Source organism: Pantherophis guttatus, chromosome 4, assembly GCF_059756535.1.
Source record: "Pantherophis guttatus breed Tessera chromosome 4, ASM5975653v1, whole genome shotgun sequence".
In the NCBI taxonomy this organism is placed as follows: Eukaryota; Metazoa; Chordata; class Lepidosauria; order Squamata; family Colubridae; genus Pantherophis; species Pantherophis guttatus.
The window spans coordinates 138,723,225-138,858,454 of record NC_142066.1 but is presented as its reverse complement, the minus strand read 5'-3'; the positions used below and the strand labels follow the sequence as shown (position 1 = coordinate 138,858,454).

Sequence of the window (135,230 nt, the reverse complement as noted above, 5' to 3'; positions counted from 1 at the left end):
CACACCTATTATTGAGGCTTCAGGCTGGGCAATCCTAAACAAAGGAATGAGTTTTTCTAGCCAACACTTCAGACCTCTGAGTTCCTTCATACAATGATGTATAGAATATTTTCTTTTTCTTTTTTTTTATTAAAAAGTTTTATCAAGTATTATAACAATTTTTCCCCATCCCTCCTCCCCCCTTCCCTCCTCCCCCCACCCCTCATCCCCCATCCCCCCTCTCCCTCCAACCCCCCTCCCCCCACCCCAGACTTCCCAGAGCAAATACAGGGTATAGCATTTAACAAACATAAACTAAAATATGCTAACTTTCTGTAGGCTCCTAATGCCCTCTTGCTCTTTAACTCGCCTTTCAACTAACAAAACATAATTCAAAAAGAAAAAGTTGGTTTCATTCATAAGCTATTTGAAGCTTTTTAGTCCGATATTTGTTTTGAATATAGTCAATCCATCTTCTCCATTCCGATATATATCTTTCATTTGAATGGTCCTTCAAATATGCCGAAATTTTTGCCATTTCTGCTAAATTCACTACTTTTAGTGTCCATTCTTCAATAGTAGGTAAGTCTTCCTTCTTCCAGTACTGCGCCTCCAAAAGTCTGGCTGCTGTTATTAAATTTAAAATCAACTTAGTCTCTATAACAGTACAATCTGTAATTATGCCTAACAGAAAGAACTGTGGAGTAAATTTTATCTTCTTTTTGAGAATATTTTGAATAATCCACCATATTTTTATCCAAAATGCCTTAATTTTTTTACATGTCCACCCTTAAAACCTTTTTCCAGCAAGCCGGGCTGGCTTAACATATTTTTAATTTTTAATTGGTTTGTTATCTTAAACTGGGGTCAAATTAATATATATCCTTTTAATTGTTTTTTAATGTTTGTATTGTATTTTTTTATCTGGCTGTACACCGCCCTGAGTCTTTCGAGAGAAGGTGCGGTATATAAATTTGAAATAAAATAAAAAATAAATAAATAAAATATATGATAATACGTGGCATCATCACATTCACATCTCCAACACTTGGGTTGCACACTTGGATACATACAGGCTAGCTTTTTAGGATCTAGATACCATCTATTAAACATTTTATAAAAATTCTCTCTTAAATTTTGGGCTTGCATAAACTTCACATTTCTAACCCATATTTTTTCCCACGTTTCCATCATTATTGGTTCTTCAATATTTTGTGCCCACTTTATCATACAATCCTTAACTAACTCCGTTTCTGAATCTATTTCTACCAATGCATTATACAACCTTTTTATATGCATTTGACTTTGATCTCTAATTTGTTTTACCAAGTTCTCCTCATTTTGCAAGATACCAATTTTCTGATCTTCTCTCCATCTAGCTTGCAACTGTACATATTGAAACCATGTTTGAATTATCCTTTCTTCTCTTAGTTGATTCAAAGATTTTAATTGTAGTATACCTCTTTCCTTGTTAAGAAGCTCTTTGTATGTAGTCACATCTTGTTTTTGCTCTACACTTATATTCTCTATCGCATGTCTGCCCACATTGGTAACTTCTCGTTTAATTTATACTTATACTTTTTCCAGACACGCAATAAAGCATTCCTTAACATGTGACTTTTAAAAGTCTTATCCACTTTCTTATCATATAATAAAAAGCATGCCACCCGTAAACCAAACTGTTGAGTTCATCCAGTCGCTCATTGCTGATAGGGCAGCTGCCTCATAATATAGTCTTAAATTGGGCATTTTGAGACTTCCTCTTTCACTTATATCCTGCATTATTTTTTGTTTTATTCTCGGTCTCTTCCCTGCCCAAACAAAATTATTAATACCCTTCTGCCATATCTTCAAATTTTCATCTTTTTTAAGTATTGGTATCATTTGAAAAGAAACAAAAACTTAGGCAAAACATTCATTTTTACTGCTGCTATTCTTCCTAACAAGGATAATTGTAATTTTTTCCAATTTTCCATCTCTCTCTGTATTTTTTGCCACAACGGATCATAGTTATGCATAAACAATTTCTCATTTGATGTCATAATATAAACCCCCAAATACTTAACTTTTTTTTACTATTTCAAATCCTGTTAATCTTTCTAATTCATCTTCTTGATTTGTAGTCATGTTTTTAGTTATTATCTTCATTTTCCCTGCATTTATTTTAATTCCAGATACTTGTCCATATTGCTTAATTATATCCATTAAACCTACAACCGACTGTAATGGTTGGGTTAAAGTAACAACCAAATCGTCTGCAAATACTCGTACTCTGTAATCATACTGCCTAATTTTAATTCCATTTATTTTGTCCGATCCACGTATCTTACTCAACAAAAATTCCAAAGTCAAGATGAACAATAATGGAGACAAGGGACATCCTTGTCTTGTTCCTTTTTCTATATTAAAAGTATCTGTTAAACTACCATTAATTATTATTTGCGCTGTTTGTTTCTGATATATTGCCTTAATAGATTGTGTAAAATATTCTCCAAACTGCATCTTTTCTATTATTTTCAATAAGAAGTGCCAATTCAATCAATCAAATGTTTTCTCCACATCAAGAAATATTAGCACCGCAGAGATTTGGTTGTTCTTCCCCAAATACTCTAATAGGTTAACCACTTGCCTTACATTACTCTTCATTTGTCTACCATTTATAAAACCAGTTTGATCATTATGAATCATTTGTTGCATGACTGTCATTAACCTATTTGCTAGTATTTTAGCAAAAATCTTATAATCTGTATTTAAAAGTGATATAGGTCTATAATTTTTTGGCTGAGTATGGTCTTGCTCCTCCTTTGGAATCAGAAAAATAAAAGCTGTCCTCCAGGATGGGGGTACATCTCCTCCAGATTGTATGTTAGTAAATAACTCTTTGAGTGGTCCCACCATTTCTAACTGCAAATGTTTATAATAAGCAGCTGTCAAACCATCTGTCCCAGGGGCTTTACCCACTTTCAACTGCTTAATTGCAGACATAATCTCTTTGGAAGTTATTGGTTGATTTAAACCCTCCCTTTGCTCTCTTGTAATTTTAGGAATATTCTCTTTCTGTAAGTATCTATCTACATCTATACTTTGAATTTTATCACTAGCGTACAACCTCGTATAAAATTCTAAAAATGCTTTTTTAATCATATTTTGCTGATAAACCTCTTTACCTTTATATTCTATTTTCTCTACGGTCTGTGACTTTTGTTTTTTCCTTAACAAATATGCTAACCATCTCCCTGGTTTATTAGCATTGCAAAAAGTATTATGTTTAGCATATTGCAAATTAGTTGCGACCTGATCTGCCATTAGCATATTAAATTGCCCTCGCAATGTTAATTGCCTCTTTTATTTTCTTGTCTGCTGGGTTCAATATCAAAGCTTGTTTTTTTTTTTAAATTTCCTCTTCTAAGTCCTTCCTTTTTTTTTCTTGTTTATGTCAATGTTTATTATTCAAATATATGAAAATACCTCTCATATATGCTTTACTTGCATCCCAAAGCATTTCCATAAATGACCCTTATGCATATTTATAATGAAAAATTCTTTCATAAATTTTTTACATTCTTTTACATTTTCCTCATATCTAAACAGATTTTCATTTAACCTCCAAGACCTCTTAGATCCCATTCCATACTCTAGTTCCATCCAAACTGGACTATGATCCATTAAAACTCTTGGGCAAATCTTCGTCTTCTTCGTCCTAGAAAAAAGATCATTAGTAATTAATATGAAATCAATCCTAGAGAAAGATTGATGTCTATCAGAAAAAAAGTAAAGTCTTTTTCTTCAGAGTTCCTCTCTCGCCAGATATCTCTCAACTCCATATCATCCATCATTTCAAAAAAACGATTTTGGCAATCTAGCACGCGTTGAGATATTTTGCAAGAGCCCCTTCTTATCTTTTTTAGTGTCCAAAACTCCATTCCAATCTCCCAATAAAATGCATGATTTGTAATCCCATTGTAGTAACTTGGAATGTAAAAACTTATAAAATTTTTCCTGTTGTTGGTTCGGTGCATATACTCCAATTAAAAGTATTTTTTCTCCTTTTATTAAAAGTTCAATTGCTATAAATCTTCCTTGATCATCTGCTTCAATTAATTTGGCAATTAAGTCTTTTTTTAGGTATATAACTATACCATTTTTCTTCTCGGGAGCAGATGCAACAAAATGTATACATAACCTTGCATTTATTAAATATTTTTGATCTTTGCTTCTAATATGAGTCTCTTGTAAACAGATTACATCATTTTTAAACTGTTTCAAATAATGAAATATTTTTCTCCTCTTTTGTGGTGAATTTAGGCCATTAACATTCCAAGTCAGAAATCTAGTTGCCATTCTTGGCCCCCTGAAGCTTTTGGAGCATCTGCTGGAAATCTCCATGCATTTTGCTTTTTGGCCTTGCTCCTCCCACTGCTTCTGTTTTTGTAGTTTCTTGAATCATCTGAAGTTGCTGCACTCTTAATTCTTCTTGATGCTTGGCTGCCGCTCGGGTCTGTCTTTGATCCTTAGGTTCTTCTATCTCCAAGGCTTGAACAGTAGTCAAAAGTTGTATTAAATCTTCTTGAGTAATCAAAGCTCTCCTTTGGGCCTGTGTCAACAATTCTTCCTTCTCCCCCTTTCTTGCCCCCTCTGCTTCCGTCTTCCTTCTAGCTTCTGGGGACTATGGGCATCCAGCCTTTAGTACATTGGTGTAAAAATCTCTTGCCTTCCACACTGAGTTAAAACAATATCTCTCTCCAGAATAGTTCACCACTAGTCCAGCTGGAACCTTCCATCTGTACTGTATCTGACAGTTTCTCAGTTCTTCCACCAGAAAGGCATAATCCCTTCTGGCTCTCAACATTTTGGGTGGGATTTCTTTCAGTATTAAAACCTCCTGCCCCTGCACTTGTAGTTTATTTTTAAAGGTGACTTGTAGGATTTCATTACGTATTCCCTTTATTGTAAAATAAAGTACAATGTCTCTTGGTAGATATTTCTGTCTGGCAGCCCATAAATTGACACGGTAGATTTTGTCAATTTGCCATTCAAGATTTGCTTTTTGATCTCCCATTATCTGTGCAAATGCTTCTGAAAAAATCTCTCTCAAATTCTCTTGCTTATTTTCTTTGAGGCCTCTTATTCTCAAAGCAGATTCTATATCTCTATATTGTATCATTATCACATCGCCACAGCTCTTTCCATCTTATTCTGGACATCTCCCATTTTATTTTCCAATTTCTCATTAGACTGCTTAATTTCTTACACTTTTTCATCTATTGTCTCAATATGGCCTGCCAGACCTTGGACTGCCATGATAATATCTTCTCTAATTTCCTGATTTCATTTTTGAATAAACTCTTTAATTTGAGCTGTCTCCTCAGCAACATCTCAAATTTTATCCTCAAACATCGAAGTAATTTTTTTCTATAGCAGAGGCTTGTGTTTTAAGGGCTTCCTGCAACATTAAGTAACATCATCAGTGTAGTAAGGGAGTAGGGTTTGCTCTCTTTTTATGTACTAGTGCCTTGCCCTGTCAAGTGTTTATAGGAATGGATTTGGTGTTTCCTTCAATGGGCTTGTTTCTCTGAGTTGGTAGTTTTTTGATTGGGGTATTGCTTGCTTCTTGATTGTTAGTCTAATGTTAATCTTGGTGTTAATTGCTGATCATCTGGATATTGGTTGCCCATGAGGAGCTGTTTAGGTCTTTTTGGCTTTTTAATTGTCATTTTTGAATGGCATGTAGATGTTGTTTACCATTATGTACCTATTGATAACTGATGCCATCAATGGATACTTTTTTCCTGCTATATGACTCTAGTTAACTATGGTTTATTCCATTGACCCATTTTTGTGGATTTATAGTACACACTCTCAATAGGCTCTGTTCATGCACCATGCTGAGTTAAAATGAAGTTGGCTACTTTCAGATGGGTGGTTGTCTTGCACTAAATCCTGGTTTGCTGCAATATGATTTACTGCACTAACCCAATTGGATTCTCACAATACACTAAAATAGCCATACTGGCTGCAAAGTGTTGAACCATAAAGCAGCCAACACATTTTACTTTAGTAGGTTCTGCAGAACCACTGTTGTTTCAAGATGTCTCTGGCTTTTTGGTTGGTCAGCATAAAGCAGAGGCAGATTAACAAACAAAGATGAATAAAAGAACAGAACACATCAGAGAATGTCATTTCAGGTAACAACCTAAATACTAATATGCAGTATTCTAACGAAATAATTGTAATCCTAAAACAAAAGTCTTAAAATATTTCAAAACTAAAAATCCAATCCAATCAAAAACTTTAGGTTGGAATTTGGGAAAACATATTAGTGACACTAACGTTCTGAATTGAAAGATATTGCATAAACTATGCTCAAGGGGAAGTATAAATCCTCTGGATAGCATGAATGCAGAACTGAAATCCTTTATTGTCATTTATTGATGTATTTATTTTGGCTAGTGAGGCAAAGGGGTATCACAACTAATTTGGAGGCACAGGGCCACATTTGGGGCGCTTATGTTCTTATATCAGCTTTCTAGTATAACTGATGGCAGTCTTGTTGTAGGGTTGTTGCTTGGTTCCCTGGCCTATTGTGATAAAATAGAGCCCGTGGTAAACCTTGTCTAAAAATTCTTGCCTTATGTGTGGCTTCATTAATTCAAGCCTTTGAATATGGATCACTTTTCCACAAATCTTTCATAGTTCTGAGTAATTTTTTCCCCAGTGGGCCCTCCCACTCATGCCCCCCTCCCCATTGGGGGAGAGGAAGATATATATGGTAAATGGGCCATAGTTAGAAACTGATTTTCAATGCCATTTTGGTAGAGTACTATTAATTAAAAACACATCTCTATTCTGGATCCCATGTTAAACAAGTTCTGAAAATAGAAACAGGAATTAATCTTGTTTTTATTAACAACTTTGTTTTAAATGGTGATTTAAGGAATGTAATAGGGAAATGAATAGAGGATGTATGTGTCCACAGCAAAATGTTATATGGGATTATTTGGTGGATCTTAAAATTGCACTGATGCCAATTTCCCTTCCTGCTCCACTGTTATTTTGGGCATATCTTTTTCTGCACAACTTTTGTTTGCATTTTCTTTTCCAATTTGATTTTCAAATATTGAGCCCCACCTTCATTCTTATCTCTTCTCAAATTTCTTTTCAATCCAGTAATGAGATTGATTCAGTATTTGAATGTTCATCTGTGGCCACCATCTGCCCATCTATCCCAACCTGTTCTCCTTCAGCTATGTTAAGCCTGCAATCCTCAGAATTTCCAGCTTTCAACCATCTGCCTGGGCTTTATAGAAGTTTACTCTCAGGTAGGAGAGATGAAGGTTGATCAGTGTGAAAAGCATCCTGAAAGTAAAAGGCTGATCAAATAAACAAGACTCCTGACTCATTGGGAAGTCCATCTGCCTGGAAGTAGAACCAAATGTTATGATTCTACCAGCAAAGTATTGTCAATTCCATCAGGTTCCAATGGAATTGCATGACAATGACAAATAGTCACAGAGGTACAACTTGCTACTGGTATCTACGAGCAGACTGCGAGTTTGATGAAACAATTATAACAATAAGAAGAAGAACAGAGTGATGCTGACAGATTCGATGGTATATGGCAAGTAAAAGAGCATAGATGGGCATGGAATGTTGCTAATATGCCAGATAGTTGAAGAAGCAAAATGGGCATTGGAATAGCTGAAGGACAGTGAAAATGTCCTGAAGCTAATAGACCATGGAGGCTTACTGAATATGAAAAAGATCAGGGTGGCCGGTAAGAAAGACCAAACAAAAATAGAAAAGATACATGGCAAGGCAAAGTATTCCATGGTGAGTACACAAAGGCAAAGTAGATAACAACAAGGCAATGGCTAAAAGCAGGAAAGTTAAAAAAAAAGAGAGAGGGAGGCTAATTCTGGCTGCACAAGACCCAATCTTGAGAACAAGACCCAATCTTGAGAAGCAACAGGCAGCAAGTGCCACCTCTGCAAATAACCTGAAGATACAGTGGAACACCTGGTTAGTTGTTGCAAGAAGATCACATAGATTAATTACAAATAACAGCATGACAAAGTAGCAACAATGATGCATTGGAATACCTGCAAAAAATCAATTTGCCTGCAAGCAAGAACTAGTGGAACCGCTAAGTAGACAAAGTAATAAAAAATGAAGAAGCTGTGGGACTTTAGAGCTCAAATAGACAAACATTTGCCACATAACACTCCAGGCTTAACAGTTATCGATAAGAAAGACAAAGAAAACAATCTTAATCAATCTTAATAGGCGCCTTGGTGGCAATCCCAAAACATCTGGAGCACCACTTGAAAATGATCAGCATTGACAGAATTACTATTGGTCAATTGCAGCTTTACTTGGAACAACTTACATCCTGCACCCTTTAATATTATTAACAATAACATCTGCCTATCCCAGGTCCTTGGAGAGGACTCAATTGGTGAATAAAAAATGCCAAATTTAATCTAAACATCTGGCTGACTATGTGACCAACCTTAATAATAATATTCTGGGCAGTTTAAAACAAAACAGTGCAAAATGAAAAGGAACAAAGATAGCAGAGATAACCAAAGATGGGAACAAAGACAAAGTGCCTTCATTCTTACTTACCAAATGCCTGGGTGAAGAACCAGGTCATAGGACCTTTCAAAACACAAGTTCAGAGTTTAAATCTCATATAATGATTTAATGTTCCAGAATCTCATGCAAAATTTGGAATGGCAGTGTCTAGCATCTTTTGGTAAATCAGAGTCAATGCCCAATGCTCAATGCTCAACATCAATGCTCAACATCAATAAACTCTGCCAATTTACTGCACAGAAATATATGATTAGCACACAGTATGGATACAACCAAATTAGAAGGGAAATCTACACAACTTGTCCCAACATTTAATATTAGCACTTTAGACATGGATCTTGTGTAGTAAGCTCAGAAAATTAGCATGCTCATGAAAAAAAACAAATGAAAACCAAAGCAAGAAAATGTATAAATAAGATAGGGTGAATGAAAGAAATATTCTACTTCCAGTAATAGCAAAAAAATATTCTGCTTCCAGGAGGTATTAAAGAAGAGTATGGAACAGCAGTTTAAACAATACACTCTCTCATATTTTTTTTCTATTAATGTCCTATATTTTCCCCTTAAAACTGAAAGTGAACTTTCATGAACTGTATATATTTTCACTTTTAAAAACCCATGGAATCATTTGAAAATATGAGAATAGTAACATTTAAAAGCTAGATGAGTCAGCTTCAAATATTTATAGACAGAATTCTTTATTGGTCATTGTGATTGGACACACAAGGAATTTGTCTTTGGTGCATATGCTCTCAGTGTACATAAAAAGAAGAAAAAATACATTCGTCAAGAATCATAAGATACAGCACTTAGTGATAGTCATAGGTTACTAATAAGCAATCAAATCATACTAGGAAACAAATAAAACAATATAAATCGTAAAGATACAAGCAACATGGTTATAGTCATAAGTGGGAGGAGATAGTGGAAGGATGAGAAGAATAATAGTACTACAGTCTTAGTAAATAGTTTGACAGTGTTGTAGAAATTAATTGTTTAATAGAGTGATGGCATTCAGGGAAAAACTATCCTTGTGTCTAGTTATTCTGGTGTGCAATGCTCTATAACATTGTTTTGAGGGTAGAAGTTGAAACAATTTATGTCCAGGATGTGAGGGGTCTGTAGATATTTTCACAGCCCTCTTTGACTCGTGCAGTATACAGGTCCTCAATGGAAGGCAGGTTGGTAGCAATTGTTTCTTCTGCAGTTCTAATTATCCATTGAAGTCTGTGTTTGTTTTGTTTGGTTGCAGAGCCAAACCAGATAGTTATAGAGGTGCAGATGACAGACTCAATAATTCCTCTGTAGAACTGTATCAGCAGCTCCTTGGGCAGTCTGAGCTTTCTGAGTTGGCGCAGAAAGAACATTCTTTGTTGTGCTTTTTTGATGATGTTTTTGATGCTAGGTGTCCATTTTAAGTTTTATGAAGAGTGGGTTCACCAATAATTTCTAAGTTATTCCATCTGTGGTAGGAAATGGTGCCAGATACATGGCACATATAACTCCATTACCATGTGAGCTGCACTGGTCACCAATGTGTTTCTGGGTGCAATTCAAGGCACTGGATGTCACCTTAGAACCCAACCTGGCTTTGAACCAGGTTAGCCAAGGGATCATCTTTTTCCAAGAGTTTCTACTCATCCAATTCGATCCAGCAGACTGGGTTTGCTGCAAATACCCTCAGCCAAAAAGTATCAATTGGCAGATACTAAAAGACAGGCCTTTTCTGCTATATCCCCTCCAGTAGTGAAATCTAAAAATTTTCCCTACCGGTTCTGTGGGCGTGGCTTGGTGGGGGGTTCCTGTGACTGAGTGGGCGTGACCAACTTAATGTCACTCACAGCCATGCCCACTCAGTCACATGACAACCACCCCCACCAAGCCACCCCCACAGAACCCAGCAGGAAATTTTTTAAAATTTCTATTTTCTATTCTAAAACCCTATTTTCCCCTGTCGCGAGATGCCTGCAGCTGCAGCCTCTTTTTTTCGGTGCGCCTATTGTGCTGAAAGATGCAGTGGCTGCAGGCTTCTTGTAGCTAAACTTACTGGAGCCATGCTTCTTAAACGCGTGGGGAGAGGGACAGGCCTGGCCGTACTACCGCGGAGACGGTGGCACTTTCCTTCAGCCTGGGCGGCAGTGCTTACCCAGCTGGGTTAGTGCAGGCAGTCCTTCATCTTACCAAAAACCAGATTGGCACACTTATAGTCATGTGGGTGGCCAGAGCAGGACATGGCACAGGTAGAGAGGCCAATGCAGACCCCGCTGAGGCTGCCCTGCTGAGCAATTGCAGTGCCTCCGCAGTAACTGGTGCACTGTAGCCGTCTTGCCCGCCTTCACCTCCATGCCCTGCCTGGCTGCACAGTGTGCACGAATCCGCCTGCCCTCCTGAAGCAACCCCACCACCATTCGCTTTAATTTCACGGTGGGAGAAGGAAGAAAGTGAACAGTGCCACTGCAGCACATGCAAGACGCTCCCCTTCTTAAACGCACACTGTGTTCTGCCCCAGCTATGGACCACAAAGAATGCAGCACACACAAAGTCCATACAAACCTTAGTTTACTAATTAAGGACTACTAATGAGCTTTCTTAGTAATTGTTCAAACACAAGTACAGTTTAAATCAGTCTTTTCTGAACAAAGGCTGTTAATTTAACTTCATTAACAGCCGACAAGAGTCCAAGGAATAATAACTCAATTCTGAGGCACAGTCTTTCAGATAACTGTAAACTTACTGTGGCTGGCAGAATGCCCAGAAGCAATTTGCAGGAAAAATGACAAGGGAGAAGCAAGAGCCGATCAGACGTTTCGGGAATCAATACACGAAGGAATATGAACGAAGTTGTTTTCTGTAAATTGCCTCCGTCGTCGTCATTCCTTAAATAGGCTAGGGGAGTGGCCAATTAGCCCCAAGCCTTACTCTCGAGGAGACTTCCTCCTGAGGAGCCATTCCTGCCTTTTGGCAGCTCTGTGCACCCATGCATTGAGAAGAGGCTCCTCCTCTTCTTCCTCTTCACTTATAGGAGCTTCTGGTGGTTCTGAAGGCCCTGGCTGAATCCCGCCTCTAGCACCAAATCTCCAGCCTCCTTATTGTCTGTCGCAGGTGCCAGCTGCACAGGCTGCTGGCGAATCTCCACACAAACCTCCTCACTGTTGGAATCAGCTACCAGGTGCACAGGCCGCTGGCGGGCCACAACACACTCTTGCCTGCTGCACTGCTGATGAAAGCGAATGGCAGCACCACGGCGGTGCTCCAGGAGGGCAGGCTGCAGCCACAGACTTCCTGGGGCTGCTGCATATGCACACATGCATGTGCTGCGGTGGCGACGTTCGCTTCCTTCTTCCGCTGCGAAATGAAAGCTAACGGCAGTGGGGTTGCTTCGGGAGGGCAGGCGGACATGTGCACATTGTGGAGCCAGGCAGGGAGGGAGAGAAGTGGTGGCAACCCCTTCCAAGCGCAGCGCACGGAGGGAAAGGCAGGCAAGGCAGCCGCGGCACACCTGTTGCTGTGGAGGCACTGTGATCGCTCAGCCAGGATGGCCTCAGTGGAGGCTGCATTAGCCTCTCTGCCCATGCCATGTCCCACTCCGGCCGGTCACGTGACTATAAGTATGGCGACCTGGTCTTTGGCAAGATGAAGGGCTACCCATACTGGCTTGTCCGGGTAAGCACCACCACCCAGGCCAAAAGGAAAGTGCCGCAGACTCCACAGTGGTGCGGCTGGGCTTGGCCCTCTCCCCATGCAGGGGGCTGCTGCCCTGCCAGCCACTGAAGGCTTCTGTGCCTCTTGCTCTGGGTCTTTGCTGGCGGGAAGTGGCACCACAGCCAAGCCTCCTTCCCCCAGAGCGCCAGATTCTGTGGGCCAAGTTCTGAAAGTGGCACCAGTTGTCAAAGACAGCAGGCAGGTCGCTGGGTGGGAAGCCAGTGGGCTGCTTCAGAGCCCCAAGCCCCGTGGAGCTGGCATGGGAGGCACCCAGGCCCGGGTGGAAGGCAGCCTTTTCTGCAGCATCCCTCTCCCATCTTTGGATCACCCTGCAGTGGAGCCTCTGCCTTTGGAGTAACGGAGCAGGCGCATGTGCAGCAGCCTAGAGATGTCCGCTTGCTCTCTCAGAGTACCGCCGCCGTCCCTCTCAGCCCTAGCTCAGCTTCTGTGTTTCCACCAAGGGCTGCCCACCCACCCACTGGCTGGGCCAGGCTGGTCCCGACCTTGGAAGGCAAGCAGGCATGGGGGAATGCCGGGAAGACAGCGTGGAAGGCAGGCAAGCATGGCAGAGCTGCGGGGAAGGGAGTAGGTTGCTAGCTCCCTTCCCTGCAGTCCTGCCATGCTTGCCTGCCTTCCCCGTGGCCTTCCACTTGCCTGACTTCGCAAGCTGGCCATGGGGATGCCAGGAAGGTCACATGGAAGGCAGGTAAGCATGACAGGAACTGTGGGCCACAGACCGGTTCGGGGGTGTGGCCAGAGGGCAGTTGTTACCGGTTCGGCCAACCAGCCCCAATCTCTGCTACCAGTTTGCCCGAACCGGTCCGAACTGGTAGCATTTCACCCCTGATCCCCTCCATTGTAGAATATTCTCTCCTTAGAAATTAAAATGACCCAACTCTGTTGATCTTTGCTAAGGCTTTAAGAATTTGGCTGTGTACCAAAATTGTGTTCAGGGCTCAATTTCGTGTCTTTAATATTAGTTGGTTAATTATTTTGGCGCCTGTATGTATTTATTGTTTGGATGTTTTTATTGTTTTACATTGTTTTAACTGTTTTATAGTTTCAGAATTGTCAGCTGCCCAGAATCACTTGGCTCAGATGATTGGCTATAGAGATTGATTGAATAAATAAAGACATAATTGGTACCAAACTCTCCTTAGAACAGTGTAGATACTAGCACATTAAAACTTTAATGGATAATATTTCCAGTCTCATTTATTTATAATTGTGAGCTCAAGGTATATAATTCATCTCTCATAAACTGCTATCTGAATAGTTGTGCACTTTGCCATTTACTCCATACATTGACTAATTTCAGCCTCTTCAGCAAACTGAATAATTATGGACCAGGCTGCTGAAAATACCCAACGACTGCCAATTTCCACAATACTCTTAGTTGGAATTAAAAGCAATAATAGTTTAATAACTGGGAAACTGGCAGAAAAAGCATTGCATGGGAAGAGGGGGCTACTGTACATTATGTACCATTTGAAAATACTATTGTAGTCTGAAAGGGTTTAAGTTCCATTTGTTTGACATAAAGTAAAAATATTTATTATAGGAAATACTCATACATTCACCACTTTTGCAGAATAAGACTCACGTATCCAAGGATAAAGTGATTTGTTTACTTATGTATTTATTTGTTTAATTGTTTCTTTATTTGCCCCCCATCTCATGATCAAGCTACTCTTATATATTTTGGTTTTATATTGCAGGGGAGGGTGGTATGAAAACTTGTGAACAATCCATATAATCTCTGAATTAGAAGACCAGAAGACCTTGAGTTCTAGTCCCACCTTAGGCACAAAGCCAGCTGGGTGACCTTGGGCCAGTTCCTTCCTGTCAACCCTGGGAAGGAAACAATGGCAAACCACTTCAAAATTTTGCCAAAAAAAAAACCCAACAGGAACTAGTCCCAGGCAGTTACCAGGGCTCAACAATGGCTCAAAGATGCGTACACAGGTGCACATGTGCGTGCGCGCACACACACACACACACACACACACACACACACACACACACACACAGAGAGAAATATATATATAATCCAGTACTCACTTTTTCACTAATAAATTCATTTTTATACCCCTACTAGCTTTCATTGTTGTAACTTTTAGCAAAGTATATAGAAAAGCTGTGCGGTTATTAAAATCATGGAGAACTTATACTTCTCTTGATGCTGATAACCACAAGTTCCAGTTTCTTTTTCTCTTGACAATGCTGATGGATTGCTGAGAGTTATAGCTCAGCAAAATCTTTCTAGACATCTCTGCTGGATAAAAGCATGCAACTAGACTTGCTTTACTTCAAGAAGGTGGTTTCCTCACTTCCTATGGATCGTTCCTTGAGGAAAACATCAAATCTCATGCAAGGACTACATCAGGATTTTCTCACTCTGGAAAACTAACATAGAATTTCCCACTCCTATGAGAGTTTACTCATCCTAGTGAATTCATTAGGGCTACTTATAAACGTGTGCATTTAGGATCACGGCCTTTTTTGAATTGATGCCCAATTCTTTCCCTCCTTTCTTTATTAAAGCTTATTAGAATGATTCAAGAGTAGTCACACCCTTTCATCCAAGCTACGCCATAGCATTGCTATGAAGAAAAAAATTGAGACCTCTGTAAAAGCCACTCTTTGCTTCTGGAGGCCAAGTAGGATATACTGTACATTAAATAATACAGTATCTAATTTAGTGGAGCTGCTGAATTCAGTCAGTGGTGATCCATATGCTGCTTATCTGCTGATTGGTCAAGGACAATCCTGTACTTCGAACCAACTTTCCCACCCACCAGTGGACTCAGTAGAAACAATTTAAGAACAACTTTTGAAGGAAGTAAAGGTTTCTCAGTTAAACTCATCCACCCCCCACCCCACCAGGTCCCTGAAGTCTAATACTTTTATTTCCTCTGCCTCCTATCCCATCTTTTGGAACATGATGATTTGTCATCATTTCTGCAACATGGTTTAAGCCTGCATTTCAGCCAGGCTTTGCAGACATGAAAGTCCAACATATCTGGAGCACACAAAGTTGGGGAATGTTGATTTAAACTTTAGTTGGGAGAACTTGTATTCATGTTATGACAGCATATGTTGTTCAGTAAATCCAGTATAAGCAAGTGTGTGTCGGCCTATCATACACAGTCATACTCAAAATACCTTTATATTTTGGAGGACATATTTAGGAATACAGTGATGGTGTCCTTGTCGAATAGACTTATGAATGAACAAATAATTGGGTGGAAAGACAGATCTCTGCTGCCCACCTCCTTAACAGGTGAAGATCAGTTAAAAGTGACCCTTTGGTGTTGCTAAATGACTGAGTCCTTGAATCACTTTTGGTTGTTTCAATCTCCCTTCATTCCATCTCCAAAATGAGCAAAATGTGCTACTTTCTCCAAGGTTTCCAATGGACTCACAAATCAGTGTAAAGTATATAGAAACAAGTTACAACTTGAAGAGTTCACTAGCTTCCTCCATAAATCTATGTATTTAATTGGTTCTGATTTAGCTCTTTTGAGCTGAAAGAAGCCAGGATCTTGGGAACAGGTAGCATTAAACTGAATAAGGTTACTTCGGAGTGGCCATGTACTGTTAGGCATCCAGTAGCTGGGCAATCACCTCCTGCAAACCTTTCCAGATTGGGTCTCTCCCAGACTGCAGCTTTTAGGATTCCCATATTATGTTGCTCTTCATCTTTTAGAATGCCTGAGGATTATGGGCCCTTGTGCCCAAGGCGATCTGGAAGGTAGTAGGTCGGGAAGGCTACAGCGACACAGTGAAGTATCTCCCGTCTCTCCTTCAGCTTTTTGAACCTCCTGGCAGATAAATCTATGTACCAGAAGGATCATGATTAATTTTCTTTTCGGCCTTTGTCCGCCTTGGACAAGACAGGAGTCGCCTCAGGGCATCCAAGAACCGCGATCCTCCGCCGTGAAAGGATCGGTCGGTCCACGATCCCGCCGCGCTCTCCACCTCGCCTCGGTCCCTCCCTGTCCTTTTGACAGACACCGCCGGGGGCTTCGCAGACCGCCGCGGCCCCGGAAGCTGGATACGACAATGTTACGATGTTCGCAGACTGAGCTAGCCAAAGGGGAAACATGAGAAGACGCGGCTATTCACGTTCCCGGGCTAGGGCGCTCCGGTCTGGACAATAAAGACGAGCAGCCTCCGCCGCCGCGGGGCGAGAACTCTCGCGAGCGGTGTGCGTGCCGAAAGCGTGTGGCGGGAGCTGGGATGGGAGAAGGGAAGAGCGGAGCCAAGCAAACCAACGAACAAGCACGCAGTCAGACCGAATCCCGGCCCCGCAGCAATCGCAGCTCCCAACAGCCGCCAGGTACTGACCGCTGGAGGCATCCCCGGGAATGGGAGAGGAGGCGCGCGCGCTTGTCGAGCTTGACCTGAACCAAGGCAACGGGAGGGAAGGGGCCCTTCCCCGCAGACATACCTCAACCTCACCTTCGGACACCAAAGTGGTGCTTCTGTCCCGGCAACCTCTCGCCGCCCCGGTTTTCTTTCAGTCTTCCTTTTGCAAGAGATAATGGCTCTGTCCGCAGCTGGTCTCTCTCTCTCTCTTGCGGTTCCGACAGGGGAAAGAGAGCGGGAATCCTGTCAGGGCGCTGGGTCTGCAGGTGAAAAAGGTCGCTAAGGTTTTGCCGTTCCAAAGGGAGAGCTAATGCGTCCGCCGGCCGTGTCCATCACGTCCGCGGTCTTCGTAAGCGCTCGGTTTCTTCGCCGCCGCTCAGCAGTCCCGCTCGCCTAGCGCGCGCGCGACTTCTCTCCCTGCTCCCTGCTGAAACGAATCGCGTCCTTCAAGGAATGAGCGCTTTCTCTCCCCAAAAACAATATTAATGAGAATACAGTCCGGACTCCTTAGCTGCCAGAAGGATTCTCCCCCCGCCACCCCGCCACCTACACACACACACACCAAGTTATTAAGATTCATAGTAATAGCAATGACAGGCTATGAGTACTAGGTACGCAAAAGATCCTAAGGGAAGAGAGCGTTTTTATTTTTGCCTTTTCCGTTTGCTGAATGGGGGGGCAGGTCCGGCGCTTGATCTCGTAAACCCATTGCCACTAGTGGCCCAAGTGAACTGCGCCTTGTCCCATTTGTGAGCGGAACTGCCGCATCTCTAATTAGGCGAGTTTGGGACGCGCGGACCCGCAGGAGAGTCAACCGAGGCGAAGCATCCTCCCTTAGGCGCCATCTGTTCTCCAGAGTTGCGCATCCGCATTTCTGCGAAAGTTGGTGGGGCCTGGGCGAAGGAGCGCTTGCCAGCAGCGGGTTGATGGCATTTGCGCCGGCCTTTGGGGAAACTGGGTCCCGCTGCGGGAAACGGCGGCCGCCTTTTCCTGCGTGCTATTCTCTCACTACTTTGCCAATGACCCGTGTCTTTTAAGCGCCGTCTGTATTGTGCCTTAAACAAGGAACTTGAGAAGTCTAGACACGGTTGAAGCGACTTTCATAAACTGAATGTTCTCTGGATATTTGAAATTCATGTGCTGTAAATTTTAAAATATGCGTGTTTCGGCTTAATTAATTATTCGAAACTATTTATATTTCGGCAGTGGCTTTGGGTCCCTGGTTACAAATTGCAATAGGATTATTATGGCCCCTTTCTCCCTCCCAAGGGACGGGCTTGTTTCTAACTTCTTTTGGCTCTGCCGGAAGGGGACCTCTCTGGTTAACCTGGAGAACGCGTGGGAACGCCTCTGTCGGGAAGAGAAGAGTCCTGCGAACGCCTGCCAGACCGTGGCCTTCCAGTGGTGACGGCTTCAGAGGAGGAAAGGAAGGTTCTTGGGGCGTCCTCGGAGGCCAACCCAAGATGCTACCCTTTAACTTTAGGGAAAGTACCGACGATTCAGCTGAAGCCGTCTTAATGGGGTAATTTGATGGTGCCCGGAGGCTTTTCTTTCTTTTATCTTTTTGTAAAAAGTCTCATCCCTGAGGCGTTCCCACCAGTGGAAGACCCGTGTGATGCTTAAATACGGCGGTGGTCTTTGAGGTGCCAGATTCGATCTTGGGAAAAGTCCTGAGGACTGGCCTGCAGGCACCTGGGCGAGGGCTGACGACCGGAAGGGGCTGTGGGGCGCCCGAGAGTTGTTTTCTGGGCCCAGGTACACGAGCGCCGGCAGGTTCTGGTCCTCTTTTGGCCCAGTATCGCTTGTCGCCTTGCCTTGTAGGCTCTAGTCCCGCGCCGACCCGCAGAACAGCCAGCCAGGTTGACGCGAGTCCACGGCGTATTTTTTTTCCTGCGGACAAGTCCGAAAGGAGTCTGAACAACATCCTCGCAAATATTGACAGTGGATACTCCAAACGTTTTTGGAGTGGGGAGAAGGCGACGCGATTCCTGGAGGTGGCGAAGACTTAGTTTGGGGTGGGGAAGCGGGATGGCACGGGCTGTGTGTGCTGTTGGCGCTGATCTCTTGAGTGACTTTGGTCAGCAGAGAGGCCAAAGGGAGCTCCGGCCGGGAAAAACTGCCTGAGTGTGTTGTGACGAAGCGAAGGCGAGCGAAGGTAGCAAAATCTGCCAGACTAAAGGTTGGGCTGGAATTAAGGGGTGGGGGTGCAGCACCGGAGAGGGCGAGATGAAGCAGAACAAGGCCGACGACGCCACCCGGGACTCTGCTTTCATCTCTCCGCTGCTTTCATCTCTCCGCTTTCCCCCCACCCAGAAACGCGTAGATGTGAATCTGAAGGCGCTTATTGCTTGAGCGATGCTTCGTTTTCATGTTCATGTATTCGAGCGGGCAAGTTGACAAACTTATCTCGCCTCTCAAACGGGGCCCCTTCAAGCCTCTCAAAACCCATAACGCACACGCGTTTCAGAAACGATTTTTCCAAGTTTGTTTGGCTGCATCTCTTTCTGCGCATCTTTTACAGAATTCGCCCCTATTCCTCTTCCTGTCCTGACATCTCTTTGGCTGAGTTCACTCAACATGCTAAACCAGGATGCCACTGGAGGGTGGAATGGTATGTGGTTGCAGTTTCACCTGCATACGCAAATCATGGTTTGTTTAACCACGTTTTACTAATAACTATCGTTGGTTTGCTTCACAACGACCTTGAATATACCGATAGTTATTAGTAAGACGCGGTTAAACAAGACATGGTTTGCATATGCAGCTGAAACTCTAATAAGCCTTATCGCTAGAAATGAGCACCCATAGGGACAGGCAACATCACGTGTCTTTCTTTTTCTGATTGGGAAGAGCCCACCTCCGCCCCCGCCTCCAGTTTCTTCCTCTAAGTAGTTTCCATCGTAGCCCGGTCTAAGTCGTCTCTTTTCTATTTCTGATGCCCATCTTCCTCTGTCCAACTGATCTTCAAAATTCAGAGGTATGTGATATTTGATCACAAATTTTTTATCCGTATTAGTAAATTATACGATGTGAACGCTTATGGACATGCTTCTGACCCTGTCCGGATTGATCCGGGGAGCTTGAATCAATGGCCCTATCTACAGGATGCGAGAAAATTACCAGCCTTTGATTTATTTGACTTAACCTGTTTTCCATAGACTGGCACGCGTTAACTTGCGGTGTGTGAATGGTGAAGGGGAGGAGGAAGTTGAGGGGTATGGGGAACCTACCAATGGTATCCAGTGCAGGTTTCGTTTTAAACTGAAATAGCATTTGGCTACAATCCAAAAGTCAGTTGCTTGGGGCTAAATCCCACTGAATTCATTGAGTCTTGCTTTCTGCTAAACTTGCAAAGGTTGACCTTGTTTGAAGAATTTCCCATCACAAAAGTGAGATCTGTTTCCAGTGACTTGTAGGCACGTGCATGGAATGTTCTTGGGAGCAGTACAGTAGTTTGCCTTCCTTTTTCCCCCCTGAGATTTCTTCCACACACCCCTTATTTCTCAGCCTGCAGTCCTGGGATTTCCCCATAGTCTCCCATCCAAGTTCTAACAAGGTCTGATCCGGCTTAAGTTCGAATGTAGACAAGGTCAGATCTAAACGTGTCGCATATCTTTCTGTAGGTGTTCGCATTTACGGTCAAGAAAATTTTAAACCCGGTTGTTTAATTGAATAACTGAATATTCAATTTTAGCTTTGTTTTTTTCCTAATTTGCATCGAGAGCAGAGCGGAATATTTTAGGCTTGGGAGAGATGTATTTGCTTGGTATACAGAATCCTCGAGTAGTTTAAAGCACATAGGAGAAAAAGATCCCATGCATTCATAAGTCTATTCACACACCGCAAGTTAACGCGTGCGAGTCTATGGAACACAAGTTAAATCAAATAAATCCAAGGCTGGTAATTTTCTCGCATCCTGCAGATAGGGCCATTGGTTCAAGCTCCCGGGATCCATCCGTTCAGGGTCAGAAGCATGTCCATAACCGTTCACATGGTATAATTGCATTCACATGAGATTTAATGCCTGTGCATTCTCAAAAGTAAGGGGGGCAAGCACATCCTGGCTTGGAGGATGCTCAGGATTGCCTTTGTTTTTCTAAACCTCCATCAGAGTGGGAGAGTCTGCTGTTTCTGTTCTTTTCCTTGAAGCAACAGTTTAGATCCTAGATCTGTTGGTGGTCTTTCAAGAAAAAATAATGCACATTCCCCAACCATTTGTGCTTATAAGAATTTCTTCATTTCTTAGAATGGCCTCCCTCCTTTTCTGGGCAAACAGCGCTTGAGGCTGCTAAGAGTAATAAAATACAGACCATTATCCCATTTTATTAGTAAACTATTGGGGGGGTGGGGCTAATAAAATAAATAAATACATAAAAACAAATAAATGTGTAAGTTAGGCAAAACAAGTTCCCAACCTTGCATTAGCCAAGCGGGTACCTCCATTGCAATACCTGTCTGCTTCTCAGGCAAAGAAAGAAAGAAATTTCAAATTTGTATCAGATGTAATACTTGGATGAGAAAACACCAGGAAATCTGGGCTGTAGATTGGGAAACAAACCAACAACAACAACAACAACAAAAGATTACAGAAAAAACCAGTGACAAACTATTTTTGAACAACATGGAGACGTCGCAATCCGGCTGGAAAAGAGCTGTTTGTCCCCCCTTTTCCAGACCGATCTTTCTATGTGTACGTGTGTGTCTGTGTGTCTGTGTGTATGGGAGGAATAGTCAAATTATTGCTAAAACTCTCTCTGGCGAGTCCCTCTTTCTCTTGAAGAATTGGTCCTGTCACTAGGGGGCGTGCAGACAGGTGTAAAGGAGGCGGGGAACGGGACCGGCCGTGCGCTAGCCGGGAAGGGGAGCCCCAAGACACCCATATCAGCTACGCCCTCCTGACCAAGCCGCCTGCCCCCCCCCCCCAGACGGAGCTTCCGTCTCTCATTCGCGGACAGGACGGCAAATTAAGCAGGTGATGCTGGGTTTTCGTCTCCGATTCGGTGGAAGAGAATGATGCTACAAGGGATGGAAATAGCCCGGTAAAAGGAGGCGAACTCCGCAGAAAGCCCTTAAAAACCTCATAAACGCACACCGAGGTTAGAATCGGTCAGCAATACAGCAGAGCCGCCTTTCTGATTGAAGCGCGCCGCGTTTCCGTCTCTCTCCGAGCTGTAAAAGCCTTGCTTGGAAGAGGCGCAACTTTGCGCCTAGATTCGTTTTTCGCTCTGGTCAAACCGCCCACGAGATGGCTTGGTTGGCGGGACATGTGATGCGGGTTTGGGCTTAGCTGGAGCGTTTCAGAGAGCGACTGATGCCCGCTCTTCAATACTGTCGATTTTTCGATCGCCCTTCTCTCCAGCCCCGTGGCGGGGGGTTCAAAGGGCGCGCGCTCCTTCGGTAGCCCTGACGGCTACTGCAGCTGCTGCTGGAGGCTCTCCCTTCGCGAGAAAGTTCTCGTCCTCGATCTCGTTGGTCCCCCTCCCTTCCCCCGCGATGCGTCCGGTGATGTCCCGGACCCCGAATAACACGAGGTTTCTCCCTTGCAGCGCGCGCCTGTCCCCGCTGACCGGAACTGCCTGCCCGCACCCAGCCGGCCTGCTCTCGCCTGAAGGACGTTGCCACCCGCCAGCCATGAACACCATCGTCTTCAACAAGCTGAGTGGCCAAGTGCTCTTCGAAGAAAGTGCCAAGGAGCACGAGAGAAACAGCAGCCGGCCTTACGGGCCAGTCTTAGAGGTCACCCCTCGCCCGGAGGTCCTCCTGCCCGACCGTCCTCCCAATAAAGACAACCTCACGGTTCGCCATAAGAAGACTGGGTAAGCACCTGCAGGCTGCTGGCTCAGGGCTTGGAAGGCAGGTGGGAGGAAGGGAGGTTTGCCTGGACAGGAGAAGCGAGAGGCTGGAGCATCAGTTGAATTACATTCTGGGGTTGCTGTCCATCTCCACCTGCCTTTGCTTTTCCTATCAGGGGCCTTGGGTGAATGATCCAACCAACCCAACACTTACGCCCTTTTGGCAACACCTTAACTTCCAAACGTTTCTTTTTAGACTCAACTCAGGTTTACTTAAATATTGTTCCACTGAATTACTTCCACACTCTTTAAAAAGGCACAGGCATGTTTGGAAGATGAAAATCCCACTGATAGGCTGGGCAGCTGGCATTGTAGCAACTGTGAAGCTGACATGAAATGGTGGTTTGCTGGAAACCATCACCTACCTAAGTATTGTGAGAATAGGAAAAAATTGTGCCAGGATAATGACTGAAAATTGAAGTGGCTAAGCATTTACCTAGAAGAAAGAGAGACCTCACTGGGATTTATATCTGAGCAAACTGATGTTGTTTTCAAACAATAATAGTTTGAAAAGTAAGGAAACTAGCACTATCTATTAAACAGTTTTATATTTGAGAGGCAGCTAGAGACAATAATCAATACGGTGTCAATTAATTAATACAGAATTCCTTTGGTTGTGACTATTTTAACCATGCAAAGCAAATTTACTGCTGTTTATGATTGCTTTTCATGGATAAAATGTGTTTATGGGCCTTGCAAATTTATTCAGACTTTGTTTGGTTTTTAAGGAATGCTTTTGTACAATTATTTTGCAGTTGACTGCCACAATGGTTATTGTGTTCACATGTAAAACCTAATCTATCTGTTGTGCCTACATTAGGAGTCCAAAGGAATAAATATTTGCCCCTTTTGTTCAGAAAGAGGCATAAAATGGGTGGGTGGGTCAGTTGATGGTTGGCTCAGTGGCTAATCAGAAAGGTTTGGTGGTTCAAATCCCTAGTACAGGTCTCCTGTGTGAGCAAGGGGTTGGACTAGATGACCTCCATGGTCCCTTCTAACTCTGTTACTGTTACCCTTTCCACAAGGACATTCATTAGAGGATCATCAATATCTTCATGAACAAAATGAGACAAGTCTAAGAGTAATGCACGTAGATCAGAATGCTCATTTGTGAGAAATATCTTCATCAGAAATTTAAGGGATGTCAAAAAGGAAGAGGAGATTCTTTTTCTCTGAAATGAAAAGTTAAAAATCACATCAAGTTTATACTTACAAAATATTTAAGGTTATCAGAAGAATGGCTGTGCTGTGCTGAGATGCTACTACCAACTGATTCATATAGAATTACATTTCAACAATAATAGTAACAAGTAAAAAAGACCAAAAAGAAATTTAAAAAGGGGGAAGAAGGCATGGGGGGGGGGGACAGGGAACAAGCACTGTTTGAAGGCAGCATCTTTGGAGGAAAATAGCATTACAGGATCACACTCCAACATCTTAACCAGAAACTGGCACCAGTTTGGAAGGGCAGGTTCTGATATTTTTTGGGTGTTGTGAAAAGGCCAAGTCCAGTTGCTTGATTTGTGTACTTGCATGCCCATCTTCTCACTGGGGATACCAAATGTCCTGGACTGGTTTTGAGGGGAGAGCAAACCTGCCCCTGATTATAATCTGTTTCACTAATGATTCTCCTTTGTGTCCTGATTTTGGATACAGTGGATCCAAACTTATGTAAACTTGCCTCTGTGTAAATTCCATGGAACTTTATTCAGTAAAGCTTCTTTCCATGAAGGGGGACTGCATATGGTTAGGCTTTACATTAATTAAACAGGACATGCCTAAAAAAACAGCACATGCCTGAGAGACGAGACGAAGTTGTTCATGTCTTCCATTGGATGAACTTCTGTTGGGATAGGAATGTACAAGCATCCCATCAGGCAAACATTTATCTTTGCCTAGACAAAAATCCAGAGTGCAATATTATCTATCCATCAGCCATTATTTATATCTAGAATACTAATTGCTTATCAGTACTGGGTTGTCTGCAAAGGTCAAATTTAATTTCATTTAAGATTGGTCAAGTGCAGAAATTACTGTCACGTGCTCCCCTTAATAATTAGTTATAAACCGATGTAAGACTTTTAGAAGTGGGAAGGAAGTTATTATCCGAATATCTTGAATAGTCAAATGTGTAAAAATTGCTTGATCTCAAAACCAGGTCCCATTAGCCACACTTGGTTAAACCAAGTTCCTCACTTTGGGGAATTGGCTGCCCTGTTTTGGAATTGTGGGAATATGCTGGAATGTTTTCACAAAATAATTCTCAAGAGAAGGTTTGCCCCGAGATAAACAATATGCAAAATATTTGTGTTGTGTTATCAGAAAGCAAGAATAGTTAGGTTGCTTCCCATCACACTCTCTTGTCCTGCAAATTGATCTCAGCTTCCTGGTTCATGTCTGGGGCTCATAGCCAAACTGAGACTTTGCTTTGTAACATCTTCTCCCAGGTCCTGGACTCTTCATGCCCCTCTGATTATATATTTACCAGTTGGCTTTGGGAGTTTTGATCTGAGGTCTGCTGTCTTCTTTTAAAATACAAGTAGAAGCAACTGGAGAAAGGGATATGTATGTGTAGAATTTAATTCTTTATCTCCTGCTCCAAACTAGTGAAAACTTTTCCTATGAAGACATTGTTGATCTTGGGAGGACATCCCCTATTGTTACCTACCATAACAGAGCCATCTACTGTCTTCAGCTTGGCTCACAGTGTGTTCAACAAGCATATTGTATAATGCAGCTGTGAAAATGAAGACTGTAGAAACCACTAAAACCTTGGGTACACCCCTAGGTTATCTCCAAATATTAATACTAAATATTAACTGGAATAGAAGGAAAGGAGAACGTATTATGTATAGAAGAGTGATATTGACTGTATATAATTAAATTTAACTCTACTTATAATACATGTTTTTCTCTGGTCCAGGATAGTTTTGCTACTCTTATTCCTGCTCCTACCTTGGCTTCCAGCGCATGACTCAAAGACTACATGGCTGCTTAGCTGCCCTGCCTGCCTACCAGATTGTGAACTCTAAAGCAGCAGTAGAATAATGACTGAAAATAAACTAGGTTTCTTTACAAAAGCTCATTCAAAGAAAGCATTCATTTTAGATTTGGTAGATTTTTAACCTTGCCTTTCTTGTACCAGGTTTTATTTTAGTTAAGCACAGGTTAATTTAGGTCCAGTTTGCTTTAAGCAGCACATGGTCCATGATGTAACTTACAAAAATGGTGTGCCTGGGAATTTACGTGTGGTCTCCCACTGAGACAGATTTGCCTAGTTTCAAATATATATGAAAATGCTCAATTGCTTAAGGAAAAGTGGAGAAGATGAAACTGTCCCTCTATACAGGGTTGTCAAACAGTGGTGGGTTTCAAATTTTTTTACTACCGGTTCTGTGGGTGTGGCTTGGTGGGCGTGGCATGGCTTGGTGGGCATGGTTTGGTGGGCGTGGCAGGGGAAGGATACTGTAAAATCTCCATTCCCACCCACTCCAGGGGAAGGTTACTGCAAAATCCCCATTTCCTCCCGATCAGCTGGGACTTGGGAGGCAGAGAATAGATGGGGGCGGGGCCAGTCAGAATTTTTACTACCGGTTCTCTGAACTACTCAAAATTTCCGTTACCGGTTCTTCAGAACTGGTCAGAACCTGCTGAAACCCACCTCTAGTGAAATCTAGTCTAGATTTCATTGAGGCCTGCATCAGGGTTGTGTTTGACCTTGGGGGGGGCAAAGTGGGTGTGGCCAGAATGGGTGTGGCCAACTCAACGTCACTTGTGTCAGAGGCAGCTGTGGTGGCCTGAGCACTCTGCCAGCAAAAATGGGCTCCCAAGCTCCGTTTTCGGCTAGCACAGCTGTGATCGTCAGAGCCTTTTTTTAACCTTTTAAAAGCATTTTTTTACAACTTATTGGCCCCGATAGGTTGTACAAAAATGTTTTTAAAAGTAAAAAAAAAAGGCTCTGACAATCACGCACCAAAGCTGTGATTGTCAGAGTCTCCTTTTTTTACTTTTAAAAGCATTATTTTACAACCTATTCTGCCAAATAGGTTGTAAAAAAATGCTTTTAAAAGGTAAAAAACGGCTCTGACGATCGCGCGCCACAGCTGTGATCGTCAGAGCCTTTTTAAAACCTTTTAAAAGCAATTTGTACAACCTATTTGCCTGAATGGGCTGTAAAAAAATGCTTTAAAAAAGTAAAAAAAAAAAGTTGGCCACGCCCACCCAGTCACATTACCCACCACCACCACCAAGCCACACCCACAGAACCAGTAGTAACAAATTTTACATCTCACCACTGGCCAGATCTAAGCATCCCACAGGCCAGATCCAGCCCCCGGGCCTTGAGTTTAACACCCCTGCTCTACACCAATGTTTTTGAAGGTCAGCAACTTTATGAAGTATGGTCTTCCGCTCTCAGAATTCCACAGCATGCTACCTAGGGAATTCTGGGAATTGAAGTTCACACAGCTTTAAACTGCTGAGATTGTGAAATACTATCCTACATGTCAGTGGTGAAATCCAATTTTTTTTACTATGTGGGCACGGCTTGGTGGGCATGGTGTGGCTTGGTGGGCGTGGCTTGGTGGGCGTGGCAGGGGAAGGATACTGCAAAATCTCCATTCCCACCCCACGCCTGAGGGAAGGAAATTGCAAAATCCCCATTCCCTCCCCAATTTGGGGCCAGCCAGAGGTGGTATTTGCCAGTTCTCCGAACTACTCAAAATTTCCTCTACCGGTTCTCCAAAACCTGTCAGAACGTGCTGGATTTCACTCCTGCTACACGTCCCCATTATGGAGGCAATTATTAAAAAGCCCAGTCACCTCCCATTGATTGTATGGGTTTGGGAGTAAGATCCACTTACTGTTATTAGTGTTGTCTGTTGGACTGATACTAATTCATGGGCAATTCTTTGTGCTTTTGTGCTCTCCTCTTGCTGCTTCTACTGGGGTGAGTTGCATCCTAATAGTATCCATATTGCTAGATGCTCAGGGTAGTAGATCCCTTGTTTAAAGGTAGAATTGAAAGAACAGTGCAGGAGAGAGTGTTGATTAAGCCAACTCTTTACTCTTCACTGCCCTGGAAATAATGGGATGGCAACTTCTGACATTTTCTCCAACATGACTGAAAAGGTCTACATTGGAGAAGATTGCTGAAGTTGCTTACTTTGGCTGCATCTCTATCCCAGTGGAGAGAAAAGCTAAAGGCTTGTGTCAAATACCAAATGTTTTCTGTTAGCAAACACTGTTTTGTCTGCATTTTTTTTTCTTCTCAAATCTCCCTTCCAAGGTCAGACAACATTTTAACAGCTTCCTTACTTGAGAAAGATCTTTTATCTTCATAAGAAGTTGAGATAGTATGCAGGCCAGAACTGGACGATGGTATTTAAATTATCAAAGCCTCCAATTTGGCAACTCCTTTTTTTCTCCATCCCTTGGGGCTGAATTTTGCTCTTGCTTCGCATGCTTATATATTTGCTTTCTGCAATGTTATTTTGATTTTATGAATGTGTGGAGAACTATCAAAACTGTTATAGCTAGTCAAGATGGTTTTTTTTTTTAATACAGTTAGAGAGGTAAACATGTTAAGGAATAAACAAGCTCCTCTCTGCTTATTCTTCCATAAAACCTGAATAAATGATTATGCATAGTTTGTAAATCCACACTCCCTCATATGTCTGTATTTGTGGGCTGCTCTGAATGCCTTTAGATCTTTGTTTAAAGAACTGTGGCCTTCATGCCTCAGTTGGCCCATATGTCTCAGAGATCCTTCTGGGAAATATTTGGAATCAATTGACCTTTAGTTTAACCAGCAGGGCTCTCCTTTATGTTGCTTGTAATTACCATTGATCATGTACAATGACAAGAATATGTTAGAAAAGACTCCAGAGTATATTCCCATTTATCATTGTGACTTCTAGGATGGTACTGATAATCCAGCTGAAGTTGGAATTATTTTAATCACATTCAGTGGTGGAATTCAAATTTTTATGCTACCGATTCTGTGGGCGTGGCGTGGCTTGGTGGAAGTGGCTTGGTGGGTGTGGCAGGGGAAGGATACTGCAAAATCCCTATTCCTGCCCCACTCCTGGAGGAAGGATATTGCAAAATCTCCATTCCCACCTCATTCTGGGGCCAGCCAGAGGTGGTATTTACTGGTTCTCTGAACTACTCAAAATTTCTGCCAGCGTTCTCCAGAACCTGTCAGAACCTGCTGAATAGCACCCCTGATCGCATTCCTGTGAAAAGACAGTTGCTTGACAGCAATAAGACATTCCAAACCTAAGAAGCCAAAACAGACAAAACCAATGGAGCTGAAATTCAGGGTGGCTGTATCCATAATTCTCAGGGGTGGGTTCTACTTACCTTTACTATCGGTTCGCATCGCTCACACACGCATTCGCATGCACAGATCACCTATGATGATGTCTGGGTCAGTGGGCAGAGCCTCCCGCTGGTTTTACTACCGGTTCTTGCAAACCGGTCTGAACCGGGGGCAACCCACCACTGATAATTCTGCTGTATCCATATTCAACCCCTAGCAAGAGAAAACTTGGAGGGAGGGGAGAAGGGAAGCTCCTATTCACAAAAAGAATGATGTATTATAGATACAAGACGTCCTCAGTTTACAACAGTTCACTTAGTGACCGTTCAAAGTTACAACATCACTGAAATATGTCATGTTTTTCACGCTTACAACCATTTTAGCATCCCCATGGCCACGTGATTTACATTTGAATGCTTGACAATTGACTCACATTTATGCCAGTTGCAGTGTCCAGGAGTCATGTAGTCGCCTCCTGACAAGCTAAGTCAACGGGGAAACCAGATTCGCTTAACAAGCATGTTATTAATTTAACAACTGCAGTGATTCACTTAACAAATGTGGCAAGAAAAGTCGTAAAATTGGGCAAAACTCACTTAACAAATTTCTCATTGGACAACATACATTTCGGGCTCAGTTGTGGTTGTAAGTTGAGGACTACCTGTAGTCCTCCACTTATGATCACAGCTGGGACCAGAATTTCCATTGCTTGGCAAGGCAGTTGTGAAGTGAGTTTTGTCCCGTTTTATGACTTTACTTGCCATATTTGTTAAGTGAATCACTGCAGTTATTCAATGAATCATGCAGCCATTAATGTAAATCCACATTGACTTTGTCACAAGATGTCTGTGAAGGTCGCAAATGGTGATCACGTGACCCTTGGACACTGCAACCATTGTAAATATTGCCAGTTGCCAAGTGTCTGAATTTTAATGATGGGACTACGGAGAGGGTGAAATGGTTCCTAAGTGGGAAAACTGGTCATATGTCACTTTTTAAGTGACATAATAGCTTTGAATGGTCATTAAATGAATGATTATAAGTTGAGGACTGTTTTTAGTTAGAAAACAATACAATTATTTGTGTTATGGAGGGCATAAAGAGCTTAGTCTCTGGTTACGTTAGCATTAACAGGGCCTCTAATGGGAATCTGTATATGGGAAGCCATAATGTAGCTTATTTGATTCTGGCATAGGCTATTGCTTGAGCCTGCCATTATGATTTATGGCTTAAATTTTTTCTGCTAATCCTGAGAGCTGTATATTTAACAAACCATAGGTAATGTTGCCATGTCTTAAAGTGTGCTGTGAAGCTAGCCAATACGTTAAAAGTTAAATAGTCCTAAATTGTTTTGAATCACTTTTATCTTCATAGTCATAAGATAAAAGATAGGAATATAAGATAGTCCATCACACACTTAATTTGGACTATATCCTTCATAAACTTGTTTAGTACAGTTGCCTTTGGATGGATTGAGTATTAAAGCCATTATCTGAGCATTAAAATTGCTGATTAAATACAGTATTTTAAAATATAATTTTATTCATTTATTTATGAATAATTTATCTAGCTACCATCTCATAAAAATAACTCCTCATGGTGTATAACAAAATATTTTATGTGCCAAGGGTATTCCATTTGAGGTGCGTTGATGTCACAAACAATGGAAAATCATCACGATAGGTACCAGAACCTCTATAAATTCACATGCATTTATTCAAAGCCATAAATCAATTTATCCCAACCTAACATTCACCAACATGTTTAGGAGGGGTTGTAATCCAATCCCCTCCTCCATTGGAAGGATAAACTAGTTGGGAAAGGCTGAATTACACCTTTAACGTTTACACTGAGTGAATAAAAGTAACTCCTTCCACATTGATTAGAGTCTATGTCTGCTGTTCTGACTTGGGGAAAGGGAGAAGCTATAGATCAGTCTTCCACAAACGAAAGCCTAGAGGTCATTTTTGCAGAACATTTGATCAGTTCCATTCTCAACCCTGGATTGGAGTAGCACATTGGGGAAACCTGATACATACAATCATGAGGAACAATTCCCTTTCATGACTCACTGATGCTCTTTTTCTTCTCCATCCCATGACTGGTCGTATGAATGCATAGCTCTCTTCCCTTTCCTCCTGAAACCTAGGAGGCAAAGAATCTCAATATACCTCTTTCTCTCCCCTCTCTCTTACCTCATTCACAGCGCCCGGCAGAACAGTGGGAAGGTGAGACACAAGCGCCAGGCTCTGCAGGATATGGCACGACCATTGAAGCAGTGGTTGTATAAGCACCGGGATAATCCCTACCCAACTAAGACAGAGAAGATCTTGCTGGCTCTTGGCTCCCAGATGACTCTGGTCCAGGTAAGAAGAAAATACTCTGTAGACTCTGATTTAAAAAGTCTGATTGGTTGCCATCAGATGTACCAGCAAGTTATAAACTTTTTTTTTATGTAATAGAAAGAGGAGGACTAATAGAGAAGAGTAAAAATGTGTTTACGTAGGAGTGGCACTCCAGAATGCTCCATCTCCCTTCAGATAATCCCATTCAGGAGGTTTGTTGATTTCTGGAAGTAAATTCTTGAAACCAGACTTGGAAGATTTACTTTCAAAAACTGCCAAACTTCCGTAAGACAGGAAAAGTTTTGGCATGTTTCAGAAGAATACTTGGGAGCTCTCTTGAACATTCTGTTCCTAGAGTGACAAATTTTGCAGGGCTGTAATAATTGGAGAGTAATATTAACCATGTTTAATTTTAGTATTATTGAGAGTATAACCCAGATTGCCATTCAAAGGTCAAGTATGATTTTCAATCTGGAAAGATGCACATCTGTCCTATAAGTTTCCCCCAATCTCGTGTCTTCCAATGGTTTTGAACAAACAACTGGAATTCTAAGTGCAGCTGGAGTGTACTTCAGCTGCTCTTTCATGTACATGTAAATTTATTTTTCTGTCCAATTAAATGGAAACCGAATACCAGCTATTTCGTTCCAAAAAAGCAGCAGCCACAAGCTTTTATCTGAATATTAATCTGATTTTATTGTTTTGCTCTGTTCCAGAAATAAGTATCTATCTACCTCTGCCTTAACACTATTGATACTGGAAGAAAGTTGGTAATTAAACTATGGCAAGAAACCATTATTGTATGAGTAAATTAAATAATTCCTCTAGAAACTAAGATAGCTTGATTTAGGCTTCCAGATGACATTTATTACATCAACATGACTGTCTATATATGTGGGACTGTAGCATCCATAATAGTGTTTGGTTGGACGGAGCTCACTTGAACAGGGTGGAGGAAATTAGGTTGGGGAATACTGCAGTAATAGTAAATCAAGTATTTGATTTCTATGTTTTGGCTTTAATTGTGATTTCTTAGCAATAACAATAGTGCTTAGACTTATATACAGCTCCATAGTCCTTTACAACCCTCTCTAGGCGGTTTACAGAGTCAGCATCTTGCCTCATCAATCTTGACTCCTCATTTTACCAACCTCGGAAGGATGGAAGGCTGAATCAACCTTGAGCCTGTCAAGATCAAACTCCTGGCAGTGAGCAGAATTAGCCTGCTTTTCTAAACACTGCGCCACCATGGCTCCTTGGGAATTTTGTTGTATCAAGTCTATTTTGAAATGGTGTATAATAAAAGTTAGGCAGGTATGGAGATATGTGTTTATTCTAATCAACCTTATCATTTGACTTCTTTGGCTGTTTAGGAATAAATTGGATACTCCTAGTGGTGGGATTCAGCCAGTTCACACCACTTCGGGAGAACCGGTTGTTAACTTTCTGAGCAGTTTGGTGAACTGGTTGTTGGAAGAAATCATTAGGGCAGAGAACCGGTTGTTAAATTACTTGAATCCCACCACTGGATACTCCCATTAATTCCCCCCCCCTTTTTTTGAAGGACTTTTATTAAGTGTGGTCGTTTGCCGTCTTAGCTTTTCATGGCAATATGTTCCACAGAAATTAAACTGCATATTTGGTTAACAAGAAAAATGCTTCATTTTATTGTCAATCTATCTTATTTGACAGAAGCACATGGTCTGAAAACAAACAAACAAAAAACAAACAAAAGAACTATAATAAAACATTACAGATGCTTCTTCTATGCTTGGTCCAGCAATCTGCATGAAGGGAAAGAAAAGGAGAGAATGAATTGTGGTTGAGATCTGATTATTGATTATAAGAAGCCAATCTTCAAGAATAACAAAGGCAAATTTCAAGTCACACCTGAATGTAGAATAATTTCTCTGCAACCACACCAACTCAAACCGACATTATTTTATCTTGAGAACTGGGTCATGTTTTAATATGCATTTGAAAAATAGTTCTCATTCCTTGAAGCTGTGCATTCCAGATGATCAAATAGTGTTGGGTGACTGACTTTAATCTAGGATTGTTAAGTGCCAGGACACTTCTGGAGTTGACCAAAAAAAGTGTTCTCATGATCTGCATTTCCTTGTCATGCATTCCATGTAATAAGGTTGACCTTTTCCTTTGCATCATTCTGTCAAATTCTGTAACACGTTGCTATGTTAGTTTTATTTGGTTAAATTGATACAGCGTTAGAGCTACGGTTTTATTTCAGTTTCAGTCAAATCTTTCTTATGATGGGATTGGTGCCAAATTGGGAGGAAAAAAAATCCTCTCATAACCCACCACAGTTGATTATTGTTATTAATTGTAGCCAATTTAAATTGCAATATGAAGCCGATCTGCCTTGTCCTAAAACCCACTGAACTTAGTGGAATTCGGTGCTGGGTAAATATGAGTAAGATTGCATTAAGACTCCATAAATATGAGCGTGAAGAAAAAAAAATCTCTGAAATAATTTGCCTTGCGTATAAAGGAACTCTTTATATTTGTGGTGAATCTAAAGCCCCCTAAGGACATTCCTAAAGTTATCTCTCATAGCCTCTTAGCTTTATGTCTTAGACTTAGTATAACATCCCTGGAGGTCCATATTATGTTATTTTGGATCTTCGATCTTCAGTTTAAGTTAAAATAGAATAACAGAGTTGGAAGGGACCTTGGAGGTCTTCTAGTCCAACTCCCTGCTCAGCAGGAAACCCTATACCATTTCAGACAAATGATTGTCCAATTTCTTTTTAAAATTTCCAGTTTTGGAGCATTCACAACTTCTGGAGGCAAGTTGTTTCACTGATTAATTGTTCTACCTGTCAGGAAACTTCTTCTTATTCTAGGTTGCTTCTCTCCTTGATTAGTTTCCACCCATTGCTTTTTGTCCTGCCCTCTGGTGCTTTGGAGAATAGCTTGACTCCCTCTTCTTTGTGGCAGCCCCTGAGATGTTGGAACACTGCTATCATGTCACCCCTAGTCCTTCTTTTCATAACACTAGACATACCCAGTTCCAGCAACCATTCTTTATGTTTTAGCATCGAGTCCCCTAATGATCTTTGTTGCTCTTCTCTGCACTCTTTCTAGAGTTTCAACATCTTTTTTTACATTGTGGCGACCAAAATTGGATGCAGTATTTCAAGTGTGGCCATATCAGGGCATTATAGTATCAACACTAGTTACTGCATTCATTATGTGTATTATATATATATTTGAATATTTAATACAAGGGTGGAAAGTCTTTTTAATCATGTCAATTTTGCAGTCTTAATACAAAGAAATCATACCATGTAAATATTTTCCTATTAGCAATGCTTGTTGTTGCTTCTCTTTCTGAATGTTTATTACTTCTGTTACTTCTATCAGAAGAAGATTGTATTTATAATCTCTTATCTGGGATTTGGGATTATGCAACCAAAAGAATGCTAAATTGTAAGCAAAAGATAAGTTTTCTGAATCCAGCTGGGGAGGAGCTCTAATACTTCTTACTAGCCTTTTTCTTTAGCTAACAATTTTCTAGCTACAGATGCTTTTCCTTTAATCCCACAATCATACGCAACTTATTAAGTATAACTAGACACCACTGACCATGTACTAGCTTGGGACATTTAGTTAGATGGAAATCCTGATGAAGTAAAAGTAAAAGTAGACATTATAGAGTGACAGAGAAAGCAAAGGTTTTGTACACCCTCTCAATTTTATTCACTACAAGTAAGTAAATAACTGGGTAAGTAAGTAAGTAAGTAAGTAAGTAAGTAAGTAAGTAAGTAAGTAAGTAAGTAAGTAAAGTACCACATGCATTACAAGCAAGTTGGAAAAATTTACATTGAGTTTCTCGTGGAAAACAGAATCTATTGTTTTCCCAATAATCTATTTCCCAATCATGGCATTTTAAAGGTGAGTGGGTTTCAACTCCTAGAATTTTTGGCAATGGCTATGCTGGCTGTGTAATTCTGGAAGTTAAAGTCCATATACCTGAAAATTGCCAAGGTTGGGAAACCCTAATTTAAGATGATAAAAGTAGTAAACTAGGACTTGGAGATCCAACTTCAACTCAGCCATGGAATTTCACTGAGGGACTTGGGGCCATTCCTTCAGTCAATCCTGCCCCACAGGAGATTTCTCTCTCTCTCTCTCTCTCTCTCTCTCTCTCTCTCTCTCTCTCTCTCTCTCTCTCTCTCTCTCTCTCTCTCTCTCTGTGTGTGTGTGTGTGTGTGTGTGTGTGTGTGTGTGTGTGAGAGAGAGAGAGAGAGAGAGAGAGAGAGAGAGAAATGATGCCATTTTCTTGTCTGAGTTCCTGGTAGCATATTAACCAACAAACAAGCAAATTGTCCCTATATTAGCTAATTTTGGCTTAAGAAAAGGAAGAAGGTTTCTAATAGAAGATTTTTGGGGGAAATCTGAATAGCTGAAGTGCAGCTGAATACGGTGCCTAATTCATGTAACTTCTAGACTCCCTCTTCTCCCATTTGCTTTAGAGCCAGAAACATTATACTACGAAACTACAGAACTAGAGCGGGAAGCCATATTCAACTAAAAGCCGCAGCCTATATTTATCTCACCAATTAGCCCTCAATTTGGAGGCTAGCAATTTGTCCTGCTAATTTGCAATGAATGCTGTATGTCATGTTTTCATTTGCACTATTCCCGTAGGGGTGGATTTATTTTATTTTAAATTTGGTTTTAGCCATTCCTAGGAATAAAAAAAAAAAAAAGCTGAACATTCTTTCCAGAAGGAGAAATATGAATGGCTTTATTGTTGAATATGATTTGCCACAGTATGACTAATGGCTTACTTTTGAGCTTCTGGGGCTCTGGCAATATTCAGCTATGCAAAAGCATATACTGCATAGGATATAATTTACTCAGGAAGAGAGAATCACTTAGGTGAGCCATCTTCTCCCTTTCAATCATCTCCAATCTTCAGATGTCTTGAACTTCAACTCTCAAAACTTTCAGCAAAACTTTCATTCTATTATTGACCCACACATCTGGAGAACACAGTTTGGAGAAATTGCTCCTTTAGATGTTTATCCTTGTGCAATACGATCTGCAATATCCTAGTAATCTTTTCCCTTCAAAGGAGATAAAGATAGGAACGTACTTTATGATTTATATTTTAAGTATGATGTTTATTTAATGCATTGGAAAATGGGAGACCTGCCCTAAAACCACCTGAAAAATACATTTGCTGAGTAGAAACAGTTTATCATAATAGTAAATAAGAAGAAGGAAAAAAAAGCAAAACAGAATGAAGGGCATGTAAAAAAAAATTCTTAGGTTAATCCACACTTTCTCCAGCTTCAGAGCCTCCTGTTTTGTGAGAGCACAGTGCATTTGGCCCTGTTGCTCAGTAATTATGGGAATTGTGGCCCACAGTGTTTAACATCATTCCAAGTCTGAACAGCTACAATTTTCCTAGTCCAGCTAAGAACAATTCATCCTTCTAATTTTATTTGCTCTGTTACGGCATTTTGTAACCTGCCTTTTGTTCCAAGATGGAACTAGAGGTAGCCCATACAGGATTCCTAAAACTGCTTCATCATTCTAGGTATTCATGAAATGCAGAAATTTGCTGCAGTACACACTTGCAGGCCATATCATGGAAACGGAAAATTATTTGATAACAGAGAGAGAGAGGGAGGAAGGTAGAGGTCAGCTATGTGTTTGGGTCCAGGACAATCAGGGGAAACTACAAAGCTTAAACATGTGCTTCTGGCACCTTTGGAAGCTCTGATGGACGCCCTAGTTAACAATCTGGTGGTGACTGTGGGTTTGAAACTATATGCAATTGTTTTATTTCAGGCTTTACATGCTTCTGGAATAGGACCAATTCATATGAACAGAAATGTAGTATTTTTAAGAAAGTTAGAAGCCAAACAAGAGATGGTAATGACAGTCCTGAGAAACCAATAACTAATGCAGTATTTATCAACTCTAAATTGACTGTATTGGTTGAGTGAAACGGAATACTAAAAATAGCTCCTTAACCAACTATTGCCGTGATGGTGAACCTATGGTCATAGGTGGCACGCAGACCCCTTTCTGTGGGCATGTGCACCATCACCAGCTTCTCTTCTGGTTTCGGGTGCGCACATGTGCACCGACCAGCCGGTCTTTGCCGGTGCCGGAGCACCAGAAAATGGCCTCAAAATGGCCTGAAAAACAGCCAAAAGCAGCCAAAAAACAGGGCATTTTTCAGGCTGTTTCCCGGCCTTTTCTGGATCATTCTCAGGTCATTTTCAGGCCACTTTTCAGGTTGTTTTCGGGCCATTTCCAGGGTGTTTCTTTGTCCAAAAAACCAGACTGAAAATGGCCTGAAAAACGGCCTGAAAATTACCCGAAAAAGGCGCATGCAAAGACTTACTGGCCAGCATGCATGCATGTGCCAGAAACCCGAAGACCAGCTGGCTGGGCGACCGCATGTGCACCGGCCAGCTAGTCTTTGGGTTCCCAGCGCTCAGGCGCTTGCCCACATGCACACGTTCCAGTTTGGGCACTCAGTGCCAAAAAGGTTTACCATCACTGAACAATTGCATCAAATACAGCTTTTTAAAATTTCTATTTTTTGCTACAATGCTTGGAGTAACCACTTCTTTTCTCCTGTTCTAGGCCGTACGAATTGTGAGCTTATTTCCTTTAGTTCCTAAATGGTAAAAAATGACGATGATTTCATAATTGTTTTGATGAGGAAAAGACAACATCCAAAATTCAAATATTTGGGGGTTGAAGATACTTTTTCTTAAGATAACCCTATTTCATGTTGGACTTTACTGCCTGCTGGAACACTTTGAAACAGGGAGCTGTTCATATTCATGTGAATAATGCTTGCTATTGACATGGAAATCTTGAGTGCACAAGGCTTCATTTTGGCTTTTTCCATGAAACGGAGGTGCATGCATATAAATCACGCTAGTTTTATATTGCCTGTATCAAGAGCTACGTGGATAAATCTCTTCACGTGACAGAAGATGCTTATGCAGCTATTAAGCCAACAAATCTTTCTCTCTCTCTCTCTTTACTCCCCCCTCCCCAAAAATAAATGGTACAATCATTAACACAGACTATTCAACAAAGAATTCAGAAAGTATATACAGTCCAAACATTGGTTCATCTAAATTTGTGTTGCAGAATAATAAGTGTTCCTGTGCTGATCCCATGGTACTTTTTGGCATAAGGAATATCCATTAGTGGGTCGTGATCAGCAGAAATGGGAAGCTGATATGGGTTATAGGAACCAGAATAACTGATCTAGCACTCTGAAAGCCTGAAAAATTGCATCTGTCTCTTGCATTCAATAGCCTAGTTATATAGCCACCCACTTCCTATTTGGATGTGGGATTCTGCAATTTAAGGTTCTATTGTTGGTCATTTTACAGAAGTAGGTAGCAGGTGGCTCTCTGGATATTTTTGAGCTAATTCACATCTTTTTTTCAATATATGCTGTTTTTTTTTACCAGAATTCAGCAAGACTTGCAGGAGCACAGATTGACCTTTTATTTAATAATTGATAGATATAGAACTTGATATCATGTTTTTCCAGTGCCCATATAATTGTTGTTGAAATAGAACTATGAATCATTTGTCTGCCTTTTATACTTCTTTCATCGCATTTACAGAGGAGAAAATCAGTTCTCAATGTTCTGGGTCAAAGACAAATTTGATGCATTTGTCTTTTATTTAGGTGTCTAATTGGTTTGCCAATGCAAGGCGGCGTCTTAAAAATACTGTCCGCCAACCGGATCTCAGCTGGGCTTTACGAATAAAACTATACAATAAGTATGTTCAAGGAAATGCTGAGCGGCTTAGCGTAAGCAGTGATGATTCATGTTCTGAAGGTTTGTTTTTGATACTTTCAAGTTGTCTCTATAAAAAGTCTGTAAAATTGAAAATAATTATTATTTCTCAAGAAGTCAGTATAGTCTTGCATGCTGTTTTTGCCTTGATCTGTGCTCCTCAACTATGTCCAATAAGCAGCATCTTCCTGGACTGAAGAAGAATGAATGTCTCTAAAAAAATCACTTCAAAGATTAAAAGCCTATATATGTCCAGATGGACTATATTGTTTGCTTAAGATGCAATGATGGTTTTGTAGAAAAGGAAGAAATCTTATGCCCATTTGATGCCCTCTCCTGCAAGAACTTCTTCCCAAAAGTTAAGTTTGGCAGGAGAATGTCAATTCTTTCTGAATTATTTGAACTAATCTTTCTTAAAGCCCAGTTATAAATGTATTAAGAGACAAGAGGGAGTTCACTGTATATTTACACAAAAATATTTGTCTTCTATAGCAATTGCAGCAGTCCCACTACTGCAAAGATAAATTATGTATGAAATGAACCCTGTCTTGTTTCTTTGGGGAACTGCCAAAAATATAGTACCGTAGTAGATAAACCATGTAATAAATTGTTTCTTTTGGGGGGGGTTGTTTCACTGCTTTTAAGGGGTGAATCTCATATATATATATGTAATATATAAGTAACCTTCGGTGGGAAGCACACTTCACCCATGTGGCTGGGAACTGGGAACTGAGGATGGGGCAGGTTAGAGAAGTCTATGTAAATGGATTTTAGAAAAGACTGTCATGATAATGTCATCTGATCTCCGTTTTCCACCAAATGCTTCTTTAGGAGTATAAAGATACATAAGAAAAGTTTCTGCTTGATCATTCTTCTCTTTGCAGATGTTGAAAACCCTCCCCGAAATGAAGGAGAATACAACACCCAGGTTCACCATGCTGTGATTAAAACAGAAAATCCTGTCATAAAATCTGGAGCAAAACCAGAAGGAAGTGCCAGTGAGGATTATGTAGCCCCTCCTAAATACAAAAGCAGCTTATTAAATCGCTACCTGAATGATTCGGTGACACATGTCATGACCACAGATGCAGACCTGATGGAAAAAACAAGACAAAGGAATCATTCTGGATCATTCAGTTCTAATGAGTTTGAAGAAGAACTGGTGTCGCCATCCTCCTCTGAGACTGATGGAACTTTTGTCTACCGGACAGGTATGTGCCTTTCCCCAAAGACTCTCCTCCTTTTCTGGTTCCTTCATAATTATTCCTATTTTTGAAAGAAGGCTATTTTAGGGTGAATGTGCTTGTAATATCTCAGAGTTTAGAAGGTAAAGGTAAAAGTTTTCTCCCTTTCCAGTCATGTTCAATTCTAGGGGACAGTGCTCAACTCTGTTTCTTAGCTGAGGGAACCAGCCTTGTCTGGAGATACTTCCATGGTCATGCAGCCAGCATGACTATACACCAAGATGCACAGAACGCTGTTACATTTCCACCAAGGTGGTACCTATTTATCTACTTGCATTTGCATGCTTTCAAACTGCTAGGTAGGCAGGAGCTGGGTCAAGTAATGGGAGCTCATCCCATCGTGCAGTGCTTGGGTCTCGAACCCGATCTGTGTCTTTAACTGCTGAACCATTGCACCCCAATGCTGATGCTAATATCTCAGGGTTTAGAAGACTATGCTGTAATTAATATTGTAGTTCGCTACTTCTAGCTGTTAAAAAAGTATCTAGGTTTCACTGAGGCTAGAAAGCCAACTTTAAAAGAATATGTTCCACCATAGAAAAAGAAACCTCAGTTCCAATTGGTGTCCTTGCCAATACAATAAGTCTTGTTAACAGGATTCCTTGGATAAATTAATGGGGCTTTAGGGCTTTCTTAAAAGGAGACATAGATTGGGTCTGATACATTTGAAATGGCAAAGCATGCTACTTGATATGAAGCTCCACAGGAAAGACTGTCTTTTTTTCTATTTTGGATGAACTTCGTAGAACTCAGGGAAAGTTAAGAGGGAAAGGTCTGGAATCTGGGCAGATTGTCATAAGAGAAGAAACTTTTTCAATTTTTGATCCCAAATCAAGATAGGTTAGCTCCATCCTGCTACTGCTTAATCTATTTACACCATTCTGCTATTTGGTTAATTGTTCTGAAGGCCTTGGAGTTTGGCCCAGATCTTCAGTGCCAACAGCTCAAGTGATTTGGACTAGTGGTTTGGCTCAAAGTCAAACAGTTCCATATGAGAAATCCTCTTCTTGCCTGCTTTATTAATAAATATGGATCCTATATTTTTCATCTGTTGCATCATGACAAAATTATGTTCCCCTAAGCTGCGCTGGTCTATTAATTTTGGCCCTACCATGAACTGCATTCGTATGCACTTCTGAATGAAACCTGAACATCTGAATGATTCCATGGATGAAACTTCATAATGAAATCCATGTTTTTACACTCATATATGGGATCATTCTTCAACCCTCACATTTCTTCCACAGTCCTTTCTTCAAAGTCTTGCAATCTTTTCACAATTTTTGTCACAACTTCCAGGATTTTGCTTTAAAGTAAATCCCAAATTAAAGCTTTCTATCCTCAGGGACAGAAAATAAGTTTGCTCTTCTTTGAAAAAGGCTTTACTTTTTTCATTCTCTTGTGTCCATCCTAATGTACAAGTCAACTAAAAGACATACCTGTTAGTTATCATCCAGTTTCTTCCAACCTTCCAATCCCCGGGTTTTCTAATTTTCCAAACATATCAGACAAACCGAAATACATCAATCATTCCAAGTTTAATATGTGTTTACATTTAAAGCAGGACAAGATTCCTGGAAAGTTAAATGAAATATCACAAGATGTTTTGGAAAGGATTATGAAAAGTTGGTAATAGAAGACTGGACAACAGACCGTAGTATGGTGAAATATGAAGTATCTTTTTTAGCTCAAAATATATATGGGTGAATGATGGGAATGGGCAGGTTAAGAGTAAGAAAAGTCAAAAGTAATGTCAACTACGAATTCTGAAGTGATAATTCAAAGTATCTGTAGGATCAAATTGGAGAATACTATTAGAGATAATCTATATCTGGATTCCTATATTTTCAAAGAAACTTTCAAAAAGTGTATTCCTTCTTTTATTGTTTGGATAAAAATAAATAATAATAACTCATCCCTTTGATCTCTTCCCCTGAGTTTCAGTCTTATGTAGATCTTCCATTTAAGTTAAAATTATTGTGTTTTCCTTCCAAGTCTTGGGCTGAGCAATGGACTTTCCTTGAAGTGTGTAAAATAGGAGCTGTGGTTGTCTAGTTTAAGTGTTTTCCAAGTGAAATCTCTTGGTTTTTGAATGCTGTTTTTCAGCATTCCAAGTGCATTTGGTCTACATTACGCGATAATCCCCTGCCAAATTTTAGTTTAAAACGATTGTTGCTCAAATGAGAACACAGTGACTTAAGACATGTGAACTTCTGGTTTTTGATACTTATACAATTGGAATTTAAAAATGGGCATACTCTTGTGTAATAGAATTGTTACTGGACTTGGCCTGTTTTCTGCCAGCTTTTTAGCTTTGACTGAGAGCTGGAGAAATTTCCTGAAATGGCTGAGGCATCCGTATACTAACCACTACATCAGGAACAAGCCGAACATTTGGAAAAACAAGCTATAAATTGTTACACAATCATGCTAATGTCTCTCTATGTGTGCAGAATTAGGCTTGTAGAGACTTTTTTCTTTGAATGTACTCTTTAAAAGCATAAAGCAACATGTTTAAATAGACAAATTTAACATTCATAGGGACATTTCTTTTTACTGGACAAATTTAATTTGCAAGACAAAAAACATTATGTAATGCACCACAGTTACTTTTAAAGCAGGGATATGCTTTGAAGAGGGAAAAGGTAAGATCCCCAGTAGCCATCCTGGAAGCCATCTGGATGAAAAATGTTCATGTTGAAAGAGATCAAAGAAATGGGTGGGTAAAACTTAGTTTAATCAATGAGATTACTCTTCCTGTTTATTTAACATTTCCTCCTTTAAAATTAGCATTTGGTACCAGTATTTTAAAGAATTTTGTGAACTCATTCAAGTTATTAATGAGGTATAGTGCAAGTGGCTCTGGGGCCTTAAATTGTACAACCCTAGAAACTAAAAATCCCATGCATCCAATTTCTAAATATGTTCTATAATTCCACTAGCTCTCCTACAAATGCTGGGCCAATAATTTAAATTTTCTGAAAATGTCTTAGAGCAGCATTTTCTTGACATGTTATGATTTTTTGGCATCTTTCATAACTCTGAATATGAGAACACTGTTAGAAATGAAAAGGGTCAAGAAGACATGAAGTTCTAACATACTTCTGTTTAGGTAATTCAAATTATATAACAAAATATATATAGTGCTGATACAAATATTTAGTTTATGTGCATCATCAAGTTATGTGGGGTTTTGTCAGCTGCACTAAGTAGGCCAGAATTCAGGAATTCGGTGCCATAGAAGACTAGAAGATCTACTTTGGCTACATTAACAAATTTTGCAAGTTTGGCTTTGCTATCTGTCCACACAAACATTCCTGACATTCGTCCCTTCAATTCCCAAGTGAATCAGGGAGGTGTCTTTCTGAGCTGTTTCTAAATATTATTTTGTTTATAAGGACTTAAAAAAAACGTTTCGGTTCCCTTTGGCTAATTAATGGTTCTTGCATTTTTCCAACAAGGTCATCTTCCTTATTCTTTACAGACTTCAAAGGACCAAGTAAATATTTTCATACACTGGTACTCCAGGTTCAGCCCTCCCTCACTCGGGACCTCCAGATACAATCAATTTTAATTCCTATTGTCCTTCAGACAGCTGTCTATGTTGCCCTAGAGTGTTCCAAGTGTATTGTTCTAATTAGTCTGTAATGCAAAACAGAAAATGTGGACTCCACTATAAGGTGAACAGACCCATATTTTCAGGAATATGCAAATTGACTTTTAACCAATTAAAGTTTTAACCACATGCAAATCAGAATGGGGCACTGCCAGCCCGTTTAAAAAATAGGAACCAGTTATTCCAGCATTTATTTATCTGAGATGTCTTTTCCCTAACTAAAAATGGTTCATGCATATGCATGTTTTATTTTTTCTTTCCTGTTCATTTCTATATGCAATTTTCCTCAGTGTGAAGAAATATTGAGAGCATGTGCCATATTCAACAGTACATGAATGTGATCTGATTTGAGATGTGCCTACAGATACCTCCTTTGGCAACCATCAAGTTCCTTGCCATATCTCCCTTTTAAAAAATATTTTTTAAATAGGAAGTTGGCATGCAAAGCACTAGAGTTTTTCTAATTTGGTAACCATTTGAAATTAATAAATAAACAAAACATTTCTTTTTTTAAAAAATAGTTTGAACATTTTCCAACTTTAAAAACCACAAGTAAAGAAAAAAAAAGAAATAATAAGATGAATACAAACAAATAGAAAAAACAAACAACACAACCGTATTATACAATTTTACAGCTTTCCATATCAGCATGTATATTCTGCTTTTGTACTTCACTATTCAATATTTGCCTTCTCATAGATTTTAACAATTCTAGTAGAAGTATAGTAATTATATTATAATTACTATACTTATATTATATATTATATATTATATATTATAATATAATACTAATTATAACCATTCTGATTGTACATATATACATTTATCTTTATCTTATAGTCAATAGTTTTTAAACATTTATTTCTTGTTTTGGCTTCTATTCTCTAACCACTGTACAGTCTACGGCAAATTTTATAATAATCCGATTACTCTGTTTCTTTTAACTCCATGGTCATCCTGTCCATTTCAGCACATTCAAGTATCTTTCTAATTACCATTTCATCTGAGGGGGTATTTATTTGTTTCCAGTTTTGTGCAAAAGTAATCCTAGCAGCGGTTAGTATGTGTAATATTATGTATTGATAATTCTTATCCATTTTTGGATCTAGTATGCCTAATAGACATAATTCTGGTTTCAATTCTATCTTACGTTCTGTGATTCCTTCCAGCCATTCTTTAATTTTGAGCCAATATTTCCTGGCATTGGGACATGTCCACCACATATGATAAAACATTCCAGATTTATGTCTACATCTCCAACACTTAGGGATAAGTTTGGGAACATTTTGACCAATCTCACTGGGGGTAGATGCCATCGGTAGAACATTTTATACAAATTCTCCTTATAGGCTACCGACATTGTGAGTTTGTAATTTCTTTCCCACAATTTGTCCCATTGTTCTAGCTCAATATTGTAGCCAAAATTCCTGGCCCAGCTTATCATTGTCTCCTTTACTGTCTCTTCCTCCATTTTATATCTTAAAACAAAACATTTCCATTGCTGTTTCTGGGCCATGCAGAAGCCATATTGGAATTCCTGGAAAATGAAGTAGTAATACCAAAATGTGCCCTTCTATCCGGAAAAAAAAAAAGACAAGAGGTAAGCCAGAATGCTAAGAAGCATCATGAAGAGCTAGGTGGAGTGGCAAGAAGTAACATCACTGTTTGCTTTTAGTAAATAATAATTTGTAACTGACCAGCCTACCATGACAGCCCTTTTATGAGGAAGCTACAAATGTTCTCCAAAGCATTGACTCTTTCATATTTGCATCACTTCCCCAACCAAATTCATTCCAGATTTTTTGACCTTCATATTCCAGATTCATATCTCAGTCAACCTACCCTATTACCCCAAAATTATGCTTTGCATCAGTAGTGGGATTCAAACATTTTTACTACCAGTTCTGTGGGCGTGGCTTGGTGGACGTGGCAAGGCGAGGCTTGATGGACATGGCAGGGGAAGGATACTGCAAAATCCCCATTCCCTCCCCACCCCACTAACCTGCTTTCCAGTTCCGTTCTCCTGTGCAGGGCAACAAAGGAAGACCCAGCCAATCAGCTGAGACTTGGGAGGCAGTGAATAGATTGGGGGCGGGCCCAGCCAGAGGTGGTATTTACGATTCTCAGAACTACTCAAAATTTCTGCTACCAGTTCACCAGAACTGGTCAGAACTGGCTGAATACCACCTCTGCTTTGCATGCATTATAAGCTATATTTTAACTACAGAGCTTTTTTAAATTTATATTGTTTTTTCTCCTTGACTGGAGTAATGTATGCATGTAAGATAGAGACAGAGAGACAGACTATATCAGTTTCCATGGCACTTCCAGGCATTTGCTCAGAAATTAGGCATACTAGTGTTTGGTTCACATGAAATACTTGACCATGGATCCCATTGGAAACTAAATGGCTTCAGTATCTCATAACAGAGTTTTAAGAATTCCTTTGTTGAGCGAGGATGAGCAGGGCAGCAACAGAAGCAAAGTCTTTGGCATATTTGTATTTGTAGTATTTAAGAAGTTCAGGAATGATGACATCTGGAAAAAAAACTGCCCTCAGAACTGATCAGTATTCAGAATTTGAAAGTGGTGGTTTTCTTTTAGGTGTTTATGTGGAGTAGAATTTTGTGGGCTTCAGGAATTGTTTTTCTTACTTACTCCTCAACTCCTCTTTCACTCTATATTTTGCTCTTAAGGTTATGATGTTGAATCTTTAGCGTCTTCCATTGCAGGAGATTGAAAACCACAATTCCCAACAGCCATTCTTAAAGGTTAGATTACTTTATGTCTAACTGGTAAACTTTATATTATGTATCAGATGTATAGATATTTTATCTTGTTTAGCTTGCCAAAGTGTTTTTTTCCCTTTCCAGTTAATATTTGTGAAATGAAACATCCACTTTTTTTAAAAAAAAAAATGTGGCTGTAAAGTGTATTCTTCTTTTACAACTGTTTTAGAGTTGACAAAAATCTTCATATGAGCCACTTTTGAAAATCTGCACTGTATTTTTGTGGAATATGTTGCAGATTAGTCTATAAAAAGCAGGAATGGAGATAAATGCCTAATATTACAAAATGAAAAGCACTAAAGCAAGATAAGCTTTTGAAAATCAAGTACAGCAAAATTCATATTCCTTATAGGTATAGTACCTATCTAAAATACGGCAGAATCAACTGGTTAAAAGATGTGGGTATTTATGCCATAGAGGTTTTTAAATTATCTCTTTAATGACAGTTAGGATTATCATGATCACTGATCAGTTTTAAGAGATACATACAGCCTCAGAGGGGGAAAAATACTTTTTATAGCATTGATGATGGAGCCATGTTTAAATGTATACTTCTATTGCCTTCCGTTTTGGTTTGGCCCAACTAAGCTGCTTCCTTGGGACTTAGTCATGCTTTATTGCTTCTGAACTGGAGCCAAGAAATATTCTTGTAATGTATATCAGGGCAAGGAAGCCAGTGATCCAGACAATAAAGCACGATATTCTAAAATTTCTTATGTTCTTACTGTGATGCTGGCCTATATGAAATTTTCCAGAACTTAAGACTATTTTTAGGCCAGTGGCCAATAAAATTAATAAAAAGAAATCAGCAACATAAAAAATAGGATATGGTATTTTAAAAGTGTGAAAAATGGAAAAGAAAATGAAATCTTTTATGAACAATAAAAGTAGCTGATTTAACTTTAAACCTGCTTTATGGGTGACTAGGGCAACAGATCTGACTTGTGCCAGAGGCAAGATATTCATTTTCTACGCTGTCAGTCAAATTTCTTTTCAGATCTAACTTCACACATATCCATCAGATTTTGAAAATGTGCTCCTTAGGATGAGATCAGGACAATCCTGTTCTGTTCAACTATGGTTACAAATAACTCTTCTTTCATCATATTCTTAGCCTTTGCCAATCTACATAAAATGTAGTATTATAGTAAATAAGGATGAAATATATTATAGTCCAATACATGCTACTGGTATGATGGTGGTGCTGTTACTTCACTCAGATCTGTATCAGTAGGGTATTTATATGGTCAATAACCAATTTGACTTAACTGAAAACCTCAGTACAGGGGAGGATATATGGATAGGTTTGTACCAAGTATAGTTCTGACGAAAATTTACCTCATTCACTTGCTATTACACCTGGAAAAAAATTATCTGCTACCAGTAAGATTTTATTTGATTTTATTTGTCCTTTCCTTTCCTTTCCTTTCCTTTCCTTTCCTTTCCTTTCCTTTCCCTTCGTTTCCTTTCCTTTCCCTTCCCTTCCCTTCCCCTCTCTTTCTCTTTCCCCTTTTCTTCCCTTCAAGATTCTTTCTTTCCTGCATGCTTTGAAACCAAACTGTTTGCGTTCTTTCTTTCTTTTTTTAAAAAAATACTTCGAAATTGATTATTCTCCTCTACCTATGATTGACTTGAGTATTTCAGTTTAGTCTTTCAGATGAGGTTTAATGCAGTGTTTTTCAACCTTGGCAGCTTGAAGATGTATACCACTCCCAGAATTCCCTAGCCATGCCTCTGGTTTAATGCATATCTTTTCAGCACTGTATTCCCAGTCTCAACGGCTAATGTCCTTCCCCACCATCCCCTAAATTTCTTTTATCAAAGGCTTTTCTGTAAGGGAATGTTGACACTCATTCAAGTGTGAACCATTCTTTGCAAACCAGAGAGATAATCTCATGCTCAGGAGAATTAAAGTGAACCAAAAACATATACTAGAACAGTTTTGCCAAATCTTATTCTTTCCAAGGAGTTTGGAATGTCAGTTCTTAGAATTTTGCCTGGAAGTTCTGGAAACTGTAGTCTTAATGTATTAAGAGGGCACCAGGTTGGGAAAAGCTGGTTTGGAAGCAAGGCGTACCATTAAAGTAATGCCCAAAAATATAAATCCCATGAAAGAGGATTGGTCTGGAATAAGGGATCTTGTATTTCTTGGCAGAATACTTAAGAAAAGGAAGTGGGGGGGCATAAAAACTTATTTATTTCTGGAAAAATGTCTGACTTCAAACCTAATATCTGGAATGGCATCCCTTGTGTTCCAGGTTGTTTCCATTTCTTAATGTAAATAAAACTTTTGCAGCTCACAATCTGGTAAATTCTGTCCGTACCACTGTCTGCCAGATCTGTCCCTACCTTTAGTGTAATATTAGCCCATCACAGTCCTGTTCACTCTTGTGTGTTTAAAGTTGTATCAATATTTCCATAAAAAAAAGCCTTTCTAAAACATACACAGCCGAGCTTTTCTGATCCAGCTGTAAAAATTCAGTCAGGCTTGAACTTGGCAAAGCAGGAGACACATTCTACAATTTACATGAAGTGGATTTACACAGGTATGTCTCTGATACCAGCATTTGCATTAATGAAAGCAATTTAAAGGGAGGTACCTGAAAAAGAGGGGGAAAAAAACCCTCTCTCGCAGATCTGATTATAAAACAGGAGTTTAAACAGCCTTTATTCTAGTGCAATGGCTAGCAGAACAGATTCAGTAAAATGATGGCAATTGGTGCTGTTTATTTCAGTTTAAATGAAAGTGGTCTTCATTTGTATTTCATTGTCGTTTGCTTTGCTTTCATTTCTGTTGAGTAGATAATTTTTTCTTCTTCTGTCAACTGACCCTTATTTCCGTTTTCTAATCCTCCTGTATTAACTCACCTATGAATTTAGAGAGTTCTGTTTTGGTGTGGTGATTAAAGCACTGGGCAAGAAACCAGGAGATCCTGAGTCTTAGACCCATCTCAGATATAAATCCAACTGGGTGGGCTTGAGCGAGCCACTCTATATCAGCTCTAGGAAAGAGGCAACAGCTCTTTCTCAGAAAAACTTCACCAAGAAAATAGCAGGAACTAGTTGATGCAATCATTAGGAGTCAAAAACTGACTTGAGGGTGTCTGTTATGTGTATGTGTGTTTGTGTTTGTGTGTGTGTATCAATTGAATAATTGCAAAATTATTCTGACTGTGAATGCCTTAGACCAGGAATTTCTTTTCTCGAATTTCTTCCACAGCCTTAACCTTCATTCTTGGTGGTCCCAGTGGGGATGGTTATGATCAATTTCAAAAAGTACCAGAAATGACCCATAACTAACTATGATAATTGTAAAAACACCTGGCATAAGTTAATCAGATACATTTGCATCTAACAACACTTAGTTTTAAAAAATTAAGCATTATTTCATTTTAAATTGTTCTGATTGGTTATATAACCTTTTTCAATAAGAGATATTTTTCTGGGGTTAGAAAAGCAACTCAGAAATGTTTTATAGTGATTTTAAAGTTTTAAAAATATTCTATCAAGTAATAGAAACATGTATTTTTTTCTCATTTCTCATTTGTATGTTTTGCTGCCGCAGAATGGTTATTAAAAACCAGAGGCAATAAAGAAATATGGTACTGTTTGTGCTAATCCTGCTTTTCCCTTATGGATTTGTGGTTTATATTTGATTTCTCATAATTGGGGGGGGAGGCGGTGGAGCAATTAAGTATTTCCTTGAAATTGGCCATTTGTCCATAATCATAACAGCAGAGAGACCTGATGATGGAAGCATTTAGCTAAAACTAGAATTCTTGTAGTACATATCCATGTGCCTTCACACTGATTTATGATGGATTCTAAAGAGGATTTATGAATGACCTCTGATTGCAACAGAAGCTTCTGACCAATCTTAATGCATCTTGACTGAACCACAAAATTAAAATGGGGCAGAGGTATTTACCTTCCGCTTTGTGTTCTAATTGGCAGTATATCAAAACCATAAAACAATATATACCGTCTGCAATAGCTATTGGTTATGTTTTTATAGGAAATTACTTAAAACTCAAAAATGATTGACTCTCACACAAGTGCATAGATTGATGGGTAATATTAGACAGGCAGGCAGGCAGGCAGGCAGGTAGATATAGATAGATAAGAAATGAGTGCAGCTCTGCTTTACATGTTCTCCTTATCCATTGATGGTTTAGGACTTCATACAATTTCCAAGACTGATTTATAAACTTATCAGTCTAAAAATCTGAAAGTCTCTGGGACACACAGACAGGGAAATGTAAGCAGACTTCTAGTAGCGGCAAACTCAAGGTAGCAATTCCCGTTTTCATCATCCAAAGCAAATTGAGCTATAGTTCGTTCAAACAGAACATGAAAGTACAGCTCATTGGCAGGGTTTCCTTAGTTACCACTGTTGACATTAATGGAATTCACATGTTATTTCTTTTCATTGAACATGGTTATTTTAATCTGCATTCAAACATAAATTGGTCCACCAAATGGACTGTTCTACATATCATATTTTTATTTGTTAAGAAACTTGTATCAGGTGACTTTTTTTAATATCGTTTATCATTTATTATCATCTAAATGCATAATTGCAGGATATTTTCTTATTTAACAGTTCTGAAAATTAGTGATGATCGAGGCTTTTCATGGATTGGCTATAAATTACCAAATAAATGGCTATTGTTTACACTGAATTTACAAATCTGTCATTATAGTAATTCCTGTAAATATTTAGATTTTATGTAGCTGTTAGTTCTATTGAGACTTAAATATTATTCAACCAAACTTGATAAAGGAAGAATTATTCTTTTTTCTGGGCTTATATATAGTTTTTCTGTGTTAAAAAATAGGAATACTAAATGAGTAAATAAAAACAATAAAATAAGCAGAACACTAATAGCTAATGCCAACTATTAAATAACTCAGAAATATGTTTATGTAGTTAAAATTTTATTTTGTACTTTGCTTTTCTACTCATAGTAAGTCAAGAAAGATTTAGAGAGATAAACGTAGCAGTAATTTTAGTTAGTAAAACCAGCTAAAATTACCACTAATTTTAAAAGAATTGAAGAAAGTATATTCTGACAAGAGAGAACATCTAAATGTTATTCGCAGTTTGATGAAATCATTTGCCTGTGATTTTTTCCTGAAATCTCTACAAATCTCATTTTTCTATAAGCTTTATTGTATCCGTGAGGTAGAGATTTTGATGCCTAGAATCTTTCATTCTAGTTCATATTTACTGTGAAGACTTTAGTGGACCTGTCAATTGTACTCTGCAAATGTCTTACTGAATTCAAAGAAAAGACAGCATCGTATGATAGAATTTCAATATACAATATACTATAACAATATAAACAAAAAAGGATATTGATTTTAAAAGATATGCCTTAAGTCAGGGATAATAATTATCACACTCACAATAGAAATTTTCACGATTTACAAATAGTAAATCTTAAGCAATTTTGAAATTGTATGTTTTCATGCTTCATTGAGTATGGTAGATTTAGATTTTCCTTTTGCCTTTCCACTTAAAACAAAAATATTTTATATCTATGCAATTCTTAAAATTTGAACCAACATACCATTTAACTCAAAGTAAAATTACAAAAGGTATGTATTCTTTTCTTACCTACTTTTTATAAACATGTCCCTATCTGTCCAGTAATTGAGTCTTAAAAATCTGTACCAAAAATGAAGCAAGAATTGTATGCAGTAAGACAATGGCATTTGCCTTTGGACATTGCAAATGGAGATCATGTAAGCATCAAGAAGAGAGGAGAATTCTGAATACTTAATTTTCCTCTTGAGCAGTTTAAGCACTAATACTTCTCCTCCTATCAGTCACTGTTGCTTTCATCCTTTGAATTCCTCACTAGCTCCCTCCCTCCCTCCCTTGTACCTGATCGAATGATTTTGCCAGCCGTAAAACTCAAAGCTTCCTTGGCCGTACTTTTGGCTCGCTCTAGCAAAGCAGTGATCTAACGGTGAGAATACTTTTTTCAAGTTTTTCCTTTTCCCCCTTGAGGACAATACTTCAAGGGCAACCTGCTTGTCCAGCAAATGAACATGTGGAAAATCCACTTGAATGCAGTAATGGTTTTCAGATGGCTCATTGTTCTCCCAAATTGTCTTCAAGCAGCTGCTGCTTCGACCCATCTTGCCAAGGTGGGACTTTGCAGAAAGCCCTCTATTTTCATTTGCATCGTGGTGAAAATTGCTACGTTGCACATACCTGACATCAAATAATTTAATCCCAGAAAATGAATAAATTTTTCAACAAGGGTTAGTGCTTAACGTGTGCTAAGGATAACCAACCTTTTCATTTCTGCTTTCCTGCCGAAAAGCTGGAAAAAGTCTGGTGGGGCCAAATATTCACAATTGCAGTGGCAAAAGCATCCAAAATATTGTTCCATAAATGAATGATTTTCACATATTTTGCTTTAAAGCCCGAAGAGACAAGGAGTGAAAGAAGAGAGAGAAAGTTTCTCCTCCTAGTCTGGCAAGGGAAGAATGTATTTTATATTTCAAAAAGTTTTCACTGTTTTCAAATCCATTTTTTCCCTTTAAAGTAGAAGCACATTCTTTATAAAGAACTTCCTCTACTGAGTTGTTAATTAAAGACAACATTTTCTTTTAATTTTAAAAGGCTTGACTTGGATTAAAGTAACAAGAAGTATTGCAAAAAAAAAAAAAAAAAAATCTGTCAGATGCAAGCTGAAACCACGGAGCCTGTAGTTAAATGCCTCACTTCATTAGACAGACGGCAGATTGTTTTTGTGGTCAATAGCGACTGAGTTTCTGAATGCCAATCAACCAAACAAGCTAAGTTGCTTCTGTGGAGTCATTCCTCTCCAGAGCTTTTATTCTTGAATGGTTTAAGCCTTGTTGTCTAATTGAATATGTTGCCAACAACATAATTATGCAGAGATTTTCTCCTTTCCATGTCCACTGAAGAGCAATGGATAGTAGGAATGATAAGAGTTACAGAGTTGGGAGAAGGGAGAAGGGTGAAAGAAGCAATGAACGAGGCCAAGATTTCTAAAAAGAGCCGTGCAATTTGGAATAAGCAGGGTTTACATTACTGCAACAGTTCTTAAGAAAATGGAATGGAAATTTGTATTTGTTTGCAGATGGCTCAACACATAAGGCTTTGCTATATCATACACGACAATAGAAAAAGGTAATTAATTCATGAGATTTTGGTGTACAGATTGTCTTTAATTGCCTTAACTTTTATTACCTATTCTTGTATTAAAATGAATCGTATGTTTGATGATAATTCATTCTTTAAGTGGAAAGGCAGTTTTGTTAGCATGCTTGTCAAATGAGGTTTTGGTTGTCTTTTCACACACACACACACACACACACACACACAGAGAGAGAGAGAGAGAGAGAGAGAGAGAGAGAGAGAGAGAGAGAGAGAGAGCGCATCTTGTATTCTGTATTTGTCTCATAAGACATAAAAATAGCAGTTCATATTGGTGGTAAAAAAAAGGGAAAATAATAAGCTGCATAAATTTATTTTGCACAAGAAGAAATTCTTTTTACAAATCCCCCTTGAAAAATGATAAAGATTATTTTCACGGGTTCTGTAAGGTAGAACCAATAGAAATAATTGTACTCATTTTTGTGTTCCTCTGAACTAAAAGTACTGGTTTTAAAAATATTCAGGTAAAATGGAGGAATAAATGAAGGGTAATCACACTAAGAAGTTGGCCGACTGGAGACCTACTGAGAAGTGAAGGATGGATCTGTTGTTTGGCATGGTTATGTATGTGCAAGTAATGTATGTGTCTGTGAGTTCCAGAATAGATAAGAATATTGTGTACAGTTGCTTTTCCCTATTTTTGCACGTGTACAAAGTTAGGGTTTTACTGTTTATAAACTCAGCCAGCATAATTGATTCTTATGCTTTTATGTAGATTGCAATTTATGTCCAGGCTATTCAGAAAGCAAACTGTGTCTTATTTCAGGTGGACTTTTTGAGGATGAGTCAGTTTTTTCAAGACCATGATAACTTTGAACCACCATTAAATGAACAGTCATAAGCTGAGGACCGTCTGTGGTAGCAGACCGAATTTTACCATATTATTATTCAGTTGCCCTTTATAGAATCAGTTTCATTTTTTGACATATTGCCTATTCAGAGGGCCCAGATTTAGACAAAGGATTTATTTTGCCTTTTTCTCATTTACATAAATCAATGTATTTGAATTTATCCCGACCAGTAAATTCTTGCAGCTTTTTGTCTCAGCATGCCTCAAATCAGGATGTGTGCTTAGCATGATGAGAAACCTATACTTGACTTATATTGCACAGGCGTGCAAGAAATATATGCTAATTTTTTTCACTGTATAAATATCTTCCAGCAAAGTAAACAGCTATGTAATTCTTAGACTTTTACTCTATATTTTTGTCTATGTATAATTATACATTAATGATCTGGCTCATGGATAATAAATGGGAAATTCCTTTTAATTATTATAATCTAAATTTAAACGTAGAAATCAGTCCTTCTTCCTGATCATTCTACACAACGTGGATTATACTTCTTAATCAACATGACTATTCAACTACTAGTGGTCTGATTTAACTGTTCCTTCAATTATCTGTGGAGATTCTCAATTATGTAGGTCATGTTTGTCCCAAAGGTGCTTTTTCGAGAGGCAACTAGACTTTCTGGTTTTTCTTTGAAGTCGTTTTGCTTCTCATCCAAGAAGCTTCTTCAGCTCTTCCCTTTCCAGTCCCCACCATCCAGTCAGAACTGAAGAAGCTTCTTGGATGAGAAGCAAAACATCTTCAAAGAAAAACCAGAAAGTCCAGTTGCCTCTTGAAAAAAGCACCTTTGTACCACCAATTGTTTCATATGTGAGGATGAGCTATTAATCCAAACTAAATTCATCACACAATTAATGTTTTAAGCCTGTTGCATGGCCAAGCTTCACTACCTTTTTTTTTTTTCACTTTCAGCAAAATAAACAGGGTCCTGGTTAAGATTGATGTATTGAGCTCTCAGAGAACATATAAGCTATTTTTATTCCACTTCCAGTGGTAATCAGTAACATAGGTTTTCAATCCAGATTCTTTTCTTAAGTGGTAGCTGGGTAATTTATCTTTACCGAGAGCATTTTATGATTCACCAGCTTTGTTTTGAAAAGAAGTGAAAGTCGTCATTCTTGGGACATAGTGCTTCTCTTGCTGTGCCATTATTTTTGAAGTGGAGCTTTTGAAATTTATTGGGAGATAGCTATTAGCATTCATTAGTTTGTGGCCCCAATTCTCTGATTATTCTTCAGCAATCTATGATACAATATCACTAAACATAGAAACATTTAATATGAATAAGGCATGGAGGTTAGAGAGACTAATCTCTTGTTCAGTAAAAATATTTATGTGCAACTCCCCAAAATGCTATGAATCATTTTTGGTGTTTTAAAGTCAGGATGTAGAGTAAATTATTCCAAAAGTTCTGGTAGCCAAATACTCTTCCCTCCAAAGGTTTGTGTAATATCTGTTTATCTGTGGTCAGATGACTGCCATATATAATTAGAGGCAGACTTTGTCAAGATACAGTTGCGTCAACTTAGCTGAACATAAGCATGTTGAAGATACTGATGTATTTCTTTTTATTTGCTACCAAAATTCCAAGAGCCTTTAAGAAGGTTCCTTCAACTGATTCAGAGCCAAATTCTGCCAGATCTTTGAGTTTTGAGGTTAATATTTCACAGCTTACGACCTGCAAACGTGTTGGACTTCAATTCTCCTAATTCCCTAACTGGAATTAGAAAGATTTGAAAAGGCTAAATTATGAGCCAACCCCGTCCCCCAAGGACAAAGCACAAAAGAGATGGGCAAATCTGCAAATTGAAGTATTTTTTAAAATGGGAATGACATCAAAAACTGGTTTGTTTTTTCATAATGTTGAAACAATTCTTAAAAAACAATAATGTTGTGCCTCTGTTTTCCTTTTCTTGGGGTTCCTCTGTTGCTACTACTGAGGACAGTATATTGTTTTGAAAATCTGGGGCTGGAAGGGGGGAAAATGGTTCCTGCCCATGGTCTCTACACCCCAGCTATTTCTCCCCTATCTCATTGAGCTGTATGAATGGCAGCAGTATGAGAACAGGAAGATTTAAATCAAATAATTTTTGTAGGCTGTCTAGAGGAACTCTCTCTCTCTCTCCATCCATTCCACCCTCTCTCCCTCTCTCTTTCACACACACACACACACACACACACACACACACACACACCAAAAATCACATATATGTATATGAAAAAAATAGGAATCAGAGGTTTCATACAGTTGCCAGCATTCAAAGGTAAAAGGTAAAGATTTCTCGTATCCAGTCATTTCCGACTCCAGGGGGAGGTACTCATCTTTGATTCTTAATCGAGGGAGTCAGCTTTGTCTGAAGGTACTTATGTGGTCATGTGGCCAGCATGACTATATCCCAAGATGCATGGAACTCTGTTATTTTCCTTCCAAAGTAGTACTGTGTTTCCCCAAAAATAAGACCCTGTCTTATATTTTTTTGAACCCTAAAATAAGCACTTGGCCTTATTGCCATGTGCTCAAAAGCCCGATTGGGCTTATTATCAGAGGATGTCTTATGTTGGGGGAAACAGGGTACCTATTTATCTACTCCCATTTGCATGCTTTCAAACTGCTAGGTTGACTGGAGATGGGGCAAGTAATGGGAGCTCACTCCATCACATGGCGCTAGGGTCTCAAACCCAGGCTGTCAGTTTTCCAGCTGACAAGGTCAAGGTCTATAACCGCTGAGACATTGCGCTCCCTCCCAGCATTCAAAACCATATGCAATTGTTCATGGCTTTCCCCCTGCTAAATGAATGATTTAATTGCCTCTTAATACCCCTTAAAATATCCTGAAACGGCCTCAAATTGCTATTTGGGAAGATGATGGCCCCCCCTCTCACTTTTTTTCAGAAGGAATTATGTGTGAGAATGTGAAGAAGTGGACAGCTTCTGGAAAGTGAAATGCTTCCATGACTTAACAGAATAAAAGAATAACACAGTTGGAAGGGACCCTGGAGGTCTTCTAGTCCAACCCCCTGATCAGGCAGCAAGCCCTATACTATTTCAGATAAATTATTGTCCAATCCTTAAAAACCTCCAGTGTTGGAGCACCCACAACTTCTGAAGGCAACTCATTCCATTGATTAATTGTTTTAACTGTTAGGAAAATTCTCTTTAGTTCTAAGTTGGTTCTCCTTGATTAGTTTCCATTCATTGGTTCTTGTCCTGCCTTCAGGTGCTTTGGAGAATAGATTGACCCCTTCTTCTCTATGGCAGCCCCTTAGATATTGGAACACTGCTACCATATCATCCCTCATCCTTCTTTTCATTAAGCTAGCCATACCGAACTCCTTCAATATGGAGGATATTCTCCAGTCCTCTAATCATGTTTGTTGCTCTCTTCTGCACTCTTTCTAGAGTCTCCACATCTTTTTTACATCATGGTGACCAAAACTGGATGCAGTATTCCACGTGTGGTTTTACTAAGGCTTTGTAAAGCAGTACTAGAACTTCATGTGATCTTGATTCTATCCCTCTGTTAATGCAGCCCAGAGTTGCACTGGCTTTTTTGGCAGCTGCAGCACATTGCTGGCTCATTTTCCCCTTCACCTCTTCCCCACAAAGAGGAGATTTTATGGCTGATACCAACATTGTTCAAGAGAGATTGAAGAGCCAACCAACATCTGCAAAAGTTGTATTCACATCAGGAATTAAAAGCTACAGTTCAAATTCATTTTCCTAGTTCTGACAAGGAATTGGGTGCAAGGATTTTGTTCTATTGTTCTTTTTTGCTATTTGCATCACACCAGTTCTGATTGACACATGCCTTGTTGGCTGTCATTTCAGAGAGTTATGCAACCAACATGGTGGGCTTTTTCAGTGAGAAAAATCTCAAAACTGTGTCTGGTGCGAATAAACATGTCTTCTCAGTCATTCTGTTAGCTGAGGTGTTCAATTAGTCAATGTCAATGTAGCAATTCATTAAAGATATTTACAGCTAATGTTCTACAAAGAAGGCTGTCTAGACGGTAAAATTTGGCAGGAATAAAAACAAAGTAAAGAAGATGACTTGTAGCATTCAGGCCCTAAAGTGACATTTTGGCCCCATGGAAGAAAACGTGTAATGGATCCTATTTCCTCTTCTCTGCCCACTTCTGACCTTGACTTCATTCCAGAAGAGACCCATCTGTAATTATCATTATGTCTTAGTACTGTTTTTAATACAGCACTTTGTACTTTGCAAATCATATTTCATTCTTTTCCCTCTGTCCTGGATTTTGCATCTAGGGTGCAGTTTAATGTAAAGTTAAACATGCATCAGCTAATTCATTTCGCTAGGCTTGTGCTTCAGACCCAGCACAACAGCCATCATGGGGAGATCTCAAGGCAAGAAAATTTAAACTCTAGAATCTGGACCATAACTTGACACAAATACGGAGGGCCAAAGTAGTACCTAAGATTGTACTCTTAGACTCTTCAGACTTAACAAGCTAATTCAATTTATTAGCTAACTGAAATGAATAGAATCAAGGCTCTGGTCTTTGTCATACATAGTAAGCTTTAAAAACATGTTTTTTTGTGAGTTGAGCCAACAGGAAGAGTAGAAAAGCAAGACAGTTCCATTATTTTGTCATTTAGCTCTGCGTGTGTGTGTGTGTGTGTGTGTGTGTGTGTGTGTGTGTGTGTGTGAAGAAATTAGGAATAACATTTTATGAATGTCTGCAAGTTTTAAAAAGTAGTAGTGATTCTGCCATGGTGACCCATGAAATCTATAACTGCATATTCTAAAAAAGAAGGTAGCAGAGAGACTGATTTATCCTATTTTAAAAGGCTGTTGCGCCTATGTTGGTGGAAAGAAATGCAATCGATTAAAAATTGAGGGGGAAAATGTTGCCTGCAAGAATATTGTATGTACTTCAGTTTTTCCTTTCTTCTGAATGAGATTTTTCTTTTCTGAGAGCAGGACTTAGTTGTGAAACAATACAAAACGTCAATGCTCCGAAATTGGTGCACTTCTTTCGTGAAGATGCCCTTTGTGGGTAGCCAATGGTGCACAGCCTCAATTAAATGGCATTATATAATTAAGGAAACTAATGGAAATGCTTTTTTATATGATTACATTTATATCCCACTTTTTTTTTCATAATAGCAATTCAGGCAGCAAATAAACATTACATCAGCCTGCTGACTAATCAGGTGAACTCAGTCTAGATTTTTTTTAAAAAATTTCACATTTCAAATGTAAATTCAAATGTTATATAGGTTTACTTTTCTTCAGTCCAACGTTTTTCTATGACTTGAATAGATTTCTGATACTAGAACATTAGAGATTTTAGCCATATATAAAAAGTCCCCAGGTTTTCACCCTGAAAAATTAGGAATGTATATATATTTGGTAGACCTGATGTTTAAGCTTTAGTTTTATTAAAAATAGTAAAGCTGTTCTTTGATGCGGTCAGGTATTTGTTTTAATTAAATGTATAATCAGATACAAAATCTTCAATTTTAAGAACAGTCAATTCCAAGAGTGCTAGTACAATTAAATTAACTTCCAAAATTAACTTCCAAAAATGGATTTTATTAATCAATTTTCAGCAGGGTAAAAGTTAAGATTCAAAATGCCCCCCAGTACAAAAAGCTTTACCTGCAGAATCCATTTTTTGCAGAATACTCCGAGGCTTCTAAGAGAAAGGAAAGATTTGTAGCTCAGTTATGGGATTTCTTCTTTGCATGCAGTGTGGTTTCAGATTTAGTTCTTGGCGCTCTAGGTAAGGTTGAGAAAGACTTCTGAAATCTAGAACACTGCTACCTAGTGGTGTGGATGATCATAGCCAGATGAATGGGGCTGTATAAAGCATCTTCCCATGTTCCTATACACAGGACATGAGATCTTATTTTTGACAAATCATGTGGAATTGTTAAATAACAATTTTTTCCACAAAAAAGTATATGATCCAATACCTTATTAGAAAAATGGGCAGGGCTGTTGTGCATATACTATATGCACAAATTAAATCACATCCTTCCTTACAGCTTTCTTCTCCCTCACCTGGAAAAATTCTTGTAGATGGCTTTGGGCTTGACTTCCTCACTGAAATTGAGGCTGGTAAGTCTTGGCCGAGAGATCTTCCAATAGGCATAAGAAACTTTGGACATATAGTTTAAGACAGACTGATGTCTAAGCTGGGGCTACAAGCCATATGATCCACATGCATGGAAGTTGGCTGAGACACCATTCAAGATGGCAGAAGGAGGGGGGTCTTTTCTTCCAAATAAAGAAAATCAATTGCTTGCCCAAGTTTTAATTCATATCCAGATTTTAATTCATTAAAGGTACATATATATATTAGTCACTATGACTCAAATTCTGTTTTTAATAAAAAAAATTATGAAGTTTCTGCAAAAAATAAAATATAAGAAAACAGAAAACTAAAGAAATGAAAAAAAAAGGAAGTCAGAAAAAAACGATTAGGAGTGCAAATGAGGAGGAGGAAAGGGGGGGGGGAAATAAAAGGAGTAACTTCTTTCTTTCATACAGATATACAAATATAAAATATAGTAATGTTTTGTCCTAAGTTTAACAGTAGTTCTCAGTATTTCTAAACAGTTCTAATTATCAACTCCCAAAATTAAAATATAATTTCCTTTAGTTTGAAGCAAAAATGAATAAATAACCAAAAGGGCTTTCCAGGTAGAAACAAAGCTACATAGAGAATTTTCTTTACTCGGAATAATCAGTTTTGCCATTTCTGCCAACTCTATTAGCTTTACCATCCATTCTTTCATTATGGGGATCTGTAAGCCCTCGAATGCCCTTTTTTTGATGAATTGCCAGATTTCAAATGCACACATGTTCTAAAAACAAGGCAGCCTAAAATAGGAATGTAACAAAACAAATAAAGAATTTTTTTATCACTAATATGTTGTTGATTTTAGACTTGCTATCATGTTGGTTAAGTTCCATTGAGACTTTATTTTTCTAATCCGCAGACACTTTTTCCTGTGAACATTCATGTGAGTTCCTTCCAACATAATGTAATTACATGAACTCCCAGTTAACTTAGATTGCCCTGTGAAAGTGTAGCGCATGCTTCATGCCTGCCTGCAAACTGTGGTTTGGGAGAACTGTAGGTAACCTAGTAAATCACATTGAATCAGCCGTATCCTGTTGTTTTCTTCTTCCCTTTCTTTCTTCCATTAGATTATTTGGAAAATCTGGGTCAATACAGTCATTTCCAACAGTAACAAAAAACCAATTCACACAAGATGAGTTGAATGTGCACGTGCCAGATTTGATAATAAAAATCTGAAGTGTTAGTAAACTGCCAAAAATTTCAAATGCGTAATTTACTTACTCTTCCTTCTTTGCCATTTCTTAGTTCCCGAGATAGCAAGTGATGCCTTGCTACCAGTTCGCCTTGGATTGGGCGAACCAGTAGAGGAGGCGGCGGGAGGCTCCACCCACCCATCTTGACGCTTCTGTGCATGCACAGAAGCGTTGCACGCGCAAGTACGCATGCAGCCACAAGCAAACCGGTAGCGACCGCAACCTACTACTGAGAGATAGCCAGTGTGAGGGTGCTAGAGTTGTCAGTCAAGACAGACCTGTCCTTAGAAACTGGTTTTCATGCCCTAATAGCTGTGAAAATAATTAAAATAGCCTGATTATTTAGATGTATTTTCAACTCGATTTAGAAGGATTTCCATGAAAACCCTGGCCACCTGGAACTGTCCATAGAACATACAGAGAAGAAAATGAATTTAAACTAGGAAAGAAGAGACTTAGTTTGAACTTTTAGGAGGGAAAGCATGTTGCAACATTTTGTTGAATGACCCATTTCCTCTGTTCTTCTGTTTTCTGAACATGCAAAGGTTTTGCAGTTCTTTTTCAGTAGTGGAAATGAGTCATGCCTTCTTTTGATGAGCAGCCATTTCAGGATATTTCCATATGTTAGATAAATGTTTATGGCAGTGGTGAAATCTACCGCATAACTCCCAATGACCGGTAAGATCCCAAGAGTTGGTCTCCTCCGGGTCCCATCAGCTAAACAATGCCGGCTGGTGGGCCTGTGGGGGAGGGCCTTCTCTGTGGCTGCCCCAGCTCTCTGGAAACAGTTACCTCCTGAGGTCCGGACCATCCCCACCCTATTGGCCTTCCGAAAAGCAGTGAAGACCTGGCTTTTCCGGCAGGCCTGGGGCCGTTGATCTCGCTCTTGCGATCCGGCGAGATCCGGCCATGAATGGTGTGAATGAGTTTTAATGTTTTTAATATTTTTAATTTTAAAATGTTTTTTATAATGATTTTAAATGCATTGTGAGCCGCCCTGAGTCTTCGGAGAGGGGCGGCATACAAATTGAATTAATAAATAATAATATAATAATAAATAATAAATAACTGGTTTACTACCGGTTCGCTGGCTGCATATGCACGCTGTGCACGCTCATGCACAGCGCGCACCATGCACCAAATGTGAGGTGCGCATGCACATGCAGTGCACGCCAAAAGGAGGCATAGGGTAAGTAGAACAGCGTAGTGGGGGGGGGTTGACCAGCTGTGGCGCGTATTTTTTATTTTATTTTTAAAAGCATTTTTTTAATAACCTATTCAGCCAAATAGGTTGTAAAAAAAATGCTTTTAAAATTAAAAAAAAAAAAAGACTGGCGATTCCGCAGCTCAGCTGGGAACGTCAGAGCCTTTTTTTAACGTTTTAAAAGCATTATTTTACAACCTATTTGGCCGAATAGGTTGGGGAAAAAATGCCTTTAAAAGGTTAAAAAAAAAGGCTCTGATGATCAGGCAGTTCAGCTGGGATTGTCAGAGCCTTTTTTCTAACTTTTAAAAGCATTTTTTAAAAGAAGCGGCAAGCGGGTGACCGGGAGATTGGGGGGGCATGGACGGGGGGGACAGGGATTTTTGCTACCGGTTCTCCGAACCACCCGCTGCCATTGCTACTGGATTGGCCGATGCGGTCTGAACCAGGAGTATTTCACCCCTGGTCTATGGAGATTCCCAGTCATCCAGGTCATCCAGGGTCCCAAAGGTGCTTTTTCAAAAGGCAACTGGATTTAGTTTTTAGCTTAAAGGCGTTTCACTTCTCCCCCAAGAAGCTTCTTCAGTTCTTCAGAACTGAAGAAGCTTCTTTTATGAGAAGCGAAAAGTCCAGTTGCCTTTTGAAAAAGGACTTTTGAAACATATGCTAGATATGAAGACGGTGCCTCTGCTGGGGCTAGGACAGCAATGTATCTTTTCTTTTTATGTACGCTGGGAGCAAATGCACAAAAGACAAATTCCTTGTGTGTCCAATCACACTTGGCCAATAAAGAATTCTAATCTAATCAAAGACAAGATGACAGATAGAATATCACAGTGCAAATCCCACATTTTTAGGGCCATGCATCACTACACTATGTTTGCTATCTTAATGATGTTGATCTCACATCAACCAGAGGTCATTGTATGGAGACATTATATAGGAAGCAGATCCAGAGTTATGGGTGATTACTTATTCAAGTATATGGCAACCTGGGCGTTTCAGAATGCATTGTAAAAAAAAAAAAAGCCCTATAAATAAGCTAATATTGCGGTGAGCTCTCAGGAGATCTAAGAGTTAAACAAAAATGGAAGCCCACCAACTCCCTCAGGAATGCTGTGCAGTGAATACAGTAAGTCCAGCCCTTCCTGCATTCTTACAAGTTTTTTAATATGCTGTGGGATTGAATACTAGCCAGACTTTGTGCTTATGGCTAGCATTCAAGCCTTTGTGGATCCCTAATTCTCTGTGTAGTGAAAATGTTACACTTTGACTTTCAGCCATTTTAAAAAACTACAAAAACGTTCAGTGAATGCTGAAACAGTTCTTAAGCATAACAGACATGTAAGTAAACTGCAGTGACAGTAGATAGAGAGCATATAATGAAACAAACCAAGGAAAAGAAATTGCCTCCATCTGATCTGCAAGATTAGCATCACACTGGTTTTTATGAGAGCCGTCTAAAACAGGGGTCTCCAACCTTGGCAACTTTAAGCCTAGAGGACTTCAACTCCCAGGCCCAGCAAAGCTGGGCAACCAGCAAACTCCCAACAAAGCTGGCTGGGGAATTCTGGGAATTGAAGTCCTCCAGGCTTAAAGTTGCCAAGGTTGGAGACCCCTATCTAAAAGACCACCATAGAAAAGGCCCTTACAGAGGAAAAGGGCATAGTGTCTCTCTCTAAAGAGAAAACAGGTATAAATGTACGTTTTGATGTCTGTTTTTTAAAATAACACGGCATCTAGTTGAAGAGTGTCTTATCTATCACCTTGGTCATGCCTGGAAAACTGAGAAGATAGTTAAAATAGTACAGGAGAGGGATGTTCTGCTGATCTGGAATTGAGACAACTCAGGAAATGATATTCTGTTCTGTGAAAGAAGATTGTCTTTGACAGGAAAAGGAGGCACATCTGGCATCTAATGTACACCCAAAGATGTATAATTTTTTGGATGAGTGACTTATTTAACACTTGCATGATTTGACCCAGCTGTGGCATAATTCAGTGCAGCATTATTCCATTGTTTAATTTTTTTTCTTTTGCAAAACTCCTGATTCTTTGTACCCAATTAATGTTTCTGGAGTGGTATGCAATGCCTAAACTTTCGAAATAAGCATTGCACTTGATTCCCAGGAGGCTTTGTGAGTGATACGTCTTGGATTTGCTGTTTGCTAAAGGAAATATAGTGGAAAGTCATCAGAAAATGAGGTCCCTTTCGCTCTCTCTCTCTCCCCCTCTTTCCTTAGCTTTCCTTTTTACACATAACAGACCCTTTGTATGTAGAGTCGCTTCCTCGTCCTTCTGTGCAGCTGAGCTGTTCGTTTTCCTCCCTTTTGAAGGATCTTTCATACAATGAGTAGGAAGTAAGGAAATGAAGCATAGCTCTGTAATTCATGAAAATTGTCCAAAAAGATGTTCATCTGGGGATAAGATACAAGGCTACTAATTAAGGAAAATGCTGTCCAAATCCAGAATACTCCAGATTTCACTGGCAATTTCTGAATTTCTCTTCTCTAGATGTAGCAACTGACTCATCAAAGGATTTACGGGAGCTGAAAAGATTCAAATAAGAAGTATTTTAAGAGGAATGTTGAAGTCTTAACCATAAATAGCAAAGTGGTTCCTGAACACGTTCACCTCTATTTTAGTTCTTCGTGTTAGTGGATTTATTTACATTCATTTGAGGCTGCCTCAGGGTTGTAAAGTTACTAAAACTTAAAGGCACAAAGACACAGCAAGCTACATCACTATGCCTCTAGGCAAAGAGGCAGTCCCGGAACCAGCAAAATCTGGGGGCTGCGCAGGGGACAGAATGTATCTGCCCTCAATATGGAAGGGATTGCCGCTCTTGAATTGGCCTTTTTAGTCACACTAGATGCTGTTTTAGGACCTCTTTCCAGAGCATGATACCATAGTCTTTTGAGACTGAAGGGTGCCAATGAACACCACTATGGAATTCTAATTAGGGCTTTTCTCTCTAAGAGCCTTGTGGAATAATGAGACTTCTATTTCTTCAGAATTAATCTGGATTTACTAACAGAAATCTAGAAATAGCATGGTAATATCTGAATTGGATCTAACATAATGCCTAATCAATTAATCAGGTAGAGAGACAGTTTGGTATCTTGGTTAAGACACCAGGCTAGAAACCAGGAGAGTGGGGGAGTTCTAGTCCCACCTTAGGCACAAAGCCAGATGGGCAATTTTGGGCTACTCATTTTCTCTTAGCCCTAAGAAGGAGGCAATTATAAGGCACTTCTGAAATATCACCAAGAAAATTTCAGAGACTAGTCCAGGCAGCCACCAGTCACTGCTGACTTGAAGCACACAAATATACAAATACATTTCCCCTATAGTGCTTTGAATAGTTTCCTCCACTTTTTAAGACCTCTTCTCAAAATAGTTCTAAAATAATTCTAGAGCAGGAGTTTGGTTAGTTTTTCTTTAAATTCCTGAAATGTTTGTGAAAGGGGCAAAATTCTATACAGTATCTGACTGCAATCTGACTTGTTATCATGCATTGTGGTTGTATGGAGCATGAGGGGGTGACTAAAAGAATTATATGGAGAAACTGTGGTATTATTCCAGACTATTAGGTATGCCAGCTTGAGTTCCTGAATAAAAGGTACGTTATAAATCAAATAATTTTTATTTTATTTTAATTTGAGGTTGTCCTTGACTGGAACTAGAATAATAAGGAAAATACTGTTGTAACACTGGTTACAACTAAAAATGACTTCAAACTGTTGCATTCATGAGTTAAGGACAACATGAACACAACACCATGGGGATACAATAGAAAAGAAAATATATATTATGGAACATCTTTGTAACATGGTTAGATTGCAACATAGCTCAGTATATAGCTCTTTTTTGAGGTGTGATGACTAGAAAATCACAATCTTCTGGCACCAATAAAATAAGGATCTCAGAAACAAGCAAGTTAAAAAGATACTACATCCAGAGAGATTTTAACAGAAAACAGAAAAATTGCTTTCATCATCTAGGTCTCTAGGAAGATATCATTTTCTTCATCAAACATGAGTGGCATCTACTTTCAAAAATGACTATCAAAGAGGCTGCCTTCCACAATGTTCTGAAATCAATCTAATATGAAGGCCTCCAACTTTTAAGAAATTGAATTCATCCAACTGTCTTCATGATAGGTTTCATGGTATTAGTAATGGATATTACATTCTGAGGAGACTACGCAATCATTTCTACATCCTTTACTGGCTCTAGAAAATATTTTTGGCATTATAACCTTTAATTTGATTTCACATTTTTCCACTTTCCATTTTTTACAACTCTGTCACTTATTGGCATTCACTTGATACAGATAAAACTGTTCTTTGGTCTTTAAATAAAAGAATGCATTTTTCAGTTACAGGCAGACTAAAAGCTTTATGGCATGTTTGTCACACAGAAGATGCTAATCATAGTTGCTACGTTGTTTTTGGGGTTCTAAATAGGCTCCTAGGCGTTTTTAGAAAATCAAACTGGAGAGTGGCTGGAAACAAGCAACTAACCCAGTAAAAGTATAAAGATAACCTGGACTAGGGACACTTTCACTAGTTGTTCATCCAGCAACTGGGCATTTTATAATTACAGGGCTCACTTATGAACATAACTCGAAAACTACCTGCATATATAATTCATAGCACTCTTGTAGGCGATAAACATTATTTAATAGATTAAGTGGTTAATTGATAAACATATCTTATGAATATGGATCTAAAATAATCCCTTCTACTGTACTAGAAAACGATGAGATGGAAGATTATGTTATTAAAAAAATTTAAGAACAAGATATTCTCAGGCCTATAGAAAAGATCGCATTTTGAATGGTACTTTTCAAAATTTTCTGACAGATTCTACTAAATGGAACAATAAATTTAGAAAGCAGAGAAACGAGAGATGTAGCTTGCTGAATAGCAACTTCTGCATTGTTTATATTGAACACACAATTCAACTATGCCAAAAGGAGGCAATGTATGACACTATCCAGCAACCCCAACCAGTCTAGCTAATGATGAGAGATGCTAGAAATTACATTTCAATAACATTCAGAGGTCGACAGGTTGATCACCAGGGCTAAGTAGATCAACAGCAAACTTCCTTTGATTTCTCCCAAGCATCATGCTTCACCTGGCAGTATTAACATAGCACCAGCTAGAATCAATTGACCCCCTTAGGTTCAATAAGAAGAACTTTGGCAAATGCATTGCTAATCATTTGAACTGAAGTGGGACAATTAGTTCTCTATGAAACCATCACTTGAAAGGGATACTCAGATTTAACTTTGATGAAGCAAAATACCCTTTTGAAATCTTCCACAGCTTCATTAGCTATCCCATACTGAACTTTCTCACCTGTACCTGGAGTACATTTAACACTTAATATCATTTCTTTAATGTCTCTCCTGCTCAGCTAGTATAGGATATTACGAAGGTCTTGCTTCTTGGGACCTTCATATCTGATAATGGGTCTGCTGTAAAACTTTGATTTAACAGATCATCTTGGATGAAAATTGTCCACTAAATTATACATATCAATAAATACGTATGTCATTAAGACATAAATTTTTTATGTCGTTTGTATCACTTTACACAATTATGCAAGTAGCATAACTTGATGGAAACCGTAAAAATGTCAGTTACGTAATTGTGCAAATAACACAGATTATAACAATTTTCTGGACTGCTGCAGAAACAGTGAATGTCATGTGCTGTTTGGAGTGAAATCGAAAGAAACAAATTTGTCCTAGGCATCCAAACTACACTGAGTGAAACTAGAAAATCATTTTGATTGTTTTGCATTAATTTCTCAGGCCTGGGTTTAACATACTGTAATGTTGCAAGCCCTGGTAGTTTTATTTAGTTTGATCTGTGTCACTTTTAGATGCTTTTAATCTGGGTTGTCTGTGTGTTTGCATGTTTTATCTGGTTTTATGGGTTGGGGTTGGTTTTGTCTAGAGTCCATTGCAGCTGGGAGGTTATATTATATTTAAATAAATAAATAATTTTAACTATTTATTTATTTAAATGTATTTTAACTAGAAAATGAGCAGAAGAGATGGAATTGAAACAAGGAATTATCAACTGTTAGAGAAATGTGTGCCTTTGGTGGTCCGTGATATGTGACATGCGATTCAATATTCATGCTGTGTTTGTTTTTGTTTTTCATGGCTCTCTTTTTAAATTCAGCAGGCCTTCCACTTTTGAAATATTTGCCCTAAGAAGAATAAGAAAGTTTCTTAGTACTGTATAGATTAGTTGTAACTGAGCAAAATGACAGATTTTGCCCACAAACAAATTATGTAATGGCTCACCTATCACAGGTATCCATAGGACAACATATACACTGGTGCTAGTGAAGAAAAAATACTGTTACCATCACCTAGGAGACAGGAATACATTGGCCCTGAATCCAAACACTTTTCAAATTATACATATGTGGTAAAGCTCTAATGAAAATAAATAATGGATGATATTAATAATCTTTACTTGTACCTAACAAACAGCCATGTAAAAGAAAATAAAAAGAAGCAATGGGTGGAAACTAATCAAGGAGAGAAACAACCTAGAACTAAGGAGAAATTTCCTGATAGTTAGAACAATTAATCAGTGGAACAACTTGCCTCCAGAAGTTGTGAATGCTCCAACACTGGAAGTTTTTAAGAAGAGATTAAATAACCATATGTCTGAAATGGTATAAGGTTTCCTGCTTAAGCAGGGGGTTGGACTAGAAGACCTCAAAGGTCCCTTCCGACTCTGTTATTCTATTTCTATTTCTAAGTTATTCCACGATTCACAATATGACTACTTGCTTTTTTCATGGACATGATTTTGCAGAATTCACAGTATTACTTAGAGACAAACAAGATGTACCTGTTACTTCTCATAGAGCAGTGCATAGCTTACTTCACTGAGCTCCTGGAGAAAATACAAGGTAATAATATAGCAAATAAGTAAGGTAGAGAAAGATGTATTATTAATAATAATACCAATAATAATACTGTACCTTTCTATGCTTCTCCATTGCTTCTTTCTACCCCAGCCCATTTCTACTGCAGTTCCACAAATCTGTATTTAGCCAAAGTAGCTAGAATGATACACTAATGAAATCTGAGTGGTTCCTGGTTTCTTCATCCTACCCAGCTGTGTGGGGCTTTACAAGACATATTTTAAATGAACTTTCTGAAGTGGTACCAAAGGTTCTGCAGCACAACTTTTAAACATCTACCCCCACCCCACCCCCGATGACCTCGTCCAAATCCAATTCTGTTGCTTTGCATGTACACTGAGTGTTTCTGTACCAGAGACAAATTCCTTGTTTTTCTAATCATACTAGGCCAATAAAGTATGCAATCCAATCCAATGCAATATTTCCATCTAAAATTTGGAATAGGGAAATGAACTAGTAGCAAAATAATTTTGAGATATGCTTCACATTAGAGAACTTTGTTTCTGTAGCTCAGAAGACGACAAGGATAGTAAAAAAAAAAAAAAAAAAAAACAACCTCAGGGATATCTGCATTATTTTCTTCAATTTTGATATGAGGTTTATCATGTGTAAAGTTGCTATTAGCACTGGAGTGTGCATTAATCTCACAATATTATGATTATACACATTTATCAGATAGAATGGAATGGAATGGAATGGAATGGAATGGAATGGAATGGAATGGAATGGAATGGAATAGAATGGAAGAATAGAGTAGAGTAGAGTAGAGTAGAGTAGAATTAACTCTATTGTCACTTTGAATACACTAATCGGCATACAATAAATGAAATTTCGTTGCATACAGCTCTCCAATATACACTACATAAAATGATACAATACATAGATAAATAAATAAATAAATACAAAATTATTCATATATTCATATATATTATATGACACAGAGAAACAACCTAGTCTAATTCAAATGTATACATGCACATGACGGGAAAAACTAATCTTACGAGTTTACCAGACGGATGGCATATGGAACGAAACTGTTATAGAATCTGGTAGTCCTGCTGGAAATACTTGAAAACCTCCTCCCAGAGGGGAGCAACAGAAACAGACCGTAAAGTGGGTGTATGGGGTCTCTAACAATGCTTTGAGCTCTAAGCACATAGCGCTTATAAGCAGTATCCTAAACAGAAGTGAGATTCCTATAATCTTCTCAGCTATCCTTACCACTCTCTGTATGGACTTTCTATCTGAGGCACTGCTGCAAATGAAATCATTGGATTGGATTCAAACCCACGTGAATTACAGTAAATCTGGAGTCAGTCCATAACATTAAACCAGGGACTCTAATAAGCCTACTAAAATCATTTTAAACATCTGTTGCTTTAAAAAATATACTAGTGCTAAAATGTTATAAAAATGGAAATTAAAAAAATTATTCTTTATTTTTTTCAGAAACTCTGGAGAATGGACCTAACAAGCGTGAAAGGTGAGTAAAATTTTCCTTTGCTTATTGAATAGTTCAAAAGCAAATATAAGTAGAGATTGTTGGAAGCAGAAGTCATGGACTTCATCCTGTTTTCATCAGAAAGATAACAAACTCGGAAGACATGGAAAACTTTGATGGCAGCAATTCCCTCACTTCGTAAGCTAAAATTAGGAAGGGGAAAAAAGGCAAACTTGTCAAAGTGGTGGATAAGCAAGAAAGAAAGTGATTGACCATACATGGACTCCAGCAGGAAAAAAAATATTGGCATCCCTACCCTGTGAAGAGCCTTTAGGGCAGTGATTCTCAATCTTGGGAACTTTAAAATGTCTGGATTTTAATTCCTAGAATTCCCCAGCCAGCATGAGGTCCAGACATCTTAAAGTTGCCAAGGTTGAGAAACATTGCATGCCTCTGCTGTCCACATGGTGTTCTCCTCTGTTTAGCACTTGACTCGTTCTTCTGCTTGGACTGGAAGCCTATGGGCCAACTGGGGAAGTTCCTTCTTGCTACCCTTCAACTTTTTGGAATATGGGGATGGTTCATTAGCTTCTATATGGCACTCTTTTAAATGAAGTACTGAGCTGCACCTACTGACCCTTATTATTTTCTAAAAAAGTCTTGGAAAGCTGTGTTGAGGAATCAAAACAGAAGGTGGCACTTAACAGCATTTCAAATAAACAAGCAAAATATTCTTAAAGTTAGGTGAAACTTAATAGATGTTGAGTTAAGCTATTCAAGAATTCTACTCTCCAGTCCTTCCCTTGTTTATTCAATTCAGTAAAAAGTCTCCATCAGTTTGAATGAAGAGGCTACTTTACAGAGCCACTCATAGGGAAAGGACAATGGGAGAAGGCTGTTGACCCAGATGCAGATATTGAAAGGCCATTGGATCTCATGGGATGACAGGGGCTGGCACCAGTTTTGGGGTTGGGGAAGTCAGGCTAAGAGAGCTAGTTGTTCTGGTGGTAAAGGCACTAATCTAGAAACCAGAACATTGCAAGTTTTGGTCCTGCCTTAGACAGGAAAGCCAGCTGGCTGATTTTGGGCCAGTCCCTCTCTCTCAGCCCAATTCATCTCACACAGTTGTTGGGGCAAAATAGGAAAAGAAAGGAGATACGTTTCTGCCTTGAGTTATTTATAAAAATAATAAAAATGGGAGAGAGAGGCATTCTTATTCTTAAATCCCATTAACCCTGAGAAACAGTGGTTTTGAGGCTATATGTTAGAAAGTCAACAGTTCTTTGGTTCAGTAGAATTTTGAGGTGCTGAGAAGTCTCAGAGAGGGTGCTGCATTCCCCAAGTCTTTCATTTGTTCGGTGTGTCGTATTAGCCCAAACAATTGTAGCTAATCCAATAAACCAAGTAAAATTGTGTCTTGTGTGAACCAGGTTAGTGTGCACAAATGCGGGAGGGAACTATGTCTGTATGCCTGTATTGACTTGACAAGAACAAGTCAATGGGAAGGTTAAGGATGAGTGAGGATGTCGTAATGTGAGACAGGAAATTTCAATAGATTAGGAAAAAATCTTAATTGGAAGAATGTTCCCTTCTAATCCTATTGCCCCACTCAGGTACAGTCCTATCAAGAGGACAGATACCATCTCTGTTCTTAAAACAGGCCAAAGATGCACCAGGAGAGACAGGCAGGATTCTTCCCCTTCTCCTGAACATTCTGTAGGAAATTCTTTTTTAAACAAACAGATTTTTATATGCCTAATGGAGACAAGTATTGTTTCACTGTTTGAGTGCATGAGTATCATAATAATTAACAAGCATGGAAACATTTCTTGATGTTTGTTTCCAGTGCAGTGAACAGGAAAATATCAAGCAAAGACGAGACGTATTGGAAGGAGATCAATGCAGCAATGGCCTTAACCAATCTTGCCCAGGGAAAGGACAAACTGCAGGGTACAACCAGCTGCATCATTCAGAAATCTTCACACATATCAGAAGTGAAGACTGTCAAAGTTCCACTGGTGCCAATGCCATTTTAAGAGAAAAAGTGATTTACTTAACTTTCTCTGTGTGGATTTTTTTTCATGCTGTTCGTTTTCTTGTAAGATCACAAAAGATCTAGAATAGGGCTTGAAGCTCCTATTGTAGTCTGTGACAGTAAGGACGAATAAGAATAAGTGTAGCTCATCGGAAAGGTCTCACCAGCAAGCACTAGCAAAATGATCCTGAGGAGGTTGTGTGGTTCTCGTTCATTTTCTTGTTTGTGATGTAAAAGCTATTCCCAATTAATTGTGTTCTGTTATGGTACAGTGATCAAGAAATATTCTCTCAGGCTAAATAGTTTGTTTCTTAAATAACTTGTCAAATATGGAGGGACATTCCCTGCTTTTTTCTTTTTAAGTCAAATTATTAACTTATTTTATTGTATTAATCAAGCTGCACATTAACCATCTGCATTGCTATAACAATAAGTGCCTTGCTTTCTTACAGTAAGCTACAACGTGGGCATAGCTTTAGACATCTGTGCCTCAAAATGTCAATAACCCAACACTTAACCTTGCATGTAGTTCCAAGTGCATCCTGACCGTTCGAAGCTGACGTCAGAAAGCATATTAATAATGTTATAAAAGCCCTCAAACTTTTGATTTATTTGAATTAGAGACCCAGCAATATCTAAAGTGAAATTGCTATATTTTACCATGAAAGAAAAATTGATTGATACCAAGCAATACTCTGCTTTGCTCAAGTGAAATCAAATTGCTATGTTTTGTTACCCATAGAATTATTTTGATAAGTGCAATATTATGGCTTCAAGAGCTTGAGATCCAGATTTAAAAAAGAAATAAACTTCATTCGTTTTAAGAAGAGCTCGAACAGCAAGGACATTTATAGAAGATGTGAAGCAGCCTCTCTTTGAGGTGCTTTGCAGTCTGGATGTTGTTGTCTCTCAAAACGATTTTAAAATACAGTGCCTCTCCTCCGGCTGACTGCTGTTTTGGCTCTTATTATTGTTGAGTGTGAGAGCAAGATAGCAGCTCACAGAGAAATTAAATCTCACCTATGAAAATGTTCCTCTTCTTAGCTTTATATAGTGCTTAATTTTTTTTTACATGAAAACGTATCCTTTGACAGCTTAAGTTGTTCTTGTTGCAGCAAAGCTATCAATAAATCCAATGTAGATCCCTTCCTTTTAAAGTCTCCTTTAGATTTATTGAAACTGTTATGTAAGTAAACAAAGCAGCTCACTTTTTTTGGTACCAAGTCAATCTATGCTTCAGTTTATTATTTACATTGGAGCTCTGTAACTTTCCACGACGGAAACCGTTATTGCCTTAATGCATCCAAAATGTTTTTTATTTTGGTATGGAATGTATCAAATGAAGGCAATCCCCATTTCAATGAAGGAAAAATGGCATAATGAAATCTATATATTATATAAAGTGAAAAGCCTGAATTAAAAACATGTGGGGTACACAGCAGACAAACAATTGTGGCACTGACTCAATTTAAAGTTAAAATAGATGCTAAATTAGGCATTAAAAACAACATTTTAAACCTCTAGATTTGACTGCCATTGAGTCAAGTGAATTGTATAAAATAGTTTTTATGGAGGTATATCAAATTTTTCTTCAACCATCCAAAAATGTTCTAATCAGGTTCCCTCCCCTATGTAAACAACAGTAAAGCCCCAAATAGTTTATATTGAGTGGTAAAAGAAAATTAGAGAAAAAAGTTGATTGCTAGAATTTAGTTTAGCAAGGTTGAAACCAAGCTTATTTTCCTTTAATTGCTTGAATGTTACATTTGAATAACAATATCCAGACTAAATTGTAAACCTAGTTTTGAGAAAATATCATTTAACCTCCAATCTTGTTTTTCTCCCCAGCCCAGTTATAGCCAATGAAAGGGAAAAAAGGAAAAATCAGTATATGTTAGCTGATATGGACAAGGCAGAATCGCTGTATAATTCCTCATGTCTCACCTGATAGCAATAGCAATAACACCTAGACTTATATACCGCTTCACAGTGTTTTACAGCCCTCTCTAAGCGGTTTACAGAGTCAGCATATTGCCCCCAACAATCTGGGTCCTGGAATGGAATTCTCTCTCTACAAGGAGTGGGTGACATGTACCCCATGCAGTCTTTAAATCTTTTTGGGCAGTATTTAAATCCCTCTTGACCATAATTGCCAAAAATGCAAAGCATCCTTCCCACCCCTTCCAAATGTAAAAAACATGAAAATGGTAATATAATTCCTAATATAGAAATATCCCATCGAAAAGAACAAGGGACAGCCCTTCCCTCCTATTCTGCCCTGACCATTTGATGGTCAGGGCATGGTTCCATCATGTGGCAATTATGTTGTGACCCCTTCAACACTGAGGTCCTTAGACTCCCTGAAATGTTCAATATCCACCAGAATGTTGCCTACTTTTACCTGATACTGTCAGGTTTATATATCCACAAGGTGTTCTTTGTTTACAGAACTCCCAGCAGAAGAGCAGATAAGAATGAATTAAGACCTTTACATGTTCATATAGTCTGCACAGAATTCTTTTAAGACTGTATTGCTAGTTTTCTGGACTCTTTGCAGTATAACCAATCAAAGTAAGCCAGATTTCAGTATTAAATCTAAAGTGGATTGCAAAATCAACCAGGTTTCGGTCTTAATCCTAAACTCCATTGGGAAGGTTAGGTAACCTTGTGGATAATTCAAATCTTTCTGTTTTAAACAAAACCTATCACATCTCTAAATCGACCACTTCTAATTTCATGAGCGCGGAGGGCATTATGTAGGGTTCCTTATATGGGGAAGATAAGTGGGGATTAAATTGTGCAAAATTTCCAAAAGAAGCTTTCTAAAGCAGGGGTCTCCAACCTTGGCAACTTTAAGACTTGTGGACTTCAACTCCCAGAATTCCTCAGCCAGCAAAGCTGCCAAGGTTGGAGACCCCTGTTCTAAAGCATGTAGCCATCCTGTACATGTGGAAGCAGTGGATATAGGCTACAGAAGATTTACCCCCATTGCGTTCCCTCTACGTAGAGGGAAGTTCCTAGAAATGCAAGAGGGACAGGGGAACCAACCCTTGATGAAGCTAACTTTCAGGTATGCAGGTTGATCTTCAAGTGTAGCCAGTTCCAATTGCACTAATATAAAGTAGCAGGTATCTGCCTTGATGTAACTTGTAGAATGCATCTTGATGTATCATAGCATTTTGTGATGATGGTTATTTCTAAACTGTATAGTTAAAGTGATTTGATATGAAAAATATATATATTTTGTACACAAATATATATATATATTTACTTTTTTAGGGAGTGTTTTCATTGACATGAAAAAAGCAGGAAATATACTGTATGTTATGACTGTATGAACAGCAGAAGTTTACTTTTGAATGACTTACATCATTATGCAAAAGAGATTTCCCCACATTTATGGCCTTGACAACCAACCTACTGGATTTCCTCATAACAATGTGAGTTTTTAAAATAAAAACAGAGAGTAAGCGCTTCGCTTTAGTTCATACTATTGTAAATTATTCTGCTATTAACTATTTTGTGAAAATAAATTGTGTTGCCAAACTTTTCTGTAAGATGTTTTCAGTTTTGTTTTGTTTAAAAAATTCAAGTGAATAACAGTATCAACAAAATTACTAATATGTGGAAGGAACAACCCAAAGAATAAATGTTACTATACAAAATAAGGCTGGTGTGGATCTCGTGGTTCCTTTTTGAAGAGAGGGGATAAAAAAAATATACTCATGTTTACAGACTCATGACAAGACTGTCTATTCTCGGGCATAGTCACCTGGGGATCTTGACATCTTCTCTATGATGGCCTGAATACGAATATAGAAGGTCTATGAGACCAACTGAAATTGCCCCCATTGTTACAACTTTTCTTTTGAATACCCTAATTTTGTGGTATAACTAAATATTGACACCAGCCAAGTTTATAGCATCTTCAAATTTAATTCAGTAGAGAAGCACAACTAAGAGTATTAATTCTGGATTTCAGGAGCAAATGCAAACTATGGTCAGTAAGGTCGGGCCATCCTAATCCCCAGAAGAACAATAGAGATAAAGGTAGAGCTTCTATAGTTTCTAGATTATTTGGAATAGAAACTATAATTTAACAAAAGCGGCAATATACAAAGAAAGCCAATATAAAATGCTATACAGATGGCACCTAGCACCCGCGAGATTAGCAAAAATCTATCCAAATGTAAGCCCCAAATGTTGGAAGTGTGGATGTCACCAAGGTACCTTCTTTCACATGTGGTGGTCCTGTCCCGAAGCGATGAAGTATTGGAGAAAAATTCAAAATTGGCTGCAAGACTCAACCAATGAAAAAAATGAATTGATACCTGAAACATTTCTCCTGGAAATACTAGAGACGAAATACTGGGAGGGGGGGAGATATTTAATCATACATATACTCACTGCAGCAAGAATAGCCTATGCTCAATACTGGAAAGGAAAGGACACACCACCAGAGGAACACATTATTCAGAAGGTTCTAGAATGGGCTGAAATGAACAAATTAATGTTAGAATTAAATGAGAAAGAAGACTCAGAATATTATATGGTGTGGGATGATCGGTACAGGTGGATTGATAATAGAATAAAGAATAGATAAAAATTGATATAAATTTTAAGATGCATATGTAAATTACGTTATATTACAATGAAATGTAAAAGAAGAATCTATCTAACCTGTGTAGAAAAATAACACTGTCTGATTGATTGTATTGTATTGTATTATAATAAATTTCAATAAAAAATTTTTTTTAAAAAAGAGATAGAGATAGAGATAGAGATGATAGAGATAGAGATAGAGATAAAGACTAAGGCAGAAAAGGCATACTTTTTGGAGGCCCTCAGATAGCATGGGATTTGGAGAATGTCCACCCGGATCAATTGGATGGCAGAAATAACCAGGTGGAGATGGTCCTTCAAGTATAAAATACAGAGAAAGAATTGATGTTGTGTTGTTTCATTCTTTTCTGTGCCTGAAGACAACTATGTCTGGACATTTCTGAACTTCCACTTAGATGAACAGATTGGATACTGCCAAATGATTTCTAGGCAATGAAAAGTAAATCTAAACATTTGTGTGATTTTTTCCCTCTTTTCCTTGAGTTTAATCCTTCTATTGTCATAAATTTAGGCATCAGAAGTATGCTCAGAACTGAGTTTTGGTTATTTATCGGCAAATTTGCTGGTCTTTGCTTCAACAGAAATGGCCATTTTAATAACATAAGCAACTTTTTAAAAATCCCTCATGCCAGTTTGGAAACAAATTTTGATTCCAAAAGTTGTTGATTTCAAATGCACGTTCTGCTTAGCTTGTTTCTCAATATTGGAGATACAATCAAACAGCAATCAAATTAAGCATGCAAAAGACCGCTGATTTCATAGGATTTAAGCACACTTAATTAGGTTTGGGCTGATAGCCCAGACGTTCATAAAGAAGTGTTTAGGGAATTAATGTTAGCAGGTAATAGAAATGAGCTTGCTTATAGCAACAAGTAGTTTCTATAATTTCTACATAGAGATTCTTTATATTTCCAAAACCCTAAGACATGTGGAGTAAAATTATTTCAGAATTATGCTCAAGTGTTTAAAAGATAAGAACAGTTGATGTTACGATACAGAAATATTGTGTCAAACCTTTGGGCTGCTTTAAAAGCATTGAAAGCACATGTGCATCATATTCTGATCTTTCATGTTTTTGGTCCTGGCTCAACAACACCTGGTTTGCTTTCAGAAGTTCACTGCCAGTTCAGTTTCATCATCCACTGTTCAAAAAAGCTATTACTGAACTGCACTGACCCAACTGCACCCCAAATTACCTTGCTTCAGGAGAGACGTGGCAAGTTTAGAAGAATAATGGTTCAAGAACACTGTGTAGCATATCTAGTGTTCTCAACATCTTCCATGAAGTTGAGGTTTCAAGGCAAAGAATCTTAAAATTCTATCTTCATTTCCACTTCCTTTGTCTCTTTCTGGCTTACCAAATAGGGCTACTGTTCCTTTTTTTTTTTTTTTTTTTTTTAGGGATCCATTATAGAGGTCACAAAATACTTGTAATGGAAAAATCAGAGATATATCTATATTTATTGAAAGTGTTCTATCTATGGTCACTCACTTTTCTAAAGGGAGGCTAATTTCCTGAAAGATCCATGCATGTCCCAGAAAGCCTGCTTGACAAAGAAACCAAAACATCTACAGAGAAAATGCTATGTTTGCATTCAGTTAATTGTCATTGATAGCAGTGCTTTGGGTGTCAATTAAATCAGGACAAGAGGTCAGGAGAATCGGGAACAGTCATCATTCTCATAAAATCATTCAGGTGAGACAATTTTATCAAATCAGTAATGACTACTGAATATAATTTGGGACAGATGAAATTTGGGATGAAGGCAGAGCTGACGTTTCCAGATTCTATTATCAATCACTAATTGATAGTGATTAGCATTAATTAAGGAAGTGGGGAAGGGGGAAAGGCCATGGATACACAAACTGACAGATTTTCCACATCTCAATTTTTAGTCTCCCCTCCTCAAATTCTTTTAATGTAACTGTCATATCAACTTGGTCAATTGGCAATGGATTAAGTTATTGGCAATAGATGTCAGGCCTAGCTCAATATAGCTATAAATCAGTGCACCTGAATTTTTAAGCTATTGAGGTCTGGTTCCATAATGGATGAGCTCATTCATTTGTCTTTTTGGATCTTTTTTCAGATAATTTTATTTTCCATCCTGTTTTTTGGATAGGATCCCAACACCTTGGGGTTTTTTTCCTCTGCCATTTTTTGGACATCTGCTAATGTTGCACAGGTTCTTTTAAGCTGGGTATCAATCTTCTGCAAAGTTTTATTTATAACTACCTAAATAGTTGTTATCAGTGCTCTTTGTTGATAGACTGTCTTCTTTCCAGAGAACATCATTTAAATAGCAGACTTAGTCTGCGAAAACAAAAACCCTCCTCTTATGTTCAGCGCAATAAAATTATTATCCCAGCAGATGCTCAGAAGATATATGTCTGCAAGTGTTTAATGTGATCAAGAATAACTCAGAAACTTTACTCAAGATGTCATTGTCTAAAGAGTTCACATCTTTTAGCCATTCTGGCTGGGAACAGGAATTTCAATCCCAACACATCTACAAGGCTGATTTATGGTCTTGTACATGGATTTTCAAACTTGGCAAGGAAGAATTCTGGAACTTGAAGTCCACATCTTAAAATTGCCTAGTTTGAAAAAACATAGCTTTACTATATGATATTAATAATATACCTCCCTCATGATCTGCAAGTTATTTTTATAACTCCTTTGAAATCAAGATGATGATGATGAATGAAGAAATACTATACATACAGCTAAGATATATACATATTTCTTTAAAGGAAGGAGGTCTCTTGAAATTTGACAACATACAAAACCCTGACTGGCAACTGACTTGTAGCGAGCCAGGGAAAATCTTACAGTGACTACTGTTCAGATCCATTCATGTACAGCATTCATGTAGATAAAATCTAGCCTCTTATTGCCACTGAAAGTTCATTTTTATAGCCCAGCAGAGCCTTCCTTCTCTTTCTCCTGTCATGTCTTGGCAGCAGAAGATTTGGATGTGTCAAAGAGCCATGTTTATTCATCCCAGTCCTGGGTCAAGTTCTTTCTTGCTAATCTTAGCCAACCAATTCTCAAAGTGCTAAGACATTAAGTGTGCACCAATGCAAAATTGCCTTGCCCAGCTTTTGCCCTCATCTATCACTCTGTACTTAACCATTAGTCCTTGTGGCTAATTTAACTCCCTAAAGGAGTGTCATTCTAACCATAACTACCTAAAACCTGCCAAGTGCTGTTTTATGAGCTGCTGCCGAGAGTTTTAAGGTTGATTTTTCAACAATTTTCATTGGCATTTGATGGTACATGCTTGATTTACAATGCTGTAAATAAATAACCACAAATAAGAGGCATTCTTTTCCTTTAGGATAATACAATATGACATTCTTTTGAGAGAGAGAGGAAAAGACAGATTTCTAAAGAGTTTCTGAAGTTTAATTCTGAGTCTGTCACGAACCTGTAGCAGGGCTATGAAAACAGGAACTCCTTTATGTAAAAACAAAAAACAAGCTTTGAGATATCAGGGAAAGCAAAGGGCTCTTCAAGATAAGGAAGCACCAGCTAATGATAAGAGGACAAAATATGGCCACTGAGAGATACAAACTGGTTGCCACCTCTGCCGAGAAGAGCTTCATCTGTGCTACTAGACAAGAATTTCTTATGGGTTTGTCCAGCCAAGTTTCTGTGTTTACTGGCCCACAGAATGTATAAAAGACACCAAATGTTTAGGAAAGCAATCAGCAGTTTCTTCATGACCAACATCTAAAAAGAGTTCAGCTGAAAAACAGGAGGAGAAAAGGGCAGATTAGAATATTTCATTTATACACAGCCTGCAATTCATGTAAAATGAATTAAGAGATACAATGCTGGTTATTCCAATTGTCCACTGATGAACTTAAGGAGAACAAATCTAGGCTCTGTTTGAGAAGGCTCTTCTGGAAGAGTTAGTTCTAGCAACTAACTTAAGCAACTGACTCTCACACACATACTGTACATTAGAACCCACATATGTATAACACATTATGCTAAACCATCATGAGGTAGGTTTGCAATTTACTTATAGTATTGTGTCAATCGTGGAATTATTATTGGTAAGTCAATGTTTATACCTTGTGTGTTAATGTAGATAATTGTGTCTTATGCAATAGACTATAATTGAACAAATGATGGCATATATATATATTTGTTTTCTGAGATTTTCACGGGTATTTGTATGTAGGTCTTTGGTTATTCGGGTTTTCTCCCACGTAAAATTGGAAGTGTCTTGGCAACGTTTCAACGGTCTCATTCGTCATCTTCAGGCTGGTGTTTTCGGCTTCGTGCTTCTAGGAGCAATGTGAGATCGCAGCTGTTTCTTCCTTTCTAACTGCTAGTGGGGGTGTGAACTGATTGGGTGGGAGCTTGGCTGTGTTCTGATTGGGTGAAGGTGTGTTCTGATTGGTTGGGGGTTTGGCTGTGCTCTTATTGAATGGGGGGTTGGCTGTGCTCTGATTGGATGGGGGTGTGTTCTGTTTAGGTGGGGGCTTGTTTGTGCTCATGTTAGTCTGAGTTGCAGGGGGATTTGAGCTGGTGAGCTGCATTGCTGTTGTTTGGCTTCACATTCGTGGTTGTGCCACATCTTCATGGTGGGTGTCAGTTTGCTTCATGTATGGATTGGAGGGATTTAAAGTGGCTAATGATGCAGCTGTGGTCTGGCTTCTGGTTTGTGGCCGTGCTTCATCGGTGTGGGTTTGCTTTTTGCATGGATGTGTGGTGGTGACATCCTGTATGGTTTTCATGAGTGTGGGTCTGGTGTCATTCTTTGTGTTAGGGACTCGTTTGTCAATGAGGGCGGGTTTCCAAATGGCTGGTAGGCGGGAGATAGCATCTCGTTTATTCATGCTGTGTGGGCATTTTTCTATCTCGATGGCTTCTCTGATTATTCTGTTGTTAAAGTGTTCAGTTTTGGCGATAGTTCTGGTCTTTTTAAAGTCAATATCATGTCCTGGGGCTTTAAGGTGTTGGACCAGGGAAGAAGTTGGTTCCTCTTAGCTGACTGAGTTCTTGTGTTCTTCAATGTGTGCACTTATTCTTCTGTTGGTTTGTCCGATGTATGTGGTGGGGCAGGCGGTGCATGGATTTCATATATTCTTTGATTTTCTAACTCAATTTTGTCTTTGGGGTTTCTTAGGATGGTGGATATTTTTTGGTTTGTGCAGAATGCTGTCTTGATGTTGTGTTTGTGGAGGATCTTGCTGATTCTGTCTGTGGTGCCTTTTATGTATGGGAGGAGGGCTTTGCCATTTTCTTGTTCTCTGTCTTGGGTTTTAGTGGGGGTTTCTTTTTGGATTAGCTTGGTAATCTTATTTCTTTGGAATCTGTTGCATGTTAGTACGTTAGTGAGAGTGTGTAGTTCGGTTTTTAGGTGTTGTTCATCAACTAATCATTTTGTTCTGGAGATGAGTGTCTTGGCTACGGAGTTGATCTGTGCTGGGTGGTGGTGTGAGAGTGCGTGCAGATAGCGGTTTGTGTGTGTTTTCTTCTGATAAATGGTGTGTCCTAGTGAGCCATTGGATTTTTTGTAGACTAAGACATCCAGGAAGGGAAGTTGGTTATTAGCTTCTGTTTCCATGGTGAACTGTATTTTGGGGTGTAGGCTGTTGAGGTGTGTGAGGAAGTTGTCCAGTTTTTCTTTCCTGTGTGGCCAGATTATGAAGGTGTTGTCTACATATCTGAGCCAGAGTTTGGGTTTGTGATCCGATTTTTCTAGAGCTTGGGTTTCAAAGTGTTCCATGTAGAGATTTGCAATGGCAGGTGAGAGGGGTGATCCCATGGGTGCTCCTTCTATTTGTTTGTATTTTTGTCCATTATAGATGAAGTATGTGTTGGATAGGCAGTGGTTGGTCAGATCTAGGATCTGCTTGGGAGGATTATATTTGTTTTGGCTTCTTTGATTGGCACTTGGGTGAAGAGGGATATGACATTGAAGCTCACAAGTAGGTCGCTGGGCTGTAAGTTTTGTTTCTTTATGATCTCTATGAACTGGAATGAGTTTTTTACGTGTGAGGTGATGGATTCTGCATAGGACTGTAGTTGTTTGGCAAGAAATTTGGCTAGGTTTTGTAGAGGTGAGCCTATGGAGCTGACTATGGGTCTAAGTGGGGTTCCTTCTTTGTGTATCTTGAGGAGACCATAGAGTTTTGGGCATCTGGATGATTTCTCTCTGGGAATGATTCTTTGCTGGATCTCTTCGCTGATGGGGGAGGCTTTTATTTTGGATCTAGTGGTTTTTTCCAGGTAGGTAAAATTGGAAGTGTCTTGGTGACGTTTCAACGAAGTCTCATTCATCATCTTCAGGCTGGTGTTTTCGGCTTTGTGCTTCTAGGAGCACGAAGCCAAAAACACCAGCCTGAAGATGACGAATGAGACTTCGTCGAAACGTCGCCAAGACACTTCCAATTTTACACGGGAGAAAACCCAAATAACCAAAGACCTACATACAAATACCCGCAAAAACCTCAGAATATATATATATATATATATATGTCAGACCGCAGCTGCATCATTAGCCACTTTAAACCCCTCCAATCCATACATGAAGCAGACTGACACCCACCATGAAGAGCTCGCATGGCCAGAAACACGAAGCCAAACAACAACAACACAGCTCACCAGCTCAAATCCCCCTGCAACTCAGACTAAGCTGAGCACAACCAAGCCCCCACACAAACAGAACACACCCCCAGCCAATCAGAGCACAACCAACCCCCCCATCCAATCAGAGCACAGCCAAGCCCCTAACCAATCAGAACACACCTCCACCCAATCAGAACACAGCCAAGTTCCCACCCAATCAGCTCACACCCCCACTAGCAGTTAAAAGGAAGAGACAGCTGCGATCTCACATTGCTCCTGGAAGCACGAAGCCGAGAACACCAGCCTGAAGATGACGAATGAGACTTTGTCGAAACGTCGCCAAGACATTTCCAATTTTACGTGGGATCCACATATTTCACTAAGTCATTATTTGTTTAATTATACTCTATTGCATAAAACACAATTATCTGCATTAACACACAAGCTGTAAATATTGACTTATCAATAACAATTCCATGATTGATACAACACTATAAGTAAATTGCAAACCTACTTCATGATGGTTTAGCATAATCTAATGCTATATGAGCCACCACAGAATCAGCCTATTAGGCTATCTGTTTACACATTATCTGCATTAAGAAGCAAAATTTATCCAGACACTTTTTTCTAACCCTTCCTGAAACTGTCAAGAAATGCACCTGGAATCTGCCTTTCCATGGAGCAACCTGTTCTTCTGAACATTTCTCCTGAAGCAAAAACTAGGGGCGTAAAGCAGATTATAGGATTTAGCAGTGCCCAAGTTTAATAAATATGCCACAACTGTCCTTAGCCACTGCCCACTCAAAAAAATTCCCTTTCTCACCTCAGGTTTGCAATCTAGTAATCCTAGATAAATTTGCAAGCCTCCCTTGCAAATCCACATTATCCTGGAATGCTATGGTTGAGGTGTAAGTTTCTTTTGTATTTTGGTGATGGAAATATAGCCCATGTACATTCTTGAGGATAAATTGTCCTATTGTGTTTGCTCCATAGCAAAGAACCCGATCAGTTTGAAATGCCTGCGGCTTTGTATCCAAAGCAGGAATGCTTGGCCCTTGTTTTAATTAATCATTGCAGGTTTTTGTTGTTATGGTTCTAACAAAACATTCAATTCCTCAGGAATATTCTTGGATTGGTCTGAGAAAAAGTTATTATAAGGCAGCGCAAGTTGTATAACTGGGCATTGCATTGTTCTTCACAAGATATAACTGGGTGGGGGGACAGAACTAACATAGGTGACAGAAAAAAGTAAAAAAAGCTGCAGGTATTCTGACAGCATTGTACTACGTATCCATTACTCTTATATGCTACCTTTTTCTTAAAGTTCATACTGGCTGGGGTTTTTTCCATGCTCCAACCTTCTGAGATGAATTGGCTGAGAGTATGACTGGCCAAATTCTCCTTTCTTTAAGTGTGGATCTGAACCAGGTTTCTTTTTCCTGATTCAAGTCCAACAATGTAATGATGTTATTACTTGGACTCTCAATTAAGAATAGAACTCAGTTTTCTGGGTGTTTACTCAGAACTAAGTTTAGAATGAGCTAAAATCTAAAAAGAACCTATAGGAATATAGACAAATCCCTCATTTCTAGAGCAGCAGTTTAATGATATCCACTAACACTCTACAGACAGTAGAACTAAACGGAGACTATTAGTGTCCATCTTGTTCCACTAAAAAAAAAACCAGGCAAACCACATACATGTGCACAAAATGTATATTTGTTTGTGAATGACATCTCTGACAAATGTTTATAAACTTTTAATGGTAGTTCCTTAAAAAAAATTATTTACATCAGAAGAAACACATAGTTTTCATTAAAAAGGACAATTTAATTTGTTTTACAAATGGTCTCAAGAAATCTATGTTAAAGATACTTATACTAAGGGCAATTTCAAACAAAACTGTTTTCAGATTTTCTACAAATGTAAAAAAAAAAGAACATTATAAAAATGATACTGTACTTTATGTCGGAAGCACCAAAGCACTTCCGTGGTGAAAAGATCAGGCCAGTGACATTACCTTTGCCTGGGAACATCCACTCGAGGGTTACTTTAATGTCCCCATTAGTGAGCCCACTAAAATGGTACCTATTTATCTACTCGCATTTGCGTACTTTCAAACAGCTAATTCGGGAGGTGCTTGAGCAAATGAAGGGTACTCACCCCATTACACAGCAGCACTTGGGTTTCGAACATGGAGTTGTATATTGTTAATCCAGCATTTTAGCAATGTCAACTACTGTGTTCCGGTAAAAAATAATGAGCCATAATTATACCATGCTACAAACACAAGTCTCAGAGATACCGAATTTATGTTGCTCTGCACAATTCTTACCCACTTACTAGGGATTCTCATGTATAATGGCCCTTATGTTGTCTAAGAAAGGAATGACAATGGTTATAAAACCTTTTTCTGTAAAAGCCATTAAAGGTGAACATTTTTCGTAATTTCTGCTCTGCTGAAACTCTGTTCACTTATCTCTTCTTTGAAAAGTCTGACATATTACGCAGTAATAGCCAATGTACTTAATGCAAAAAATATTATTGAAAGTATTTTTAAACCTTTAAAAAAATCCATCATATTATCAGTTTTGGGGAAAAAACCAATTTTGTTTATCAATGCTCTTTTAACACCTCTCAACTAAAATTAAAGATTTGTCCCTCACAAATCAAACTTAATATTAAAATTATTTGCAGCGGGAGAACTTTGAAACCCAAACACAAAACAGAACAGTGCTTTACAAAAAATCCTTACAAGGAATGGATGTGGGAATTCTATGTCCAGGTTATGCAGTGAAACATGCCTCAATGACTGTTTCACTGTCACACACACACACTCTAGCTTGAAAATAGCAATTGTTAAAAATTAAATTCATTGTGATCACAGATAAGCAAATGGATCATCAAACAAATTAATCAAGAGTTCTAAGTCAAGGCTCAATAAACAGGTTCAATTTATCCTACTTCAGATACATTATACAAAAACCCAGCTCTCTGGAGAAAGTTCTAATACAATCAACCAATGGAACAGAAGTTGCCTTCAGAAGTTGTGAGAGCTTCATCACTGGAGGCTTTCAAAAAGAGAATTTACAATGATAATAGGTGCACCACAGGAACACTTAAAGGACCAAGGTAAAGGTAAAGGTAAAGGTTCCCCTTGCACATATGTGCTAGTCACTCCCAACTCTAGGGGGCAGTGCTCATCTCCGTTTCAAAGCCGAAGAGCCAGCGCTGTCTGAAGACGTCTCTATGGTCATGTGGCTGGCATGACTAAACGCCAAAGGTGCACGGAACACTGTTACTTTCCCACCAAAGTTGGTCCCTATTTTTCTACTTGCATTTTTTATGTGCTTTCAAACTGCTAGGTTGGCAGAAGCTGGGACAAGTAACGGGAGCTCACCCCATTAAGCAGCACTAGGGATTTGAACTGCTGAACTGCCGACCTTTCTATCGACAAGCTCAGTGTCTTAGCCATTGAGCCACTGCATCCCGTAAAGGACCAAGTTAGGGACAGATATTTATGGAGAAAATCAATCTATGTAATTGCAAAGAGTCAACAACAAATTTGGTGTTGACATATTCAATCAGATGATCAAACATCAACTTTGAAAAGTTATTTTGTATTTAAAAAGGTATTTTGTGGGGTGTGGATTTATTGTGGACGATAAACATTGAGATTCATAATGAAACCAGTTTATACTTCACTACCATTCATTTGGAACTTTCAAATTAGCCAGAACAAAGTTATTTATTTAAAAATAACTTTCACCTTCCTACCTATGGTTTTATCAGAGTATAGCAGTCAGTGACATGGAAGGATATTGTTGATGAATTAAGAATGGGAACCCAACTTTGAGGCCATCTTTGTAACAGAAGCTCACTAGGTGATGTTGTCTAGCTGTTATCTTCTACCTTATAGGTTGCTTGCTGAGAAGATAACACTAGAAAAAGGATCCTAGGAATCTTTCAAAGTCTCTGAAAGGAAGCTTTCAGAAAACAAGCAGTCCAGTTGAATACTGTACCTGTTCTGTTCTGTAAAATTCACCACAAATCACCAATGTCCTAGATAAGTTAGAAGACAACAATTTTCAGTCTACACTGAATTGCACAAGAATGTAGGACTGTGTATAAAACATGGGGTGTTATTCAGTAGGTTTTGACAGGTTCTGGAGAACCAGTAGCAGAAATTTTGAGTAGTTCAGAGAGCCGGAGGGAATGGGGATTTTGCAATATCCTTCTCCTGGAATGGGGTGGGAATGAGGATTTTGCAGTATCCTTCCCCTGGAGTGGGGTGGGAATGGAGATTTTGCAGTATCTTTCTCCTGCCACGCCCACCAAGCCACAGCCACAGAACTGGTAGTAAAAGAAATTGACTTCCACCACTATATAAAACACTCTAAAATTATCAATGTGAGAAAAGATGCCACAGCAGGACATAACTCTGCCACCATAAGTTTTAACAAGAACAGAATTCAAAGGCAATTGCAGAGATTTCCTCTTCAGCGGAAGCATCTAGGGGAGTTTAAGTGAAACAGAAAGATTTACTTAAATAGGTAGTGTATGTTTGTTCTAAACATTTTGCATCAAGTTAGCTTCAAAGTCAAGGTTCATAGCTTAGGGGTTTTTTTTTCCTGGACATCCACATCAAAGGAACAAATAAATCATGAATTCAAGGTCTGTCTTCTCTTCTTTTTGGACCCACTGGGAATAACCTAGAAAGACTCAGGTCTTTACCAGAATGTGCATTTCTGATCAGCATCGCATATTTAGCTCTAGGCTTAAATGATAATCAATAATACGATTCCACTGCACCTTTCCAGCTTTGTCTCCTCTGCTGCTGAAAAGAGACAAACAAGCATTTTTCCAAAAGAACAAAAGTCAACGTGATGGGAAATTTACCAGAACTACTCTTTCCACTCACACACTTTCAGTGATCCAGGAAACCCAATTATTGCTATTTGAGTTGCTTTGTTCCTTAATCAAATTATTTCAGAATGGTCAGAGGACTAGTCTGTTGGAGGAGAATCTGCACACTGAAGTAATTAGGAAGATCTTTGATTACAGTGCAACAAGTTGAAATGTTCTTTGGAAAACTGTGCACAAGAAAAACACATGTTGCATGGAATCCTGTAGCTGGCCACATAGATTAGAGGTGCTGATGAACGGTGTGGCAATAGTTATGCATTTGAAGCGTAACGTTGGCAGTATGTCAGCGCAGACCTAGACATAGCATTTGAACATAGCAGACCTTCCCATAGTTTTTAAGATTAAGAACACAACACATGCCAGGATATATTTATTTAAATATTTCAGTTCGCCATTGTTATTTTAAATAAATAGAGAACTACAAAGAGAGCTATAAAGAAAAAATAGAAGAGAACACATACACTCTAGAATTGTGAAAAAGGAAACAAAGGCAAGTTGTTATACACAAAATGATAGAGCATAGCTGTATCTTACAGGTAAAATGATGTCTTTTTTAATATAATTTGAATTTTAGCCAAAAACTGCAGGTGGGTTTCATGGTTAGCCTGCAGAACTAATATAGAAAAAAATGATAATATTTTTCCATTCTATGCAAGCAATATAAATGTTGAATTATGTTCATGCAATGCCTGGACAGTATACATCAAGGTAATATGAAATAAGATTTACCCAAGGTTTACAAGCTATTTCTGCTTGAGCATTTCATTATTTCATACAATAGAAGCTCTTGCCAATCTTCAGTTCTTCAGATGATTACAACTATTATGATCTCTGAGCTTCTGGATAGACTGACTTGCAGGTAACAGGCAGGTAATCTTATCTGAGCTTGGAAACTAAGTAAAATCAGGCTGGATTCGACTTCAACTGGAGAAGACTTGGAAATATCAAGGTTGAAGGCTAGAATGGGAAGTTGAAAACTATTCCAGTAGGTGACAGTGGTAAAGCATTTCAATCACATTCCCCTCAAAAATGGCTGTATCTATCATCACTTGGTGCTGAGATCAACCTGAAGGAGTCTTGATCTTTCCAGTGTTCCATGTCTGAAGATACAACCCGAGAAAAGCTGGGTCTCTAGTTCTGCCCACATCCTCATCAAGAATTATAAAATTAGATACAATCCTGATTTTGCTTCTATTGTGGCTTCCAACCTTTCATGCATGCAAGAGTACAAATACAAAAGAGGTGATTCTACCCTACTTTCATCCTTCTGCACTCAGTGATAGTCATAGGATACTAAATAATCAATCAACATAAATCAACATTACATAAGTGTAATGTTTAAATGTTTAAATGAGTTTTAAATATAAGCAGGAGGTGTCTATGGAGAAATAAAGATGGAAACTAAAAGAAGGTATCTAAAATAGAAATTTGATGTTAAAGGTGGTTAAAAATGATATTTTTACAAAAGCATAAGAGTATATATTAATATGAGACAAACTTAAGAAAATTTATTAGACTAAGGGAGAATAAGTGGAAAATATGTCTAATGCAATATGTTGTAATTTTAAATTGTAAAATTTATTAGATTATGGGAGAACAAGTGGAGAATATGTTTGATGTAACATGTTTTAATTTTAAATGGTAAACAAAGTTGAGAATGGTAAATATGATTAAATGTGAATGATTAATGAACTATTGGATGATAAAATAAGAAACATAGACTTAAGTAACAAATTGCGATTGAATTTAATGTATGTTGGAAATGATCAACATTAAGAAATAGGTTGGGAAACACCCTGGAAGAGAATATTTGGAAATAATTAAATAATAGATAAATATACTGAAAAGAAAACACTCAAAATAAGATAGTCTGGGTATCAGCAAAACAAGAGGTGGAGATGTGGAGGAGAATATGCTGGAAATCAGCCAAAATAAAATATGCTGGAAATCAGCCAAACAATAGTTGGAGGTAGGGAGGAAAATATGATGGAAATCAGCCCAAAAAAAATTCTGGAAACCAGTCAAACAATAGTTGGAGTTATGGAGGAGAATATGCTGAAATTCAGCTAAAATAAAAATTGCTGGAAATCAGCCAAACAATAGCTGAAGATATAGAGGAGAATATATTGGAAAATAGTCAAATTAATATGGGGTGAAAAAGAATATGTTGGAAGACAATTAAAATGAAGTGAAACGATTTTAAGATTATTCTGTGTAAAATGAAATGTGTAATAGATGATAAGCTCAACAAAATTAAGTGTAAATTGACCAAGTTTAAGATCTAAAGATTGGATGAAATGGGTCCAGACATTAAGAAATACAGATAGAATTTTGATTTATAAATTGAAATAAAAATAGAGTTGTATATATTGGAAATTAAGATTTGTGGTGATAAAATAGTAAGGTAAATACTTAGATCAAGAGGTTATAATATTTCTTAAATTTGTGTTTTGATATTGATGTTAAAAGAAGTAATGGAGAAAATTTAGGAAAGAGTTAGAATGAACTTTGATTTATATTTGGATATAAAAATGAGTGGAGTTTATTTGGGAATTAAGATTTGTGGTGATATAATAGTATGGCCTAAATTAAGATGTTAGAATTTGTTAAAAAAATTTGTTTTGATTTGTAATTTTAAAAGATGCAATGAGGAAATTTTGAATGGAGTTTGTTAAAAAATGTAAGCGATTGTACCTATTTATGACCAGATCAAGACTTCGTTCTTAAAAGATATATTTTATGTTATGTTGCTTCTCTCCTTGATTAGTTTCCACCCATTGCTTCTTGTCCTGCCTTCAGGTGCTTTGGAGGATAGTTTGACTCCCTCTTCTTTGTGGCAACCCCTGAGATATTGAAGCACTGCTATCATGTCACCCCTAGTCCTTCTTTTCATTAAACTAGACACAGTCAATTCCAGCAACCGTTCTTTATGTTTTAGCCTCCAGTCCCCTAATCATCTTAGTTGCTCTTCTCTGCCTACTTCCTAAAGTCTCAACATCTCTTTTATAACGTGGCAACCAAAACTGGATGCAGTATTACAAGTGTGGTATTAACATTTCACATGATCTTGATTCTATCCCTCTGTTAATGCTAATAATAGTATGCTATTATTATAATAGGAAACATGAGAAGGATAGTAGTAATAGTAATACAGCCTTACTAGGTGGTTTGACATCCCAGGATATAAGACAGTGTTATGGGAATCTACATCTTCAATTTACATGGATGCTAAGCTTCTATGTAAATTTTCCATGATGTGAGCTGCTGCAATTGTGTGATATACAAGACTAGTGACTGCAATTAATTAATCAAGCAATTAATGCATGGGTTGTTTGACATACAAGTATCCATAATATTCAACTTTATGAGGGAAAACACGATTGATTGATTGATTGATTGATTGATTGATTGATTGATTGATTGATTGATCAAATATATTCTTAAACATCATGTTTGTATGTTGCCTGTCAAATATAATTCTGAATAAACCTTAAAGGAAAGCAAACAAATCACTTATTTTATCCAAGTCTCATAAGTAGATAAACACAAAGTGCTTTAGGTATACCTATACAAGACCCCAATCCCCAGTCCGTGGACTGCTACCAGTCCACGCCGTGTTGGGCACCAGACTGCACAAAAGGTTAGCCATTACTGCTTTAGAGCCATGATGGCGAACCTATAGCACGTGTGCCACAGGTGGCATGTAGAGCCATTTCTGTGGACACGCAAACTGTCCCCCTAGATCAGCTCCACCATGCATCCGTGTGCGCCTCCCACTGGCCAGCTGATTTTCAGGTCTCTGCCGCACATGCAGGAGACATGCACTCATGCCCATGCTGCCCCTCCCAGGAGTCTCCACACGGCCCATTTTTGGATGCCAGGTAAGTACAGAGCTCACCCGGAGGCTCTAGGAGGGTGAAAAACAGGTGTACTGGAAATCCGGAAATGGCCCATTTCTGGCCTCCAGAAGCTTCAGGGAGGTCTGCTAGGCCCAAAATGGGGGGCAGGGGTCGTGCACGCATGGGGGAGGGTTGGGGGAGCATGGGGGGGTCGCACACACCTGCATAGGGGGGGAAGGGCAGCACGGGAGGGGATTGCACTGACATGCGCAGTGGGGCGGGACATGCACGTGAGGCATTTATTATGGGGTGGGCATGTGCACACACGCTATTGTGCACATATGCACTTTTGGCACTTGAGGAAAAAAAGGTTAGCCATCACTGCTTTAGAGTTTAAAGATTTTATGTATATTTATGTATTTGCTATTCCATGTTTCCACAAACAAATAGCTTTCAGGACAGGCTGGAAACGATTGTAGAAACTGCAGGGGATATGTTATTGATATAAGTGATGGGATTTTTTTTACTACCGGTTCTGTGGCCGTGGCTTGGTAGTCATGTGACTGGGTGAACATGGTCAACTCGATGTCACTCATGTTGAGGGGCGCTTTGTCTCACCTGGCCTCTCATGACCATGCTGCAACAGTCATAAATGTGAAAAACAATCATAAGTCACTTTTTTCAGTGCCATTGTAACTTTGAATGGTCACTAAATGAACTGTTGTAAATCAAGGATTACCTGTCCAAAATACAAAAAGCTTGCAAAAAGCTGCCCTAAATACCAATCATTAGATTAGAAATACCTGCAAGATGGAGTTACAAATCAGGCAGGGTGCCAGAGCACCATGAGGAATTAAAATAGTTAAAATGCAATGGTAACTATCAACAGCCAACTCTTGCTCATAAAGTGAAACCCTTTAGAAGGGAGGTGATTTAAGCTCTCCAAAAAGAGCACATCCAGGAGAAGCAATCCTTAGATCCATTTGCACCACTTAAAGATACCAGCTGGTCTCACTCACCTCATAAGATATCCTAAGGAAATCATCCAGATTTAAGGAAAGATTTCTACTGCCCCAGAAAGGCAGTAAAAAAATCAGTGCCAGGCTTGCATTCTGCCTCTTGGAAGTACACCTCAAAAGGACAATGCCAAGAACCACTAAAGCAGTGAAGGAAGACCCCCTGCCCAGATAGAAAAAGCACTTGAGATAAGCCTAACTACAAAGAAAGCAATTAACACTAGAATGAAGCAAAGGAGCAAACACAGTAGCTGTTGCTTGTTAAACCAATTACCAGAACAAATAGACACAGAAACTAGCCAGATTTCTGAAGCTGCTTCTTTTCAGGAACAGAGATTAACATTTTTCCTTCCAAACTAAGCTGAATAGCGAAACTTATCCCATCAATAAGCACAGGATTAAACATCACCAAACACAGAATTAAACTTCACCAAAAACCAGTTTTAGACAAAAAGTCAAAAAGGGTATGTAAGCTCATGTTTGAATGTCAATCTTTCTAGCTAGCCAAGAAGCTGAATGTCACTCATCTTGGTTCCTTGTCATTAAAAACTTCTTTCTGGCAGCTCTGCTTCGTTATTCAATTATTTTTTCAAAGTGCTGATTGTTGCAGCCTCGCTGAAAGAACTCCAACAGGGGAATATTTCCTCCCAACAGCAGTGTAAAAAGCTTAAAACAACCCTTCCCCTTTAAGAAAGTCAAGCAAAGAACCACCAAAGAAAAAAAAGTACCGGCAAAAAAAAAAAAAAAACCTCTGGAGAAGCTCAGGAGACTGTAACTCTAGGTGTACTGCCAAGAATGTAATAAGGGTTAATGGAGAAGCAGTTTCTGTAAGCAGGGCAATAAAGATTAGGCTAGAAACAACACCAGAATGTTGTAATTCCTTACAGGATTAACTCTGTAAAGTGGGGGGGGGAAAGGAGATTTCTTCTAACAACCGGTTCTCCGAACTGGTTAGAAAATTAACTACCGGTTCTAGCGAATAGGTGCGAATCGGTAGAATCCCACCTCTAAGTTGAATGTTAGACTTTGAACTGGAAGTTGCAGATTTAAAAATTTATGGGATGATTTTGGTCCAATTGTTCTCTTGCAACCGGGCCTCACTCATCAAATTGTTTCAATCAGGTGTAGGTTTAAATCTGCAACCGCCAATCCAAATCTAATTGCCTTCAGGTTTTGTAAGAAAAAGAGATGAGTGCTGTTATAATCATACATTTGTATATACAATCACACACACATACAAACATACACCTTTTATGTGCACACAGTCCAAAACGTATACACCTGATGTATGCTATTCTGTATTCTCCATGATTTATTGCATAAACTCTTGGTTTGTTTGCAACCAAGAAGCAGAATCGAAGTGCTTGTGGGTCAGCCCAGTTGATTCTACTTCACTTTAGCATCACCACAGTTTTATGGAAATAAAAAACCAACCTAAAAGCATGCAATAAAATTTCAGAGCCCTAGAAGGTATTTGAAATCAAGTTTCCCACAACACCTGCTTACCCATTTTCACCTCATTTTCATGTCCCACTGGTTTAGCAGTTGCCTATTAAAACACTGCTGTGTTGTGGTTGAAAGAAGGAAACCAATGCACACTGTTATTCTGTCATGAATAAACTGCAAAGAGTGCTGACAAAGCTTTGCTCAACAGCGATAGCTTTTTCAAAAGTTCATGAGCTACAGTGGTCCAAAAGTCTTACTAACGCACAGCACCCCCTAGCACATGTAGCAAACATAACCAGGTGACAAAGTTAGCTGTGTTTCATTTATTAAAGCATGATGTTTAGTCCTATCAACTCTCCCTGAATTATGCTAAAAGGGAATCACACCGATGCTTGAAACTTTCAAGAATGTCACCCCAACTATGGTTACACTTGCCTAAATTTATTTGAAGGGACATATTGTATGTGAAAAAGTAATTAACTAGTGTTGGTCATATTTAATCTCTGCCATTAAAAAATTGTTGCTTAATGCCTGCTCTAGCTAGAATCTCTCTTTTGCACATTTTTAACTAGGGCAGTCCTGCCAAGCTTGTATGGACCTTTTGAACAAGTATTTGTTCTTTCCTTGGCTTGGAACTGTATAAATTGTTCATAGAAAAATCTGTAAAATCTTGCAAAGGCTGAGAAAAGTAGTTAAACCAGATATAGTCTTGGCTTTTGGTCAGTGTAACTTTAATGCCAGGTTTTGGGCTGCCCAAGAAATAATACGAGCCACTGTCTTCTAATTATGAAAAGTCAGTAACACTTGAAGGCCACAAAGAAAGAAATAAGACTGATTTTATTTTTCATGTGTATCTCAAAATAGGATAGGGAAAAAAATCCTTATGCAATGAAATAATAACAGCTTCTAGACAGGAAAATCCAGGCTGTTTGTCTCGGGCTAAGCTGCCACTGTCATGCTATCGTGGCTTAGATAGGACTTGGAACTGATCAGATATTAAAAATAATTCAAGACTTGTCCAAGTTTGGTTTCACAGGATTTGGAGAGGGCTTATTAAATTTATCTGCATGTAGTGTATGAGTTGTACAAAATGCTGCAGAGATGATAGAAACTTGTGGAACCATTTATAAAATGACTACAGATAGAAAGAATGCCCAGATTCATTCTTATATCCAAAGACTGGAATGTTTTGGAAACTACCTCCTCCTCCTCCTCCTCCTTCCTCATTCCTCAATTGCATTTGACATATGTCAGACAGCCATTAGCAGCACATAGGATAAAGCTTTACATTGGCTTCCTCACTTCATTAAGGCAAGGCTGGATATGACCCAAGGTGTATGATTACCAAGTGATGGAGATTGAGAAAAAGTTTGCCTCCATTTCAGGCTGCTTTATTTGGCTAAAGGTTTCCTTGTCCTGACATTTCAAATCTCTTCTTTTCTTTTCTTTTCTCTTCTCTTCTCTTCTCTTCTCTTCTCTTCTCTTCTCTTCTCTTCTCTTCTCTTCTCTTCTCTTCTCTTCTCTTCTCTTCTCTTCTCTTCTCTTCTCTTCTCTTCTCTCCTCTCCTCTCCTCTCCCCTCCCCTCCCTTCTCCTCTCCCTCCTCTCCTCTCTCCCTTCTCCCCTTTCCCCCTTTCGTCATTTCAAACATAGAAGCATAGACAACTGATGTCAGAAAAAGACATACTGGTCCATCGAGTCTGTTCTTTGAGGGTCTTTGGTTTTAATTAATTTATTATTTGTATTTTATTTTATTTTATTTTATTAATTTTTGTCAGATGATGGACATTTGTTTCCCCTTTCTTTTTCATGGTGCTGGACTCTTTTCTACCACAAGGTATGGGTATGTATGTACTTTAATTTCTCCCCTGTGCCTTTTGCACCATAAGCTACATTCTACTTCCTTTCCTCTTTTAAAGAGAAAGATGAGAAAACAAGCAGGGAAATTTAACTGATGTCTTAATGACAGGTGTGAAACAACACAAAATTCACCTACTTGTTCTTCTTTCTTTTGACTGTGTGAAAAGTTATGGATGGGTGAATTTTCCCCTTCTTTAAAATAAATCCACACATCTGGTTCTGCATTTGCTTATCTCTTGGCACTTTTGCGTCCCATCCATAAGTCTACACAAGAAACAACAAATTTGAGAAATGTAGCATTTGATAGATATCACCAAGGTGATGGAGGGAGCAGAAGAATGGAGAAAAGTAATAGTTATGCCGCTACTGAACCTCTCTGGTGGATGAAATGTTTCTTTTTTCCCCCTCCATCTGATTGGTAAGTTTGACTTCTTCAAGCGGATCAGCCTCCCAAAGAGATATTCACCAGGTATTGGCAAATGTTGCCCAATCCTCCACTAATGCTGTTTCTGTACCATCATTAACAGCTTGAAATAAAACTGCTTAATCCATGTTTCTGTTCAAAGCTGTGGAATGGAAGCTGTAAAAGTGGCACGTAGGATACACAGCTCCCCAATTCTGCATTTCCAGTTCACTTCTTCCTGCATCCAAGTTCTCATTGTCTTGCTTCACCCAACCAACCACATTATGATGGGATGAATAATATATTAAGGCAATGCACTTATTACATCAACTGAATCTTTAGTATGCAAGTAAATGATTATAAATCTAGACTAGAGAAGAATAGAGTAGAGTAGACTGGGGTAGAGTGGAGTTGAGTGGAGAGGGGAAAGGAGAGGGGAGGGGAGGAGAGGGGAAAGGAGGTCATAGTCAAGTCAAGTCTGTAACTTATTTTAAAGAAGGCAAGCTGGATCCTTATGGACTCAAAGGCATAATTGTTCATAAAAATGCTAGAGCTAGTGCCTTGTTTTGCCAATTTCTCATTTGTGTTTTTTCTAATCAACAGAATAAAAAAAATAATGTCAAATATCAAAGAGAACTTGCTTCTGATCAAAGCAGAATAATAGAGTTGGAAGGGATCTTGTGGGTCATCTAGTCCAACCCCCTGCCCAAGCAGGAGACCCTACACCATTTCTGACAGGTGGCAGTCCAGTCTCTTCTTGAAAGCTTCCAGTGATGAAGCTCCCACAACTTCTGAAGGCAAGTTCTGTTCCATTGGTTGATTGTTCTCATACAATACAATATTTCTAATACAAGTCAGTCACAGGTTCAGTCTGTAAAGATTCTGATACCCTCCAAATTTGACATTTGTCATCCACCCCAGTCACATTGGTTGCAAGAAGTTTGGGAGGGTGTCTAATGTAAATGACTTGTGTTGCTTTTGAAAATTCTGAACAATTTAAATTGCTAAACTGGAAGAAAGTTAGGCTGCAGTGGACAACAGTAAGAGCTATTATTGGCAGTGGTCTCTCCATTTATGGGGCTTTGTTCCAACAAGGCTTCAACACCTTCCCTCCATCAATGTTTTTTGCTTAAGCAGGCTATGAAACCTTATGGATTGGTGACTGCCTAATCAATAAATCAGCTAAAAAATAAACCTCTTGGTTGCTTGTTGATTTATATATTATGGAAATATAAATAAATATTTTATTTTGTAAAAACAATTCCAAGATTGGACATAAAACTAACAAATGTACTCTTTATGAAGGAATAGAAGGGAATCCTGTGAAAGCTAATTATAAACAGGTGAATATGCACATATTGTTCCAGTCCTAACCTGATCCAGGGCTAGAGAAAATGGAAAAAGGGATTAACCTTTTCCCTATTTTTCCCAACAAATTCCCCTTCTCTGGAAGAATCCAGAGATCCTCTAGAACAGGACCCTCCAAGCTTGGCCACTTTAAGACTTATGGACTTCAACTCCCAGAGTTCCTCAGTGGCCAAGGTAGGAGACCTCTACTCTAGCGGACAGCAGGTGCAAAACATTTTCCTGGCGTCTGATGTGTCTTGAATTTTGCAGTTTAGGTGCAAGTGTCTTGACTTCTCTTTGATGGAATTTGATCTACATGGAAGGGTGGAATCCTTGACTTACAATCATTCACTTTGTGACTATTCCAAGTTACAAAGGTGCTGAAAGAAGTGACTTATGACTGGTCCTTGCACTTACGACCATCACAGCATTCCCATAATAATAGAATCAAAATTTGGGTTCTTGGTAACTGTCATGTATTTATGACAGTGACAGCATCCTGGGGCCATGTGATTATGAGTAATGATCTTCCCAAAGGTGCTTTTTCAGGAGGCGACAGGACTTGTTTCTCTTATTTTTTCATTTGAAGATGTTTCATTTTTCATCCAAGAAGCTTCTTCAGCTCATGAAGCGAAATGTCTTTAAAAGAAAAAACAAAAAAGTCTGTTTGCCGCCTGAAAAAACACCTTTAGGACAATCATGACCAGGATGACTGAGAATCTCTCAGATGGCTTCCCACAAGTGTCAGCCTTGGAAGCCATATTAGGCCGGAAGCCTAATATGGAAAATACCTGTTTCCACGTCTTTACTGGGAGTTGGGGGTTTTCTGGAATGCTGACAACAAGCAGACTCAATGGTGAAATCTGGATTCACTTACTGATGACTTGATTCACTTAACAACATAGTAATTCACTTGACAAACAGGGTAAAAAAGTAGTAAAATTGGGATGACTCACTTAACAATGGAAATTCTGGTCCCAATTGTAGTTATAAATCAAGGATTACCTGTAACCTGCCCGGGTTGTTTTAAACTTGTTTTTTTAACCACATGCTCAGCCTTACATCTATTTTGAGCCTGAAATGCCTCTTTATTGAAATCCAGCAGAACTGAAGAGCACCATATTGGAGAAGACTGACCACTTTCTAAACCAAACTTGCAGAACTAAGAAACCATGTGATTTCCCCACCCCCTTCCAAAATTGCTGCCATATTAAGTACAAAGTGTATGTTTTCTCCTCTGAGTCAGTGTTGACTCCTGGCAACTGCCTGAATAAGTCCCTGCAGTTTTCTTAGCAAAGTTTTCGGAAGAGGTTTGCCACTGTCTTAGGGTTGAGAGACAGAGAAACTCTACCAAGGTCACCCAGTTGACTTCCAGCATTTAAATGCATCTCTGTTTTTTTGTGGTGGCTTCTTTTTAGACAGTAATTGATTTTCCAAGACTATGTTTGCCTTGCATCTACAGTATGTAGGGCACAAACGAGACTGACCGCCTTTTTTTCCTCTTGGCCCACACAAGGCTGCCTTCACCTCATCCTAGCCCATGTACAAGACAGGGAAATCATCCTTAGTTATGCTAACATGACAGCAGCATTGTCTCCTTAGTCCATTACTGTCCAAGAGCAGCCATAAAGCGTATCAACTCTGATTTGTTTTATCTCCCAACACCTTGGAGAGAAATCAGATAATGGTTGATAGAAGTAAGACAGAGACCAGCAATGGAACAGCAAATTCCATGTGATATAGTTGTTTATGGCTTAGATGGATGGGAATATTGTTCACTACGCTTATATATGCCTGTTCCTCCAGAAGTACAAGAAGGTTGGAATTATACATCATTCTGCTATTTTTTCCCTCGGCGAACACCATCCCATAGGATAGATTGCAAGTCCAAGAGAACAACTGGACCGAAGTCACCCATTTTGCTTCTGTGACTGAGGCTGGGCTTGAATCCTTCTGTGATACTGGCACTGCAGAGGGACCAACAGAGATCAGAGTGATGAAAACAGCATCAGTATGTCTCAAGGCAAGTCACATCCCTTTCATACCTGCATCACAACACTGTGCACAGACAGACCCTAAAAGTATAATAGAATATAACAGAAGGGAACAGAGTTGGAAGGGACCTTGGAGGTCTTCTAATCCAGCCCCATACTCAAGCAGGAAATCCTATGCCATTTCAAACAAATGGTTGTCCAGTCTCTTTTTAAAAAACCTCCAATATTGGAGCACTCACAACTTTTGGAGGCAAGTCATTCCACTAATTAATTGTTTACCTAGCAGGACATTTCTCCTTAGTTCTAGGTTGCTTCTCACCTTGATTAGTTTCCATCCATTGTCCTGCCTTTGGGTGCTTTGGAGAATGGGTTGACTCCCCCCCCCTTTTTTTTTTTTAAATTTGATTTATATGCCGCCCTTCTCCGAAGACTCAGGGCGGCTTACAATGTGCTCAGCAATAGCCTTCATCCTTTTGTATATTTATACAAAGTCAGCTTATTGCCCCCACAAACTGGGTCCTCATTTCACCTACCTTAGAAAGGATGGAAGGCTGAGTCAACCTTGAGCCTTGGCGAGATTCGAACCCTGCAGTAATTGCAGGCAGCTGGTCTTAATAAGCTTAATAACAGGGTGCCTTAAACCCCAGTACTACCAAGGCTCTTTATGACAGCCCCTCAAATATTGAAATACTGCTACAATATTACCCCTAGTCCTTCTTTTCATTAAGCAATTCCTGCAACCGTTCTTCATATGTTTCAGCCCTCAGTTCCCTAATCCTCTTTGTTGCTCTTCTCTGCACTCTTTCTAGAGTCTCAACATCTTCTTTACATCGTGGTGACCAAAACTGGATGCAATATTCCAAGTGTGGTCTTATTAAGGCATGGCTTATGACTCTGTTAAATAAGGCTCCTTTTGCTATCCTGACAAAAATAATGAGCGCTTACAGAATCCCTGCATCCACAAAGCCCTATCATAACCATTATAACATGTTGGTAATGAGGAAAAGCCCAAATTATGATCAACCTGGAGTGTGAAAAAGGCTGCCTCCTTGCTATACAACACAGGTGGTGTATTGCATGTTTTTTTTTTCCAGGCTGAAATAACTAAAACTTACCCCAAGAAATTGGTTTAATGGAGGTTAGTATGCTTCTGGGAGAACTTCAAGGGGTCTGCTCTTTCCTATAACTTCACTTGGCTAAAATCTAAGTTGCCGGCGATCCCACCGATATGAAGTTTTATGCATTTCTGAATAATCCATTTTTGCTGTCACAATCCATAGTACAGCTTTGTATTTCCTGGAGCTTGTGAGTGGAAATGACAGCACACCAGGATATGTTTTAAAAAGACTGAAATATGTGAGATTTGCTCATTGGATGACACAAGTGTCTGCACAGCGTGGATTAATAAAACGTTTTGCCCTGTAAATGACTGGGGAGAAATCCAGAATATCTTTTCTGTTTGTGAAATAAAGCAGCCTACTTTTTAGACAGTCAGAAATGCAGTTTATTCATTTATCAAGTCGAGCAACACATGCAACCTTTTTTATGAAGGAGTCTGATGGGGAGAAACGTATGTCTTGGCTCTGAAAACGGCTCATTCATCCAACAGAATGAAGGCTCGCAACCTCAAATCCAAGGCAGTAGCAGAATGCCCTGCTTTGAGACAGAACCATCAATGGAGACATAATCTACGACCATTTAAAAATTAAGCAAAAAAACAAAACCCTCTGTAAATTTAAATGATTTACATACCACTCCCAAATGCATGCTCTACTTTTTGGCACAGACTGCATATGTACAAGGCAATTGACAATCATGCTTCCATAAAACAAATTCAGCTTAAGTAGAACAGCCAGACCGAGCTAGGAAGATGCTAAAGGTACATGGAACACAACAACAGAAAGAGCAAGAGAATAACAAATTCTTCAGGTCCTTGTAAATGCTCATAGTTGTCTCGGCTCACTGGCTTCCCATCAACCAGGAGAAGGCAAAATAATAGTTGATTGACCAGGTACCATTGTTCTCCCATTGATATTGGGAGCCATGCTTCCTCAAATGCAGAGGTAACACCTATCCTTAAAAATAAATAGCCACAATGAATCTATCTTCCATAAATTAATTCATTCTCCTTTTGAAGATTGGTAGTGTGTTCCACAGGTTAATTATGAGCTGTCATTTGTTAGTTCTGAAACTCCTGAATTGATAGTCCTCTGGCTTAGAGAGACAAGACAAAATCTTCCTCTCCGATTTTTTTTTTTAAATTCCATGGCCCTTTCCTCATGTCAGGTCCATGTGCCTCACTGAAGTCTTTTTGCAATCCCTCTCCCCCGCCCCTTCCCCCCCCCCTGCAATTTCTCAGGTGCCCTCACACCAGAATGCTCACTTAAGATGTGTCTGTGTTGATCATTGTTGTGCATGTTAAAGTCACCTCCCGGTTAAAGTACTCCAATACCCTCTACCTATTGATTGATGGATTGATTGATTATGTGCCATCAAGTTGCTTTTAACTCTCAGCGACCATCAATACATTTTCTCCAGGACGATTTGTTCCTGACTTGTCCTTTCAAGTAGCTCAACAATGAGCACTCATCATCCCTGCAGTTGAAGCCATGGAAACAAGGAAAGATTTCTTCCCACTGAGTTTGTCTCAGTCACATGACTTTATTTTTACATACAACTCAAATCAAATCAAATCCTTAGAATGGTCATAGACCAGCATAAGAAGGATGAAATATGAACAATTAATCGTAAAAAAATATAAAATGCATGAAGTTAAAAACATATAGATTGAACACACACATACAGAAAATTAAAAAAGTATTAAAAGGGATTAAAAACATTAAATGAATATAAAAAACACAAAAGAATAGTATATAGCCAAAGCTATCATAATACAAAACACTTTTAACTAACAGATCAAAATACTCACTAAGGCAGGTTTGAGGCAAAGGTCATCATCGTCTGATGAATTTTAATCGCTGCTCTGCAGAACCTGGCAACACTGAATATTGGAGCAGGATTAGTATCTGGAAGCAGCAGAGAGGTATAAAACTGTGCTGTGTACGGTGGGTATTTATACAGTATTGGTCAGATGAGGCTGATACAAATATCTTTCTAGTATATGCACTGGAAAAACACATGTTCCTATATAACAGGGGCATTGGCTCTCTGAATACTGTGTTTCCCAGAAAATAAGACCCTGTCTTATATTTTTTTGAATCCTGAAATTAGCGCTTGGCCTTATTTATTTATTTATTTATTTATTTATTTATTTATTAAATTTATATACCGCCCTATTCCTAAGGGACTCAGGGCAGTGAACAGCGAACGATAAAAATACATGTAATACAAACGTTAATAAAAAACCAATTAAAATATACTAAACACTCTGGTCCTAGATAATTGCCATGCGCTCAAAAGCCTGATTGGGCTTATTATCAGGAGATGTCTTATTTGGGGGGAAACAGGGTAGGATTTTTCCTGTATTGGCCTTCAAAGAGGACATGAGTGAAGGTGGATAGGTACTTCAAGGAACATGGACCTCAGTTCTCCCAATAAATCCCCCTCTTCCTGGTATTTGCCTGCTTCTGCTCATTTGCTGCATCTAATCTATTTTCGGGCCAATCTCTTCAAAAATGAAGTGTGGAAAGCTAAGGTTCACAACGAACAAAGGCTTGTGACAAAAGTAAAAAATAACAACAAAAAAACTTCTTTTAACATGTTAAAAACAAGAAAAAAGTCAAGGAAACAATTGGTCCATTGCTGGGACAAAGTGGCAAGAAGGTGACATGCAACAAGGAGAAAGCAGAACTACTTAACTCATTTTTTGCATCTGTCTTTACACAAAGGGGAAAAAAACAGCCCAACCTATCAAAAACAGCACCACAAAAAACAGTAGGAACAAAATTAAAATAGCGAAGAAAATGGTAAGTGAGCACCTGTCTACCCTAGACGAGTTCAAATCACCAGGACTAGACGGATTACACGCCAAGGTTCTGAAGGAACTGGCAGAAAAGATCTCAGAACCACTGAACCAGGGATGAAATGCTACCGGTTTGGCATCTGACAAAGTAGACCATAACCTACTACTTGATAAAATAGAAAAATGTGGGTTAGACAGCATCACCACCAGATGGATTCATAATTGGCTGACCGAGTGTACTCAACGTGTAGTCCTCAATGGAACTGCATCTACATGGAGGGAGGTATGCAGTGAGTCTGTTTTAAGCCCAGTACTTTTCAACATATTTATCAATGATTTGGATGAGGGGATAGATGGGGAACTCATCAAATTTGCAGACGACACCAAGCTAGCAGGAATAGCCAACACTCTGGAAGATAGGCTTGAGATAGAGAAAGATCTTGACAGACTTGGACATTGGGCACTATCCAACAAAATGAAATTCAATGGTGAAAAAAGTAAGGTTCTACTTATTTCAATTTATCTCTTATCTATTTAGGCAAGAAAAACAAAATGTACAGGTACAGTATGTGTGGTACCTTGCTCAATAGTGGTGACTGTGAGAGGGATCTTGGAGTCCTAGTGGACAATCACTTAAATATGAGCCAGCAGTGTGCTGCAACTGCCAAAAAAGCCAAAACAGTTCTAGGCTGCATAAACAGAGGGATAGAATCAAGATCACATGAAGTGTTAATACCACTTTATAATGCCTTGATAAGGCCACATTTGGAATACTGCATCAGTTTTGGTCGCCATGATGTAAAAAAGATGTTGAGACTCTAGAAAGAGTCTGGAGAAGAGCAACAAAGATGATTAGGGGACTCAAGAATAAAACGTAAAGAACAGTTGCTGGAACTGGATACGTCTAGTCTTATGAAAAGAAGGACTACGGGTGACATGATAGCAGTGTTCCGATATCTCAGGGGATGCCACAAAGAAGAGGGAATCAAGCTATTCTCCAAAGCACCTGAGGGCAGTTCAAGAAGCAATGGGTGGAAACTAATCAAGGAGAGAAGCAACCTAGAACTAAGGAGAAATTTCCTGACAGTTAGAACAATTAATCAGTGGAAACACTTGCCTCCAGAAGTTGTAAATGATCCAACACTGGAAGTTTTAAAGAAGAGATTAGATAACCATTTGTCTGAAGTAGTGCAGGGTTTCCTGCCTAAGCAGGGGGTTGGACTAGAAGACCTCTAAGTTCCTTTCCAACTCTGTTCTTCCATTCCATTCCATTCCATTCCATTCCATTCTATTCTATTCTATTCTAACCCTACCAGTTAAGTTTTATAAACAATGAACACTTTGTTCCTTCCAATTCACACATTTATAGTGAGGGATCATCAGATTTGTCTTCCTGTGTATTGTCTCCTTAATCACATTTTTCGAAAGAATGTTGATTAAGTCTCATAAAAAGCCACTTGAATTGCAGCATTCAAGTTCCTGAGTTTCAGTTTGTTCCTTCTTGAGAGTAACCACTGAGACCTCTTTCTTCCTTTCACTACAGATTTACAGGACGTAGTGTCAAATCTGGCCTCCCTGTTTTATCCTTCATTGATTATATTGAATGAAATAGATTTTCAGTAATACATATACCACACATGTCACTGCAAAATCTAATTTGGTGTAGCTCCTGAAAATAAAAAAAAAATTGAAAAACTATCTTCCATTAAAGGACAAAATTGAACTGATCAGGAAGGAGTCAGTGGCCGCAACTGTGTGAAACACATAAAAAAGGGAGTGGCTTCCATGCGATGGTCATAGCATCTTGACTTTTTGATGTCCCTCTACAGGTGCCTTTTGCCCAGTATACACCTTTATGACAATCAAAGCATCTCTACAGTCACATGATCAAAATTCGGGCACATGTGAAAGAACCAGCATATATTTACAAGAGTTGTAGCATCCTGGGGTCATGTAATCAACAGTTGCTACCTTCCCAACCAATTTCTGATATGACATGTCAATGGGGGAAGCTGAATTTGCTTAACAACTGCTTGATTCACTTGTTAAGCAGTGATTTGCTTAAGAACCTTGGCAAAAAAAAAAGACTTTGTTTGTCGAAAGCCAGCTAGGAAGATAACAAATAGTGATCACATGACCTCGGGACTGTGCAACCGTCATAAATATATGCCAGTTGTCACGTGCCTGAATTTTAATCATGTGACCATGGGGAGACTGGAATGTAGTAAGTGTGAAAAGCAGTCATTTAATCACCTTTTTTCAGTGCTGTCATTAACTACAAACAGTCACTAAACAAATGGTTGTAAGTTGAGGACTATCTGTAATTTTTCAGAAAACCCACAAAATGTAGATCTTTTTCATCAGGCCTTGGAGAAGCTGCTAGATGGTTCTACGGTGCTTGGAAGACTGTTATTTTTCCGCAATCTTGCTTTTTATTTATTTTTATTATGTTTACCGTTTTAAGTGTTTTGATGGTTGCAATTTTGTTTTAATTATTATTGCATGCTGTACAGAGTCACATTCAGTGAAATGGGCAACCATATAAATTTACTAAATAAGTAAAGCAATTACTCATCCTTTTGACTCAGTTATTCTGCTCTTCCAATTAACACACCAGGGCTCTTTATTTTGTTTTATTTTTTTTGCCAGAGTGCTTTGCTTCACTCTGTAGCAAGGCCTCGTGACGGGTTTGACTCCATCCTCTGTTGAGGGACTGAAAAAGGAAAGGCAGATTTATAACAATGGTTGCTCAAGTCCAGGCCAGCTCCTTTGGCAAGGAAAAAACAGCCAAGTTTTTCAGAGCTGTTTTTGGACATTCCATTGTGAGTGCAAAGTGTCCACAAATTATAGTTTTGGAATAACCAGATGTTTCTGCTGTGAAAGAAATAGACAGGCAAAAGTGAAAAGATCAGGCCTGCTCTCAGGTATGTTTAAAACTGTCAGCTGTGCAATTAATGGATGACATCCTATTGTGTTAAAATGACTAACATTAAGTGATGAATGCACGAATTTTGTACTTTCAGGATATTTACAACTATCTAGCATCAGGGTGTTGCTATTTGCATAACATCACTGTGAAAGGTAAAATGGAGAAAAAAGATCAATATGTCATCTTCGTATCATAGAGCAGCTGTGGAAAGGTTTTCTTGAGCCCAGAGCTTTTCACATGAAATGGACTATTGATTTCATATGTTTCATTGGCAACTTGACCCGTATTATTAAAAACAAAAAGAAGTGGTCTATTTTCTTTCATGTCTTTCTGTTGTCAGAGAGAACTGAGGCTCAGCGGTTGCTGAGGTGATTTTGAATTTCACAATGACAAAACTGGGCAAAATAACAAGAGAAATTGACCCAACACTGATACATAGCTACAAAGGAAATCGCTTTGCAGTCACCCATGGTGATTCAATTGGAATTTTTCGCAGCCTGGTGCATTAAACTACACATCAAACATTAAATACAAATCCTAAATTCCAAGCCAACTTGTCCAAAATTAGAAATCCTGGAAGTTGTAATGCAGCCCATCAGGAAGGCATCCAGCAGGGGAACTCTGCTTTAATAATTGTCCATTACATGAAAAAACTGCAGTGGCCTGCATCTCCTAATCACTGAGACTGATAATGGTAACTTAAAAATAAGAAGTTAAATTTAAACTGAAAATTGAACACATCTCTCCTTCATCCCTCACTTAGATATCCACTCCTTCCTCTTCTCCTAAAGATAGAGTCCTCTTCTCCTAAACTTTTCCAATTATCAAGTATGACTGTAGCAAGTTAACTTCTTCACTGTCTATCCACTGTCTATTTTTCATAATTGACAAATCATATACTTTAAAGAAAGTATTAAAGGATTTTATACAGTAATAATAGCATACAGATTTAAAGAGGAGGAGGAGGAGGAGGAAGGTGAAGGGAAGGGAAGGGAAGGGAAGGGAAGGGAAGGGAAGGGAAGGGAAGGAAGGAAGGAAGGAAGGAAGGAAGGAAGGAAGGAAGGAAGGAAGGAAGGAAGTGTCTATGATGCTGATGGACCATAGCATTCAAGAGATAGAAAGACTGGCAGTCTAGGACCTTAGGCAGGAAAAGGGTGAATGGTAAATGAATCGTATACTTTTGTAGTTTCAGTTTTCTCTTTCTAGTGATGAATGTCTTTAAAGTTACAATAAAAAGTGATGATATAATGTTTAATTATTTTGTGGCAGTGCTTAAATGTTTAAAACAACAGTTTTCTCTGTGGGCAGAAAGGCATCTTGGAGTACTATTGACCAGACAAATAGGTAGAAGGAAAAGAGTTGATGACATACAGATGTTCTCAAACAGCCTTCATCTGCATTATTTCTGTCTCTCAAATTCATCCACCAACATGTGCTTGTTTTGTTTAAAAGGGTAGCCAAACTAACTACTTTGCTTACAAAGATTGGAGCAAGAATTAGAATAAAATTTGGATTGCAAAGCAGCACATAATGACGGGCTATCTGGCCCCAGGGCTCATTGTGATCCGTGAGTCCAATTTTTTGGGTCCAGGACCCCATTTTTCATTATGTCTGTTGAAGACTAAGAATAATTTCCCATTTCGTTGGAAGTGGCTCTCATTATGATTATGTGAAACTGTAGCATATCCCTTAAAATAAGCACATCACAATTAGAAGTTCAGCAACCCAGGCCATTTCACAAGTGATGTGGCCCTATTTACTTTATGGTTCTTTACCCCTCCTCCCCAAGTTAAGTCTGAGGTTGGCTCACCCAATATTCTTCAGTGACAAAATCCTGACAAAATCCAAGATTATATTTCTATGGAAAAATGAAGGCAAATACATTGAGGAATTTATTGACAACATTATTTATCAACAATCTATTTATTAACTATTACGGACATCTTGCATAGTAATTTAAAGAAATAGAGTAAGCTTAATGTTGTGGCAAAGTCCAGTTCCCTGTCTCTGAGTAGCCAGACTTCAAATTCATTGCCACCCAAAAACAGACAATTACACTCAATGTTGGGATGAAGAACACATATGTTGTTTATTAACTTTTCCTCTCCTTGGACAACTTAATAGTGCATCTCCCCCGATGGGTCCATGTTGCATCAGAGCAGGAAAATGGCTGCTTTTTGCTTCTGAGGAAAATTCTGGTCAGCTTGGCTTACTTGTCTTCCAAAAGAGCAGCAAAAATGTTATTTAAAATCTGGTTAAGATTATGTGTTTTCTGCTTTAGGGGGTTGCGTAGCTCCTTATAAAAGCCGAATGAAATTCCACAGTACATTAAACATTTTTATTGTTATGGTCTTCTATGCTTGGATGAGCTAATAGAAAATGACTTAGGCCACTGCTGGTCCAAGTGGAATAAAGCATAAGAATCCTACGAGCGTGAACATCAGCGCAGGGCTGTGACTACCAGTTTGGCTACTTGATTGCTTAGCTTAGCCCAAGAAAAGATTAAAAAGATTTCACTGTCCAAATTATTTACCATTATACCGAGCTGGGCAGAAAATCATTTTGTTATATATTTGAAGTAAGGGCAGTGCCAAAAAAATGTCTTCTGTGTTTTATTTCCAGTTTTCAACTTGATGGAACAGGAATTGTTTTCATTTGTTTTCCAAAGAGAAGAAATGCCAATGAAATTCATATAAATGTAAGACCAGGCCTGTCTACTGGGGTGGGGAGAAAAGGGGGGGGGAGGGGGAACAAAAAAGTCAAAACGGTGATCAAATGAAACAAGGATGGGTTTTGACTATGCAGGCGTAACTGCCATCTTGATTTTATGACATGGACATTTTTGCAAGCTATCAAATTAGGTTGCTTCCGTCGTATTTTGCTTTCTGTAGGCATTTGCAAACTGAAACTTAGGTGATTTGATTTGATTATCTGCCATCATGTTGGTGTTGACTCTTCACATCCACATAGGTTTTCTTCATCATTATCATCTGTCCCTAAATTGGTGTTTCACTACATCTAACGGTGCATACACTGCTATTATACATTAATTGAACCTATCCATCTTGTTGCTAGTTATCCTCTTCTTTTTCCTTCCATCTTTCCCAGCATTAGAGCTTTTTCGAGAGAGCTAGGATTTTGCATAAAGTGCTCAAGGTAGGATAATTTGAGCTGATCATGTTTGCCTTGAACGAGAACTCTGGGTTGAGTTGTTCAATGATCCAATGGTTTGTTTTCTTGGTTGTCCATGGAATTCTTAAGAATCTTTTCCAACCCTTAGTTTGGGTGTTGGCAACTGTGGCTCCGGAGTCGCATGTGGCTCTTTCATCCCCCTGCTACAGCTCCCTGTCGCCCTGTCATGGTGGTGGCGATTGCTGGAGCCTTATTGCAGGAGAGAAGCACCCCTGCGCTTGCCTTTGCATGAAACAGCATTCCGCCTTCATTGCGGTACATTTGCAGTTGTTTCCTCCATGGCCTGCCTGCTGGTCACAGCACCTTGCGCAGCACAGTGAAATTTAGCATGATTCATAATGGGGGAGATGGGGTCCCCCCCTCTTGGAGGCCATTACGACATAGAGCCACAATGTGACCCTGCCCCACTTGCCCCTGGCAAAAGCAGCGCCAGCGACGGCTCGGTCTCACCTCCCAGATGTCAGTTGCTTTTCCTGCAGAGCTGCCAGTGTTGTGATGCCTCACCTCTCCATCAACCAGCTGATCATCGGCGCGCTGCTCCTGGGTTCATCGGCCTCCAGATGTCAGATTCCCAGCACCCAGCACCAGTTCAGGGGTAGGGGAGAGGGGGGAGGGAGGGAGAGAAGGCGAGAGAGACAGAGAGAGAATGAGAGATGTTGTGTATTTTAAGGGTGAAATGTGTCCCTGAAAGTCCTGAAAGTAGTTTTGCCACTTTGCTCATCAACTCATTGAGAGAGAGGCAGAGATAGATAGAGAGAAAGAGAGAGGGGGAAAGAGAGGCAGAGAGGGAAAGAGAGATGGGGAGAGAGAGCGGGGGAGGGAAAGAAAGAGAGTGAGAGAGAGAAAGAGAGAGAGGGGAAGAAAAGAGAGAGGGGGGAAAGAGAGATTGAGACAGAGATAGAGAGAGGGGGAGAGAAAGAGAGAAACACAGAAAGAGAGAGAGAGAGAGAGAGAGAGAGAGAGGGAGAGAGAGAGAGATGAACAACATTTTTACGGAACTATAAATACATTTTTAGGCCTTTGAGGTGAGAGGCCAGGAGGTGAGGCCAGGTGTGACAAGAGGTGGCTGGGAGGGAAGGGATTATTTGCAGGGCGTTGCAAATAATTTAACAATGGATTCTCTGCCCTAATGACCATCTGGATAGGCATGGCTGGGCGGTTATGTGACTGGGTGGGAGTGAGTGATGTCGAGTTGGCCATGCCCATCCAGGTTTTGTGGCTCCCTGTATTTTCTTTTCTGTGGGAAACAGTCCAAATGGCTTTTTGAGTGTTTAAGATTGCAGACCCCTGTCCTAGTTGAAGGGTGTCAATACTCTTCTTATCCTGTTTTTTCAAAGTCTAAAAATTTAGTTACCCAATCTAAGACTATCTATTCAATTTCCCTCACTCTTTCTTTCTCTGTCCAATACTTATTTATTTTTGGCCTCTAAAAACCCTTCAGATGTCTTCATCCTTTCCCTCACATTATTAATTGGCCTGTAGCATTACAAATAAATTGCTGTTTATATATAAAGATGCTGGAAGCTAAGACACATGAAATAACAATGGCTTTAGGACCTGAAACCATGAATTTTGCCAAGGATGTGTATAGAGAAAGGAGGATCGTCAAAAAATCTCAATGACTTCACATAATGTTTAGAATGTCCCTTTGTACAATTCCTCATTCATATTTGCAGTGACAGCATTCCCATTAAAAATTGATGCAAACAAGCTCTAAAATCACACATTTTCCTCCTTTATCTTTACCCTGTCTACCCTCTCACTGGTTTTTGACCCTCTGGCATGTTATAAAGTTTGTAGTTTGTAAAGCCACTGGCATCCTAATAAAAAATATCAGTGTGTTATCTTTTCCATATATTATTATGCCTTTTAATGTCACTCACAGAATTGCCATAAAATATTTCAATATATCCAGAACTTTTGGTCCCCCCTCCTTTTCTAGTGATCTTTTCTATATTACAGAGACTAATTATGCAGTACAGCTATTTTGGGGTGGGGGGGACTTAATAAAGGATTGGAGAAATAATAATTACTTTTTTCTTTCTACTTATGTAGCCTTGCTTTTATAAACAGTTGCTAGGGGGAAGTCAGTCCCTAACCCTGTATTTCACAACCTTGTCAACTTTAAGATGTGTGGGCTTCAACTCCCAAAATTCCCCAGCCAAAATGCTGGTGGGGAACTCTGGGAGTTGAAGTCCATAAATCTCAAGGCTGACAAAGTTGAGAAGCGTTGCCCTGGCCTCTGCATTTTGTAGCTTTACAGCATTGATAACTCCATGCCCGTCTAAATATGGGAGAAAGTATTGAACTAAGTTTTTTTTATGATAGAAACTCAGAGGCTGATTAGATAATGCCTTCTCTTGTTTTTGTTTATTTCTTTTCGCTTAATTTCTGATTGTCCTATAACAGAATCTTCCTAGATTTCTTTACCTTTTTTTTTTTTTAGTTCCCCCCTCTTCCTGCCCTTTCTTTTCCTGCTAAACAGCCTTTGGACCGATACACAAAATATTAGGACTAAGCGTTCTGCAGTTTGTTTCCAGGTTGGGGGGGGAAACCCGCTATAAGAGATAATTTACATATGTACAATTATACAGAGACATTTGGGGAGAGAGCTCCCAATTTCTAATCAGGTAATTCATGTTTGTCAACTTGATGGCCTCCAAGCTTTCTGGAGTTCAACATTTTGAAGCCCAAGTCAGCTTCATTCATGCAAAGGATTTTGCAAGCTAAACATTCGACTGGACTGCACCAGTCTGCCCTTCCAAGATGCAAATCACTATTCCAGTTCATTTTTAAAAGGAATAGTGATGTGGACAGTTTTCTGTGGTAATTCTTTGCAGGTCTCTGAATAATTTCCATCAGAGGATTCAGGCCAACATTTTTTACACAATAATGTCCAGATTGCCTTAATCAGGTAAACAACCTCCATAGATTTCTTAGATGACATTATTTAAAATTTGTCCTGATTCAATACCAAGGAAGACCATTGTAGGTTCCATTTCATATCATATGTACTCATCACATGTGCAATGAATTAGCTGTAATAGTAATTGCACAGTGAAAGGTCCAAGCAATTGCTTTACAGAAATATGAACATGATGTGTCTCTTTCCTGATCACCATTGTGACATGTAATTGCCACATGGCACAGATCTGCCTTGAAAAGTGATTCTGCATTTGGCCAATCTGGTGTTGATTTTGACCTTGTGAATGTAATTTTTGTCTGTAATGTAATAACTACGATTGTATTGTTTTAAGCAACGGGACTGTATTGCTTAAACTGATCATTTCAAAGCACAAAACCTGATTGTTTCCTTGCACATTTTCTCAAAAAAATAGAATATCCGTTATTATACATAAGCTCTTTATTAATGTTGGAAAATAGTTTTCTGGCCTTGGATTCTTTTCAGAGAAACACTGAATGACCATGAAAAACAAAGACAACACTAGTGATTGATAAATTATGAGAATTGTGACTAGTCCTTTCTCCACTCTGAAAATAGGGCTTTGCAGCTCCTTCTGCACACAAGGGAGGTGCTGATTCAAGATCAGTCCCATACGCCAGTGGTCTCATGACACCAGGAAGCTTGCAGAAGTTTATTAGCACAACTCAGTTACTGTTCCAAAGGAAATGCTGCAGAAATAATTTTGAGCATATCTTCTAGGCCTGTGAGGTGGTCATGTTGGCTCAACAAAATGCTGTACTTAGGACAAAAATGGAGAATCTAGATGAAAACTTTGGGCAAGGCAATACTCTACAGCAGGGGTGTCAAACTCAATTTCATTGAGGGCAGCATCAGGGTCGTGTTTGACTTCAGGGGGCTGAGTTGGGCATGGCCAGGGTGGGCATGGCCAGCTTGACATCACTCATGTCAGGGCAGTGGTGAAATCTGAACCAGTTCGCTGGCTGCACATGCGCACTTTGCATTCGCATGCGCAGTGCACACCACACACACCAAAAGGAGGCATGGGGTAAGTAGAACAGTGCACAGGGGGGTGATCAGCTGTGGCCTGCAATTTTTTTTTTTACTTTTAAAAGCATTTTTTAAAAGAAGCGGCAAGCAGGCAACCGGGCGATTGGGTGGGCATGGGCGGGGGGGCAGGGATTTTTGCTACCGGTTCTCCGAACCATCTGCTGCCATCGCTACTGGATCGGCTGATCTGGTCTGAACCGGGAGCATTTCACCCCTGTGTCAGGGGCACCTGTGGTGGCCAAGTGCTAAGGCAAGACTTCCCTCAGACCCTCCCTTACTCTCATTAAAATCTCCTTCCTTCCTTCCTTCCTTCCTTCCTTCCTTCCTTCCTTCCTTCCTTCCTTCCTTCCTTCCTTCCTTCCTTCCTTCCTTCCTTCCTTTCTTCACAACACCCACGAGCTCCATTTTTACTGGCAGAGAGTTCAGGAGGCTGTTGCAGCTGAAAATGAGATGTGGGGGCACGCGCAGCCCTCTCAAGCTCCATTTTCCCTGGCAGAGGCATTGCAGGACGGTTCTTTGCGGTTTCCAGTGTGGCCCCATGAGCTAGATCTAAGCATCCCATAGGCCGTATCCGACCTGTGGGCCTTGGGTTTGACACCGCTGCTCTACAGAATTCTCTTAGTATCTTCCACCATGAAAAACTCTGGTCCATAGAAAAACCAAAGAACCAGTCTCTGGTGCCCAAAAGATTGCGGGCTGCTGGCTTAGAGCTATGACTTTGCCACTATCCTGAAAGTAAGCAAACATACTGTATATAAGCTAAAGAATAGAACAAAACACTTCTTTCAAAGTTCCACTGCTGAAGTTACCGAGCATGGTAATGAAACATTCGGGAGCTAACTGGAAAGCTCAGAAAGCAAGCCAGGAGATCCAGGCAGTTCAAATGGGCATAACATTTATTGTAAGCTTGAGTTCTCTACAAGAATCTGAACTACTAACAGCCAAAGGAAATTAGCAGGAGATAAGAGTAGAAGGAATTCAAGTGGGCTGAACTTAAATCTCTTATGGGCTCACAGGGACTTATGACTGATAATATGTTTGACCCTCCTTTGGACTCAGCCTAGTCATCTACAATTGTTAGGTGTATCATGAAAAGCAGAGAATCAGACAAGCCAATCAGGCATTCGTATCATAGTGAGGAGATGTTTCTAGGAGATCAGGAATGAAAACTAATTATTGTGAAAGGACCCTAAATCATGACATCCCAATTACAATATGATTATGCTGGGGGGACATAGAAAGAACTAGTTGTCAAAGTGTATTTGTAACTTCTTATGCATTGAGGCCTATTTATTCAGAGGCCAATGTCTGAATTTGCCTTTTGAATGTGTCTTTGGAATTACTGCCAAAATTTATCCCCAATTTGGAGATTCTCAGATGTATGGAATATATATCTGAATAACGGGGTGGCTCAGTGGCTAAGATGCTGAGTTTGTCAATCAAAAAGTCGGCAGTCAGCGGTTTGAATCCCTAGTGCCGTGTAATGGGGTGAGCTCCCGTTACATGTCCAAGCTTCTGCCAACCTAGCAGTTCGAAAGTAGATTAAAAAATGCAAGTAGAAAAATAGGGACCATCTTTGGTGGGAAGGTAATAGCATTCCGTGCACCTTTGGCGTTTAGTCATGCCAGCCACATGACCACGGAGACGTCTTCAGACAGCGCTGGCTCTTCGGTTTTGAAACGGAGATGAGCACCGCCTCCTCGAGTCGGGAACGTCTAGTACATATATGTGAGGGGAATCTTTACCTTTACTTTTATAAGCTTTTCTAGAACCCTTGCTCTACAAATAGTTTCTTGATTCAGAGAATAATCATTTTATCCAAGCATAAAAATTGAAGTTCAGCTCCTTATCTTATCCTATATAGGATATTGTCTACTTTAGAATGAACTATAGAATCAGTACTTCAACATTTCGCTTTTTTTTTTAAGCTGCTTCTATCCACTGACTGAGATTGGTTTTTTTTAAAAAATACAAGTTTACAGTGGCAATCATGGTGGTACTAAGGCTGGTGTAGTAATAGACATATTAAATTTATGGATTTTAAGGCTAGCAAGAACTCAACTGAAAAGTCTGTTTGGTGTGGAGGGAATAGTGATTGTTTTATAACTATCTAAATCTTTTCTTTTCTATTGTTCCTGCCATTATTAGTGTGTTGCTATAAAAGCAAATGAAACCCTTTCATCAGGAACAGTTGTCTGATATAATTAGTCTAGGAAGGTTCTGTCATTGATTCAGAATGTAGTCATAGTTGATTAAGTATATAATACAATATTATCAAGCCATCACCGGATGACCTCTGGTGGAGCATGAAGAGAAAAGCTCTAACAAGGAAAATGATCCTGAAATACAAGTATACAGTAGCTGCCAGAGAAAAGACCTGGGAGTCAACAGGTAGATATTCAAATTAATATGGGCTTGGGAAGTTTTATTTGAACTCATTGAAAGCACTGTTCTGTCCTGAAAAAAGAGAAGACAACTTTTTAGCTCTGTTCTTATCACAGCTAACCCAACCCCAGCCCAGTTAAACTTAGAGTAGAATCTGTTAAGTCTTCAAGAATGTAAATTATTTAAAAACAATTGAGAAGACTGTCCCCTTTGCCATTGTAGTCCTAGTTTTGTGAATTGGAAACCTTAGGATCATCCTGAACCAGCTGTGATTAGGGCTACCAAGCATCTGTCAAAAGGAGGATATGTTCCTCTTGTTGTTCTCATATCTTCCAGTGGGCATCTCCTTAAAGTCAGCTGCATATTGAAGACTTTTGCTGCCTAATCAACCTTGGCATATTCTTGTGATTGAAAAACCAGCCTTTCTGATGCTGGAAAAAGTAATTGCATATATATGTCAGCCTAAAAGGTGTTTTTTTTTTTTTTTGCAGTTTTCCATTGTAGTTTTTGTCATGGATGCCAAGAAAGTTAAACAGTTAATGTGTCTTCCTTTTCCCCATTTGTTCTCCTTTCCAATTGTCCTTGTTCTTCTCCAACTGTTCGTATATATGGCAACCTTAGCTGTGATCGGCCATACAAATTGTGGTGGGATATAGAGAGGGATAAATCTGACGAGAGGTTTTCAGCATAGGTGATCTTAAATCTTTACATAGTACATTCAAATGATTTAATAACTTGAAGCTGTAAAAGAAATCATCAGCTTTACAATCAGTGCTTAGGTATGATTTATTAATTGGGATGCAAAGACTGTGAAAACTGCCTGCTGAGGTAGGATATATATATATATTATTCTGGCTGTGATCAGGCTTAAATTTCAGATGTGTTAATTGCCAAAAATTTACCTGAAAAAAAATGTTCACATGATTATGCATTTTCTTTTTTTTTTTTTAAGGGGTGGTAGTAGTATGTAAAGATAAAAAAAAAATTGGATGGATTTCTAATTACTTGTTTATTTTAAGGATTTCCAATCCTCTCTCCCTTCAAAATCAGAATTTGAACAGCTCCCAGACTGAAACTAAACATGCTTACATAATATGTGATTTTATTGTTCCTGCACATCTGCAACTAGTCATGTAGCAATGCTGTTGGGTCATGCAAACTGATATGAAGCGAGAACTTTATTAGGACAATCCAATTGTCATATCCATATTCTGGACAGATATTCATATGTAAATAGATCTACTATGTTAATAAATCTAAATAATGTGCCGCAGTGTACATTTTCTATTCTTTGGAATAATTCATCTGAAAATAGTCATTAAACTTGATCTCAGCCTGGAAAAAAAAGGGGTGGAGGGAACCGTATGCATAGCCAGTTTTCACAATTTTTCCACAGCGCTACAAGTAATAACTAACACCTGACACTTGGGATCAAGTTCCATAAACCAGGATTTTGCAGTAAAATTAAGCAGATTGTGTGGTACTGGAGTAGAAAGTGTGTGCAATATCAAAATAAATAAATAAACTTGAAGGCCAAACAGATTCTGATAGAAGCATCCTCAAGGGTAACCAAAAGTCAAGATGGTGGACATGATTGCATGATCAAACACATGATCATGTAACCCCAACATGAAACTTTGGTTACATAGCCATAGCCACTGCCTTCTCTTTTTGGATCCCATCCTGGACAATGCCAGACTCCTGGTAAGCACATCAGAGACTCTGATACAGTTTCTAAGTGGGATAGCCCTTGGCCTATATAACAATTTTAGGCCACTTGAGACAATGACATCTAGGTTTCTAGAGCAATTTTTGCACACCTAAATGTGTCCCTGAGACTGTCCTTAGATTAGAGACCGGCTTGCCACAATAGTAAGTAGAGTGTGAGTAGCAGCAATGAATTACTGGTATAAGTTTAATGGATTCTGTTGTGTTTGACCCAGCTCATTTTGAGTTTTTAATCCAATTGGAAGAAGGCCCTAATCCAGGAAATACATTCCCGGCCAATTAGTGTTTATTGAAAAGAGACCAGGTTAATGAAGTGAGTATACAACACCTCCTGGATCCTGAACTATAATTTAATCTGATTCATTTTTCCAGCTTTTGCAAGACCCTAACTTCAGTTGATGGGAGACTCATAGCATCTTATCTCTCCTTCCTTTTTAAGGTGAGGTTGTTGTAAATCTGAATACATTAATATATATATTGTTTCAATACAATGAGGGGTGAAATGCTACCGGTTTGGACTGGTTCTCCCGAACCAGTAGTAAAAAAATGCCTGAACTGGTATCTGATGATCAGCTGGGTGACAATTAGTTATGATACACAATTTATATTAGCTAGAATCGTCGGATTTCCTGTTTTCTAGCTAATCTAAATCGTGTGGCACAGCGGATTCCAACCCCCCCCTTGCTGTCCTACTTACTTTTGCAGATTTGGAAGGCTTCAAAATATTCCTTTTTTAGCGCTGTGTGGCACGCCTCAGGTAAAGTGCGCGCTTGGTAGCAGACTCACAGAACCGGTAGTAGACTTCAGAGGATTTCACCTCTGAATACAATGATATTTATAAAGCATTGTTTGAATATTATTGGGTTTACATTAAATGCAATTCTCCCTTTTCCAAAGAGACAGTTATAGAATGATTGCATCAGTGATGAAATCCAAATTTGTGTACTACCGGTTCTGTGGGCATGGCTTGGTAGGCGTGGCAGGGGAAGGATAGTGCAAAATCCTTATTCCCACCCCACTCTGGGGCCAGCCAGAGGTGGTATTTGCTGGTTCTCTGAACTACTCAACATTTCCACTACCGGTTCTCCAGAACCTTTCAGAACCTGCTGGATTTCACTCCTAAATTGCATGGCCTTCCTAGTAATTAACAAAAACTTTCAGATCGCCTATAATCTCACCAGGCTTTACTGCTTAGCTTTGAGGATGTGTCAGAAGACACTTCCTAAAGATCAGGTTCCATCAGGTTTGATTTTTATATTTGTATGTTTATTTGTTCTGGCCATAATAAAGTTTATCCACCTACTATTTAATACATTTTTCTCATGTCAATAAATCAATTATTTTTCTGTAACTGAGTGTAATGTCCAACTAGAGCACATGTTTGTTGAAGAAACCACAGCTGGTTGGGTTTGGTCAACATGCTAAATCATAAACTATAGTTCATAAATTAATGTCTGGGCTAGTACAGTATAACATATTGCAAAAACACTACACTGTGGCTTGATGCAGTATGTGTGAGTTCTGCTTATATATGCTGCTTAGCATGTGTATAGAGTATTTTTTTTATCTCTTTAGTGCTATATATCTGTCATCTGGATTTTTGCAAACAAGATCAGGTAACCCTACTCTTAAAAACCAATTGTCCTCAACAAAACTAATATATAGTCCTCAACTTACTACCACAGTTGAGTGAACATATCCATTGCCAAGCAAGCCAGTTGTTAAGTGAGTCATGCGCAATTTTATGACCTTTTTGCCACAGTTGTTAAGCAAATCACTGCAGCTTTTAAGCAAATCTTGCAAGTGTTAAGTGAATTTGCTTCCACATTAACCTTGTTCGTTGAACACCAGGTTGGCAATCATGCGACACCTGAATGCAATCATTGTAAATACATGCCAGTTGTCAAGCATCCAAATTTTAATCACATGACTGCGGGGATCATTCTCAAGTCCCTTTTTTTAGCGCCATTGTAACTTTAAATGATTGCTAAGGGATTGTTTGTAAATCAAGGATTATCTGTATGGGCATGTCCAGCTCAGTTTCATAATGAAGAAGAAATGCTATCCTTAATGCATTCAGAGATTATACTACTCAGTACATCATATCTGATTAACATAAAAATTTCAGAAATAGACAGAATATAGGAGAATCTTCTGCTCTCGCTGCTCTGGATGTGATTTTCTGTTTGACTAGAAAGAGAGAGGCTGGAGCTTTCTATTCTACCACCCAGATGAAAGTAAAGATGTATTTAGGGCAGTCAACACTTCAACTGCATGTTTGCAGTTGCCATCTCTATTTTTCTTTTAACTGCTCCCTGAGCAGGCAATCCTGGATAAGAGCAGAATCAAACTGCACAGAGACAATGTTTGCCTAAAGTGTTTAAAACAGGGGTGAAATCTACTTACCTTCCCAACTGGTACAGAAGTGCACACGCCCCACGCACACATCCCATGCATGCTTGGACCCTCTGTGCATGCGCAAACCCTTCTGCGCATGCACAGAGGTAAAAGCCAGGATACTTCCTGGTTAAAACCAGGCAGTAACGACAACCGGGTGGGTGGGCAGAGCCTCGCACCACTATTGCTACCGGTTCTCCTTACCACTGGCTGCCATCGCTACCGGATCGGCCAAACCGGTCTGAACCGGGAGCATTTCACCCCTGGTTTAAGACAGGAAGCTGAAATAATTCTTCCCTGAAGAACTCAGAGATCCTCCTGGATTTCATTTCAGACCATTCTGAAGCAAAGTCCAATTGACTCCACTGCAAAGTGATCAAAATACTTTAAATACAAGTAAAATGAGAATATTCTAATACATTCAACTCTTTCTTCTTTTGCTAACAAAAGCAAGCATTTTTCTAATCTGTATTGTTCTTTTCAACCGCTTCTTCTGGTTTATTACTACAATTCACCTTTCTGGATATCTAGCAAGACACAGTATTGTCAACTTGTCAACAGTACACAAGCATCCATAGTGCACTCTGTAAAGTTTGTTTTTTACTGGAAGCAAAGTTGCACTCATAATCTTCCTCAAAATGCATTAGAACAGGCTGACTTGCAAATGTGCTACAGATTTTATGGATGATGGACTTTCTGTAAACAATTTTGGAGAAACCCTTACCATCCTTTCTAAGGCTGATTGTGACTCTTCTAATACAATATTCTAAAATCTTGTTGTTTTATACCTCTTCTTCTGCAAACGGCCTTGATTTTCATAGTTGCTGCCATACAAAACTGGATCCAGAGAACCAAATATGAGTGTCGTCTTTTGGGTGAACATGCTGTAAACTATGGTACACATACTTGGCAGATATTTTCTCTCCAACATAGTTACAAGTGAGTCAGTCATCCATCATTTGCATTAAGCAAAAGGTCATTGCAATAAACACATATAAAACAAACAATTACTTTTTAAATGAACCCTATTTAGAAGAGATTAAAAAATCACCTATGACATTTGTGGACTGAACAAATAAGTCAGCCATATAAATAGCATATGAGCAAGTACCTCTAATAAGCTTCTTCAAATACTTATTACATTCTTATCATAAAACAATACAAATTTTCTTCTTCTTCTTTTTTTTATAAGCAGCAGCCTAACAGATAATGGACAGCTTCTTTTGCTCATTTATCCAAAAAGCAGAGTTATGCTTTCAGAGAAATCATAAATGTTCATCCTATTTTGCTAGGCCTTGTTTGAAAATGTAAGTTCAGAGAAAGCTCTGCAAATCCAGGGAAAAGATAAAAACTCAAAATATGTTATTCATTCATCATAATTGACAGATCACACATTATCATCTTGCCTCAAAGGAAGCTCTAGACGAGCAACTAACCACCACCTATAAAGGTAAGATAAAGGTAAAGGTTCCCCTCGCACATATGTGCTAGTCGTTCCCGACTCTAGGGCCCAGTGCTCATCTCTGTTTCAAAGCCGAAGAGCCAGCGCTGTCCGAAGACATCTCCATGGTCAATTGGCCAGCATGACTAAATGCCAAAAGAATTTGACTAAATGCCAAAAGCACACGGAACTGTTACTTTCCCACCAAAGGTGGTCCCTATATTTCTACTTGCATTTTTATGTGCTTTTGAACTGCTAGGTTGGAGAAGCTTGGGCAAGTAATGGGAGCTCACTCCGTTACACGGCACTAGGGATTCAAACCACTAAGCTACCAACCTTTCGATCGACAAGCTCAGCGTCTTAGCCACTGAGCCACCGCGTCCCTCCCATAAAAGTACCTAGGCATTTAAATGATGTCCCTTAGAGACCAAGGCAAAAGTGAAGTGGGAACACATTCACTTTCAGGTACTGATACTGTGGATATGTGTTGCGAGCCAGTGGTGAAGGTGCTGACTTAAAAACCAGTAGACAGGGGTGTCAAACTCAAGGCCCGTGGGCTGCATTTGGCCCATGGGGTGCTTAGATTGGCCCGTGGGGCCACCCTGGAAACAGCAAAGGACTGGCTCATGGTGCCTCTGCCAGCAAAAACGGAGCTCATGAGAACCATGCACCCAGGGGTGGGTTCTAAATTTTTTTACTACCGGTTTTGTGGGCGTGGCTTATTTTGTGGGTGTGGCTTGGAGGTCATGTGACTAGGTGGGCATGGCTAGCTGGTCAGAGTCATTTCTGGAAGGTCCTTGCACTTACAACCAGTCCTCGCACTTACGACCCGACTCATTTGTTTGCTTTTAACACTGATCAGCTGTAGGACAGCCCTTTGAAGCCCTGCGGCAAGAGTTTAAACAATTTTTTTCCCTCTAGTCATCAGCTGGGACTCAGGAGGCAGCAATAGATTGGGGATGGGACCAAATAAAAGGTAAGAATAACGTGGGGGGGGGGAAGGGCGGGGGGGAAAACCGGTTCAGTGATGTCATATCGTCACCGCTACTGGCTCGGCCGAACCAGACCAAACAGGGAGGAACCCACCATTGCATGCACTCCACATCCAAGCGCTATTTTCACTGGCAGAGGGTTGCAGGAGGCCATCCCAGCCAAAAATGGAACTCATGAGCCCATTTTCGCTGGCAGAGCATTTGGGCCACCAGAGGCACCCTCAACACAATTGAGATCAAACTGGCCATGCCCACTCTGGCCACGTCCCCATGCCCCCCCCAAAGTCAAACACAACCCTGATGCGTCCCTCAATGAAATCAAGTTTGACACCCCTGCAGTAGACCATGAGTTCTAGGCGTGAAAGGCAACTTGGTAACATTGGATTAAGCACTCATTGTCAGTTCAGCCCACTTCACAGGGTTGTTGTGGGGAAAATATGAGAGGAAGGAGTTTTTTTTTTTTTATTTGATTTATATGCCACCCTTCTCCGGAGACTCAGGGCGGCTTACAATGCGTTAAGCAATATTAAGTATGTTCACCACCTTGAGTTATGTATTAACAAAGTAAAGCAGGATATAAATGATTAAATAAATAATAAAATGTGTCTTTTTCCTAAGGTAAATGATACTATTATGATACATGATACCAGTTCTCATTCTGCAAAATAACAAATGACTTTTAAAGGAGAATATTTGTACCTCAGAAGATTTGTATCTTTGACATGAGGGGTCCTTGGTGCTCTCCAAGCTTGGTTGTATTCTTCAGACATTTCATTACCCAAATTCGGTAACATTATCGGTGCTTAGTGCTGAAACATCTGCAAGAAAACAGCCAAGTTCAGAGAACACCAAGAATCCCACACAAATGACCTTGTTGAGCTCAACTGTATAAGTGACATCCCAAAGGTTATGTGAAACAGAAATTATAGAAAAAGAAGAGAAGTGCATGAAATATGTTTTCAAATTTACTGAAGGTTTGTGTGCACTGATTAGGAGTATACACTGCATTGAAGAGGCCCTCTGCTATATCTCAGCTTTGAACAAAAAACTCCTTCAGAGCAAGTATCACTCTTTTGCTAAATACTGAAAAAACAGAATTGTGTCTCTTTTAGGCATATGATTTTGTGCATGTGCAAAGCATGGCATGGGACTCTGTTATTGAAGCAAAGGAACTGATTAAATTGTCAAGGTTCCATGTCAGATTCTTGAACAGTTCCAAGTAAAAATCCAGAGTTGCTTTGGATAATGAGATGGGTAACATAAATTTAATGAGTAAATATAGAATTTTACAGAGTTTTATCCAGAATCTCACAGAGTTCTGTTTATCTGAGAAAGCAATGCAGTTTTAAGAACCCCAGCAGCTGAACTATTTTCTATTTAGAACCATTATCTTTTCTGTTTAGCTGCCATTTTGTAATCAGTCAACTAAGTGGGTCTCTTAAGCGATAATGAGGAAGTCTGCAGCTTGCATGTTTTCATAACGATCTTTAGAATTACTATCAATCTGAAAGTTAATTTTTAAATTTTACCTCAGTTCTGTGTGGAGAAATCCTGCACGAAACAGGACACCCCCTCACCTTCATAGCGTGCAACAGCATGGCCAATCTGCACAAGGTTAAGAGTTACCTCTGTTCCGAGAAAATATTCATGCATATGCCCGAATGAAATCAAGATGATGGTTTTAATTAGTTGGGATCCCATTGCAAACATCTGAGGGATAATGGAAAAGGCAAAAGAGTTCCAAAAAGACATTTATTTTTACTTTATTGATTATACTAAGCCTTTTGACTGCATAGACCACAACAAATTATGAACAGCTCTTAAAAACATGGATGTACTGGACCACCTCAACTGAAGAATTTGTAAGCTGACCAGGAAACCACAATATGAACAAAGTATGAAACAACTAATTGGTTCAAAATTGAGAAAGGAGTCTGCCAAGATTGTTACATATTGTGTCCTTATCTATTTAATTTATAAGCAGAAATGTGAAGTGCTGCATTAGGAAAAGCAGAAATTGGAATTAACATTGCTGGAAGAAATATTAACAACCTCAGTTATGTTAATGGTATTGTTTTCCTATTAGAATCTGAGGAAGACTTAAGTGACTGCTTATTGAAGGTGAAGTAAAGTAGAGCAAAAACTGATTCGCCACTAATATTAAACAAACTAACTAAAATTTATCAATTTCTAGTGCCAATTAATGTAAACAAGTGAAGAAGAAATGGAAGCAGTAACAGATTTTATTGTCCTGGGTTCAGAAAAAGCGATGGTGATTATGAAATAAAAATATAAGCTTTTTGCAATCATTTTTTTATCTGCTAAAATACTAAAACAGAGAAACACACTGCCAGGAAAGGTAGATATTATCAAGGTATACTGTATTTCCCAGATGTAATATATAAGTATGAAAGCTGTACTATCAGAAAGACTAAATATCTTGAAAAACAAATCAGATTCCTCAGCAAGAAAAATAAATGTATACTAGATAACCTAAAATAAAATGCTTCAATTTATTCATTACTCATTCTACATATAATTTGGAACAGTCTCTTGAGAAAATCCTAATACTTGAAAAAAAAAATCAAATCCAATACAAAAAGAGGCCAACAAAAGGCAAGAATTATTTCTTATCATGAGTATGAGCTTACAAAAATTCAAAGAAATGTTCCTGACTACCATCCTATTGAACTATGTCCATCATATCATAAAAAGTTACAAGCAATCGAACAAGTGATAAACAAAAATCTGTCCCATTGTTTCCAAAATAAGCCAGATCTGAGTTGCAGAATTCTGAATAAGTGTGAGATGGAAGCATAGAAACCCTAACTTTTTGCTTCCATTTATTGGTTTATCTAGATTTTTGCAAGCTAGATTTAGTTGCTCTATTTATATTTTTGAATAGCAAAATTAAAATATAATTACATTTAGAAATGCACAATTTATGAGAAAGTGCAAAGTAGGGGTGAAGTGCTTCGGACTGGATCGCACGATCCGGTAGTGATGGCAATGGGTGGTTCGGAGAACCGGTAGCAGAAATCCCTGCCCCCCCCCCCATGCCCAGCTGAGCCGCATGATCATCAGAGGCTTTTTTTTTTTACTTTTAAAAGTAAAAAAAACTTTTTTCTACAAATGCTTTTAAAAGTAAAAAAAAAAGCAAAAAAATTGCTTTTAAAAGAAAAAAAAGCCTCTGACGAATAGGCAGAATTCGGCCAAAGAGGTTGTAGAAAAAATGCTTTTAAAAGTAAAAAAAAAAAAAAAGTTGGCCATGCCCACCCAGTCACATTACCCCACCAAGCCACACCCACAGAACCAGTAGTAACAAATTTTACATTTCACCACTGATGTATACTTTTAAGTGTATATTTTGTGTTTGGATATTAAACAATGAATTTAGATATTTTTTTTAAAAAAGTGAAGATTGTAGAAACAAGACAAAATTGACTAATGAAAACACTCATGTAAAATTGACACTAAAATCGATTCACTGAGTCAGCAATGTTTTTATTTATAGTTCGTCACACTATCAGCCAGATGTTCAGACTAGATTTGGCATTTTTGTCTGCCTATCAAATCTTTTTCAAGGATCTAGGTTAGGCAGATGTGGATGTTGATGGTGTTACAGATATATATTATTATTATTATTATCATCATTATTATCATTATATCATTGAGAAATTGAATGTAGTTGTCCTTGGAATTTGTAACTCTTTATTTCCTTTGACTGCAATCATTGCTGGAAATAATAAATATTAAAATAAATGGGTTCCAGAAATGTTTATTATTCTATAATAATACTATGAATAAAATCTCATTTAAAAACAAAAACTAACCTGAAGAAAATCAGAGAGCATGGTGGGGTGTTGCTTGTCTTCTTTTTCAAAATAAATGTTTGCGATTATTATCCTCCAGTCTGAAAATCTGGTATGCCTAGAAACTAACTTTTTGTGGATATGCATCCAGCTATGTGGTTAGTAGCTAATGACACATTTAGAGCACACCCTTCCTAATAAACATTCAAACCATGTCAACAAAATATCATAAATCATAACCACAATTAGCCAATGCAAAAAATATTTGTGTAAATAAAAACAGATTTGAAAAGAAAAGCACCATTTCTGATGTTCGTCTGAAACAAGCATTTATCCCTTTTAACATTTATAGACTGACAGAATGGGAAATGACTTGTTAATTAATGTGTTGTTGAATTGCATTCAAAAGTTTGGAATTTGTCTCTTTCTGAAGAGGACTGTTGTGAAAAAGTTGCCTAAGAATTCCTGGAAGGATGTTTGTGTTCCTGACGCTAAAGGTTGAGTTGGTAAAATTTGTCAGCTCTCAGCCTGTGAACCAGTTTTGAAGCCACAGAGAGACGAGATCGTACATAACAATTCTGTTAAACAATTTCTATAAATAAGATATCATTTTCTGATCTTTAGAAAAGTAATGAAATTCTGAAATGGTCATTGTATGTACATATAGTTTTTTCCCCTCCTTTCATTTAATGTTTTCTTTCACCACGTATTACATGGTGAAAGAGTTCTTGGAGTTTTTTTTTTCAATAATCATAATTTTAAATGACCCAAATTTTCTAAGTTCTGAATTCTATCACTTGCATTGTTTAAAAAAACTCAATTAAAATAATTATTTTTAAAACTATGAAACAACGCAGCATAAATGTGGTAGCAACATCTGATAGTGGATAATTGTATGATGAGCCAGATTCTCTAGAGCAATTTTTTTCCAAATTAGAAATTTCTTGTGTTGGAACTATAATTCTGAGGGGATATTCACATGGTACATTAAGCCAGATCTGGGGCTAATCACAGTAAGCCCTGTACTTTAGGTAATATGCTAAATAGGTAATATGCAAGAACAGGGACAAAATTGACCAGTAGAAATAAACCATGAGTTGCCATGTCCTCCTTCATTGTATACCAAGGTTTGGTTGGATATCTCAGGTCTGAACCATTTACCTGTAGTTCTCACTTGCTATTAAGCAAGCAAATTGGACTGGGGTGGGGGGTTTTTTTTTCTCTTTTTTTTCTTTCTTTCTTTTTCTTTTTTTTTCTTTTTGGTATTGCAAGTTTGCACCATCCCAGTGGAATGTCCTCAGCCGAGCTACAGGAAGTGCAGCTAGCCTGATCCATCTGCGTGATAAATGGCACATTTGTCCAGGAACTGACCTGGGAGTTGTCTGTTATTTTAAGTCAATGTCAGGATATAATTTGTTGGATTTTTTGAATGTATCCATCCATTATATTCCTTGAGTATTTGCATCATGTGCTCAAATTTTCTCTTTAGGAAATTTAAAAGGTTATATTGGTTAGGTTTCTTGAATATTTATTGCAGTGATATTTGGTTAAATGCAAATAGAGTATGATTGGCCAACTAGCCCAGTTAGTATTAGTCCAGAGAAAGCTATTAAAGCTACCATTCCAATGAAATAAAATAGTTATTAATATACCGTTTTTCTCCAAAAAGAAGGCCGGGTCTTATTTTCTTTTGACCCCTGAAAAAATGGCTAGGCCTTCTTTTTAGAGGGTTCTAATTATTGACTCACTTCACAGCTGATCAGGAGCCCACTGCTAAGAGGTGGGTTTCAGCAGGTTCTGACCAGTTCTGAAGAACCGGTAGTGGAAATTTTGAATAGTTCGGAGAACTGGTAGTAAAAATTCTCACTGGCCCTGCCCCCATCTATTCTCTGCCTCCCGAGTCCTAGCTGATCAGGAGGAAATGGGGATTTTGCAGTATCCTTCCCCTGGAGTGGGGTGGAAATGGAGATTTTACAGTGTCCTTCCCCTGTCACGCCCACCAAGCCATGCCATGCCCACCAAGCCACACCCACAGAACCGGTAGTAAAAAAATTTAAACCCACCACTGTCGCTGCTGGCCCACTTCTTCTTCAGCCGCTTGCCGTCACTCACATGCATCGCCCCAGCCTCCATTTCATCTTCAGATGCCTGCTGGAAGGCATCTGCAGCTGATAACAGAAGCTCCGGATGTCTTCCAGCAGGCATCTGAATGCAAAACCAGGGTGGGGGCAATGCATGCGATTGGTGACAAGCAGCCACAGAAGAATGTGAGGCAGATTTCAGGATGTGCGAGGCCTGGTAAGTAGGCCAGCTCCACCCACCTCCATCCCCACCATAGGTTATTTTCTACCTATGTGCCTCATCCCACTCCCTGCACCTCAGGGTGGGCGGGGTCTTAATTAGGGCTAATTTTGTGAGTGGGGCTTAATTTGATTGCATATGCTCAAAAATATGCTTCTTTTCAAGATGGGTCATCTTTTTGGAGAAACACAGTAGTTCGTTTCAAACTAACTTCCCATAATTTGGTATATGGAGAAAATGAGCTGAAGGACAGGAAAGAGCCAGGTGATCAAAAAGGCAGATGTTGAAGATGTGAAAATCTAGTTTCTGATTTGCATCTCTGTGTTTGATCTCAGTTCAGTCTCCACCTGATGGCTGGGGAATTCTGGGAATTGAAGTCCACACATCTTCAAGCTGCCAACATTGAGAAACACTGATCTTATTTATAGTCCTGCAATATTCAGAAAGTTTCCTAACCAAGTACTAACCAAGCCTGACCCTTCTTAGCTTCCTAATCTAGACTCCATCAACCAATTAATACCATGTTTTAAGGCTCTTAGCTAGGGTTTAAATTCAATCTTGTAGAAAAAAATAAACAATAATTTTCCCTCAATTTTTGCCAGAAATTCATTTTATCAAATGCTAATTTTCTCCATGCCTTCACCATTTGCAAATTCAGTAGACTCAGGGTATGAACATACAATATGCATTTTCATTCCCAGTCCTTATATATTATCCACATTCCTTTGTGTGATAATTAGAACTGCAGAAAAAACAATTGCTACCAACCTGCCTTCCATTGAGGACCTGTATACTGCACGAGTCAAAAAGAGGGCTGTGAAAATATTTACAGACTCCTCACATCCTGGAATAAATTGTTCCAACTCCTACCCTCAAAACGATGCTATAGAGCACTGCACATCAGAACAACTAGACACAAGAACAGTTTTTCCCTGAATGCCATCACTATGCTAAACAAATAATTCCCTCAACACTGTCAAACTATTCACTAAGTCTGCACTACTATTAATCTTCTCATTGTTCCCATCTCCCATCTCCTCCAATTTATGACTGTATGACTGTAACTTTGTTGCTTGCATCCTTATGATTTATATTGATATTGTTTCCTGATTGCTTATTTGTACCCTATGACTATCATTAAGTGTTGTACCTTATGATTCTTGATGAACGTATCTTTTCTTTTATGTACACTGAGAGCATATGCACCAAGACAAATTCCTTGTGTGTCCAATCAACTTGGCCAATAAAAAATTCTATTTTATTCTATCTATTGTGAATAATTTAATGCATATATTTTCCATAGCAAATCTCATTACATTATTTTGGAAAAAATGCAACGTTTTGGTATATGTATATGTGTACACTTTCCTATATTTTGGTGCTCCATATTATGTCTTTAATGTTACATAAACTTTTTGGGCAGTTAATTTGTGCTTCATCCCTATAAAGAAAAAAAAATCTCATCATGGAGCAGAAAATAAAGTAGATGCCATGCTGGAAACACTCATTCTCTATTTCACATTATTTTTTCTCCTAGGTGCAATTTGGGTACCCAAAGCAACTGTCTTCAATTACAGGTTAAGTTGAAGAAATGACCAACAATTTGTGGGGAAAGTGTAAACTATGAATATGAGAAATTAATTTTTTTAAAAAATTTAAAAATAAAGAGTGGTTGAGTATAGCATCATATGTTCCTCATTAAGAACTATAAAAAGAAAGTTGTGGCACCTTTATTATGTTATACTGTGATAAGAGGGAAGCAAACAGTCATCTCTTCATGGTTTTCAACTCTTCTTTTCAAAGAAGCAGCAAACAACACAATGGAAAATGAATATGAAAAAAATAAAGATGAAATTAAAGCCTAAAAAATAACAAACAGCTACAAACAGAAAAACAATAGATGTTCAGTTAATGTAAAAACATCCAGAGTAAAAAAAAATATTTCGAAACACATATTAAAAGTGTTTACCTTCTCTAAAGTTAGCTTGATTCAAAATATTCTTTCAAGCGTTCTACTGGCAGTGAAGAATTAGTTTTCACTATTCTTTCTATTCTAATATATTCTGAGAATTTAGTTGAAGAGTTTATCAAATTTGAATGTACCTAGAACATAGTCAGTACTAACTTACCCATCCCCTCTTCAACTTCTTTGATTGGGGGAGTTGGGAGAAAGGAGAATGGTTGGACTTTTCTGATCTTGATGTTGACTTAAGAGTTGGCAACAGTTGGGTCAGAAAATTCAATCAGTTCAGTCTTCGATTTGATAAATAACAAGAGGTCCAAAACCCATGCATGTGGAGTGAGAATTATTTTATATTAATTGAGTTCCTTATGTAGGTTTTAGGTGATGTAGATATAAATTCCAGGTCAACTAAAAAACTAACAGATGTACTAACTAACTGGTTAACTAATTAATGATAATTGGTAAGAGGGTTTTTTTACTTAGCTTTTTTTCTGAGGTCAGTTAATTTGGCTAGTTTGTGATTTTAGCATATCATGTGAATTAAAAATTATCTATTCATTTATTTAAATTTCTTGGCTACGCAAGTCCAATGGATTTAATAACTAGTTTAGGTTTGCTATGGGAATACAGACATATTCAATTAACAATAGTGCTTTTCACATTCTTTTCATATTTCTACCAAATTCCTACCAAACTAACACATAAAGATGAGAATACAGTTGATATTTAGAGCATATTCCAGAAGGGAGCAGGCAAGAACAATACAATAAAACCCATCTTTTCAACTTATTAAGACTGAACCCTCAATTTGAAGATTAGTAAACCATGTTCCACTGTATTTACTTCCTCTAAATACAGTCCAGTAATAACTATAAAATTCTGAAAATTTTAGCTGCATGAGTAAATTCTTGTCTCACACTGTTTCAAAAGATCTCATGTCTGACCACCAGTCCTGCAATGAAACATACCATATTTTTCAGAGTATAAGATGCACCGGAGTATAAGACACGGCTTAGTTTTTGTGGAGGAAAATAAGGGGGGGGGGGTTTCTGCCTACCAGGTATTCATCTGGCTAGCATGCTCAGTCTGGTCAGCTTCAGCACATTTATTTGCTGGTTTTGAGTGCGCACGCTTGCTTGGGGATAAAAAAACCTTCTAAAGCACAGCTGAGAGTTGGAGGGAGCAGGCAAAGCTTGGAGATTGCTTCACTCGCTAGCGCCTCGTTAGGGCTGAAAAAAAGCTTTGAAAAAGCTACATTCGGAGTATAAGATGCACCCAAATTTTCAGCCTCTTTTGGGGGGGAAGTGTGTCTTATACTCTGAAAAATACGGTATATGTACCATCAGTAAGATAGAGAAAGGGTCCATTTCATATGAAGGACAGCTAGCATTTATCATGAAGGGGAAAACAAGGGCATCACAACTTATCATGAATACTATTAGTGATCACAACATAATAAAATGAGGAGAAGAAGAAAAGACAAGTGCCAAGGCCCAGGACTGGAGATATTGTCACATGGATCGTACTCATTCTTATAAACCAAAAATGGACAACCTGAAATCTAACAGCTGCTGCATGCCGTCCTTAAGACCAGACCTGGGCATTTTATGGCCCTTGGACCACATCTGGTCCAAGACTGAGAGCTCAATTCAGTCTTTAGCTGTCCCTGTCTGGCCCATGTGAAGTCAATTGGAAATTAGAAATCAAATGTAAATAAGCATGCAACAGGGGAAGGGGTGGGTTCTAAAATTTTTTACTACCGGTTCTGTGGGCGTGGCTTATTTTGTGGGTGTGGCTTGATGGTCATGTGACAATTCTTTAGGATTTAACAGAGGTACTGGTCTACCAGGCTTTTAACTACTTGCAGAGCTGTACCTGTCTACTCATTTGTTTTTGGAAGCACTGGTCTACCCATTTATTTTTGCAGGCACCGGTCTACTCATTTGTTTTTGGAGGCACTGGTCTACCACCACACTGCCTTTTAACACTGATCAGCTGTAGGGCGGCCCTTTGAAGCCCTGCAGCAAGAGTTTAAACAGTTTTTTTCCTTCTAGCCAATCAACTGGGACTCAGGAGGCAGCAATAAATTGGGGGTAGGGGCCAAATAAAAGGTAAGAATAACACGGGGGGCAGGGGGTGGGGGGGAGAACTGGTTCAGTGATGTCATATCGTCACCGCTACTAGCTCGGCGGAACCAGGAGGAACCCACCACTGGAAGAAGAAGCCAAGTTGGGTCTGGCTATGCACAGTCATTGTGTGTTTCTTCAGTCGGCTGGCAGCCCTAGGTGGGCACCTGCACATCGCTCACCCCTTGCCTGAAGCAGCTTGACGAGGTGGCAGTGGCAGTCATTGCGTGACGGGATCTGAGCTTTGTCACCCACTGCCGCCTTAGTCAAAGCGTGGCCTTGTGGGTGAGTGTGCAGAGCACAGCTAGGAGTTATTGGTTTGGCCCTCCACAAGAGTCCCAGTTCCTCATGTGGCCCCTTGGGGAAATTAATTGCCCATCCTTGCTCAAGATCC

At 38.9% G+C, this 135,230-nt stretch overlaps 1 protein-coding gene across 3 annotated transcripts; it reads left to right on the top strand.

Annotated features, from left to right (window-relative positions):
- The first annotated feature begins 16,297 nt into the window (after nt 1-16,297).
- MKX (mohawk homeobox) lies at nt 16,298-77,177 on the top strand. Of its 3 annotated transcripts, none has more exons than XM_034402582.2 (7): nt 16,298-16,618; nt 22,194-22,463; nt 31,028-31,187; nt 38,869-39,022; nt 39,865-40,191; nt 71,605-71,638; nt 73,443-77,177. In XM_034402582.2, the coding sequence occupies exons 2-7, from the start codon at nt 22,279-22,281 to the stop codon at nt 73,630-73,632; spliced, it is 1,050 nt and encodes a 349-aa protein (XP_034258473.1). In that variant the 5' UTR covers nt 16,298-16,618; nt 22,194-22,278; the 3' UTR covers nt 73,633-77,177. The 3 variants fall into 3 exon arrangements, with proteins under 3 accessions (XP_034258473.1, XP_087749035.1, XP_087749034.1); XM_087892909.1 differs by lacking the exon at nt 16,298-16,618 and adding an exon at nt 17,898-18,169 and having other exon boundaries at nt 73,443-75,313; XM_087892908.1 differs by lacking the exon at nt 16,298-16,618 and adding an exon at nt 18,003-18,169 and having other exon boundaries at nt 76,911-77,062.
- The last annotated feature ends 58,053 nt before the right edge of the window (nt 77,178-135,230 follow it).

Excerpts from the sequence above, each read along its gene's own strand:
- MKX (XM_087892909.1), top strand. The coding sequence starts at position 18,111 with ATGCTACCCTTTAACTTTAGGGAAAGTACCGACGATTCAGCTGAAGCC. Across the intron at positions 18,170-22,193 it reads GCTGAAGCCGTCTTAATGGG|CGCGCGCCTGTCCCCGCTGA; the intron begins GTAATTTGATGG and ends TCTCCCTTGCAG. Across the intron at positions 40,192-71,604 it reads AACTTTTGTCTACCGGACAG|AAACTCTGGAGAATGGACCT; the intron begins GTATGTGCCTTT and ends TATTTTTTTCAG.